A 135,888-nucleotide genomic window follows, 5' to 3' on the forward strand; every position below is an offset into this window, starting at 1 on the left:
TATTATAGCCATAATTAATATTAAAATAGACTTTGTTCTTCATATTCTCCCATCTTTTTCTCTACTGTATACTCAACTCTGTCTGGATTCTGCTGTATGCCTATGGGCATATATGGAACAGTCACCACTTCTCACACTTAACACCAGCTTTTTGAATTATGATCAGTAAAGGCAAGAGCCTTTCATTCTCAAATGTTTAAAGCCTAGAAGTTCTACAAATTTGGCTTGTTTCTACAGGAATCCCAAAATGGAATGCCTAAAGAAGTCTTACTTGGAATATTTACTAAAATGTACTGGTTATGTGCATATCACCACCCTGGACACTGAGGAGTGTACAAAAGGAATCTAAGACATGGTCCCCATCTCCCAACTGTCTGTAATTCACAGTTTTGTCACTGAGCTCATAGGGTACTTACATTACTACCTATAAATGTTTCCTACACTTGTTAGTTGAGAAATACTTTAGGCAGTAAATAAAATAGTAAATATTATGTGTCCTATAATTTGACCTATGTGCCTTTGGAATCAGCTCTAAGCCAGGGCCCCCTAGTAGTCATGTTAAGTAACATGTATCATAAAGTGATATACATCAAGGTTATCTTATACAGTCATAACAGTATTATTGAGTCTTTCAAAAACAGCTGGCAGATTGAGCTTTTAATGGCTGTATTGATGCAGTAGATAGAGCACCTCTAAGGAGTACCAGGTATAATGTGCCATTTCTCTGAGCAACACCATTTTTGTGTGCAGCTGACCCTGTGTAACAAGTTATCAATTTTAGCTGACCAAAGCACATTCTATCACACAGCCAGCCTTGGAAATTCAGTCCATTTAAAGTATGTGGCTTACAGCCAGGTATGGTGGTGTACACCTGTTGTCCCATCTACTTGAGAGGCCGAGGCAGGAGGAATTGCTTGGGCTCAGGATTTCGAATCCAGCCTGGGCAACATAGCAAGACGCCATCTCAAATAAATTGTGTTTTGGGCATTAATGATGTTTGTCCATTCTAATTTCTCAAATTTTATTTAGGTCATTCATAGCTTTTTTTTTTTAAAGGTATATGATTAAGATAAAGGAAAAGTAAAATGAAATGGTTATTTAATAACATTTTACATTCTTAAAATTTTCTTTAAATTTACTCTTTGTTTTCTGATAGTGCTCAACGTGGGAATTTTTTTTAGAAGTACGGTTATCAAAAAAACGTTTCCTATGGGACACACATTTCAAAGATGTTTAGTACAATAAAATTTTTAGCATTTTTAAGTTATTTGAATAGAATTTTTGTGTAATATTTAATCTAGTATTAGTCCTTAAATCTGCCAAAACCAGATAGATGTCTTAAATTAGGGACATTTCTTCCATTGTGACTGTTAAGAAATAATACAAAGATTAAATTAACAAAATACATTTTTAATTTTTATACCTATAGAATAAAAATTGATAATGAAGATGAAAAGTAAATAACCTTTCTGATAATATTCTACTTTACACATATACTGAAAATTTACATATACCCAAATTCTTCTAGTGAAGAAGTTTGTAATATGGTTTGGGTATTTGTCCGCTCCAAATCTCATGTTGAAATACGATCCCCAATGTTGGATGTGGGGTCTGATTGGAGGTGTTTGGGTGATGGGGGCTGATCCCTCATAAATGGCTTTGTGCCTTCCCCAGTGGTATTGAGTGAGTTCCTGCTGTGTTTGTTCCTGCAAGAGCTGGTTATTAAAAGGAACCTGGCACCACCACCTCCTCTCTTTCTCGCTCCCTCTCTGTGTGACATGCTTACTCCCCCTGTGCCTTCTGCCATGAGTAAAAGCTCCCTGAGACCTCACCAGAAGCTGAGCAGATGCTGGTGCCATGTTTTTATAGCCTGCAGAACTGCAAGTCAAATAAACCTTTTCTTTATAAGGTAACCAGTCCCAGGTATTCCTTCATTGCAACGCAAAACAGACTAATACAGTTTCTTTTAAGTAAGAATTACAAAATTTAGGCCAATGACCAAGCTGAGTATAAATCACTAATCATACACAAAATGTGTTTCACTGGCTTGAGTCATTTTTCTATTTGACACTGAATTTACACTTAGATTCTTGTACTGTCACTGAGTACCTTTGTGAACAGCTAGGTATATTTTGTGAATAGTAACTAGCCATAAATATAGCCAAAGTCTCATGCCAAACTGGTCTACATCAATATGGACTCCATAAATGCATCTTTCAACCACTTGATTGCATTAAGTAGTCATTTGAGTGCATCACCTAGTGGCCTGTGATCCTGAAAGTTAGTAATCATCCCCAAAAAGGTGTAAATTAACTACTGATAGACAATCTTCATTAAACAATTGCTATTTCCTTTTTTGTTTTGTTTTTTTTTTTAATACTTTTAAGTTCTGGGATACATGTGCAGAATGTGCAGGTTTGTTACATAGGTATACATGTGCCATGGTGGTTTGCTGCACCCATCAATCTGTCGTCTACGTTAGGTATTTCTCCCAATGCTATCCTTCCCCTTGCCCCCTGCCCTGCCGACAGGCCCCAGTGTGTGATATTCCCCTCCCTGTGTCCATATGTTCTCATTGTTCAACTCCCACTTAGGAGTGACAACATACAGTGTTTGGTTTTCTGTTTCTCTGTTAGTTTGCTGAGAATGATGCTTTCCAGCTTCATCCATGTCCCTGCAAAGGACATTAAAGTCATCCTTTTTATGGCTGCATAGTATTCCATGGTGTGTGTGCCAGTTTCTTTATCCAGTCTAACATTGATGGGCATTTGGGTTGGTTCCAAGTCTTTCCTATTGTGAATAGTGCTCCAATAAACATACGTGTGCATGTGTCTTTATAGTAAAATGATTTATAATGCTTTGGGTATATACCCAGTAATGGGATTGCTGGGTCAAATGGTATTTCTAGTTCTAGATCCTTGAGGAATTGTCACACTGTCTTCCACAATGGTTGAACTAATTTACACTCCCACTAACAGTGTAAAAGCGTTCCTGTTTCTCCACATCCTCTCCAGCATCTGTTGTTTCCTGACTTTTTAATGATCGCCATTCTAACTGATGTGAGATGGTATCTCATTGTGTTTTTGATTTGCATTTCTCTAATGACCAGTGATGATGAGCTTTCTTTCATATCTTTGTTGGCCGCCTAAATGTCTTCTTTTGAGAAGTGTCTGTTCATATCCTTTGCCCACTTTTAATGGGATTTTTTTCTTGTATATTTAAGTTCCTTGTGGATTCTGGATATTAGCCTTTTGTCAGATGGATACATAGCAAAAATTTTCTCCCATTCTGTAAGTTGCCTGTTCACTCTGACCATAGTTTCTTTTGCTGTGCAGAAGCTCTTTTGTTTAATTAGATCACATTTGTCTATTTTGGCTTTTGTTGCCATTGCTTTTGTTGTTTTAGTCATGAAGTCTTTGCCCATGCCTATGTTCTGAATGGTATTGCCTAGGTTTTCTTCTAGGGTTTTTATGGTTTCAGATCTTACATTTAAGTCTTTAATCCATCTTGAGTTAATTTTTGTATAAGGGATAAGGAAGGGGTCCAGTTTCAGTTTTCTACGTATGGCTAGCCTATTTTCCCAACATCATTTATTAAATAGGGCATCATTTCCCCGTTGCTTGTTTTTGTCAGGTTTGTCAAAGATCACATGGTTGTAGATGTGTGGTGTTGTTTCTGAGGCCTGTGTTCTGTTCCATTGGTCTATGTATCCGTTTTGGTACCACTACCATGCTGTTTTGGTTACTGTAGCCTTGTAGTATAGTTCGTTCTTTTTGCTTAGGATTGTCTTGGCTATATGGGCTCTTTTTTGGTTCCATATGAAATTTAAGTAGTTTTTTCTAATTCTGTGAAGAAAGTCAGTGGTAGCTTGATGGGAATAGCATTGAATCTATAAATTACTTTGGGCAGTATGGCCATTTCACGATATTTGATTCTTCCTATCCATGAGCATGGGATGTTTTTCCATTTGTTTCTATCCTCTCTCATTTCTGTGAGCAGTGATGTGTAGTTCTCCTTGAAGAGGTCCTTCACATCCCTTGTAAGTTGTATTCCTAGGTATTTTATTCTCTTTGTAGCAATTGTGAATGGGAGTTCACTCATGATTTGGCTCTCTGTCTATTATTGCTTTATAGGAATGCTTGTGATTTTTGCACATTAATTTTGTATCCTGAGACTTTGCTGAAGTTGCTTATCAGCTTAAGGAGTTTTTGGGCTGAGATGATGGGGTTTTCTAAATATACAATCATGTCATCTGCAAAGAGAGATACTTTGACTTCCTCTCTTCCTGTATGAATACCCTTTCTTTCTTTCTCTTGCCTGATTGCCCTGGCCAGAACTTCCAATACATAAGAAGTGGTGAGAGAGGGCATCCTTGTCTTGTGCCAGTTTTCAAAAGGCATGCTTCCAGCTTTTGCCCATGCAGTATGATATTGGCTGTGGGTTTGTCATAAATATCTATTATTTTGAGATATGTTCCATCAATATCTAGTTTTTTGAGTGTTTTTAGCATGAAAGGGTGTTGAATTTTATCGAAGGCCTTTTCTGCATCTATTGAGATAACCATGTTTTTGTCATAACTGCTATTTCAAATGTTTGGAGGAAGTAAAATGTCTTTAAAAGAATAAGTGTTGATTTTTGGAAAATATGAAATTGGAAACTTAGAAAACTTGGAATTCTAAGTGGCTGTTTATATTACCAAATGGTAAAACATTGGCTAACTAAAACATCGTTCTGAAGCCAATAAACTAGCAAAAAGCCCCACCTATGCATTGAAATATCTTTCTCAGGTCATTAGATAAAGTATATGGCACTAAGGCAAAAAATACATATACACACACACATAAAATATTTCAGTAGCCACTGCCAACTGAAAGTAATAAAATGAAACAATTTGTTGGCTTTAGTGTATTTAGGAAAAATCATTTGTTTACAAGACATCTTCCCTTTCTTCAGTTATCATGAAAATTATGAAGGTAAGGTAAAGTCTGTACCATTTTTCCTCTATTTTTGAGAAACCTTAGATTTATATTGTCTGTAACCTAGCTTTCTTCTTTTATATTTTAACTATACTTTCTATTTTGTGACAGGAGTGAAAAGGTTTTTAATGATTTTAAACATGTTTATATATATTTTTCAGACTCGGAACAGCAGTATCTCATGTTTTACTATAAAAACTTGGGGATATTACTTGAAGATCAGCTATATTGTTATTTTTAGTATCTTAGCAATTCATCTGTCAGTAATCACCAAAGAACTCAAGAATGAATAACGTGATATATCAAAAGGCCTATAATCTCAATCATCATGTTAAGACTTTGGAAAGTTAACTTGTATTAATTAACTAATTGTAAATTAATCCTATCAAGTTAATTTGTAATAAATTCAAGAGGCAAAATGAAAACCTATTTCACTACAGGGATTAAGTAAACTTTAAAATTCATTTTGTCGGCTGGGTGTGGTGGCTCACACCTGTAGTCCCAGCACTTTGGGAGGCCAAGGTGGAAGGATCACTTAAGGCCAGGAGTTCAAGACTGGCCTAGCCAACATAGTGAAACCCCGACTCTACTAAAAATATAAAAACTAGCTGGGCATGGAGGTACATACCTGTAATCATCTACCCAGGAGGCTGAGACAGGAGAATTGCATGAACCTGGGAGGCTAAGGTTGCAGTGAGCAGAGATCACACCACTGCCCTCCAGCCTGGGTGATGGAGCGAGACTCTGTCTAAAAAAAAAAAAAAAATTGTTGATATTTTATATAAACTTAAAATTAAGAAACCTCCTACACACGCACACACACACAGCCATATTGTCATCTCTGAAGATAGCAGCCATGTGTGTCTTATTCCCTGCAGTGCTGGCAGAACTTAGCACATTGTTGATCCATAGAAGCAGTGTATGTTGAAATTGACAAACAGAGTAGTATGCTGTTGACTGTGTTTAAAATTAATTTGCCAGAGTTCTACTGTGATAAGAATTTCTGACTAGAAATTATAAATTCATTGTTTTATGCCTGAAAAATTATAAATAATGATAAGTTTAATTTGTAGCCCTTATAGCTTAGAAGCATTGTAGTTGATATTATAGTAATCTTTTTAGATGTTAGTAATTTTTTTGTAAAACTTAAGGTAGCTTTACCTATTAAAGTAGCACCTATTCTTTTGAAAGGGATTTTCTCAAAGGATTTTTAGGGCTTCATAATTTCTTGGTGCTCTGTGTAAGTCCCTCTGATAGACTTCCCTGAAGGATTTTAAACAGAAATAACATCAGGTACCAGTAGATGGCAGTGAAAAATAAGCAGACACAGTTCATTATTCCAATAAAATGCCATTTCTACCTCAGTACTGGACAAGAATCACACAGCCTAATTGGCCTTTGTTTTTTCACTAAAAATATCCTGAATTATCAGTCACTTATTTTTGACTATGAGAAATTGCAAAAAAGTTAAAACTATTTTGCATCCAAAAGTTTGTGATGTAGTGTAATAAATAAGACAAGTGTATGAACGGTATGACAATAAATTTAGAAATTTATTGCACACACACTACTATAGACATGTAAGATACATGCATGTATTGGAGCTCAGCAGATTCCCATTCATGAAGAATGGTGCCTGTATAACAGTATAAATGGATCACTTTTAATAAATAAAACATAAAATTGGACTAATAGCTTTTTTTTTTTTCAATTCAAAAGTCTCAGGGTTTTCTAGGGTTTTTAGTACTCCTTTAATTTGTGAAATAAGAGACACAGTCTTCAGGTAAAAAGAGGTCTCTGTCAAAGCAATGGGTTTACTGAATTCTTGCCCTGTAGTCAAGTACTTACTATGAGTTTCAAAAAATTGCTTACTTCATGTCTCTGTACCCTAATTAACTCATTTGTTAAGTGGAAAAAATATTTCATTAAGTAGTCATATAGATAAGATGAGGTAATGTGTTTAGAAAAATCAATGTGCAGGCAAGAATCAGGAATGTGGGAAATTTTGTAGGACAAATGATATGATTTCTTTAATGAAAAAGGGAAAGATATCATATAGCTTAAAAGGAAAAAGAAAAAGACTTTTCAGTCATATGAGCCAAATGCAGTGTGTGGGCTACATTGGCATCTTGATTTGAACAATTATATATACAGAGAGAGAGCGAGCTAGAGAGAGAGTAGAATATATTTCATATATATAAAAAAAACAGTTGGGGAAATCAGAATATTTGAATTTGATATTAACTAAGAATTGTTTGCAGGGGTTGTTATGTTGTTACGTATTCTAATGACTTTTTTTAAATAATGAAAATGTTTGGGATTTGCTTTAAAATAATCCAGTAACCAGGATGAGAGAGAATCCAAAGAGGGGGAGATAATAATCCAGGGACTTTGGGTAGCTGTTAAATGGAACAAGATTGTCTGTAACATAAGTATTGAAGCTGATAGAGGATAGATATGGGTTGATTATATATTTGTTTTGCTGGAAAATGTTCCATAATACAGTTTGAATAACTAAGTTCTAATTTCAAAAATGCAAAATATTGTTTTTACAACTAAGATAACATTGGAATTTATACAGAACCCCCAATGACAAGTGTCTAATCAACTGTTTGCCAGGAAAGCAGTTTACCAGTTAGAGGTAGAATAGTTACAGGATAAAAATGGAATTGGTTGGTTCTAAGTGGGACCACTTTCAAAGAGAATGGTTAGAATTCATTTTCTTTTCATTACTTCCTTTCAGCTTGGAACCTGAGCATCATTTCACCATTTTGAGCCTCAACATCTCAATATACTGGAAAATTGTAATCCTCTTCCCTTCACTGAGGTCATAATACTGAATTCTGAAATGTAAATAATTGACTAGAGATTTTCTAGTTAAACTAGACTGATGAGGTCTCACCACTTTCTTCAAGGAAAGTTGAACCTGCCTGAAGGCACAGGGTACACCATCTTCCTAAGGTGTGACCTCCTGTTCCCAAAGGAGTAGACCTAGGTGACCAACCAGCAGCACCTAGCTTTTGCCAACTATACAGCTTTGAATAGCCTTCCACCCTTGTGTCCTTCAAACCCCATTCTTGCCAAAGCCAAGTTCTCTCCCTCTCAACAGATTTCTCAGCACACATCAGATTACACACCAATCTATGAAAAACTATTTTTAGAGATTATTACTATGGTCCGAATGTTTATATCCCCTCCTGCTCTCTCTAAAATTATGTTGAAATCCTAACCCCCAAGGTGACGGTATTAGGGACGTGAGGCCTTTGGGAAGGGATAAAGTCATGAGGGCAGAGACCTCCTTTTTGAGATTAGTACCCTTATAAAGAGACCCATCTCTTGCTCATCCCTTCTGCCATGGGAGAACACTGAGAGTGAGCCATCTATAACCCAACAAACAAGGCCCTCACCAGGCACTCAGTCTGCCAGCACCTTGATCGTGGACTTACCAGCCTCCAGAACTGTGAGAAATAACTGTGTTGTTTTAAGCCACCCAGTTCATTTTGTTACAGCAGCCTGGACAGACAGTATATTGAAAAAAATCAGATTTGCAGCTCCACTGGTCATGTAAATGCCAGAGGAGCTGATCCACAGTCAGACGTTAAAGCTTCTTTTGGAAGCTATACTGGCTTGACAATCTCCCCATACTGATTCAGACTCCAGCAAGGTGCACATCACCCGCTAGTCATTGTGGCTTCTTCTACTTTAAGGCTCTGGAATTATGGAAGAAAATAGGGTGGGCCTACTGTCTCTTCCTACTGTTTACCTGGTGTTTTGATTCTGAAAAGTTTATAAGCTCTGCTATTCAAGAAGTTTATACAAACCCGTAATCTACTACCAAACCATTCATTTATCATGACAGAACTGCCTACCAAAGCCACATACTTTAGATTTTAGATCTTTGCAAGACTACCACTGAAAGTTCACATGCTTGGTTAGCAGTCTTAACCTCTAACCAATCGAACAAATCAAAGACATCTAATTTAGTCAAAATAGGTATGGGAATGAAAGTGAGACATAGAGGCCAGGTGTGGTGGCTCACACCTGTAAACTCAGCACTTTGGAAGGCCCAAGCAGAAGGATTCCTGGAGACCAAGATTTCAAGACCAGCCTGGACAACCTGGCAAAACCTCTCTACAACAAAATTCAAAAGTTAGCCAGTCATGGTAGGGTATGCCTGTATTCCCAACTCCTTGGGAGGCTGAGGTGGGAGGATTGCTTGAGCCCAGGAGATCGAGGCTGCAGTGAGCCGTGATCACACCACTGCACTCCAGCCTGGGAGATAGAGGGAGACCCTGTCTCAAAAAAACAAACAAAAGGCAAAGACTGATTTTAGGAGTTTGGTGTCTCCAAATTGAAGTAACACTCACATAGAAAAATTAAGGCATATTCTTTTACTGTACTCCCAGAAATATGTTTAACAAATATTTGAAGAGCCACTCTTTAAGATAAATGAGGCCTTTCCAATTTGAGCCTCATAGAGTGGCTCCTACAGAGAAGGGTGGCAAGAAAGGCTGTTCTGCCATCAATGAGGTGGTGACCCGAGAATATTCCATCAGCGTCCACAAGCTCATTCTGGAGTGGGATTCAAGAAGCATACCCCTCAGCACTCAAAAGAGATCCAGAACTGTGCCACAAAGGAAATGCACGTTGATACCAGCCTCCACAAAGCTGTCAGGGCCAAGCAAATAAAGGATATCCCATATCTTATCCATGAGCAATCGTCCAGAAAATGTAGTGAGGATGAAGATTCACCAAACGAGCTCTATACTTTGGTTACCTATGTACCTGTTACCACTTGCAGAAATCAACAAAGTGGATGAGAACTGTTAATCATCAAATAAGTTATAAAACCACCAAAAAATAGGAGAAAATAGGAGCAAAAGCAAAATATATAAATAACAAATATTAAAATTTGAAAAATATATTGGAAATAAGGATGGAGAGTTTAAATACTTATCTAAAAAGGAAAAATGTTAGCAATGGGTTGTAGCAATAAGTCCGACTGTAAGTGATGGTCATATTTGTGTTCTTTAGTCCCAGAGAACAAAAGGAAGTGAGCTTATTCCACAACACAAGCAACGTCTATTTATCTCAGAGGAAATCCAGGGAAGTTCCTTCCTGGGAAGACGGAAGGGTAGACTATTCAGAAGTTCTCTAAAATGGACTTCAAGCTCTATGACTTTATGATCACTTAATATGTCTACAGATTTTTGTGGGGAAGAGAGATTTCAAGTTAAAGGTCATTTTGTGTCTTTTTTAAAACTCTTGATTCCTTTTAGAGTTTTTAAAATTGTGATAAAGTACATGTAACAAAATTCATTATCTTAATCATTTTTAAGTAGTAGACAGCTCAATAATGTTAAGTAATTTCACATTGTTCAACCAATCTCTAGGACTTTATCTTGCAAAACTGAAATTTTCTATCCATAAAGCAAAACCTTTTTATTTACCAAGGCTGCTAGACCCTGACAGCCATCACCCTACTTTTTATCGATTTGACTATCATAGATATTTAATGTAAGTGAAATCATACACCATTTGTCTTTTTGTGATTGCTTACTTTACTTAGCATAAGTCCTTGAGACTCATCCATGTTGTAGTATGTGTCATAATTTTCTTGTTTTGAGACAGTCTCACTCTGTCCCCCAGGCTGGAGTGCAGTGGTGTGATCTCAGCTCACTGCAACCTCCACCTCCCAGGTTCAAGCGATTCTCCTGCCTCAGCCTCCCAAGTAGCTGGGACTGCAGGCAAGTGCCACCACACCAGCTTATTTTTGTATGTTTAATAGAGACAAGATTTTACTGTGTTGGCCAGGCTGGTGTCGAACTCTTGACCTCAGGTGATCCACCTGCCTTGGTCTCCCAAAGTGTTAGGATTACAGGCATGAGCCACCACACCCAGCCAATTTTCTTCCTTTTTAAGGCTGAATAATATTCAATTATATATACATTCTACATTTTGTTATTTGTCCATTGATAGGTTGCCTTCACCCTTTGGCCATTGTAAATAACGCTGCTATAAACGTGGGTGTACAAATTCAGAGACCCTGCTTTCAATTCTTTCAGCTATATACTTAGAAGTAGAAGTCTATATCATAGTAATTCTGTTTTTAATATGGGGGGACCTCCATACTGGTTTTCATAGCAGCTGCACCATTTTACATTCCCACCAATAGTGCACAAGAGTTCTGGTTTTTCCACATCCTCACCAACAATCACTTCTTTAAAATAGTAGGTATCCCAATGAGTGTGCGTTCATATCCCATTGGAGTGTTGATTTGTACTTTCAGAGTCTATTACTTTTTCCATAACAAAGCACTTTGTGGGAAGTTAGTTATTTTACATTCTCATACTGTGCTTTGTATTACTTTCCCATTTAGATGTCCTTTTCATCCTTCACCTTATCCTATAAACCCCAAATCTAACTTAAATCCCAAATCCAACTTCCACTGTAAAGTCTTTGCTGACTTCTTTACTTCACATTGATTTCTGAATTTCTAAAATTTCCTCACTACCACAAAACTTAGTATTTGTTTATAAGAAAAACCTTTATTCAGCCCTATATTATTCTCTAACTGTTCCATATGTTATCTTCCAAACTAGATTGTTAGGTCTTCAAGAGCAGAAGAAATTTGTTTTATACTTACAAACTTCAAGATTTGCTGAAGTGCTTTGGGTGCCAAATGCTTCTAGCTTATTCATTTAATTTACATGACTTTCTGCATGTGAAACTTGAGAAAACTGCAAATCGAATACCTTGGTCTTACAGAACTGAACAATACTTAAATGTGTTTAAATCTGCTATATAAAATGTCAGACATAAAAACCAATATCTAATGAAGCACCTTTTCCCTTTTCTAAAATTCAATAGCAATGGCTGGGCACAGTGGCTCACACCTGAAATCCCAGAGCTTTGGGAGGCGGAGTCAGGTGGATCACTTGAAGTCAAGAGTTCGAGACCAGCCTGGCCAACATGGTAAAGCACCGTCTCTACTAAAAATACAAAAAAAAATGGCCAGGTATGGTGGTGCATGCCTGTAATCCCAGCTACTTGGGAGTCTGAGACAGGAAAATCGCTTGAACCTGGGAGGCAGGGGTTACAGTGAGCTGAGATCACATCACTGCACTCCAGCCTAGGCAGCAACAGTGAAACTCTTATCTCAAAAAAAAAAAAAAAATTACAATAGTAATAATTATGCCTTCCAACACTATAATCAAATAACCTTACTTATCAGTTCCATTGCCTGCTAAGCTTTTTTCCAACTTTTCCTTTTTTTTATTCTCTTATTTCTTCCAAGTAACCATATTCTCTTTTCCCCTCCTGTTCAAGAGTCTATGCTCTTTCTCTCTTTGTTCACTATTTTGGTATTTAAATGTTATGACTTATTTTCAAGTAAATATTTTTTAAAGTTCTTCATTTGGGACAAAATATTCACTACATAAATTCAGTGGATAAATACCCCCACACAGATTGACCCTGCATGAAATCTGTTCCCTCAGAAGTAGGGCAATTCATTCATTATGAGATCAAGCCATAAAATTTAAATCCAAGCAGTAATTCTCCAATTAAAGTAACTCTAGAGCTTAGTTTTCAGTCCTGAATCATAACTAGTTGGCAACAAAAACTAGTATGCCATCATGTGAATAAGCCTTAACATAAAAACTCACCCAGCCTCAAAAGTTAAAAATTAAGAGAGAGATGTATTCAGGTGGCCATTTATACACAATATTTTTGAATACTGTTCTGGCCAAATTAGTATCAAATGAGTTACTGTAAAATGAAATTGTAAAAGTATATAAACATCTTAAACTTTAAAAGCTCAGCCCAGTTAGAATGTGTGTTTCTGAAACTATGCTGGGGAAAGTAGCTCTGTCCATAATGGTTATATAGTTGTTAGCAAAATATTGGTCAAAACTTTTTCAGTTTAATGAGTTTCAAGATACGCTTCAAACTGGCCTCCTCTGAACTCTTTCTTGACAACTGAAACGTGGCTCCAACAATGACTACTTTATTCTTCTTCTCATTTATTTTCTGTTTAATAAATCCAGTATTTGGGCATACAAACTATATACAAAATTTTAAAACACTCTAATGTGGATAAGACACCTCAAAAACAGGAGTTTAGTCATTTCAGTCACATATTTCTAATATGTAATAAGATTTTCAGTTAGTAGTTATCGTTTAATTGCAATATGGAAATAGATGCTAAAAAATCTAAGTTGCATCTTACATTTCAACAATGGATGTTTAAAGTGTTTATAAATTGTGTTTTGCATTTTACAACATATTGAAGATACAAATTTTAAATTTAACTCTAAACAATGCAATAATCTAGAGAATCAGAGAATTGGATCCTAAAACACCTTGTAAGTTCAGCCCTGTTGACTGCTCTGTTTCCCTGTCCTAGAGTGCGTGAACTTTCAAAGCCAGGACACAATCTTCACTTTTCATGCCATCATCTTGACACTCAATACATGTTCATAGAGTAAATTAAAGAAAAACAAGATGCTCAAGTCAATTTATAAGTAATCCAAAAGTTTGCATACCATCAGTGAACAATTATTTTTTAATCTCTATGCTATAATCTTGCACAAGTTTCATTAGAATTAAATGCACTAGCTGAGGTCTATGTTTATTAAATGAGGGTTACAGTAGTTGGTTATCTTTGTGAGGGATTTTGAGGGTTGTGGAACAGGATAACATTTTGAGGTACAAAAATAATGAAGAAGATATATTCCAATGTCTTTCCTTCCCCAAAACTTTTCATTACATCTGTTATAAACCCTGGTAGAATTGGTTTCCTTTTCAGCTTCCTGTTTTGTCCCTCAGTGTTCACAAAAGTCCCATCTGATAAATGTATTGTTTAACCTCTCTCATTATTTGAAAGAAAACTCTTTGCTCCCTGCAGATTATAGACCTATTGACTTAAGCAGTCCATCTAAATGCATGCCAGTTTCTTTCTTAATAAATTAGAGGCCTATAACCTCAAACCAGTTTATCTGCAAGAGAAGTGTGTGATGTTAGACTCAACTCTTCCACTAATGGAACATCATAATCATCCTTGTCATCTTTCCTTTGGCCTTCCTGAATAGAAATCATTTATGAGCTAGTTACATGAGCTCAACATGAGCCCCATGTCACTCAGCAAACATTTATTTCAGTACTTACAATGTGCTAGGCTTTGTTCTGTGCATTTAAGATAGTGCATTAAATGTACTGACCTCATGAAGATTCTATTCTCGCAGCAGGGAGATAGACAATAAACAATATAAGTAAATGTTAAGTATATTAGAAGTATGTTAGAAGATGTGCTGTGAAAGAAAAAGGTAGAACAGGGTATGAGGGATTAGGAGTGTGGGGACAGCAGCAGGAGGGTTGGGGTATTAAATAGGGTGGGCAGGCCTGGTCTCCTGGAGAAGATGCCATTGAAGGAGGTGGAAAAAATGTAGCCACTAAGTGGGCTGAGGGTAGAGCATATGAACAGAGAAAACGGCCAGAGGACAGGCTCCAAGGCATGCTTAGCAGATTCGAGGAACAGCGGCAGGCTCACATGACTGGAATGGAGTAAGCTAGCAGGAGAGAAGATGAAGTTAGTGGGAGAGAGAAAGTGGGGAGCCTCATTATAGAGGGCTTCGCAGATCATTGTAAGGACTTTAACTTTTGTAAGAACTTCAACTTTTACTCAATGAAATTGTGAAATTCCAAAACCAAAAAGAAGATCCTGGTAAAAGAAAAACTTTCAGCAAAATAAATTTAACAGTTTATTTGGGTAAAGAACAATTCATGAATCAGGCAGCACTCAGAACCAGAAGACATTCAGAGAGCTCTGCTTTGCAAGGTATGCAGTGAACATTCATAGACACAAAACAAAATTAAGTACAGAAGTAGCTTGATTGGTTACAGATAGGCATTTGCCTTATTTGGACATGGTCTTCTCCAAATAAGGCAAGTTGGCAGCATGCAATTGGCTGTGACCTATCTGTTACAAAAATATATCTATATAATCCTAAATTTAGGTTTCAGTTTATTTATGTACCAAGTTAGGTTACTGTTTATTACATGGGAGCTCAAAGTCTGGAGCCTCAGGCCAAGGTCCTCTTGCTTATTTAATTTAGTAATCCTAAAACTTTCCGGAGAGGAAACACACCACACACACACACACACACACACACACACACACACACACACACATATTACCTACAAAAAAATAACAATTAGATTGTAATTGGAGCTCGAAATATTCTAGAAGACTTTGGAGGAAAGCCTTCCAAATTCTGAGAGGAAAATATTTTTAATCTAGGATTCTATTCATATCTACCCGGACTAACAAGTAGCAGGCAGATGATAAATATAATTTTAGGTGGTTAGGTGATGAAACACCTCTACCAAATGAAAGCATAAACAAAAATGTATGGGGATCCAAGAAACAATGACTCCAACCCAAGAGAGCAGTGAACAAATCCACAGGATAGCAGCTAAGCAGGAGGCCTAAACATGACCAGGGGCAGATGGGGGTGAGAGAGCAGAGAGCCTGGGAAAGAAGTCTCTGAGGAGGAAGGAGGAGGCAGTAGGTCAGATCCGTATTTGTGGACTTCAGAAAAATTTGACTACATAGGAAACAATAGATGAAGGATAGAAATTCTCTTTGTGTGATGACCACATTAAACTTATAGAGTAAGAAATGTCATTCTAGATTTGATTCTACTGTTTGTCTTTGCAGTGAGCTATATTTTTTTTATAACCCATAGAAGTGAAATAAACTTGTCACAAAAATGCAAATACTGTCACCAGTTTTCAGCTTAACGACATATACACTGACCCGGGTTAAGGATGGGTAGGAGCACAAATGTCCTTATCTTCCAGAGTGAAGAGAGGCTGTAGTCAGGCATTGCAAACTCACATAGTTAAGGGTGTTTGGTAGGCAAAGTACATGTCGGTAGTTAGTGCATGCACTATTTTAAAAAGGCAGTAGTTTCTCTGCTCCAAAAGAGTATTGTCATAAAGAAAGAGGCCCAGATATTCCAGTTTACCCAGAATTTACCCCAATCTGGGTTTTCATGTAAAATATTTCAGATGTTCACAACTACTTAAAACATTTAAAAATACAAGGGTCAAACAATACCATATCCAGCCTGGGGTTTCCAGTTTGTGACACTGCGATAGCAGATGGATAAGTAAGGTGTTTGAATGTATGAAATTAACCAGTACAGATGTTAAACTGGCAGCGGCAGCAGCTTTACAGTATGGAAGGGCCATCCAGCCAAAGTCAAGGTGAGGAGAATTTTTTTAAAGCTGTGTTGGCATTGCAAGGATATTATTTGCATTTATTGGGGAAGATGGTAGGGAGAATTGGGGAACTAAAATTCTTCCCCCAACACTTGGAGAAGAGTGATAAAACTATATTGGGAAGGAAGAGGTAAGAAAGAAGAGAAAAAGGTGTAAGTGTGCTAAATCCTCACGTATCATAATCAAATGCCAATAGCTAAATTAATATATGTTTAAAGTACTATAAACATGTTATTTAAATACTAAAAATGAAAAATTAGTAAAAATGGCTGTCTCCGGAAACAACAAAACTACTTCTGCATTTATCCCTTGCCTAGCAATCCTATTTTTAAGAACCTACACTGAAGATATACCTCAACAATTAGAAAATACATATATACAAAACTTCATTGTTGCATTATTTGTAATTTAAAAATACTATAAACCACCTAAATGTTTATAAATAGGAGATGAGTTTTACAAATTATAGTACATATACTCAATAGAATACTGGGTGTGAATTTTTTCATTTTTTAAGAGAAATCTATATAAACTGATATGGAGTGATTTCTAGGATATGTTATTAAGTTAATACAAACTTCAAAAGAATATCTAGTATGGTACCTCTTTTTGTAAAAGAAACACATGAAGGATAAATGAGAAATTAACAAAACTGGAGACTACAAGAGTATGGTAGGATGGGGCAAAAGGATAGAGGAGAGAGTAAAAAACAACCCCATCAAAAAGTGGGCAAAGGATATGAACAGACACTTCTCAAAAGAAGACATTTATGCAGCCAACAGACACATGAAAAAATGCTCATCACCACTGGCCATCAGAGAAATGCAAATCAGAACCATAATGATATACCATCTCACACCAGTTAGAATGGCAATCATTAAAAAGTCAGGAAACAACAGGTGCTGGAGAGGATGTGGAGAAATAGGAACACTTTTACACTGTTGGTGGGACTGTAAACTAGTTCAACCATTGTGGAAGACAGTGTGGTGATTCCTCAAGGATCTAGAACTAGAAATACCATTTGACCCAGCAATCCCATTACTGGGTATATACCCAAAGGATTATAAATCATGCTGCTATAAAGACACATGCACACATATGTTTATTGCGGCACTATTCACAATAGTAAAGACTTGGAACCAACCCAAATGTCCATCAATGATAGACTGGATAAAGAAAATGTGGCACATATACACCATGGAATACTATGCATCTGTAAAAAGGATGAGTTCATGTCCTTTGTAGGGACATGGATGAAGCTGGAAACCATCATTCTCAGCAAACTATCGCAAGGACAAAAAACCAAACACCACATGTTCTCACTCATAGGTGGGAATTGAACAATGAAAACACTTGGATACAGGAAGGGGAACATGACACACTGGGACCTGTTGTGGAGTGGGGTGGGGAGGAGGGAGGGATAGCATTAGGAGATATACCTAATGTAAATGATGAGTTAATGGGTGCAGCACACCAACATGGCACATGTATACATATGTAACAAACCTGCACGTTGTGCACATGTACCCTAGAACTTAAAGTATTTTTAAAAAAAGGATAGAGGAAAGAGCAACACTCCTCCAAGTACACCTTTTTGTACTATTGGAATTACGGTAATGTTCTACGTCTCAAAAAATAAAATTAAGTCAACAAAAATGTAAATAAAACTGTGAAACTGAATGCAAACAAATAGAAATGAACAATTTTATTTCAAATGAAACATAACTGAAGGAAAAAGGGAAACTCATTCATGGAACTATGAAAAACTAATTTGACTGTATGTGTGCAGTCTAGGGAAAATGCAAATAAATCTTGAACTCTTTTTCATAGGTTTTTTTTTTTAATTATGATATGGGTGTAGCAATTCCTAAATTATTCCCTGTATGCCATGGAACTGAGCAAATGAGTTAATATGTTGATGTTGTTGAGAGCTGGGATTCTCATTATGGAGGAAAAGAAGTTCAAATGCAGAATGAATGAAGTCAATAAAGTGCAGTTGGATTGAAATTGGAGGTGTAAGCCAACAGGGAAGGTAGGTGTGTGTATGGATGAATGGGCAGACACAGGGGTGTGTTGGAGTTTAGTCCTATTGGCTCATTAGACACAATTATGCATCTTTTCCCAAATCTGCATTTAGTGACCTCACATTAGTAGCTTGAAACCAGCCACAGTGACAGTACTTACACCATGGAAATTGGCAAATACTAGAAATTAGGTCTTCCTGGCCCCTTCCCCCAGACCTAGTTGTTAAACTTTTCCAACTCACCACTGGATTGATAGGTTTTGTAGCTCTATCTGCTCAAAAGGTCTAAAAGCGATTACACCTCAGCAGAAATAAGCACGTGTAATGTCCAGATCTTAGCTTCCAAATTTCATTCCTTGGTTGGAAAAATTACTAATTTCAGGATTGCCACAGAAAAGGTACAGGTGGGGCTTCAACATCTTTTTATGACAGAAAGTAAGGATCCGCTGAAAAACTAAAACACCTGTAGCATAAGGACACAAAAGGCAGCTTGAAGGGACGTCCTCTGTCCAAATCTCAGACATCAATATAAGGTCAGTAATAAATTATAACCCATTGAATAAAATAGGAATCCCTGAGGCCATACTGATCATAGAATGAGAAAGGGAGGGGGGCATAAAAGAGGAGGGAAGGAAAGACAGAAGCCAAACAAAGGCTCTTCCTTATAGCACCATGTAAACTGATAAATGAAGGAGTGCTGGAGTTATTTAAAAAAAAAATCAACATTTTGTGATGATACTAGCGAAAATTGACTCAGAAAAAAGTAATCCCCCAAAATAGGATGTTAAATTGGGGAAATTCAATAAGGAGTGGAAGCATTTCTGTGGTCTCAAAGTGTCTCTCTACAGACTGTTTATTAGTTACAAGGGGCAAAAGAGTAACTACAGAAAGATGATTACACCTCAACTAGGTGATTGCATTACCAATGGGGAACAAAGAGATAAAGTATATCTCCAGATATAATGTCCTGAGAAGGAAATATTACTCTTATGGTATTCCAGCTGGGTGTGTATAATCTGAATCTAATAAAGAGGGAACATCAGAGAACCCTAAATTGAAAAACATTTAAGAATATCAATGTCAAAAACATCTTTGAAAAAACACCACCAAAGAAAATACAGTTAATAAACACATAAAGTACGCTCAAGATAATTAGTCATTAGGGAAATGCAAATTAGAACCATAATAAGATACTACTACACAACTGCTAGAATCATTATAATTAAAGATTGGCCATTGTAAATATTGGCTAGAAAATGGAAGATCTGACCAGGTGTAATGGCTCATGCCTGTAATCCCAGGACTTTGGGAGGCCAAGGTGGGTGGATCACCTGAGGTCAGGAGTTCAAGACCAGCCTGACCAACATGGCAAAACCCCATCTCTACTAAAAATACAAAAATTACCTGGGCGCGGTGGCAGGCACCTGTAATCTCAGCTACTCAGGAGGCTGAGGCAAGAGAATCACTTGAACCTGGGAGGTGGAGGCTGCAGTGAGCCAAGATTGTGCCACTGCACTCTAGCCTGGGCAACAAGAGTGAAACTCCGTCTCAAAAAAAAAGAAAATGGAAGATCTGGAACTCTCATATAATGCTATTGGAATACAAAATTGTACAACCACTTTGCAAGTTTAGCACTATAAGTTAAACAACCACCTATCATATAATCCAGGCATTTCCTTATAGGTATTTACTTAGAAGGTATGTAAGTCTATACGAAGACTTGCAGATAACTATTCATGGTTTCATATGTAACAGCCATGGAAATAACCCAAATGTCCAACAGGTGAACAGATAAACAATCCATGATATAACCATACAAAATAATACTTCTCAATAAAAATGAATGAGGCTGAGCACAGTGGCTCATGCATATAATCCTAGCACTCTGAGAAACTAAGGTGGGAGGATCCCTTGAGTCCAGGAATTTGAGACAAGCCTGGGCAACACAGCAAGACCCCATCTCTAAAAAACAAAAAGTTTTAATTAGCCAGGTGTGATGGTGTGCACCTGTAGTCCTAACTACTTTGGAAGCTGAGGCGAAAGAATCATTTGAGCCTAGGAGTTTGAGTCTGCGATGAGCTGTGATCACACTACTACATTCCATGCTGGCAACCGAGAGAGACTCCATCTCTGATAAATAAAATAGTAACATAAAATAGATAAAACTTAAAAATGAAACACTGATACATGCAACAACATAAATAACTCAAAATAGTTATGCTGAAACAAAAAACTACATACTTTGTCATTTCATTTATATAAAATTCTAAAAACAGTGATGGAAGGCAGATTAGTGGTTGCTTCAGAAAAGAGAAAAGAATGAGTGGCTGGAAGAAGTTACAAAAGAACACAAGGAAACATTTGGTGGTGAAGAGTATGTTTCTTATCTTGATGATGCTGATTGTTTCACAGATATATACACATTAAAATTTTTCAAATTGTGCAATTAGCTACTGTACAATTTATCATGTCATAATTTTATCTCAATAAAGCTTTGTTTAAAAGTGAGAGTGTTTTAGGGTGTTAATATTGTGAAAGGCAGAAAAAGTCTAAAAAAGTACTCCAGAATAAAGGAGATTAAAATGAGTGACAAATGCAGCTCCAGGACCCTCCCCCCAACAACGGGTACCAAAATTTGCAGATGTTCAGGCCCCTGATATAAAATGGCATAGCATGTGTATATAATTTATGCATATCCTCCAGTATAATTTAAAATCATCTCTAGAGTACTTATACCACCTAATATAAATGCCATGTAAATAGTCATTGTACTATATTTTTTAGGGAATGATGACAAGGAAAAAAATTGCACATATTCAGTACAGACACAATTATCATTTCTTTTCTGAATATTGTGGATCTGCAGTTGTTTGAATCCTTGAATTTGGAAACTGGATATAGGGGCTGACTGTTCATGCAATACTTAATCCTAAACTGGATTTAGCAATAAAGGATAATAAATCCTCTAACAGACATGACTGAGTCCGTTGAGATAATTGGAATACAAACTACAGATTAGATAAATGTTGAACTGTTTAGTTTCCTGAATTTAACAGTTGTACTTAGATTATATAAAAGAATATTCAACTTGTGCTTAGGAAATACGTTACTGAAGTATTTAGCGGTAAAGGGCCATGATGTATGCAATTCAATTCTGTACTATAATTCAATACTAATTCAAAACATTCAAAAAAATAATCATATATATATATATCTGTCTCTATATATGTACATAAAGTGAGAAAATGGTAATATAAATATGGCAAAATATTAAAAACTGGTGAATATCATAAAATGTAAAAACAAAAAATGTGTAAGTGGTGGCATCTGAGTGAAACAAGAGAGAAGAAGTTCGGTGCAAAGAATTATTGCTTTTTCGTTTAGTGTGTTTATGCTACTTTATTTTTAAAATAATGTTGATATGCTTATTAGTTTGGCTTTAAGTTTAAAAATTCTATGAGTCCTTTACTGAAACTTTTAAAAAATCATCAAGGTTGCACCTGCTTTAGAATTCAGGATGGAGTGCTCTATGGGGAACTTTTTGATCACAAAAAGCCACAGAGTCATTTTGGCTCCTACATTTTGGAGGCAGTCAAGGGCTCAGGTTTGGTTTCACTCAGTGTGGCCCTATACAGACTGGGTGGCCCTCTATTCAAACAGCATCCTTGCAGTTCCTCAGCTTTTACAAGAATGTCATCCTTCCCCCATCAGTTGACTACTAAAGCTAAAGCTCCACATTTAAACAGCACCAGAGAAGAGCTGCACTCCAGGTGCTGGCCTGGAAACAACCTCAAATTCACTACCACTCTAAGTTCTACAAAAGCCCAATTGAGAGGAATAATAATTACAGATGGTGGCCTGTAGGATCTACAGTTCATTCTTCCCTCTAAATAGCCTAAAATGTTTTCCTAAATTAAGCCAGACCAGCAGAGATCCACAAACCTGACCACATCTTCTGAAATCCCCACCCCTCCTGAATTGCCTTTTACTGAATTTGGCTTTGGTGTGTGTTATGCATTATGACACAGTGAGGGATGTTGTAAGAAGCAGCCCTATGAAAATCTGTTGGACTTATTGGAGAATAGTGTCTACTTCATCACATAGTGACTTCTTTGTGAGATTTACAAGAGAAATTTCTTTCTGGTCTCCCAACCAGAAATAATTTTGCTACTCTTAAGCAACCAGCTTGTTTTTATCTCCTGAACACTGTGAATCATTTAACTGATCATTTTTCCTTCTCAATTTTTTTGGCCAAAAATCTTAGAGGCAAATTTGTGGTTCATCTCTAGCAGAACCACAGGACCTTATAATTTCTGTTTTGTGTATTAACCTTATTCCCAGCTTCATTGTTGAGTCAGTAACATATGATAGAGCAGAGGGCCTAGCTGGGTTTGAACCTCAGAGCTCTACCACTTACTATTTGTATGGTTTTAATCACGTACCTGTGCTTCAGTTACCTCATCTGTAAAATGGAGATGATAATACAGGTTTAGTATCCCTTATCCAAAATGCTTGGGACCAGAATTGTTTCAGATTTTAGAGTTTTTCTGATTATGAAATAGTTGTGTGTGTATATTTATATAATGATATGTCTTAGAGATGGGATCCAAGTCTAAACATGAAATTCATTTGTGTTTCATATACACCTAATACATGGAGACTGAAGGAAATTTTATACAACATTTTAAATAATTTTGTACATGAAACAAATTTTATGTTAAGTACTTATGTGTGGAATTTTTCACTTATGGTGTCATGTCCATGCTCCAAAGGTTTTTGATTTTGAAGCTTCTCAGATTTCCAGATTAGGGATGCTCAGTCTGTAGTATTGTTCCCATGAAGCTGTTGTCAGGACTGAATGAATTCATATACACAAAGTGCTTAGAACAGTGCTGATCATGTAGCAAACTGTCTATGTTTAGGCACTATTGTCCTCATCTCACCTTTCCTACTCTCACTTTTCCTCTCCCATCAATTTTTAATGTAATCTTTTTTCTTGTTATATATATACATTAAGCCACCTTAAATGGTTCTTGGAACAAGACTGGGAGAAAACAAAAGCAAGGAGTACAAAAATACCAAAATATGTGTGGCAATCAAGAATAAATCAGGAGTAACCAAATGAAAATACTGATTTTTATTTAAAAAAAAAAAACTTACACAATAGCTACAATATGGACCATCATCTTGCTAGACCTTAATCTGGTACTTGCATCTGTAGAAGATACTAGAAGTCTGATCATGCGCTGATTTGCTCCCAATTATAATTTGTTCTGATGATGAGTTCTGTGAGAAAAGCTCTTTATACCAAATAGCTGTTTGAAAATTGCCACTGGGAAACTACCTGAAACTCTTTATCAATTGACAAGATAAGCCTGGAAGAAAGGCATTTCTGTGCTTCATCTTCGGTTAGATGAGGGTCTGAGCCTCTAAGGAAGCATCCGATTACTTGGCAAAGGCAATGCCTCCTTTTTTTGTGTGTCTGGAAAGCATTTCAGATAAAATAAAAGTCAGATGCAAGACACAGGAAAGATATAAAATAGAAAAGGATATTGTTTAAAAAGCATTGAGAAGTTTTACTCTGATATTAAATATGCTTTAATTAAAATAAAACTTTGTGTTTTACTTCTCCACAATTCAAGCAGCATTGCTGATGTGCATTATACAATGTCTATTTCTCGTCTACTTTTCTTCTCTCACTCCCTGTCTCCAGCGATAGCTATTGGAAGGGCTGACCTTGGTGTTAGGTCAGAGATCATCAAAGGAATCCCTCGCTGTGCAAAAATACTTTCTCCAAATATGAGTTGCTATGAATTAGAGCTTCACTCCTTTGATTTAAATCACAGCAAGGTTTCTCCTATTCTAATGAAAGTAGCCCAAAGAGAATGTCTGGCATTGAGCCTTCTCAGCCTTGAGATATTGGATTCTTAACTAAAAGTAAGTTTTTATAAAAGAGGAAATTTAGTCAACAAATGTTTACTCAGCACCCACTATGGGCTCAATAGGGATTGGAATTAACAATATAGTGTTCAGTCATGGGTCATCCTGATGAAGAGATATCAGAAATAACATGACAGATGATAAGGGCAAAAAAAAAATTATAAAGCTGGGAAGGGAAAAGAGTGATGGCAGAGGTGGGATGGAGATGGAGGGATACTGCTTCGATACGAAGGTCAGGGAAGATCTCACTGATGAGAGAAGAGCTATCACAAGAGGCCTGTGCTGAGGGAACGGGTTATACTAAGGAAAGGAAGGAAGGAAAAGCACCCAGCAGTGGAAGAGTAGGGGTCCTAGAGTTAGTTTTGCTGGTTGCTGAATAGGAGTCCAGTTCTGAGTCCTCATCTTGGCTCTGTCAACTCCCTGCCATGCTTGACCTCATCTTTCAGATGAGAGTAATGCTTGTCCTGTCTGTATCTTGGAACTGCTGTTTGAGGTCATGTTTGGAGAATATTTTGAGCTCTACAGGCAGAAAACATTAGGAAAGCGCAAGGCACAATTATGTTGTTTTCCCTGTATTTTTCTCCTATCTTTTTCAGTTTGGCTGTTCTTTTATTAAAAACAAACAAACAGAGCTGGTGACCTATTTCTCCCTCTCTGTAAGCCAGCCTCATGTGTCAATTTAAACGTGTCTCATCTAGCCAGGGCAGGCCTGAGATCCTTCTCCATACTGAAAGATCAATATGAAACTAAAAAGAAAATGTTCTACCATTAAACTAGACTTGGTGTGTAAGAGTTAACCCTACAAAGAGGATTCCCATATAGAATATATTCTCAGAAGAACAAACAAACACAGGATGTCACTGAATCCTTGAGGCAGGAAAGAGAGTTTTGTAGATTAACTCTCCGGCAACAGCTCACTTATTTAGCATTTTGATGGTACTGGAGAGGTGGCAGAATCTTACAAGATATAATGTACTTTTTCTAGGTTTGCAAAGTTCAATTCACTTCTTATAGCCCTCAGATTTTGTTCTAACTTCCTTTCATTTTCTTGTAGCTATAACGGTAAAACAGGGTAAAGTAGGAGAAAACAAGATAAAGGAAGGGAAAAAATAGGAAAATTTCTAGTCAAGTACTAAGATTCACTGGGAGCAGCAAAAGTTCAGGAAAATTTTTGGAACTCAAGTTTTTAAATACTCATAAAGGTATTTTTTAAAAAAATGTTCTATCATAGAAAATGCCAAACATATACAGGAATAGAGAAAATAGTTGCGTGAACCCCAGGTACCCATCATGTAACTTGAGCAACTTTCAACTCATTGCCCATTTGTTTCATCTGTGCCGGATCCAAATTCCCTATGTCTCCATGGATTTTATTTTATTTATTTACTTATTTATTTATTTATTTTTGAGATGGAGTCTTGCTCTGTCACCAGGCTGGAGTGCAATAGCGTGATCTCGGCTCACTGCAGCCTCCACCTCCCAGGTTTAAGTGATTCCCCTGCCTCAGGCTCCTGAGTAACTGGGATATTAGGCGCCACACCACCATGCCCAGCTAGTTTTTGTATTTTTAGTAGAGACAGGGTTTCACCATGTTGGCCAGACTGGTCTCAAACTCCTGACCTTGTGATCCAACCACCTTGGCCTCCCAAAGTGCTGGGATTACAGGCGTGAGCCACTGCACCCGGCCTCCATGGATTATTTTTAAGCAAACTCCATCACATCACTTCATCAGTAAGTACAGTTGATGGTCATTATTCTCAGAAGTTATATTCTATGGAGTCATCACAAACACAAGTCAAGCAGATACTAAACCACTCCTCCTAGGAGAAATAAGAAGGTCCTACAAGCCTCTGGTCACATTTTTGTTAGCTGGTCAAAACATAATCTTGTTTTATGTGTGTTTCTGTTTAGACACCTGATTCAACATGTGTTGCTATTAACATTGAACTAATGGCCAACAGCACCATAACTCATGCCTGAATGAAGCATATTTAACACGTGTATTTTCTCTGTAAAGCAATCACAGACTTGTGTATAGAAACCCTAGACAGCACTTTAGCACTTGCTTGGGGGCCACTGCAAACAATACAATTACCAACAATGAAAAACACAAAAATGTGATAAACACAGCACTAAATAGCCCATGAGAAAGACACTCGTTTACAGTCTGAGGGCTGAACTGAGAAAGCAGAGTTCCACTTTGCTCAACCTCAGCTAGGAATGTGTACTTTAGATCACTCAAATTTTTCCCACCCTGCACCTATGTATAAGTGACCACGAAAGCACCATGAGTATTGATTTTGGGGTTAGAAATACATTTTAGTGAGTAGGCAAATTTATAAATATGAAGCCACAAATGAGGCCCAACTGTATTTTGTCATGTATTTCATGTAAAGATTGATTTTTAATAACAAACATAAAACCATTTTTTTCACTGAAGATTAGCTCTCAAAGATGGGTATTTTTTTTTATTTATTTACTTTTAAGCTTTTATTTATATTTGTGGGGACATGTGTAGGTTTGTTACCTGGGTGTATTGTGTGATGCTGAGGTTTGGGGTATGAATGATTCTGTCGCCCAGGTACTGAGCATAGTACCGAACAGTTAGTTTTCCAACCCTTTCTCCACTCCCTCCCTCCTCTAGCAGTCCCCAGTTTCTATTGTTACCATCTTTATGTACATGAGTACCAAATGTTGAGCTCCCACTCATAAGTAAGAACATGTGGTATTTGGTTTTCTGTTCTTGCATTAATTATCTTAGGATAATAGCCTCCAGCTGCATCCACGTTGCTGTAAAAGATATGATTTTGTTCTTTTAAAAAATTGGTATTTTTAAGTGACATTTGTCATTCACACATTAATTCAAACATTAAGTACCTACTGCATGCTTTAATATTGGTTGTGACTTAGCTTTGTTAAAGACAAAACTAGGATAGTAATTAGGTAATGTCCCATCTCAAATATGATAGCATAGGCATCCTTCATTATTAATGGAAAAATGGTTCTAGGACCTCTTACAGATACTAAAATCCACAGATGCTCAAGTCCGTTATATAAATTGACATAGTATTTGAAATAACCCACTCGCATCCTCCCATATATTTAAAATCATCTCTAAATTACTTATAATACCTAATACAATGAAAATGTGTATAAATAGTTGTTACACCATGTGTCATTTGTTATTGTTGTATTGTTATTGTTTTTTTCTGAATACTTTTGATCCATTGTTGGTTGAATCTGGGGATGCAAAACCCATGAATACAGGGGACTAACTGTAATTGAAAGTATATCAAGGGTTTTGAAAAAATTTTTCTAAGGTGTTCTTGAGGGTGAGATTTCCGGTCAGCATGAGGCTTCATTCAACATTATTAATATTATGTAGAAAGTACTCTTTAATTGCGCACATCCTTAAATAGGTGTTAGCTAATCCGCTATTGTGCTGTTCACTTTTATATTTCTGCTTTTGTCTTGCCATATAAAAACTGCCCTTAATGGAACTTGTGAGTTGTTTAATGTTTACTTAGCAAATGTCCATTTTAACATGGCCGAGATCTTGACTTACAATGGCAGTTTTATTTTTCACGGGTAGTAAAATACAAGAGTGCTAGCAATATGATTTATCCAGGAGAATTATCTCTGAATTGTGGGCGAAGCACTTTAAAATGTGGAAAGAGGCCGGGCGTGGTGGCTCAAGCCTGTAATCCCAGCACTTTGGGAGGCCGAGACGGGTGGATCACGAGGTCAGGAGATCGAGACCATCCTGGCTAACACAGTGAAACCCCGTCTCTACTAAAAAAATACAAAAAACTAGCCGGGCGCGGTGGCGGGCGCCTATAGTCCCAGCTACTCCGGAGGCTGAGGCAGGAGAATGGCGTAAACCCGGGAGGCGGAGCTTGCAGTGAGCTGAGATCCGACCACTGCACTCCACCCTGGGCAACAGAGGGAGACTCCATCTCAAAAAAAAAAAAAAAAAAGGTGGAAAGAAAGTTTCCTATTGGCAATCTTGGTGGCACTTCTCTCAAAGCACCCTAGCTCAATGTTTCGGTTATCAGCACATGAATGGCTAGATCTATAGACAACGGGGAACACATTAAATGAAACACACACCAAGACAGTTCCAGTCTAGAGCCCCAAGAAAAGAAGGTGGAAAGTAAATTTCCTTTCAAGCTGCCATTTCCAGAACACTTCAACAGTGTCACGTAACATTCATCCATTTATTGATGAGGGAAGTATTACAGATCCAAAACATTATTTTCTAAACAGTGAAATTACAGTTCTCAATCTAACCCCTCAATTTTCATATACAATGATGATTGTAATGAAAACTGCACAGTTTTAAGTAATTGCATTTGATTAGTCCTATTTGGTCATAGAAAAACCACACTGTGGGACTGCCATATTTGATCATGTATTTATATGTCTTACACTTAAAAGTACTAGAGATTTAAAAATTAAGCCATTCAGAAAACTTGTATTCAGATGTGAATAATTCCAAACTAAAACCGAGGTTGCTAGTGGAAGAAGTTTAAAGAGGTTTTCCTAACAGGAATAACAAATTCTTCCTTGAATCTTTAGCTGCAATATATATTTCAGAATAAATATTCCAATTTATGTAAGATAAAATAAAATCTTGACTAAGCCCCAAACCCACTCAAAGCTCTCAGTTAACTGGAAAGGTCTTGCTCTTCACCTTTACTTTAGAAAACTAAATGATAAACTATGCTGATACTAATGCAGTATTTGTGTTTGTGGGTATTAAACAACAGTTAACTTATAGTATTAATCCTGGGATGTATATGAATTTAGATTAATCTTGCATAGTTTTCCAAAATGAGTATATATTATCAGATTAATATGGGGATACTGAAAAAAATCTAATGTGAAATTAGATTATCTATACTGCATAGTTCTTAATAAAGTAGGACAGTAGATTAATACATTTAGGGAGACCTTTATAAAGTAAGAGTTGGAGCAAGGAGAGATAGTCTGATTAACTCAAGGATACTCAAATAATTTTTTTCCTTCACATTCAGTTCATCTCTCAGTTCAGTCTTTAATCTCTCACAATCCTTATCCCTTCTAGACACACTGATATCGTCTTTATTCAAGCTCTTTCATCTTTCTCCTAAAGCTTTATTCTTAGCTAATTTGTCCTCCTTAATGCTGCCAAAACTATGCTTCTGGAATAATATGATTTGCATTTAAGCTCTCGATGGTTCCCCTTTGTCTACAGCACAAAATGCAAAATCTTTATAGTTTAGTATACAAGATGTTTTTGGATCTGCCCCGTCTCCCCCATGCAACTTCACTTCCACTCTTTCCTATTTTCTCCCCCCCTCATTCTCCCTCTCATACTACACATTTTGGCCATATTCAACTAATGCCAGTTTCTGAATGGTCATGCCATTTTTAAATGTCTCTATGCGTTTGTACATACTATTCTCTCACAAGCCCTCAATAGTAGTGACGATTATTAGCTATAATAAAGAATTGTATCAATAACACAAGCAGCAAAGTATGTCAGGGCCACGTTGAAGTGCTCACCCTCAAAGCCTGGACCACGTCCATTCTAAAGCTGCTCTCCTCCAGGTCATCGATAACCTCCATTCTAGGGTCTTTGTTCTGCCTGCCACTTGACCCCTCACCAGACTGATCATTCACTAGTAAAGGAAGCTGCTCTCCCAGCTTCAAGGACATACTCTCCTGGTTTTCCCCTCACTGTGCCTGCCTGACTAGTCTGCTTGCGTCTCTCCTGTTTGACCTCTAAACAATAGAGTAATCCAGGCCTCCATTGTCATCTCTCTTTTTCTCTGCTCTTCTCTATCTACATTCACTTGTTTCCACATTCACTCAGTCTTCAGTATCTCAGTAATATGCCTTTACAGTGCTCTTGTCAAAATCCTAAAAGTAATCTCAGATACCTTTATTTGCCTCACCCTCCATAACCAGCTCATCAGCAAGTCCTATAGATGCCACCTCCAAAATATATCCTGACTTTTCCTCCTCCCTCCAGCTCCCCCAGCACTACCCTCTTTGTAGCCCTCACCCTCTCTTGCCTGTTTTACTGCACAGTCTCCTAGCTGGACACCATAGTTGCACACTTCCTTTTCCACAATTATTCCAGAGCAAAAGTGAGCTTTATAAAGTATAAATTCAATGTCACTCTCCAGATGAACAGTCCCTCAGTGGCATCCCATTGTACTTAGAATAACATGAAGCCTTCCCCATGATTGCCAGCAGTCTTAATGATGTAACCCCTGCAGATTCCTCAGGCTCATCTGGGATTGCTCCTCTCCGCCTGCTACCACCAGCCACTCTGGTCTTTCTCTTCTGTTGACTACTCAGAATCACTCTTCACCTCTGGGCCTTTGTACTTGCTGTTCCGTCTGCCAAAAATACTGTCACATATGTGATTGGCTCTTTCTTGTCATTGAAATCTCAGTTCAAATCTTCCCTATATAAGCCAGTTCTTGAAAATCTTGCTGCTCTTATTTACCACAGTCTCATTTAGGTGATTATGTGCACGGTGGTTCTCAAAAATAAGACAGCAAACACACAAAGAAGAACCAGTGTTGGAGAAAATATGTTCAGTTCAGGACCTGTTTGAGTTGGAAATAGAATGCCCACCAGGCAGCTGAATAGATGGAACCGATCCCCAGGAAAGATAAATGGTTGGATATGCAGTTATCAGTGCCCAGGTAGTAGCTGAATACATGAAAATAGCTAGATTTGCCTCAGGAAATGAGAGGTGAAAAATTATAAAAGAGCTGAGAATAGAACACTATGAAATGTTGCCCATTTATTTTATTTATTTTTTTATTTTATTTTATTTTTGAGACAGAGTCTCACTCTGTTACTCAGGCTGGAGTGCCATAGCGCGATCTCGGCTCACTACAACCTCTGCCTCCCGGGTTCAAGCGATTCTCCTGCCTCAGCCTCCTGAGTAGCTGGAATTACAGGCCCACGCCACCGTGCCCGGTTAATTTTTGTATATTTAGTAGAAAATACAAACATGTATTTTCACCATGTTTGTCAGTCTGGTCTCGAACCCCTGACCTCGTGATCCGCCCACCTAAGCCTCCCAAAGTGCTGGGATTACAAGCATGAGCCACCACACGCAGCCAAAATGTTTCCCATTTAATTGATGGGTATAGGAAAAGAAACCACAAGAGCCTGGGAAATAAAATGGAATAAGAAAACCAGTGAAGAAGAATGAAGACAGAAAGCAAGGAGAAAGAAGTTTCCAGAAGAATGAAGTGATAAACTCCAAAAGGAGTTTTAAAATATGGAAAAAAATGAAAGGGTTCATTGCTTTTGGAACTGAGAGGTCACTGATGGCTTGGGCTAGAGCTTCAAGGCCAATTGCAACAAATTGGAGGTAAGAGAAGACGGAATGACAGTCCATGGTGTATTTATCAAATGCCTGTCTTTACCAGATTATAATCTCCACAAGGACATAGCCCAATCTTTCCAGTATTTCATGTTTCCCTGAGCTCAGTAAAGTGCTGGATAGATGGGGGCACTCCTGTCCCCAACATATTTGACCAACGAATGAATGAATGGGAGAGGGTGGTGAGGTAGAGGGAAAAAGAAGAGGAGAGATGAGAAAGAAAAAAAAGAAGAGAGATGAAGAAAGAAAGGGAAGAAAGAAAAGAAAGGGAAACAAAGACACAGCAGTATCTAATTTTATCAAACATGCAGGAGGACCTAATTGTTTTCAGGATGGAAACATCTTGAGCACATGTATACCTAGAGGCAGAAGTAATCCAATGGGGAGGGTTTTAAGACACAGAAAAGAGAAAGACAAATAGAATGAGAAACTTCTGTGAGAGGGTAGGAGATGGAATCAGGAACTAGTAGAAGATGAATTTCATATTGATAGTTCAATGGAAATTTAGTTTCAGTAAGCCTGAATGCCACTGATAAGCCACAAATGATCTACAAGGGTGATTTAAATTATTTCTGATACTATCATTTGATTAATTGGTTTAATAATGAAATTATATAAAATGGCTGTTTATATCCAATTTTATATTCTTGACTGCATCCTTAAAAACCCAGTTATTATAACTATTCCGTGGTTATAATTTGTAATTGTTCCATCAGAATTTTCAGAACAACTTTCCACTTTTGCCATAAAACTTTACTTCTGAAGGTCAGGTAGAAATAAGGCAAAGAATAAGGAAAAATATGCTTAATTTTCACATAGCATAAATGGCTGAATCGCATATATTTTTTAAAAAGGTTGTTCTGGTTTGTCAATATCAAAACTAATAGAGGGTGAAAGGAGAAACAGAAATAAGATCTGTTGTTTGTTATAAAAAAGATTCCAGGCTAAGTTTTAATCCATGGCTATATTTTAATCCATGTCCTTTGAGGAATGTAAATCTCTCTCCACCTCCAAAAAAGAAAAAAATAACAACGGAATAGTCATTAAACTCTATTGCAGTGCTGCACTGCTGTTGCCAAATTTCTTGTTTACTAAAATTGAACTGTCATAACATTTGTCCTGTACACTCCTACCTTGAGACCTTGAGGACAAGGATCTACTGATTTATTTGTGCTTTTTTAAGCTTAATTTTGGCCTCAGCCCCAAACCCAAGGAAACAAATTTGAGTTTTACCCAATTTGAATCTTTGTTGAAGATAGGCAGTATTATGCTTCAAAAACTAGGTTCCTAACTAGGACCTAACATCAGATTCTTCACCTCTGTTTCTTAGGATGTTTGTCAGATCTGACCTTAGAGATAATCATTTTGTAAGAGGACATTTGCAGCTCAGAAAATAGGGATGGCTGGACTACACACCACTAGTCATGGATAAAGCTAGACAAACTATCCATGAGGTGACCTTTTAAAGTGACTGATGACCAAAAAAATTAGGGAGTCCCATTTGATTCTTCTAAAATAAGTTTGAGTCTAGCTTCTTCTCTGTCTAAATTGTACCCACTTTCCCTAATTCAAAAGACAGCTATCGTGGCCATTGATAACCAGAACCCATGTTTCCATCTTGCTTTGGGGTCTTTGTATTGCTCATTAAAGTCTCTTACACTGAGGATGGGCACTATAACCAAAGGGGAAGTTTGCTTTGGTCTACTTGGTTAATTTGCAGAGCTAGTAAAAAGGTATAACCAGAGACAACTTTGAAACAAGTGGCTTAGATAGGATTTTGTGGCTGTTTGGGTTTTTTTTTTTTTAAGAGTAGATTCCTGTCATGAGCAATTGAAAGTTCTGTAGTAAACACTGTTGGCCACTCCACCAGCACCCATGTCCCCTCCTCCTCGACCGAATCACACTCCTCTCTGCACCACCTCAGAGCCCCTCAGTGCCCACTGTGTCCTGTCCCAGCACTGTGTGGTTGCTTACAGCTCCATGCAGGGGCAGCCTGCTGTGCCTCTGCCTGATGCACCTGCCAAGGGGGGCCCTGCTGGACATCTCTTCACTCCTATCCTCCCTCCCTGCCCTGCAATACAACTGAAGTGCAGGAGGCTTCCACACCCTAGGATTCCTTTGGACCAATGAGAGATGGGAGCCATTGGATGAATGTTTCACATTTCACTCCACCCTCAACATAGCCCTGAACTCAGTCTCTCTTAAACTCGGGCAAATTCTTTTTTTCCTCTACCCCAAGAATTCAGTCTTTTGAATCTTTGAAACCCCATTTTTTTTTTTTTTTTTTTTTTTTTTTTGGAAGATGGAGTTTTGCTCTTGTTGCCCAGGCTGGAGTGCGATGGCGCAACTTCGGCTCACTGCAATCTCTGTCTCCCAGGTTCAAGCAATTCTCTGCCTCAGCCTCCCAAGTAGCTAGGATTACAGGCACCCACCACCATGCCTAATTTTTTGTATTTTTAGTAGGGATAGGCTTTCACCACATTGGCCAGGCTGGTCTCCAACTCCTGACCTCAGGTGATCTGCCTGCCTTGGCCTCCCAAAGTGCTGGGATTTCAGGCATGAGCCACCGCACCCAGCCAAAATCCCACTTTTCTCTAATTCTTTTTTCTTAGTGAATTTTCCGAGTTAGGTTGTTGTGGTTTTTCTAGGGAGGAGAAAAATGAAGGGGAAAAAAAAGTGAGGAATGCTTACAAAAGCATGATTCCTGTGGTTCATTCCAGAAAGGTGTGGCACTGATAATGAGTGACACAACCAAAAACTACATTCGTTCATTCATTCATTTAGAGACCAGGTCTCACTGTCACCCAGGCTGGAGTGCAGCGGTGCAATCCTATTTCACTGCAGCCTCGAACTCCCAGGCTCAAGCAATCCTCTCACCTAGCCTCCCAAGTAGCAGGGACTACAGGCAGGAACCATTACACCAGACTAATTTTTTTGTAGAGATTGGGTCTGTGTTACCCAGGCTGTTAAGCAATCCTCCCACCTCAGTTTCCAAAAGTGCTGAGATTACAGGCATGAGGTACCACACTGGGCCCAAACCATCTTTTAATTATACTTGTTTAACACACTGAAGGAGACAGAGACCTGCAACAATACTTCTTTAAAATTTCCTTTAAATTCTCTTACATTCTTGAAGTGCCCCCTAGTTTTCTCTCCTTCAACTTCTCTGCCCAGCCTGTACTTTTAAAATTCAAAACCTCCTCTCTTCAGTCTTTATAACATTCTCATGTTAACTTTTTTTCTTAAAGTCCCTTTCCTCCACTTCCTGCCCTCATGGCACTGACTCTATGCCCCTTCTCCAGATCTCAACCATAAACAACAACACTTCTGGAAGTTTTCTAGGAGTGAAAATGCCTTAGGTGGTGTCAAATGACTCAGGATTCGTATTATAGCAATGGTTCTCGAAGTGTGGTCCCAGAGCAGCATCCATAAGCACGAGAACTTAGCAGTGGAAATTCTAGGGCCCCGCCCCAGACCTCCTGAATCAGAAACTCTAGGAGTGGAGCCCAGCTCTCTGGTTTCACAAGCCCTTCAGGTGATCCTGAAGTAGTAACCATTATAGTAACCATTGCCACGTGGTTCTCATTCAGCCTTCACTGTATATCAGAATCACCGGAGGAGCATTTAGCCTTACAGATTCTTGAGCCCTAACCCCAGGGATTCCATTTCTATTGGACTGTGCTGGGGTCCAGTGTTCCAAGGTGCTTTTGCTGTTCCGCCAGGGTGCTGAAACACTGCATTATCCTTAAATAAGAGCTAAATAGAGCCAATATTTTCTCTATTGTGGAGGGTTAGGGAGAGGGGTAGAAGATGGTGCGGGTTTCCTGCTTTTCCTGGGTTGGATTATTTAGATATCTTTATAACCTTAATTCTAAAATAGTCATTACCCTGAGTATAAAGCAAGACTGCCTGTCCAATTTTTAAAAATTTGGTTCATTAAAATATATAAATGGTCTTTAGAGTTTTGGAGCTACACGTGGTAGAACTGCTTAAAGTAAGCAGAACTATTCCAAGCATCATGGACACCGAGATTGGCGACTAGGTACCTGTGGTTCACTGATGGCTGGCTGGATGCCTTCCACCCTTCACAAATTTAGCAACCCTTTAGGCTGGTGCCCTGGGCAACCGGCCTTCTCACACCTTCCCCTCTGCCCCCAGTCCTTTGGAACACGACTACAATTCTGCTAATGTCTTCAGACAAAGGCATCATTTTATTCAGCTTTTATTAATAGCAGCAAGTGTTAGAGACTCTGTAGACTGAATCCTGAGGGGAGAAAAGTTAGAGACCGGGTGTGGATTTAAGCATCACCACCACCTCATCAGGCCACATTTCCATGTTCTTTCCATAAGAACCAAAATAGACAATGGAAAATGCACCAATTACAATTTTCCAAATGGAAATGAGACACTGCTTTGGGGGTTCATAGTCAAGTTTATATATAAATAACATGCACAATCACACAAACCTCTCTTTTTTGGCTTAATCGGCCTCCATTTACCACCAGCTGATTTGACTTAGGGATTTTTCTTTCAATTTAATTCATCATACGGCATGTGGTTTTAAGTAGTACAACCTTCCTCTTTTAAGAAAATTAAGGTTGACCAATATATTCAAGTTTCAATATTTCCATCTTGTTTGCATGAACTACCTTGATTTTCTCCTAACAATAAAATTAGCCAAAAATCCAGTGTTATCTGGTTACCACAGGAACAATCACCAAGCTCCAGTTCAGCAAAAATTACCAAAAGCATGTGGTATTTATAAGAAACTTGAGTGCCAGCTTGTCTCCATGCCCAGCAACAATAAAATGTGAATATCTATTCTGTGCTTGCAGAATGGTAAGTGAGCATAAAGGAAAGACACAAGACAGGCACTGTGGTTCTCCTCCAAGTAACAGTGCATCTGTTCTTTTGCTCACGATATTCTAAACTGTGCTGGGAATGACTACTCACTGTAAAAAACTACCAAGAATTCCACAATATCTTGAATCTTGTCTGAAGTTATCTGCAAAATTCAGACAAAATAAAAGTTGAAGGAAATACAAGAGACAATTTGAGGACTCGTCCAAGTCAGACACATACTATTGTATTTCCTAATGTGTAGGTGTCATTAAGTTGTGTTATTAGACATTCTGTGGTGGAGTGCTCAAGGAGGTGAAACCTGGACTTTTCTCTCACAAACTATTGACGTGCAGAGTCTGAAGGCAGCTGGGGAGATAAATTTGCATGAGGACATCCCAACCCCTTCTGAGCTTTCAAGTGATTAACACCCATCAGAGGACCCAAGAGGACTGGACTGAAGGACCAGGAGCAGGAAAGGACAAAGCTCCTGACATTAAAACACACACGGTGGTGGTAGAAAAGCCGGGCGAGGAACGTGGCCTCTGCACCTCAGAGGCTCACCAAATGGAGAGGGGGTGTCTGGGCCACGGTGGTGGGCAGATCCCAATCCCTGGCCTGGCCCAAAGATGCAACTTTGTGAGAAGGCTTCTTGGCTAGGATAGTACCAAGGTGGATATTTTTAACCCTCACACATGCAGGAACCACCACAGTTAGGGCAGGGGCATTCATTAGGCTTGGTAAGAACCATGCAGGATGTTTAGCACTTAGACCACCTTCTGAGGCACAACCAAAGGACCTGCAAACTCTAAGCGAGCACTTACAGCTTCCCGGGTATCTGCTGGGACCCTATCTCTGATGTGGGCATGCAGGGGCCCTCTGAGGTGATTCCAGCCTGTGGAGGTGCCCCTTGGACCCTACTCATGCGGTGAGTCCAGAGCCACCTGGACTGACTCTTTGGACTGGAGCAAACAACCGGGGGATGGAAGCACATTCTTCTGATAGACAAACTGAGAGCTTGAGCTACTTAATTGACTTTTAAAAGGAGTCTCTATTAAGCAATAATTTTGTTTGGTTTTCTCAAATGGACCAAATGTATATAGGAAACTCAAAGATTTAATGCCCACTTACTCCCTTTTTGAGCCAGTATCGCTAATGAAATTACAACTGGGGGAGTCACGAGGTAGTAAAATTTGAGGTTTAAAATATAATGGGCTTTTAAAGATTCTCTCTGGAAGCCAGATGATAACACTCCTAGAACGTGAAACACGAACTTTAGCCTCAGCCCTTTACCATTTTCTGATTAGTCTGTGAATTAGACACATTAAGCCAAAGTTAAAACTAGACTTTTTATGCTTAAAAATTACATTGAAAAAAGAAACATTACATGAAGGTTCACAAGGAAATGATGTCAATTTTAGTGGAATTTAACTGCAAAAAGCAGAACCCAGAGGAGACGATGCTTGAGTCCATCTTAAAAGTTACATGTAAACCAGCCAGTTTAAGAAAGGGCAGAATTGCTAGACCCTGATGGGCAGCCAAAGAGAATGCCCTGGAATTTTTATCACAATCAGAAATATTGTGTGCCCACAAAAAGATCTTAGAAATGTTATGTATTTTATTATAAAAATAAAACCTATGGATTGTAGTTGATAGCTTAAAAGATACGAAGTATAGGCATAGCAAAACTCACACAAACAGGAAACTGATGGAACTGTTACCAGTGGCCAGGCGGTGTGTTCAGTGCTCTCACTTGACTGTAGTGGTTCTGGTTAGGCAGGTAATGACTCCCCCTTAAAGATGGGAAAGCTGAGATCTTACATATTTGATGCTGGATTTATGACTAGCACCTGAGGTTGCTCTCCCACCATAAAGTGATTATACACCCCATCTTTATTACCCCTTCCAAAGATAAGCATATTTAGGTCCCCAGGAATGTTTATGGGATATTCATGTATGTAGTGTGAGAATTAATTTATTGGCACAAGTAGTGAAATTGGATGCTGGGCTCTCAGATCCCTCTATTTTTTTACTGTTTGTTGTTTGTTCATTTGGGTTTTTGTTTTTCGGTTCTTACAAGTTTTGATTCTTTTTCATTTTTGAGGCAGGGACTCACTCCATCACCCAGGCTGGAGTGCACAGCTCACTGCAGCCTTGTCCTCCTGGGTGCAATCAATCCTCCCACCTCAGCCTCCCCAGCTATCTGTGACTACAGGTGTGTGCCACCACACTTGGCTAATTTTTTTTGTAGAGATGGGGTTTCACCATATTGCCCAGGCCATTCTCGAACTTCTGGGCTCGAGCAATCTGCCCACTTTACCTCTCAAAGTGCTGGGATTAGAGGTATGAGCCACTGCGCTCGGCATTGTTTATTCTTTTAATACATTTTCTCCCTCTATATCCTCAAATCATATGCAGACTATCAAATGTACTTTTTGAAACAGTTGGTTGCAAAAAAGATATTTTCATGTTTTAGCATTTTTGACCTCAGATTTTTTATGCAATTGTGATCATTATATACACAACTTTGAGTTCTCCTTTATTCTACTGTAGGCATTTTTTACATCTTTAAACACTCTTCACAAAAATACTTGCTAGTTGATGCTATTTTATCAAGTGGCTAAATCACTTAACCAATCCTGTCATGTGATATGAAGCTAAATTTAAGTATAAAAGTTAACCTTACTTTAGCCCTTGAGGTCTAGAAACTAATCAGCAGATACCACTCTCAGAGTTGGTACCTAAAAGGCTATTGCAATCAGTAAATTACATAGCATGTCACACTTGATCAATTTTTTACCATATTAACAGTGATTACACGTTTCTCAAGTTTCACAAGGAAATCAAATAATTGACCACAGCTGGCAGTATTTTATTTTACATGGAACACCACAGCTGGAGGAATTCCAGCCTAACCTTGAACAGGGCTTTAATTGACTGCAAGCATTTAAGGGCGATGTCTTGTGCTGACTGATTTTCTCTTCTTTGCTAACCTTTCATTTTGTATCTGAATATTTTCAGGAGTACTCACAGGAGTTACATAGCTTTCATTGAGGCCCAGGGAAAACCCAGGAGCCCAGCAAGCTTTGTTCCAAGAATGAAAAAAAATAATAATAATAACCTCCTAAACATGTAGGATCTAACATAGACATTTCTACTCAGCAATGTTTTGAAACTCACTTGATCCCCTCAATTTCACAGCTGTTTCAAATCGATAAGCAGTAACAGTAACTTTAGAGAACATGTTCTGAATACCAGTCATTCTTGCCACAGGATTTTTATAAGCGAGGATGAAATAAAGAGAAGAGCCAAAGAGAAATAAAAACTTTTCCTGCCACTTAGGTTTACAACCTCTGACAATCACCACATTTTACCCGAATCAATTGATTAAACACAGAAGTGCTCTATGAGTATGTGATCACGTGATATGCAGCTTTATCAGTATCTTGTTTATCCATTCTGCAGGAATATCACTATGTAGTTGCAACAGTTTTGACATTTGAAAGAGATGTAAAATCCGTTCACAAAATTTGAATCAATATGTGTGATTTAGACTTTCATTTTCCTAAAGATGTTTCGTTTTCATTGAGTACTGTTAGAAAAAGGAGGAAAAATGGCCAGAGAAGCATTTTCTAGGATTGTCCTTGACTAAAAATAGAAACACAGAAGCAAAGAATCGAATCTTATTACAGCTGCGTTTTACTTGACAGGACAAAGAATGCTGCTGTCTACAGTGAAAGCACTTTAAGGTTGACACTTGAAATAACAAAAATAATCCTTAAAAAATTAAATAGCTACAATATGTCATATCCCAATCTTAAAAATACAATTAAGGATCAATTGGAATCACCTGGAAGAAAATGTTTTCCCTTCTAATAAATAGCTGTGTATATATAATGTACACTTCCTGTAAGCTCTGTTTTCTACAGTACAATGTTAATTTTAAAACTTTGGTCAACATTTTAAAGTTTGCATACATTTTAACAACGTCATAAGAATGACTATAAATTATTTTGAATTTTAAGATGTAGACTTAAAAGGTCTTTTCTTGGGGAACAATTTTTTAAATTATTCTATTTTTAGTAACATTCAAGTTTTTACTTTCAGTATTTTCAAAATCTTACTTTTAAGAAAACATTGACCAGCAACTTTAAATACATCTCCAGTTTCTATGGGCCATTTTCCATGGCCTTTCCTGGGTTAACACAGCCATTACTGTTGCACACACTATGCCACCAGAGATCAGCTTTGGGGTATAAGATGTCCCATAGGTATATTATCCCACAAATTATTTCAATAACATCTAGAACCAAGATGTCATTTGGAGCTTAGAAGAGTTTATAAATTTTTTTAGTGGCAAAGCACATGTCAAAATCGTAAGCTATTAGTAACAAGAGAATAACTCTACACAATTTTAAAAGCAAGTGACTTAAGTTTATGTTAGCACGGCACATCTAACTGTCAACAAATGCAGCCTTTATTTTTTTTTAACTCGGCCTAAATGCTTCCAGGCTTTCCTTCCACGGGTGTCAAATGGAGCTGTTGTGTAGGCAAAGTGTCTTTTGTCCCATCACGTGTGGGAATTTAGTAACCTTTTCACCATGACAATTAGAAATAACAAAGAGGTATCTATTCATTCTGTATAAATTCTTAGCATTAATAGTTGGCCCAGGACTGGTAAAATTATTAGACTGGTTCATATCTGGTTTATTGTGTTTCTGCCTTGGTAAAATAAGCATTCAGCTAGGGTTCTCATGCTTAAGGCTAGACACCAATTAATAGGGCAAAAGGTAACAGGGCAATTTAACTTTTAGTTAAGTGTTTTTCCATTAATTGGGCCACACATTCTTACAAGCACAAGTGCACACAGTTTGGTCCTGAGAAGATTTGCAAGCATTTTGTGTGTCTTTTGTTAGTTCCAATATACAGCTTATCCTTGATTTAGCAGACTACAGTTATACAAGACTTTTCTTAATTGCTTTTCAAGCATAGTTGGGAGAAACAGCAGGCAGCCTTTAAGCAAAGGTTTTGTGGCCCAAAATGGTAGCTTCAAGTGCCTCCTTCCCAGTGTTTATTGTTGACAATTCAATTAGCATGCCAAAGCAGCTGTGTGCTGTAGCAGGCAGGGTCAACCAGACTGCACAGAAACTAATTTTACTAATAGAGGGGCAAAATTAGCTGTGCTGCATTTATCTTATGCATTTACTAAAGAGCACAACAGATAGGAGAAATCTAGCCAGTTCTCCCTAATTTAAATTAATCTTGTGGAAAGTCACACATGTAAGGCATTTTTGTTCCATTAGTGGCCAATGAAAAGCTATTCGTTTTCTCACTCTTCAAGCTTTAATAAAAGCCACACTTGGCAACAGTGAGATAAAGACCTCATATTCATGAGAAGTTTTATTTTAGTGAAAAGTGACTTGTTTTTGACATGGAGTCTCACTCTGTCACCCAGGCTGGGTGCAGTGGCACAATCTCGGCTCACTGCAACCTCCGCCTCCCAGGTCAAGTAATTCTCCTGTCCTAGCCTTCCCAGTAGCTGGGACTACAGGTGCATGCTACCAGGCCCAGTTAATTTGTGTATTTTTTGGTAGAGACAGGGTTTCATAATGTTGGCCAGGCTGGTTTCGAACTCCTGGCCTCAAGCCATCCGCCCGCCTTGGCCTCCCAAAACGCTGGGATTACAGGTGTGAACCACTGCGCCCAGCCTAAAAGTGTATTTCTTAACCAAAGAAAGCCAAACAGAATAAGGCTCATATAAGGGTATTTTATGGATAATGCAGTCAACAAAGATATTTTGGGGAACCACAAGCATACTGAATGATTTAGTCTCTCCTGGTAGTTCAGAGGTAATTGGTGAGAGACAACCCATGGTACAGTGACATGTAGGTAAGCTGAAGGGACTCAAGGGTCAGATGGGAGAAGCTCCTTAGGGTCAGATTTGACTCTGTGGGTGATTTGGGGGCAGCTCTCAAGCAGGCGCTCCATGTTCTGCTGGTGCAGCTGTGCTCACTCTGGAGCCACGTGCCACTGGTTCCTGGGGTACGTGTTAGAGCTCTGAGGTGACTACTGGTTCTCCAGGTGTTCAGCCATGAGACTGACCACAGCAGTGTGCATGACGACCAGACCCTTATGTGTCCCAGCCAGAAGTAGGGAGGGAAGTCACTCCTGATTCCCTTTTCAACACTGTTGACTTCTCAGGTGCTAACACTTAATATATATATTTTTTTGAGACAGGGTCTCACTCTGTCACCCAGGCTGGAGTGCAATGATGCAATCAGTAGTTCACTGTAGCCCTGACCTCCCAGGTTCAAGCCATCCTTGCACCTCAGCCTCCTGAGTAGCTGGGACTACAGTTATGCATCATCATGCCTGTTTTGTTTTGTTTTGTTTTGATTTTTGTAGAAATGGGATCTCACTATGTTGCCCAGGCTGTTCTTGAACCCCTGGCCTCAAGTAATCCTCTCATCTCCACCTCCAAAAATGCTGAGATTACAGGCATGAGCCACCATACCAGGTCTAACACTTACTTTTTAATAACTTAGGTTAGATTTTGGACATCATCTTTGGCTGATGGCTACAGAAATTCTGAGTTGGAGGCAGAGATGATAAAGGATGTAACCTCACAAGGAAATAGCTTGAGGTGGCTATCTACCTGACCTATTCAATTTTCATGCCTAAAATTCTATAAACAGGCAGAATTTGAAAATTGCTTTATTTTTCTATTGTAGCACTATTGGCAAGGTTTCCTGAATCATTTTAACAGGTTCACCTTGCCTGCTGCCTAGACAGAGCCAATTTATTAAAACAAGGGAATTGCAGCTGGGCACGGTGGCTCCCACCTGTAATCCCAGCACTTTGGGAGGCCAAGGCGGGAGGATTACAAGGTCAAGAGATAGAGACCATCCTGGTCAACATAGTGAAACCCCATCTATACTAAAAATACAAAAATTAGCTGGGCGTGGTGGTGTACGCCTGTAATCCCAGCTACTCAGGAGGCAGGAGAATCGCTTGAACCTGGAAGGCAGAGGTTGCAGTGAGCTGAGATCGTGCCACTGCACTCCAGCCTGCGGACAGAGCGAGACTCCGTCTCCAAAAAAAAAAAAAAAAAAAAACCATGGGAATTGCAATAGAGAAAGAGTTTAAATCATGCAGAGCTGGCTGTATGGGAGATGGAGTTTTATTATTACTCAAATCAATCTCCCTGAAAAATTGGGGATTGGGGTTTTAAAGAATAATTTGGTGGGTAGGGGGTTGGAAAGTGCGAAGTGCTGATTGGTCAGGTCAGAGATGAAATCATAGGGAGTTGAAGCTGTCCTCTTGTGATGAGTCAATTCCTGGGTGGGGACCATAAGGTCAGATGAGCCAGTTTATCCCTCTAAGTGGTGTCAGCTGATCCATCAAGTACAGGGTATCCAAAATATCTCAAGCACTGATCTTAATATTTACAATAGTGATATTATCCTCAGGAGCAATTTGGGGAAGTTTAGACGCTTGCAGCCTCTAGCTGCATGACTCCTAAACCATAATTTCTAATCTTGTGGCTAATTTGTTAGTCCTTCCAAGGCAATCTAGTCCCCAGGCAGAAAGGGGGGTTGTTTTGGAAAAGGACTGTTATAATCTTTGTTTCAAAGTTAAACTATAAACTAAGTTCCTCCTAAAGTTAGTTCGGCCTAGGCCCAGGAGTGAACAAGGACAGCTTGGAGGTTAGAAGCAAAATGGAGTTGGTTAGGTCAGATCTCTTTCACTGTCGTAATTTTCTCAGTTATAATTTTTGCAAAGGCAGTTTCATCATCATCCTTGCCCCTTTTCCAACCTTTCTTTAAAATGTTTTTATCTTACCATTAATTTGTACTTCTTTAGGGTTTAGCATTCTAGTGCTAAGCAACCCAAAATTGTTATTTTCACCCCTAAAATTTCTTAAGTTGGCTTGCCTGTTGGGCTTATATTTTTATTATTTTCTGTACATTTCTCACTCCCACCTTTTTTTTCTTTTTTTCTGGATTAGACTTCTAGTCAAATGCTACCAGACTTCAAAATAAACATTTCAGGAATTTTGCATATGAGGGGGTAGAGGACAGAAGTCCCACGCAAAGATGAGATCCCCAAACATTTAGATTAGCAGCTCTCATAAAGAAAACAGAGAATTAGAAGAAATGAGTTCTGAAATAAGATGGAAACTCATTTATACAACATCCACTCATGGAAAACTTCATATAGAGTTGAATGTTGAGATGACAGGCCTTCCTCATGTTGCAAAGTGACAGATGACATCTCCTAAGAAGCTTTGCAGCCTCATGATCTCCTTCTTAATTCCAAATTATTTAAATACCATGTATTCTCTAAAAGCCTAATGAAAACTTTGTTTTACAATAATATGATTTTTACTGTGTTTTTCTTTACTCATTATGTATAGTGATCGGTATATTCCCTAGGAAAAGGCAAGAATTTTTTTGGAATATTAGCATAACAAATGACTTCTTTCTTATGGTATGTTATCTCTATTTCACAGCTTTTCAAAATGGTCTCTAATGCTTACACCATACACACATAAGCATTTGTCAGGTTCCCATATCCCCAGATCATGCTTAATTATAGCTGACACTTAGAAATTTGGTATACTTGAAAGAAATGAAAACACCAGATTAGCCAAGACTTCTCTTACTTATTTGCAAAAATATATTTTTAACTCTGGGAAAACATCTCCTAACTGAAACCTCTTAAAGTCAAGGTCTGAATCCACAGGCAAACATAATGTTGGCCATATTTCATATATGCTTTAAAAGTCTGGTGTCTTCATCAATTAGAACGATTCAGTGGTGGTCATTTAATTATTTCTCCCAGGCCACTGAGAAATGTAAACTAACTCAGATAACAAAGTTAAAGTCTGATTTATTAAGATGGTATACATATTTCACATACCTAACTCATTCCAGCACACTTGAGCAGGATTAAGTGATGCAGAATCATGGCTAAATCCATAATCTTGCTTTTATATCACCTTCAAGCAGAGGTCAACACTGACATATTTACACATATATAAAGCCATATCCATTATATTATTAAATGCCCTCCTAAATATTCCTAATAGAACTTTTTATGGTGATTGCAACCCCCTGGAGACACTTCTACCCAGTCCTCAACATATTTTTACTAAGAATCCTATAGTTCCACATGAAAGTAACTTTTCAATTTAGCATTTCTACTTAATCCAATTTAAAGGCTTTGCCTTGTCTCAATTAACTTACGGAATGGGAGACCAGTAATAAGAACAGAAATAGGAACTTTATATAGTTTTAAAATATGTTACATTTACCAAATACATGTTGGTGACTCTCAAATTTTTACATATAGCTCTCCCCTAAGTTACAGACTCATATCTACTCAACATTTTCCTGCTGAGTAACTAACAAGTATCTCAAACGTATCACAACTGAACTGGAATTCCTTATCCACTCCCGACCCAACTTTTCCCTTTTTCTAGGCTTTCCTCCCCCTAGATGATAGTAGCACTACCATCAACCCAGTGGCTCAAGTCTGAAAAGTTGCTCAAGTCATCTTTGAATCTTTTCCCAGTTCCCTACATCCAACTCATCAGCTAGTCCAATGATTTCAAAGTCTAATAGGTATCTTAAATCTGTCCACTTTGCTCTATAACACGCTGCCACCAGCCTGATCCAAACCACCATCTTCTCTCACCTTTACTGCAAGAGCGTCCTTTCTCTAATCATGCCTTAACCCCAGATCAATTCTTCCTATGGAGCCTGAGTAATCTTTTAATAACATAAATCTGAGCATGTCATTCTCTTGCTTAGAACACTCCAATGGTTTTATATATCACTTTGCTACAACCCAACTCCCCAATATGGCTACATGGCCCTCCACTTTTGTTCCCGCTAATTTCTACAACTTTACCTCCTATCTCTCTCTCCATTCCCCAACTACTCCATGCTCAATCCTCTGATTGGCAAGGCAATTTCCAGCCTCAGAATTTTCAAATTGTCCTTCAACCCACCTGAACTGCTGCCCCCACATCAAGCATGGCAGGCTCCTTCATATCCTGTGAAAATCAGCTGAAATCTCCCTCCTCCTAGAAGTCTTCCCCAGCTACTAAGTGTGAATCCAGATTTTGTGAACCCTGAAGCCTATACAACTTGGTGGAAACATTTTTATAGAAAAATAATGAATAAAGGCCTTAAATGTGCACATTTTGCAAAAACACATGATCATGGAAATACTCAGGGCCTTACAAGAGACCGGTACAAGTGAAGGACCCTTAAGCTTTACCTCATGAACTTTACAATGATTCTTACTCTGCAACTACCCTTATTAAGCAGGTTTTCTCCTCCTCCCACCTCTATCTCTGATATTCTTTATTGCATCTTATTAAAAATAATGGCAAAAACCACAATTGCTGTTGCACCAACCTAATATTTATCTTTCTTAGCACTTCTCACAGTTTGTCACCTGTGTGCCATCTGCCTCTTGCATTTGTCACCTGTGTGCTGTTTGGCTCTGCCTTTGTGTACATTGCAGCAGGGTAGATACTGCCAGTCCACCCACCACCATAGCTGGCATTTGACACAGTAGCATTCAGTTAAGACTTGTCATTGAATGAATAACAACGTGTCCTTTGAGATTAATTGTGCTAGATAAATGCAATTAACTAACATTTTAAAGTTGTCATGTCATTCAAAGCAGCTTTTTGTCTTTCCCTTTCTACGTTAAGAAGCTGACAGGGTGACACAATTTCTGGTGCAGGGGAAACTATTGTTATACCCTTCCTAGGAAGGCTCAGGAAATTTTAAAGCCACAACCTAATTTCAGAGACAAACAAGCAGTTGTTCATGAGGGTTCAGCCTAGTTACCTGGTCAAAATCACCATGCGCGGTGTTCAGAGGAAGAGCTCTGCTTCAACCTGGCTTCTGGCCGTGGTGACGCTAGACTGCGGCTAGGGTGCCAGCATCCGTCCCCGGAGCCCAAGACGCTTCCTGGGCTCAGGCCTACCCTCTCCGGATACATTAGTGCACCTGTTCCCTCTTATCTGAATTTTTTTAGTCAGCCTTTTCTCATCACTGCAAGATGTTTCCCCACTTTCTGGGCTGTGGCTCTGAAAAGCGGATCAGGCAAGGGGTCTGTAGTTTGTCTAACCTCCCAAGGAGAGCTAACACCTGCACACAGACAGATAGAGGTGTCATTTGAAGCTAATTCCTTTCTTCCCGAACCTGAAGGAGAAAACCGGGATGATATTTTACTAAGGCTTGCTAGGATGACATTCAATCTAAATGTGAAGTACTTTCAAACTTGGCTTTTTAAGTTAAAGGGCTGAACAAATACTTGGGGAAAATTATAACATCTATAATTGTAGCTAAATATTTCACATAATTTGACATCTTGTGCTAAAATCTGCACTGTAAATGGCCAATAGTAGAAATTATTAAATTCTAGAACTATCTACAAATGGAGATTATTAAATATCTTCCAGTGCGCTTTAAAAAAATGGGATCGTTGGGGGGCCAAGGTGGGCGGACCACTTGAGGCCAGGAGTTCAAGATCAGTCTGGCAAACATAGCAGAACCCTGCCTCTGCTAAAAACACAAAAATTAGCCAGGCATGGTGGCACGCACCTGTAGTCCCAGCTACTCAGGAAGCTGAGGCAGGAGAATCACTTGAACCTGGGAGGTAGAGGTTGCAGTGAGCTGAGACCAGGCTATAGAACTCCAGCCTGGGCAACAAAGCAAGACTCTACCTCAAAAAAAAAAAAAAAAAGGAGGCAGGGTGGAATGAATAAGCCACTATCTTACATGGTTTGTATTTGTTTTTACTTGGACTAGATAAGACTTAGTCAGGTATCAGGTCGCGAATGCTGCAAAAATCCTGTTTGCCTTCCACTGAAAACCCCTTAAAATCCTCAAAAAAAAAAAAAAAAAAAAAAAAAAAAAAAAAAAGAAAATAAAAAAGCTTTAGAAATGAACACATTTGTAAATGAACTCAAGTTTCTTTTGTATTTATATGAAAAATCACATTTCATTTATTGAGTGGCTCAGGATCTATACCGTTCATTTATTTGGGACAGATTAAACAGTCAGTCAGAGTGTATAGTTTATGGCTAAATGAACCTAAGCTAGGTTAATTATGGTAGCAACTGACTCTCGATCCTATGCTTTGCATATTGACCTTAGTATGGTAATATTTAACTCCAACCTACAGTATATCAAACACAAACTTCTGATTGGAAGCAGTTTCAGAATCAATTTGCATTCAAATAAAAAAGCCACTTCAGTGAGAGGCACATTAAGATGTTTAAATTATGAGGCATGTGGGATTCATCAAGCAAAGAAAGCAGTTGTAAATCAAGCTTATGGTGACTAGGTTAAACATACAAGAGGGTTTTAGTGCTACAGCAACACTTCCTAAGACCTTTTTTAGTTTTAGCAACTAAAATGAAAATTTTTAAGAAAACAGCGAAGGGTAAATAGGTTTTCAAAAAATGACATCTACCAACCATATTTATAATTTTTCACTGTCTCTGGCACGCCAGCCTTAAAAATGCGATAATTAGCGCTAGGACTACATTTCAATACATCATACTAGAATGAATGGGAGGGTGGGCAAGACAGAAATGAGACCAGCAGTTTGAGGAATTTTTTTAAAAATAATGGCCCTTTGTTCTTCTTTCTTTTGTAGATTCCACCATCCTGTATTACAAGCGGATTTTTCCCTGCTGGATTATCTTGTTTTATTTCTTACTTTCAATTCCTAGCACTGAGTCTTGCAGCAAAATAGGTGTTTGTTGAATGGGTGTGCGAGAACCACGTGGGTACTCTCTGCCTGGATGTGAGCGCTCATTCACGCAGGACTTTATTCCTAAAGAATGAGCCTTTGCAGAAACAAAATAACATTACTGGGAGCCCATTGGGTCCTATGAATAATTGTTTCAGTTGGGAGGGTCAGGGGAAGGCTAAAGTCTCTCTCGTATGCGTCTTTCTCCCCTTTCAGTCCCCATTTCCCTGCTCTGGGCACTCTGTTCTCTCGGGCAGCTTCTTAGAGCCCCTTTCAGCCCCAGTTACTTAATAAGCTAATTGTTACTAAGGAATAGGGACTGATATATTTCATATGCCCTTGCATTTTAAGTGGATTCATGAAGACAACAATGATTGATCCAAAAGACTGAATCTTTAATAGTAAGATTTCAGGTAACCTTTGTTAGTAGTTAAGTTTCTATTGCTACCAAACCACCAATTTCATTAAGTTCCAAGAATGATAAAATAATTCAAGCTAGTTCGGAAGCATTTTATCAGGCACACACAAGAGTAGGCAAACAACAACCCAACAGCCAAATTCAGCCCTCTGCCTGCTTTTATGAATAAAGTTTTATTGAAACATAGCCATGCCCATTCACATATATAATATGGTCTATGTCTGTTTTTGAGCCTCAGTGGCAGAGCTGAGTAGCTGCAACAGAAACTACATGGCCTGGAAAATCTTAAATATTTACTATGGGACCGTTTAGAGAAAAGTTGGTCAATCCCTGGATTAGTTTCTTCCTTTTGAAGCTGGGTTTTTGGTTATCGTCTGTTTTTCTAATATGGACTAGTCCAAGGCCTTTATGAGTTGTCCTTACTTTCCAATTTCAGTAAAAGCTGCCTCTGTTTTGAGAACCCTCAGTGTGTAGCCTGGAATGCAGAGCCTGCACTTTTGAAACATAAACACTTTGTCTCGATATAATTTTAGTACTTCTGGAACTCCCTAGGAAATGAAAAACACCAAGAAGATCCTCTGACAAAAATTCAGCTTTTATTGAGAACACATATCTTTCCAAGGGGTCTCTCCTTGCTGACCTAAACTATGAATAATAACCTTTTTGGGGAGCCAAACTTTTATAAATAACATTCAGAGAAAATTTTTTTCTTTACTTTGCTCTTTTATATAAAGTAACCTATCACTTACAATGAATAGTAAAGTATAAAAACGTGATTCCACTTGAAAGTTCAAGGAATAAATGAATTAATCTGGAAGTTAACATCTCCATAGAAATAACCAGCATGAAGACATTAAAATTCCTATAGGCTGACCATTCTCTATATTTAAAAATGGTTGGAGGCTGGTCCTAGTGCCTTGGTGTTTTCAGATCATTGATCACAACAAGTTACAGACTTTTTTCTTCCTTCTTCACCCCCATTGCTTGACTAGCCTTAAAAAATAATTATTATTAAAAAAACATGGTTGCAGAAGTCTTTTGGCTCTTTGATTGCCAAAATAAATCATAATATTTGGAATGAAACATAAATTTGTATTAGTGATATATTTGTAGATTTGAGTACTTATATGGTTTTTCCAGAATCTTTTGTCCAGTCTCTTGATCATGCTGCATTTTAAGCAAACCTGCCTCACTGGAGGGAAAGGAAAAGAACTTGAATCTTCAATCTGAGGAAAACTTGAGAATTTTTGAGTCCGGCATCTTAAAGATGGAGAAGAGAGAACAGGCAGGAAGTGTGATCTCTTGAAAGCCATTTTTCTTCTGGGCTTAGTGAGCACTCACTAGAACCCTGTTAGAGAAGTGTGTACTTCATAGAGAGGATCCGGGAGTAAAAGGTGGAATGATTCTGATTCCTGTTAAGCACCTATCATGCTCCAGGCACTGCCCAAGAGAATCGGTCCAGCTCGTCTCTCCTAATCTTGAGGAAGTAAGGCTAAACAGCCAATGAGTTGCAAAGTGAGAATTTGAAACCTAGTGCCCTAACTCCAAAGCTCTTCTCGAGGTAAGGTGAGGGGGCCATTTTGAATGATTGAATGTCTCCAAATGTTGTCCCTAAGGAAGAAGGAGGGTGGGCAGCTGTGGTTCCAGGTATCGTGTAGGCAAGAAAACCTCAGGGCAAGACGGCCTGAGCTGATGACCTAAAAGAAATCGAAATGAGCTTCATGGATATTGATCAATGAATTTAAAGAATATCAGATAGTTCTATTTGCATCATGCCTGATCTTCTAGCAATTCTGAAAATATTCCTGTGGGTATGTGTTTGATTTAATTAGCCAAGCAATATGAGGAAAAGCAGAATAGGTGAGAATGGCCAGGAGGGAAAGAGATGAATGTAAGCAGACAGGACAATTCAGTATTTGTGGGTATAATATTTTCATGGTTATTTTTTGTTTTTGTTTTTTTGTTTTTGGTTTGTTTGTTTTGTTTTTCTTCTCTTAGGCCACATTTTATTAGAAAGAGCTGGCTGGTTAGATCACTTACAAAACACCATATCTTGACTTTTCAAAGAAAGAGAAATCTTCACAGAGCAAGGGACTCATGGCAATTCCAGTAATCAATGAGAAGGAAAGAAAAAGGCAAATTTAAACATGTTGGTTGTTTTTTTAGCAGAAGACTTCACCTGGAGCGTCATGCATCTTTTAAAGCTTTGACATATTACTTGAGTTTTAGGTCCTAGAGAAAGTTTTCCAACAGGAATTCTGTTCATACTGATCTTTCCTTTTGCCAAGTTTTCCCAGAGTTCAACTCAAATTCTGCTTTTCAGTGCTAGGACAGGGATACCATCTCTGGGAAGCCATGATTCCCTCAGAATCACCAAAACAATGTAGAAATAAAGACATTAGAGTGAACTGGATTTGCTTTATTTTTTGGATTTACCACCCAGTATAAACAAGAAATCCTTTGTTCCCTGTTTCGTTGACTTCTTAACATCTCAGAGCTAACCTATATTTCAGACATCACCCGACCCACCCTCACTGAGGTCCCAGACTATCCTAAGTCCAACGCTGCAATCATAACATTAATCCCACATCATGATGCTAAGTGTGTGGGGAGGGAGGTGGTGGCTGTTTGCCAGAGTGGCCGCAGTACCACTGTGTAATGAGTGGGGTCATTCCCCTCCACATCCCTGTGGTTAGTAGGAAATTCTTTTCTGCATTTTCTTTCATTTCTGTGTCAGTTTCCTCAACAGTCCAGAAATCCTTTTTTTTTTTTTTTTTTTGGAGAAACTTTCCTGAGCACAACCTTTCCTTCTTCATGGGACAACTCCTTAAGTTCTCAACAACCACCTAAGTAAAAACATGACAAATGTTTGCATTTCATCCAAAGAAAAACATGTTTAGTTGTCTTGCGTTAACATGTTGAATTCCTGTCATGGTGAAAATATTTATGAATGAAAAGCAGGGGGAATTAGGTCAGGTAGAATAGTTTTTCTAGATTATGGAGGACTCTGGTGGTGGGAAAAATAGGGGGCATAATCTAAAAAGGAGAAATGAGAGTTCCCAATGGCAGTAGTCATTCTGGTTTTATTTGTAATAATTATCAACTTTTAATTTCAACTTTCTTCCAGGTGTTGTTAAATAAGATTAACTGTTTACTTTTTTCCAAATTCAAGGGAAAACAGAAACTTTGAAGAATGCTTTTTAAACTGAGAGTCACATATTTTTAAACAATTAATGCCCCCAAAATTACTTAATTCACCTACCCATCCTGTATGGAAATAATTCTACTGAAATTCTGATTTAATAAGGGAGGAAACCTGAAGAGGTGAAGTGACAGTATCTTGGATTAGAGTTGGGACTCTTATAAAGGTTTTCTGACATAGTTGGTAGACCTCAGTTTAAGAAATATTAGCTACCACTATATGCCTAACACTATGCTTTTTCTTTTTTTTTACAATGCTAGGATGCATTTACCTTTTTATCAGAAATAGCAATGGTGGAAAACACATAATTTGGGAAATAAGATTATGAGGATCTAAAGCCCAGCTCTGCTACTTACAGAACTCTGAAGTTCTAAATCCTCATTTTTAAAAAAAATCTCTTATATGGGAATAAAACATCTACTTCAACAACTTTCAAGGATTAAGTGAGGTAACATATGCACAAGTGTTTCGTATAGCGTTCTCGCCACTGTTAGATGTTATTACCCCAAACAGATAATTATGAAAGGTATGACTATACTGTTTTTGTTAATATTAATACATCTGGGAACCATACTTTTAAATTTTATAGGCTGGATTTCAGTAACACCATATTAGAAGTCTCTGCTTTATTTTTACCACCTTCTTGAATTTTTGTGTATTAAAATATGTTAAAACTCCATGCTAAATATCGATCTTGAAATACTTTTAGTCATCTTACTTGTTGAAATGTAATAGCAAATAATTTTTTGCAGAAGGTAATAGGGAGTACGATTTGCGCACAGTGATTATAACTTTTGTATTTGCCTTCTTAATGTATGACAGATGTGGAAAGACAGTTTGTCTCACCCCACCCCTGAACACTGGGTGCAACATATGGCACTGAATCAGATTACATTGTATGTGACACAGTAAAATACGTATCCATGAAAAGAGAATCCATGTTTGCTGCTATTTAAATATTTGCTACTTTATTCAGCATGCATCTGACTTTTATTTGGCTAAGAAAATTAAAATCCCAAAGGTGAATACAATTTTCTAAAGAAATATAAATTTTATCAATCTCAAGGTTCCTGACAAGGATGCATGTATATTAAATTTTTAGTGGCTTTAAAAGTTAGTATCTGCACGAAAACCCTGTAGAGAGGCATTAACAAGATGTCTTTGTACTATGGCAACTAGAGTAGAAATGGTTTTGCAGTCTGATGAGAAACATGACCATCATGATAAATCATGCCATCCTCCCAAAAGAGGTCTGCACAGTTTATTAATGAAGATATTGTAGCTATCAAACTGAAAAACCAAATGTACTTTATTCATGGACTTTATACCATTAGAAATGTTTAAACAGCTGACAGAAGCCTCATACAGATGAGCAAAATCAAACATTGCCACTATAGATGGTAGTGGTAAAACAGTAGGTTGTAAAATGGCACCAAATGGAAGGTGGTTTAAGAAAAAAAACAAAACTGCTAAATCTAAGAATCTGGCCATCTTTTGTTTATATTAAGCATAAAGTGTGTCAAATTCCTACACAGAAACTGATCATACCCCCTCTACCCAACCCTCACCCCCACAAAAAAACTGCAGACGCTGGAAACATCTGCAGCTTTTATACATCAAAAGAGTTCCTTACTTAACATTGCTTACTGTGCTTTGAGAGAGTTGACGTTGTGGATTTGAGATAACAGTTTCTTTAAACCTCTCCTGTAGTCAATTCTTGTCCTTCTTTTCAGAGTTAACGTGAGAAGGCCTGAGGAAAACAGGCTGAGGCACCAGCACTGCTTTCTACCCCTCTGTCCTCGGGCTCAAGTTGAGGTTTACATACCAGGAAGAGAGATTCTCAGGGGCAGTCCCTCCACGGTGGTGCTTCATTACTCCCCAGTGACACCCAACTCACCTTTTAAGGCTATGACATCAGCACCTCAAAAGAGATGTCCTTGCCATCTGAGAATACAGCAACAACGAGCAGATGGCAAGCCCTTTGGAAGTGGTCTTTTGGAAGCTCAAAAGACTATGCAGTCCTATAGGCAAAGGTGGGAATGTTTTCTTCTGGGGCTGGGGAAATTGTTGGCATAAGAGAGTCAATCAGAAGGCAGGAATGTTCCCTTACTCTGTCACCTTTAAATGTAGAGAGATCAATCTCCAAGTAAAGGGTTTTTTTGGGAATATAAGAATTACAATTGTAATTCTGGGCACACAAACCAGTGTAGCCTCTAGGTGTGTTCAAAGAACGAAGAGAAAGGCTGGGGTTTTATTGGGGAAGAGAGGAAGGTGATCTAAATGGTTTTGAATGAAAGTTCACTGGAGCCAGGAGTGTCTTGTAGGATTTAGCAAGTTCTGATTGGTGAGTGGCAGCAGCTACTAGGTAACTTTATCTTAAGGTTCGAGTGAAGTCTTCGTGGATTTTCTGTTGTACTGAAAAATCAGTTCCCTGAACAGGACCTGGGTGCCTTTCCCCACGGCCTCCCAACTCCATTTTAGTTGCGTATGACACGAATGACTCATTTGTAGAATCAACTTTCACATTTTTGTTGTTACAGAGACAGGGTCATGCTCTATCACCTACGCTGGAGTGCAGTGGCCACAATCGTTGCTTACTGTAGCTTCAACTTCATGGGCTCTCTCCATCTTCCTTCCTCAGCCTCCCAAGTCGGGGGATTACAGGTGCACCCACCACACCCAGCTCACACTTTTAAAAGAGAACATTTGGATAGATGATTACTTACCATTTTAGGAAACTTTTGTTCACTAATGAATTTCATCCTTGCTCGATTATCCTTGTCGAAGGAAACATAGCACTATTTTTGCCTCATAAGCATTTTAATTTCAGCACACCACAGCTTAGAAATTTGGTTCTACTAATAACACACATGTAAATGGCAGAGAATGAGACTTTCAAGTAATTGGCCCAGGCTCTAAGGAACTCTGCTGGAGGAAGGAAGTACAGATGCTCCTCCATTTACGATGGGGTTACATCTGGATAAACCCATTCTAAATTGAAAATATCGTAAGTTGAAATTGGGTTACATCCTGATGAACCCACTGTAAGTCAAAAAATTGTTAAATTGAAGCATTGTAAATTGAATCATTGTAAGCTAGGGACCATGTATAAAAGCATCATTTGGTCACCACGGCCCCTGGGATCTCACTGCAGCTTGGGTAATGGGAAATGTGCAATTGGTTCAAAAGTCAAATAACCTCTCTCCTGACAACCATAATTCATTTTACTAGACATTCTTCACTGAGCATTAAGCAGCATAAATCCAAATGATAACGTGCAGGCCAGTTTGCAGGCCTGTATTTTAATCCACCTTGGGTGTGAGTGCACGGACACACATGTACACAAATACAGACACACACACACCAGAAAAAAACAAAACCAAACCCTGCACATTTCATCATCTAAATCTACAGCATTTTATAGAGCTATGTACTTTTAAAAACTAACACCCTGGTGCATATGCGTATGTAATCTTTTCCCGGTCAATACGGCAATTCTGATTTCTTTTAAAAGACGAGAAAAAAATAAAGACTTTCACCAATGGGTTTATTTAAAAGGAAGCAAATTAAACAAAACTATGGTGATAACAGCAGATGTCTAGTTATAATTCGTTTCCCTAATGCTGATTAATATATTCATGAACAAGTCAAATGTATTGCCAAAAGAAGAATGCTACCATTAACACCCCAGCGGCTACTGGTTTCAGTTGTGCTTCTCAATCAGGCAAAATGTTCTTTCTTAAGCTCCTATTTATTTTGCTTCCTGCCAATCTCAAAAATAATTCATCTTGTGTGTGTTGTTTCCTCATAAACGCTTCCTGGTGCTTGATTGCTTTGCCTGTGTCACATTTGATTTCAAACTGCCATTTTACCTTGATAAACATTTGGAAGCCTAAGCAGGAGGAGAATGGCCAAAAGGCATACAAAAATAAGGCTGTAATTAGATCGGCAGAGTATGTTTTACGGCATATCTAGCTTTCTGTGTATATCAGAAACCTCTCTTTGCATCCAATATTGCATTCCCAAGTGGGGTGCAGAAAGTAAATTAACATCTGGGGACTCCAGCAAAGAGCCTCTGGTATCAGCATGTTTAATTTATTATTATTGCAAAAGAACAGTTTTTCTTATGATTAGTGAAATAGAAAACTCACAATATATTTAAGAGTCTGCCCCCAAACCATTACAAAGGGGTTGGGGGAAGGGAAAAGCAGAAACCAAAAGAGAAATAGAAGTAATAATCAGTTACCACATGATTTTTGTAGTAAACAATAGAATATGATGTGCAATAGTGCAATTTTCCTTTGCTAGTCCAGCAATGCAAGTAAGTCTTAATAGGAAGTCCACTGATGTTACTTTGTGTATTTCGGGATTTAGTTGCGTGCTTGCCGGGGGTTCGAGTTCCTGCCAGACTTCTGACTCTGAGTGGAATCACTATTGCTAGAATCACTTTTACTGAGTCCAAGATGACGAAGCTTCATATCCCAGCGCTGTGAAATGTAAAATAGAAAATAGTCACAAGCACATATCACCAGGGTCATCATTGCCACGATTCTAACAACTGGGTCAGACTGAAGGTCAGATCTCTGAAACATTTTGCTAGTTTTCCAGAAGTATAAATCTATCTCCCAGGGTAACAAGAAAACTGATGCAATATGAACATTATTCTCTTATTTTAACGAGCGCAAAGTTGCCCATCTATAATATATTTAGTAATGCTTTCTTATCAAACCTTAAACTTAAAATGTCCATGTCTGTAAATGATGACAGAAATATCTCCCTATATCTCCGGGTATTTTCTGAGGTAACAGCCAGGAGGCTGATGCTTCACAGGTCCTCAACAAATGGGAGATTTACACACAGAATTTGAAGGGAAGGCTATTTTTCAACATCCTCTCTTAATACATGTAAGAACATAGCCTTTTAAAATCTATGTGATTTGAGCACTGAAAAACAATGGAAATTTTTTTGAGGGATGGGGAGGTCTCAAAAATATTTTTCTAAGTAATATCCACCAAGTACAACGAATAAAACAGACAAGGTCTTGCCCTCATTCTAAGTGTTACAAAGCAGGCATTAACAATGCTTTTAATAAACACAATCAAGTTTAGTGACATTTCATATTAATGTCAATAATGTTTTTATGTAATTTAAGTAAAATGGAAGTTATATTACATGAGGATAGGTAGGGAATACAAACTATAGCTGTGCTTCCCAAACTTCAGACACAGATATCATATGGGGAATTTGTTAAAATTGCAATTTCATTCAGTAGGTCTGAGACAGGGCCCAAGATTTTCATTGCTAACAAGCTCCCAGGTGATACCTATGTTGCTGGTCCTGGGACTACACTTTAAACAGCAAGGACCATCAGATCCTTGGGTCAGATGGCCCAAGTTCAAATTCTAACTCCACCACTTACTGTGTGAAGTTCTTGAACTTACTAGACCTTATTTTCATCATGTATATATTGGAACTGATAATAGAATCTACTTATAAGTAGAAGATACATCTGAAGATTGATAAAAATATAAAGTGCTTAGCACATAGTAAATTTGTTATTGTTTTTCCATTATTGAAAGTAATTCTTCATTTTAGTATACTTTACTCCACAATCTTGTCTTCATTTTTTAAAAACAGCCTGATTCTCACCTTCCCAAGGAAGTCCAAACATCTTGAATAGTCTGCTATAAGAGACTTAGGTAAACAACCATTTGCATGAAAAAAACATAATAATAAGGTTTCTCATAAACCTTATTCTTGAATTATCCACTGAGAGCAAAACTCAGCAAAGAGCAGATTTGACTGAAAAAATAACACCCTCCATAAAGCTCTTTTTACACATCTTCAAATCGACTGGAAAACTAAAATAGGAATCTCAATAATTCTGGCCAAAGGAGATTTTCTACCCAAACTCTTTAGCCCTCAATATCTGCATATGAATTTAAAATTGTTCAAATCATTGGTTTCTTTCCTTTAGAATATTTAAATCCAGACTAAGAATATAAATGACTTTACAATAATAACTCTGCAAGTCCCCTGCAGAAAACAATGGGAAATATTGCAGAAAGCAATGGGAAACAGGACAAACAAGCCATGTATCCTGTCGACAACCCAATGATATTGTTTTGGTACCAAAAGAGGAGCAGTAAGCCTTGTTACATGCTTTGCAGCAGGGATACTGAAAGCTCTTCCAACTGGTACAGGAATTTAGGACAAATTCCTGTTCTGCATTAGCAAGCAGAAAACCAAATTAAAAAGACAGTAAGAGATTCCAACATACTGAACAAGAGCCACTTTTTTCTTTAATAAACACCAAACTAATTGAAGAGAGATGCAGAGAGAATGCCCACAAGTCTGAACTTGAAATGCATCTCACTTTTGACAAATCTACTGAAGGGGGGAAGAACTTACTGGAGGGTAGCTTCTCCTTACAGAATAATGCCCTCTGCATTTTCGTAGGTCACTTAAACCCAAACGTGTCTGCCGTGTCAAGTGCCAGATGTAGAAGATAAACCGCCCAGGGGTGTTTAACTTACCATGTAAATGTTTCCCAAGCCTTCAGACTTGCAGAAGGAAGAGGATGTATTACGTGTGCTACAGTTCCCATCCCCCCACCCACCCACACAGCCTTTGAGATTTTTTTGTCCCCCTATGCATTCCCCCACCCTATTCTTTTCTTTAAAACAGATTTGCTTAGTGCAGTAAGAAGAAACAAAACCTTCTATAATACAGTAATGTACTATGTGATTTTAAAAAATGTATCAACTCCACAATCTAAGAGTTATTGGCTTAAAAATAAGGCTACATTACTGCTCTAAGGACCTAATTTGTTCAGATCTTTTATACAGAGATGAATGTAGCTACACTTTGTACATAGGAATTGGTGTTTATTCATTGGACATCATTGTTTATTTTCCTTCCCATCATTTATTCTCCCCTTCTCACAAACTGCAGTGTGTTCAAAGAAGCAATATCCCCAGGTTTAAAAAGGACTACATTTCCTAGCCTGTTTTGCAGCTAAGTAAAAGTTGCTTGACGAGGCTCTTGGAAATCCCTTTTACCTCCTCTTTTTCCTGCCTGAAATGTAGACATGAGATTAGAGGCAGAGCAGCCATCTTGTGACCTCCGGGTGAACATGAGTATGAAAGCGATGCCTTTAAAAATGGTAGAGCCATAAGCTGAAAGGAGCCTGACACCATGGAACCACCTGACCAGGACTGGACTACAGCTAGACTCCTTGTGAAGAGACATTAGGGCAACTGTAGTTAGATCTCTGATACACATACAGGGAACTCATTCCTTAAATAAAATAGACATGAAAGACAAATTCAGCTCTTGGAGTATATAAATATATGCATACTAAATTTTAATATTTCTCCTATGGTTGAAGGCAGCTATTTCACTTCAATGACAGATGGCTGGTTTTCTACTTTTGTTTTCTGTGTATTACTTCAAATATAAAATACAGGCTTACCTTAACTTTTTTACCAAGTCGATCCTTCCATTTCTCAGCTATAGAGCCTTCCACCAAGAGTAATCTGATTTTTAAAAGAAGCAACCATTTTTGAAAAATTAAAACCTGTTACTGAAAAGTACAAGAAAACAGTGCCAAGAAAGACTTATATGTTTATTCTTGAATAGGACAGCTAAGATTTAGAACAGTAATTATTAACCATTTGTGAGTCACAGACCCCTTTAAGAAACAAAGGAAGTCATGGTCCCTCTCCCAAGAAAAATGTAAACCTATAAACTACACACATACACCCATTCCATATATGAAATCAAGAAACCCAAGTAAAACTTATCTGTAATCCCCAAGAAGGTAGACAGATCCCAGTGTAAAAATGCGAGGGTAAGATCTCTAGAGAGAAATGCAATGAGGGTGGGATGAGCAAAGTAGTTATTCTGTATCCTTAAAGAGTGAATTACCTGGAACGTTCCTCATCTTCATAGCCCATGATGATATATTCCTCATTAACATTAAGTGGAGGGCAGAGGCAGCCAGAGCTGGTATAGAGGTTAACAGTATCCCGTGGAATGTTTACCAGAGAAGACTTTAGAATCTCCTTCACTTCCACTACTGCAGTCACATCATGGCACTTAGTCTTTATCTCTTTAACTTTAGCCCGAATGACTGGGATAAAAGACAAGAAAAACTGATAATAATATGACACATAATAGGTGCCCCATTCAAAAAAAGCCAAAGTAGGCTTCTCTTTGGTTAATTCTTATCCACTTGATATTCAATGAATGGAACAGAAAAGTCAGCCAGATATTTTTGCCTTAGACTGTAGTGTGTGACATAAAACAACACACCTGACCTCCTAATGCCCAGCCCTTCTCCCTTTCCAATTTGTGGCTATGTATATATTCACATGTATTTATGCATGTGTGTGCATGTGCTTTTGAGAAATTCATTTAGAGAATCAAAAATTGAGTCAATAATCTGATATAATTTTTCTCTAAAATTCCATTTTGGATGTGTATATATGCATGTGCTGTTCCAATTCCTGCCAACAGGAATTTAAACTATGTTAATTTTACTGTATGAAAAGACCTAGTACTTAAATACGCTTTATTCCTTGCTGACATTCTTTTATCAGGTTTATTAACAGGTTTTCTCAAGTGGTGGCCTCTTTAGTGTTATAAAATTGTCCTGCTCAATAGTGTTCCCAAACTGGTTCTCCAATCTTTTCACCTTCCTCATCTCGGCTCGCTGCTCAGATATTAGCTCCTTTCTTTCTTTGTGGTCAGTACAGATTATCTTTTATATTCTCCTTTAGGTGGGCTACATTTTCTTCTTTGTTCAGATATTAGGTCCTTTTTTCCTTTGTGCTCAGTACAGATTATCTTTTATATTCTCCTCTAAGCGGGCTATATTTACTTCTTGAATGAAAATTGTCACCACTAGATCTTATTTCCTCCATCTACTTTGAAGTCAGGCACTCCAACATTCCTTTCCCTCACGTGCTATGGAATATATTCTCAAATGTCAATAGCACTATTCTACCTCTCTTGATGGATATATTGGCACCCAATTTATCTCACAAGAGTTGTTTTACTTATCAGTGTAACAACAAATTGCCTTCAGTTGCAAAGTTAAAGTATATGACTCAGAATCTAGAAAGTACAGATCTGCTTCTTTTCTGTATCTCTCCCTTTTAAAAGAGTCAAGTTTTTGAGATTCCTGCTTCTAGTAAATGAGCTTTTAAAAAGAGAAGTTTTAAAACACGAAGAAAGAAGTAAAAATGTCAATTAGTGAAAAGCCAATGGCATTTCTCCCAGTGCCCTTATTGCTCCAGTTCACTATCCATGGACATTATATAGAGGAAAACACGGTTTATCCAAATGAGTCAATGTTTCAAAAACTTCTTAGGCACATAATTGCAAACCACTTTAATCTGAGTACCTTCCCACATATTTTAGAGGTTTTGGACTATAAAGGATTAGAAGAAAGTAATCTGTGAAAAATATAAAACCAGCTGATCAACCATTCCCCCCATTAATACTCCAATTTCATCACACAAACTTATTCTACCAGTACAACACACACAACAGAAATTAAATTACTAATGAATTCAAAAACTGCACATTTCAGTCTTCAGAGAATTGGTTGCCTCAAATATGAGAACGTGTAGCAAACAAACTGTAACTACCCAACTGTCCTCACTTGGTTTGACTGGCAAGTGGAGCCCCTTTCTATTCATGTTCTCCCTATTCTGTATTTAACAAAAGATAAGACTGCCCTTTTTGAAATGCCATTTGGGAGAATCAGATGAGACATTCTCAACCCCAGCTAGCAGGCATTTTTGTGTGTCCTGGCTTAAGTGAACGTGCTTCATAGCATCCATCAGCTATTAGAGATTAGTGAACTGTGCAAATGTTCTCAAACTAATGATTTATTTACCCAGTGTCTACTATTTTCATTAGAAATTTTTAGTACATGTACCCATTCCAAAATAAATATCTTTCTACAAGACCTACTTTTTCACTCAAGTAATTTTGTTAACACTTAAGGAGTTTTTCCCAGAATTAATCTAAATGAAATAGAGGTTTTGTCTGAATTTCCAACTGCTCCCACCTTGACTTGTTTTCTCAATGGACGCATGCAGAAGACAAAAATATTTTGGAAGTAAAATATACTTGCTTTTCAGAGGTCTTCCTTCTATTTAATCATTTGAGTACCTCCCTTTCCCAAAGAAACTGTAAGTAAAGCCCAGACAAATGACAATCCTGAAACTATGATCAACTTAGCTATTACTTGGCTACAAAAAAGAAATTATCTGCTCCTTTCCATTAATTATAATCCATATCCCATTTTATTTTATGATATTCATTCAGCTACCTTCTCTACGCTCTTCATTTTCCATGACTTGTCATTCCTCTTTTAACAAAAATAACAGCAACAACCATTGCAGCACTAAAGAAGCTAGATAAAATAAAACTTGATAATAGGATACACAAAATAAATATAAATAATTACATTTCCCTGATATAAAATGTATATGTTTTTATTCTTAGTGTTACAGTATATAAAAGTTCATATAGCGTTTTTCAATCTTAACAAGCTAATCTCCTAGAAATTAAGGCCTCCCTTTTCCCTAGGGTTCTTCACATCAATCTGTAAAGAAGCAGGTTCTTAGATAAGCAGCCAGGCATTTGACTTCTTACATAAACATAACCTTACAAACTGAGAAAGAGCATCCATCATTGACTAAGAAAAGCTACATTCCTCTTAAGAGTAGTAGCAAACAAAACATAAAAATTAATTCCATTGAAGAAAAACTTGGGAAACAAGGTAGATTTGTTTTAAAGAGATTTAACTAAACCAAAAATTTTCAACTTTATATTTTTTAATACACTGCATTTTGAAAGATATTGAAGGGAACTCTTACAGTGTTATTCATTTCTCTCCTTTCAATTCCCAAAAGTATAGAAAAAATAAATCTGCTCTATATATCCTATATACTTAAAAATAGTGTACATAAATGCAATAATAAAACCCTTATTTTAATAAGATTCATTGTAAAATTCTGTTTAATCTCCATGTTTACTCATTGATTCAACATCAATAGTCTTATGCAGAGATAGTAACATACCTTTTATTAATACCATAGATATTAGAAAAAATCAAAATGCCTATGGAATACAGTAAATATCAGTCCCTTATGTATCAACCGGAAAGCTCTGTTAATAGCTCTTTCTAAATATAATGACTATATAAATGAATTTATGACTCTAAAATATACACCAGCATCCAAAAGTACATTGTGAACAATCAAAGAAGGGACAATTTTTTTTTTTTTTTTTTTTTTTTTTAGACGGAGTCTCGCTCTGCCACCCAGGCTGGAGTGCAGTGGCCAGATCTCAGCTCACTGCAAGCTCCTCCTCCCGGGTTCACGCCATTCTCCTGCCTCAGCCTCCCAAGTAGCTGGGACTACAGGCGCCCGCCACCTCGCCCGGCTAGTTTTTTGTATTTTTTAGTAGAGACGGGGTTTCACCGTGTCAGCCAGGATGGTCTCGATCTCCTGACCTCGTGATCCGCCCGTCTCGGCCTCCCAAAGTGCTGGGATTACAGGCTTGAGCCACCGCGCCCGGCCAAGAAGGGACAACTTAGGTTCAATAATCATTGATAAAATCGGGACGGTAATATAGCTCATGGGGCAGCTGAGAAAATTAAAGATAATGTATGGAAATCACTTAGCACAGTCCCTGGCACAAAAATGGCAGGCTTTTTAATCCTTCAGTTACGTTTGTCAGCTACATTTGGATTGGTGGCTCTTCAATTAATATTTAGTTTATTAGAATGTCGGATTTTAAGTCAAGCTAGATAACAACACATTTCCTTAGCTGAATACCAACAACTTCTACAAGTGTTACTTTCCAAATTTGTCAGTGTTTTTCATGGGATAGGCTGACTGAAGAAATCAAGTTTGAGTCTTTTAACAGTTCCTTATATATCAAAGTGCTCTGCTGTTCACCCAGTGAAGCACAACTGATGGCCTATGCAACCCAACTTGAGCTCAAATCCTCCTTCAGCCTCCAGGTAGGGAAGAGTCCCGTCTATCTTGAGCTCTGTGTACTTAAGTGTATGGCTGTAGGATGACAATACTGCCTGATATGCTTCAGCATCAACCAAGTGTTAAACATTTTGCCCATGTGAGACATTTTAATTGGTTGGGGCAGAGGGAGGGACTACACTCCTAAAAGTTGTCCTTCTGTTTTTAAGCCTTACTCTTAAATGGCTCCACTCATTTACGTGTGCACATACTCATGGATGCACCCACACACCTTTCTTAACACAGCAGTTTATACATCAACCATGAAGTTTTCCTTACCATAGTTGTAATTGTTCCGGAAATAAGTCTTCTGTGTAGCTCTAATAGGCTTACATTTACAGCGCTCTGAAAAACACATTTTAGTTATAAGCACATTTCCAATATTAGCTTTCTTTTGTTTACTCACATTTTTTGCTGAGACTAGATCTCAATTTGGTGGTGAGAAAGTTCTTGTCAGTTCTGTGTGTCTGGCCTTTTTCTCCTGAAACTACATTCATGTTTATTCTATCTATACGTCCTCTTATTCAATGTCAGTATGCTCATGAGAATGAGTTTCCATTCTCAACAAACCACCCAAATCCTGAGGAAATGCTATTCACCCCCATGCATGAGAAGAGCATGACCCCTTAATCCTGAAAGAGGTATGCTTCGTGCTTATGGAAATGTTAGTATTATGAATGCCAACTGGCAGGCAATTTTCTGCCTATGCTCAGGTAGCTGGTTTACCCTGTGGACTACCACCTAATGTTCATATATTTTTAACAGGCAACACAGCACTCCTCCTACTATTAGTTCCTAGATCTGAAAGCAATTCAAAGAGATAAGCAAGTGTTATTACAACCCAGTGAACTTGGTGAAGTTCTTAAGAGGGTCAGTGAGCCTCTTCTATAGGTAAAATAGCTACCATTCAACTCAATGGTGTTTTGGGGCTTGTTGGAAGAAACTATGCATGTATTTTGAGAAGAGAAATTTCATGTTTTAAAAATATTTGGTGAGTAGTGACCAGAATGCATATTTTATGTATATATTAGGTTGGTACAAAAGTAGTTGTGGTTTTGGCCATCATAATAATAACAATTCTAATTATCTCAAAATGTTTCATCTATAGGGTGGATTCATTTGACATCTTGGAGAGTAGATTGTTATGCCTTTTATAGAAGAGCAACACAGTTAAGATTACTTAGCTAAGAAATATACGTCATAACCATGGCAAATTGTCAGGAATTAATGTCAATATAAAAGTAGAAAATAATACACAATTATCTTAAAATATTTAATTAAATATGAAGATTTCTTTAAATAATGCCCCTGAGAAAGCTTTATTAAAAATTAAATGGTATGTGCTTCTCTTTTGACACAGAAAGGAAATAAGAACACATAAATTCGAGAAAGGACATCAACAAAAAAAAGTTTCGCTTAAAAGGCATTTTATGGCTGGGCACGAGGGCTCACTCCTGTAATCCCAGCACTCACTTTGGGAGACCAGCAGGGTGGGGCGGTAGCTGGGGGAAAGAAAAATCTCTTGAGCCCAGGAGTTCAAGACCAGTCTGGACAACGTGGCAAAACCCCGTCTCTACAAAAAAAAATGCAAAAATCAGCGGGTGTGGTGGTGCGTGCCTGTAGTTTCAGCTATTCAGGAGACTGAGCTGGGAGGATCACTTGAGCCCTGGAAGTCAAAGCTGCAGTGAGCCAAGATCACGCCATTGCACTCCAGACTGGATGACAGAGTGAGACCCTGTCTCAAAAAAAAAAAAAAAAAGTTGTTTTATGTTAACATGGGGAACAATAAAAGGTAGGAGCTTCTGTTGACCACTGGTATTTTCTAAAGAAAATTAATTTTATTTCCAGTTGAACTTGTTGATAATACACTTTAAAGTAGCAGTCCCGAAAAGAGTATCACCTTTCCTGCCAGAGAAATAAGTATCTTTACTGGGGAGAGGTAGCAACAGCAACTGTTGCTCTTGCCCATGACAGAAATGAGAATTCCTCAATACCACACACAGCTCCTTCCCTTGTTCTCCTGATAATTTTTAGCACACAATTTCTGTGAACATCTCAGCCAATAAACAATGAGTAACATTAGTGCTTGTTGCTATTCTGACAAAAACTATTCCAAAAATAACTTTATTAGCAAAATCATTGTATTCTCATTTAGAAGAGAACAAAAAGTTACCCAGTTTTTGGCTTTCTGTACAGTATTTTATTCTGCACTAAAATGTTATATGTATTTTTAAAGAGATATTCTTTAGATGAGAATATTTCTGAAGACATAAATTCTATGGTATTAGTTTATAAATTATCTTCATCCATATTATATATAGACTTGTGATGTTTCTATTAAAAATAAATATCCACCAAAAATAATGCATGTCAATAAATTACACATTTGTAATTCTTCAGAAATATGCATAGGTTAAAATAAAAATTATTGGCAAAAACTATAGCAACTGTGACTGAATTGAGTCTAATTTGATGCTGTTACTTACATATCTTTGCTTGGAGCATAAACAAATGGATTCCATAAAACTTTCCAGGCAGGGATTTTTAAAAATTGTATTATAAAATGATTTAGTAATATTTCAAGTAGGCATTTACAAAGCTATGCATACAACTACATATACATAGCTAGACTATTACCTAATAGCTAATGAGCTAAGCAAATATTCTCAGGACTAAATTTTGCTCATCTGCAATATGCATCTTATTTCTGCTGGTCTCCAAGGTGACAATGCCATACTAAATATATATTTTAAATATTTAGATGGGATAATATGTCCCAATCCCTAGGTCTTGACATAAGCAAATTATCTGTCTAGTTCAAGTAGCTTGAAAAAATAACAGTAATAAGGAGAAGCTGAGTTTCTATCCACAAAGCTCAAATATGAAAGAACCTCCTCTCATTTATGTTTGTTCAACCCAAACATTCATATCTTAGGTTATTCATGAAAAGTGTACCTTAGATCAATAGATCTGAAACATAATCCTCATCTAAATTATGTTTACACACATCAACATATACATCCCCACAAGCCCAAGAGCTGCGAAATTGTGAAGAATCATAGAGGTATGTTGCATCCATTAGCTGTCACCTTTCTTGCACCTGCTACTGTAAATCAGATGTAACCGTTTATTTTAATTATCAATAGTTGATATCTTGATACTCTTTTTGGGGGGCCTGTAGCATTACCATCATTTCTAGTTTAATTGCTAGTAATCTTTGGCAAAACCTAATGGCACAAGCTTTTTAAGTTTTGGCTTTTAGAATGAAAAAATGAAATCTATTATTTACTGAGCTTTGCACAAAAACCATTAGATACTGATTTTTCTGTATTTCACTGTTGAGAAGAAAAGCTTATAAATGAATTAGAATCTGCCTTGGTGCTTTATCTAAGGAAAGAAATTTTTTAAAAGTTAAAGGAGTTTATTTTGACAAAACAGGCTAAGAAGTGACAAAGAGATCTTCAAACACAGGCAGTTTTAACATTAGCAATTCATTTACCTCAAAGCCTGGAATTAATACAATACCTTCAATTATGGGACAGAGTGCAGTGCTACATCTTAGGAGCAGCCATGGAAAGGACAGAAAACTGTTTTCAGCTTAGTTCTTCCTCACATTCCCTCCACTCCTCTTGCTTCATGTTTCTAGTGACTCTCCTAATATTAATGATCTCCTACATATCTGCTAATGAACCTGGAGACTTTTTATTACCTAGTAGAAACGTAAGTTCATCACTCTCATAGAAATCTGAGTTTGCAAAGTTAACATTCCCAGTACTTTGCAGAACTTGGTCTGCAATGCAAGGGAAATGCCCCATGATACACATGGTGTCCAAGCAGTGAACAGCCTCGCGGCCTCACTGTGGCTTCTTATAAAAATCAAAATAGTTCAGAGGAGACAAGAATCTTAGCCTTCTTTATTCCGTTTTGCTCATACAAATATGCTCATTTATTTTTTAAAAAAACATAAGGATACTAGTATTTTTGATATGATCTTAGAAGAGCTAAAGAAGTCTAAGTACCTGATACAGCTATGAAATATAATACTCACTGGACCGTCACTGTTCAATGCAACCTTGTTTGAGTTCAAGCTTAAGTGTGATAAAACTTTCTAACTATCCCTGACCTTTGTTTGAAATTGAATGCTTCTGGGTCTTATCCAGAGCTGTAAGACTATAATTAACTTCATCAGATCCCCAAACTCTCATAACCTTTCACGTACCATGACTTTGGAGGACTACTATGTTTGAGTGGATATTTTTCTGTTTTTTCTAGGGAAAAAACCCTTAGATCTGTGCTCAGGATTTATTGTCAAAAAGTATGGGGAAGGAGAGAAGAAAATACAATCGTATTTGTGTTACAATTTCCTTTATAACTTTTTCAAGACTGACCCTTTCTAATCAGATCAGACTTTAAATCATTTTAATTTTTACCAGATGCACTCTATGTCTCATATCCTGGCATTTGACCCCTGAAACCCAGTTGTCCTCTTTTCCTCCATTTTAAAACACATAGGGGCAAAACACAACACATTTTAAAAGATATAAAACATAAAATTTTATAATTTGAAGATCCAGGTCCTTAGCTATGACTTTTTTGCTGAGTTCTAGATCTATATTTCCAACTGCCTGTACAAGGTGTCTATGAGCAGTTCCAAAATTTTTAACAGTTCCATAATTTTTAACATCTGGTAACATCCATAATACCATGAATTTGTCTGTCTTCTATAGAAATGATAGTAGTATCCTCTGACTCCACAACTCTGGTATATCCATGCTTCTGTAAATATGAGATGAGAAAGGGAAAGAGAACTAACATTTGTTGAACCCTTTCAGTCACTTACATATGAATTCATTCATTCTGCAAATATTGGGCATCTGCTACATTCCAGGCTCTATAATAGGCACATAGGACACATGATGGGCACTACAGACAATCCAGAAGAGGATAAAGACATTGAGCAAAGAAATTATACACAAAATAATTTGTCATATGTGATACATGATATGAAACTAAAACACAATGTGTATGTGTAACAAGAACATGCAACTTAATGACCTAAACTAGTCTGGTCTCCAATATACTGTTAGAAAATGATATTTAAAGCTTAAAACCTGAAAGGTGCATTGTAGTTCTCTAGGCAGGAACTACATCTTTATATATAAGATAGAGAACATGAAGTCCATAAGGAAGACTGAGAAGGAGCGTCCAGTGATGTGGACGGAAATATAGGAGAGTGTGGAATTGAAAAAGGGTCTTCCAAAATAAAAGCAGGGTAGTCCTCTGTGTCAAATGACCCTCAGAGCCAAAATGAGTTCAGAGAGAAAAGGTTCCACTAAATTCAACTGGCAAGGTGATGACTGAACCCTGAGCAAAAGAGAGAATAGGATTTTGAAAGCCAGAAGACTTTATCCATTACACAAGAAGGAAAAGGAGAGAAAGGTACTGATATTGACAAGTTTATAAATTGGTTGGTGGAATAATGAGGGAGTTCTTTCCAATGGCTTTTACCTTCTCATTGAAGAATGAAGCGAAGTCATCAGCTATGGGGAATGAGGGGCTAGGAACAGCAGGATGTGGGCATGTAAGTATAGAAAGTATAAAGCAGTTATTGCATCAAGTAGAAAGGCAAACTTTTATAGTGGGTAAGAATGCGTGGCAATCTTGATTGTCTATTTGAATTTTCTATCTTGAACTTAAAGTGAAACCAATCACCTCAGTTGAGTAATTTTCTCAAATAACTGGAGCTGGGATTTGCCAGATGAGTATGGAAGAGGAAGAGAAAGCAAAGAAGTTGAGGGTATTTTCAAGGGTATCAGTATTGCAGTAGACCATGATATCTGACATAGACAAGAAGGCCAGAGGCTTAGCAGATAGTAAGTGGCAGCTGATGGATAGGTAATCTCAACATGGTGGGGTGGGGGAGAAAGGCAGCAGTGATGGTACTGCAACAAATCATCTGGAATGAAAAGAGGCAGCAGGCAAAGAGTGGGATTCTTAGAATTAATATTACAATGCTAGCACCCCTGCAGCATTAGAATTAATATTACAATGCTAGCACCGCTGCTAGCAGCACTGCAAGGCCCAGAACTGCTCATGGAAGTGAGTGGCTGGGGTAGAACAGACAAGCAGGTTAGTAAAGTGAAGAAATCAATGCACTAGATGGATCATATGCCTTATCATGGCAGCTATCAAAACAGCAGCAGGAATGGATGCCATTGTGGAACTTGTTCAGATAGCCCTTAAACAGAAGATGGGCAATATACCAGTTGGCCATTCAGAAGGTCAATTCCACTATCCTTCTAGAAACAAGGCGATGGTAAAACATCCCTAGATTCCACCCCATGAAACACATTCCCTCTTCTCAAAATTGCAAGTCATCAAATGGACACTTAATGGAAAATCGACTGGGTCTCATTGTTCCTAGGACATTAACAAACAAACAAAACACCAGAACCCTAGAGTCCTGATGTCAATGATGAAAGGGAAAAAAATGAACAACAACAACAACAACACAACTCCTGCAGATTCAGAAATCAACTATATTAAACTAGGAACCATATTAAGGAGGTTTGAATTTAGAAGTCATATGGGTATTATGCTCATACAAGGGTGTACTTTTACACAATTAGAAATAAAATAAAATAACGCACAGAACTCAAAGTCTCAGAAATGCCATGGTATGCCAAAGCGGCCAGTCCCGAGTGTGTACAGTAAGCTTCCATTCACGTGAAGCTGAATAACAACACCCATCTATGGCAATGAAAATCAGAACTGTGCTTGCCTCAGGACAGAATGGATGATTGGACACCAGGCAATTTAAAGAAATGTTCTTTATCTTGATCTGGATGATGATTACATAAGTGTATACATTTGTCAAAATTTAAATGCAGCATACACTGAAGATTTGTAGTATTTTACTGTAATTATTCCTTAATAAAGTCCTATTAACATAAAAATAAGACATTTCTTTCATTTTTTTATAAAAAAATGTGTCTTGACTTAGCAACCATTCATTACGTATTTAAAACAATATTTATTTCCTAAACCTATACACAGGGCAAAGAATATCATATTAAATTTTATTTTGGATTACACCAGTATATGGAAAATGTGATGGAGTTGACTGGTGAACCTAGGTGATATAATAAGGCTCTAAAAAGTAAAAGTAACATTTGCTCAACTTAGCTGTAAAAACAAACCTCAAATATTGTAATAAAGGACTCAATTCATAGTAATTTCAGTTTGTAAAAGACATTGCTTAAGACTAACAGAACTAACACTGTATTAATAAGAAAAGGAAATTCAGTTTATTCCTTTTTGTCTTCGGAAAATTTCAAATAAACTGCCTTTCACAAGTTTTCTGGATCCAAGAGTTATTCAGAATATCCAAATATAGAAAGAATCAATACAATTATGCTTGTTTTCCCTCATGACTTCTGAAGTGTTGTTTTGTGATAAACTCTAAGGAAGTCAATTAACAAAAAGAAAAGGGGGCTTCACAGCCTTTAGAAGATCATGTGTCCACTCAATGCCAAGTACATTGAAAAGAGGTGAAAGAAAAGGGTGTGCCAGTCACCTATTTGCTCTTTCATTCCATGTCCTTGGCACATATTGTGCCTGATACAAGTAAGTGTCCCTTACATTTTTTATTATAACATAATAGATGGACATATTTTCAAGGTACATTGATATTTTTGTACATTCACATAATGTGCAAAGATCAAGTTAGGGTAATATCCACCACATTAAACATTCCTTTTTATGTTATGAACATGTGAATTATTGTACATATTGAAATGTACAAATAGATTATTGTTAACTATAGTCTCCACACTGATCTATCAAACACTAGGTCTTCCTCCTAACTAACTGTATATTTGTCCTCATTAATCATCCTCTCTTCATTCCCTCCTCCACGTTACCCTTCCCAGCCTCTGGTAACCACAAATCTACTCTCTAGTTCCGTGAGATTCACTTTTCTTTTTTAGCTCCCACATACGAGTGAGAATGTGTGATATTTGTCTTTCTGGGCTTGGCTTATTTCACTTAACATAATGACCTCCAGTTCCATTTTCCTTCGAATGACAGGATTTCACTTTTTTTATACCTGAATAATATGTCATTGTGTATATATATATATCGCATTTTCTTTATTAATTCATCCACTAATAAGCACTTAGGTTGATCCCACATTTTGGCTATTGTGAATAGCGTGGCAGTAAACATTGGAGTACAGATATTCTTCAATGTATTAATTCCCTTTGTTTTGGATATATACCCAGTAATGAAACTGCTAGATCATATGGTAGTTCTATTTTTAGATTTTGAAAAACTCCCTATTGTTTTCCATAGTGGCTGTACTAATTTACATTCCCACCAACAGTATACTAGAGTTCCCCTTTTTCCACATCCTCGCTAGCATCCATTATTCCATCTTTTTGACAAAAGCCATTCAAACTGGGGTGAGATATCTCATTGTGGTTTTGATTTGCATTTATCTAATTAGTGATGTTGAAAATTTTTTCATATACCTGTTGGTCATTTGTATGTCTTCTTTTGAGAAATGTCTACTCAGATCTTTTGCCCATTTTTAGATTATTTGTTGTTTTTTGTTTTGTTTTTGCTATTGAATTGTCTGAGTTGCTTATATATTCTGGTTATTAAGCTCTTGCCAGATAGTTTGCAAATATTTTCCCTCATTCTATGGATTGTCTCTTCACTTTGTTAATTGTTCTGTTTGATGTGCAGAAGCTTTTCAGCTGGACTGGTCATTACATTTCTAATGAATGGTGAGATCAATGGACTAAAACCAAATAAAGTTTCAGTACTAGGGACTTAGAAAAGCAATGATGTCACATACTTAAATGAGAAAGTTACAAAAGAGAAAGTTTTAATTAAAAGATTACTTCAGGGCTAGGCGCAGTGGCTCCTGTCTGTAATCCCTGGGAGCACTCTGGGAGGCTGAGGCAGGTGGGTCACCTGAGATCAGGAGTTAGAGACCAGCCTGGCCAACATGGCGAAACCCTGTCTCCACTAAAAGTACAAAAATTAGCCAGGTGTGGTGGCAGGTGCCTATAATCATAGCTACTCGGGAGGCTAAGACAGGAGAATTGCTTGAACCCAGGAGGCAGAGGTTGCAGTGAGCTGAGATCGTGTTATTGCACTCCAGCCTGAACAACAGAGCGAGACTCCATCTCAAAAAAAAAAAAAAAAATTACTTCAGTAATTAAATACATTATTTTTGAAGTACCCAAAGAGTACCCAGGTAGAAGTGTTACTGGAGGGAAACGTGGTTCTAGAGAGTAATCACAACTGGAGTCATAAAAGTGACAATTCAGCCTATGTAGCTTGATGAACTCCAACAGATGAATCCCTATGAGGAGAGAAGAACAGAAGCCAAGCACAGAGCCTCAGTGACTGTCTACAGCTGAGGGACAGGTGGAGAACTAGGACAATTGGGATAATAGCTCAAGGAGAGGAATACTTAGGAAAGAGAACTGGTCAAAAGTATCAGTTGTTGCAAAAGTAATGGGGAAAAAAATCCTATAGTTTTAAGCTACTGTATAATCACAAAAATACTATTTGTCTATCATATTTTTTTTTCCAATAAGGTGTAGAAGTTGGCTCTACAGTCAGTAAACATTTGTACCAAAGAAAAAAACTGAATTCCTTCCCAAAATTGATAGTAAGCCAAAAGGGAGGAAAGAAGTTTAAGAGAAAGAAAGAGAGGGAATGGGTCTATACCACCCAAGCTAAGCATAAATCATGTCAGCAAAAGAGGGAGTGGCTGGGCAGGCCTGGCAGCTGCAGTCACCAGGAATCTCCAGTTGCTCAGTGGCCACCAGGCAGCTACCCAGAGGAGCTTCTCCAGAGCACCTTTGGAACACGGCCAAGAAGAGGTTAGTGAAAACTCTGGGAGAGCATCTGACTTACACTAATTTTTCCCTAATTTAAGATAAATCAGAAGGGAACTCAGAGATCAATACAATCTGATTTTATATTAGGAAACAGGCCCCAAGATATAATTTGGTCACACTTGTATATTTAGTGTCAGAATTTACCAACTCTATCTCCACTCTGGAGAAATTTGTGTTTTTCAAACGTAAACGTTCATAAATTGGTCACATCGCAAAGCAGAAAATCGGAAGAATTACTTTTTGGAATTATGTTAATTAAAAAAAAAAAACCCTTTACATTGGACCACTTGAATATCTGCCTTAATTTTCCGTGTGCTGATTTGATAAATCAAGTGACTAGGTGAAATAGAACAAAAATTGTTTTCCTCCATATTCCATGCTATGGAAATAAAGAGCATCTATTCCTTATTACAATAGTGGATTTGCAACAGTAAAACTACAATTGGATGGTGTTCAGAGTCATTATCTCAAAAAAAAGAAAAAGAAAAAATTGTTAAGCTTTGAGGCAAAGAATAAATTAACTAGAGTGAAAGAATTTCTTTTCCAAATTCCAGACAGAAACAGCTTGACACTTTGGAAAGAGGTCCTTATGTGGGTTACAGTGTTTTCCTGCCTTCCTCATTTCCTGTTTTATCATGATCAACCTCAGCTGTTATATTTCTCCAAACCATACATTTTTTAGTGTGAACAAATTATATTTTCTTTTCAGAACATGTGAATATGTTAGTGTTTTTTTCACAAACAGAATGAGCTTTGGTTTTGCCTATTTGTTTTCATCACTCTCATTATACAGAGAACTGGAAAATATTTTTGAAAGAGGAACAGTAAACAGTGACTCTGAGAAGACCACATTGGTTCTAGGTAGTTTTACATGTTGAACTGTTTTTTTGTATATTGTTGATAGTGTTGTTGACGTGTTTCCTTTCTTTCACACATTGAAGTGCTATATTACTCTAACCATAACTTTGGAACAAATTGGAAACATATACACGTCCTTGACCAGAAATTTTGACTCACCAATTGCATTTTTATACAAATGAGCTTTTCAGTTTGGGTTGAGAAAACACAATAGAAGGAGTGACCCTTCAAATAGCAACATTACTGGACACCAATGATTTCCAACTGATTTGATGATAGTGAAAAACATTACCAATTACATAAAGCAACAAAACAATTCTAAAATAATTTTAATTTACTTATGTTTTTAATGGGATAATTATTTGTTGGGACACTTTTGATAGACATTCCCTCAGATCAAACACGCCACCCTGGTAAGATTCAGTGGAAGTCAACAGAGAAAACTGTCCCAATGTAATGAAAGTTGATATTTCAAACATATTTACAACTTAATAAACTAAATGTTTCATTTCCACAGATAAGACACCTTATAAGGCTGGACTTACTGACCAAAATCAGTGGGAAATACTAGAGGAAAGTGGAATGGAATATATGGTACTCATTGCAGCTATCATATTGTAGAACCAAATGCAGCATTAGTCATAATAACAAAAACTGAAAACAACTCAAATATCCAGGAACATTAGAATGAATAAAGTGTACCACATTCAATGATAGAATTCAATATAGCAATTAAAGTGAAAAACTACTGCTATACACAGCCTAATGAAAAGCAAAGGAAATCACATGCATACACAAAAATACATAGTGTAGAATTCCATTTATATAAAGTTCAAGATCAGGCAAAATGAATCTATAGTACTAGAATTCCTGGTAGTAGTTACCTTTGAAAAGAAGGGTGGGGGTAGTGACTTGGAGGCTTCTGGAGTGCTGGTAATGTTATATATCTTGGCTGCAGAGATATTTTACTTTGTGAAAATGCACATTTATGATTTGTGCACTTTTCTGCATGCACATTATACTTTAATGGTTTATTTTATGGTAAGATGGAATAAGTAGATTCCATCTTGTTTCTCCCCCTGAAAGCAGATCTGAAACCTGAACAGAGTGCATGAAGCAGCAACATAAGAACTCTAAAAGGAAATACAAGCATAATAGGAAGACTGGGGGGAAAAATAACACCATAAAACTAATAGTGGGCTCATCATTTTTTCCCTCCAGTATCCACCAGTCTGGTGTCAACACAGCCTGTAACCTAGAGGTGAGCATTGTGCAGACAGAGTACACTCCAGGAGAAGCCCTCTAGTTCTAGCTCAAGAAGTGGAAAGGATCTCTAACATTCTGGCCTCTTGCATTCCATTCCTCAAGGCATCCTGGGACTGTGGTAACAGCAACAATTGCAACAAGGGAGACCCTCAGGAGCCCAAAACTCTGATGAAGGAGAGAACCTTACTATCTGATTGGAGGACTTGTAGTTCCAAAAGACTGGGGCAAAGCCCAATTACTTTCTCTCTTTCTCTCTCTCTCTCTCTCTCTCTCTCTCTCTCTCTCTGTCCTCCCACCACTTGGCCCCATACGAAGGAGCAGTCACAAGAAGCAAATCACAGAGTGGGATAAAGCTCCAGCTTTCTAGCCAAAGGACCAAAACAGGGGAATTCCAAGGAACTGAAAAGTGCCAGGGAGATCAGAGAGAGAAAGGAGCCTGGGAAAGGATTTTGTAAAGCTGTTTATGAACTACTGAACTCACCCCTGGGCATGTGTGACTCTGACATAAAACAGTATATCACAGAATTCAAAAACTGCACTGTGGGATAAAGTATTGCTCTGACCTCATACTGGCCACCGAGTGGTGTACACATGGGATAGATATGGAAGGTACTTCAAAGGCTTTGGAAATGGAACTGACATTGAAATCATAATCCACAGAAGACTAGTCAGAATTTGCAGCCTAATCATAACTAGGTTACCTGTTGCTAAAATTGAAAAAAAACAACAAAATCAACATTTTCCATATAACTTTAAGTAAACAAGACCCAAAGCTCTATTGCATGATATTCAAAATGTCCAGGATTCAATCCAAAATTATTCTACACATGAAGAATTAGGGGGGAAAAAAAAGTTGACTTGAGTGGGACAAGACAATTAGTTGACACAGATGACTTTACGGTAGCTATCATTAAAATCCCTGACAAATTAAGGGTGAATACCCTTGAAATAAATGGAAAGATAGAAAATCTTACCAAAGAAATACAAAGCATAATGAAGAATCAAATGGAACTTTTAACTTTGAAAAAGCTACTAACAAATAAAAAACTAACTGGATGTGCTTCAGACAGTAGGAGATTGAACATGACCAATGAAAGAGTCAATGAACTTGTAGCTAGGCCAGTAGAAATTACCTAACCTAAACAAGAGAGAAAAAAGATTAGAAGAAAAAGTTAACAGAGCCTCTAGAGTCTGTGGAACAATATCAGAAGATCTAACATTCATATCATCATAGAAGAGACTATTGTGTAAAAAGCAAGTATTTGAAGAAATAATTCCTAAGCACTTCTCAAATTTGGCTAACATTTAAATTTATGGATTCAAGAAGCTCAGTTAACCCTAAATAGGGTAAACTCAAGGAATCAATGCTCACACATGTAATAATTAAAGTGCTAAAAACTAAAGACACAGAAAAAAATATCAAATGCAACCAAAGAAAACTGATGTATTACTTACAGGGAAACAATTATTTGCAAGACTGCCAATTTCTCATGAAAAACATTGAAGACAGAAGGAAGTGGAATATTTTTTATGTGCTAAATGTACTGTAAACCTAGAATTCTGTATGCAGTGAAAATATCCTTTAGGAATGAAGGTGAAATGAGGATATTTTCAGGTAAAGGAAAAAAGAAGTTTTTGCCAGCAGAACTGCTTTAAAACAAGTACAAAAAATACTCAAGAAAAGTTCTTCAGACAGAACTTCTGTCTGAAGAACAGAAGAGAAAGAATACCAGAAGGAAGCATGGAATGTTGGAAAAGAAGGAAGAATAATAGAAATTAAAACATCCATATAAATACAGTAGGCTACTGTTCTCAAGTTGTTTAAAAGATAAGTAAGGGTTGAAAGAAAAAATACAAAATTATCTCATGAGGATATATATGTATCTGTCATACATGCGTGTGTGTGTGAGAGAGAGAGAGAGAGACTCCATCCAAAAGAAAGAAGGGAATGTGAATAAAAAGGAGAGGGCACAAACAGAAAATAAAACAGTAGAAAAGGTCAATTTTACTACATGCTAATTTTAAAAATAAAATTAATATAAATAAGGAAATTTTAAAAAGTTTATATTTACAAAAAGTTTACTTGTAAAATATAGGGCGCAAGCTTCCCCAAGAATGACTTGAGTATCTAGATTACATCAATGACTAATCTGACCACAAATGAAAACCAGGAAGATAATGATATACTCACCACTGCTTGCCCCTCTACAGTTTCCGTTACTAGAATCCATAGGAAAATCTGAAACGAAGTGACAGAACAAAGAACCATAACATATTTGTTTTATTTCAAGAATTCCTAAAGATAAAAATCTAACTCAGTCCCAAGTTTGATTTGGGTAAGAATCCAATTGTCTGAAGGAAGTAATGAGGTTGGCATTCTTATCGTTTGTGGGCTTTGAGTATGGATGAGATCTACTTTTTCATGTGGCTATAAGGAAATACTCTTCTGAATACTCATCAACTGTGCATAAAATTTTAGAATTAATAATTTATTTGAATTTCACAAAATTTACAAACGATAAGCATCCTATCACAATCAAACCTATGCAAATATCAGGCACTCATCCAACACTTATGACTTGATGACAAAAAGAACCAAACACATCTTCAATAAATAGACATATCACACTGAACTGGTATATATTTAAATCCTTAGTTCCTAAACAAACACTCAGAAATCATTCTCATGTCCTTTAACTGCAGGCTAAATAGTTCTTCAGTCAAAAAGAAACCTACTATTTAGGGACTCTTCAAGCCAGTGCAATTAATAGATGCGACAATAATTAGAAATTGCTATTGATTCTTTCTGTGATGCCATAATCCCAGAAAATGGTAATGATAAAGGTTTTCTGTGTTCTAATTAAGAAAACAACCTCTAATGAATAACACTTAGTGCATCAGCAGAGCTCCATGCTGAGAGATGCTGGACCTAGCAATATATCTTTATTGACACTCCAATTCAGTACTTTTATGAGTTTTACATTTGTAGTAACACTTTATGCTAAACTAGTTTAATGCCTCTGTTTATTCTCAGAGAAAATAGTATTCTTCCTTTGTCCTTTTTGTTTATAAGTCCTACCAGGAATAAATTAAATGAGGGGTTAATACTATTTTAGGACAATAACCCCCACAATTACAATTAACGAATTACTTTCCCAGGTTTAGTAATCATCCGCAAGTATTTAAAAAGCAACATCCAAGAAAAGATAGCAGTCAGCAAACAAACAGATAAGCAGGTAACAAACACTAATTCTGAAACATTTGCCTCAACTTGGGCATAAACTATTAATTACTAATACTTTCATTATATTCAAACATTCATTTATGATAAATGTACCCAAGTATTACAGTAACATGCCAGTGGTTTTTCTATTTCTGAATAATCATGTGATAAAATGCATACAAAAATAATGTCTTTACAAAGGAAGAAATTATGTTGGCCCACATTTGAAATGTTTATTATTCAAAGGTAGAAATAAGAGTGAAAAATAAAACTTTGCTTGGTAAAAGGGAATCACTTCAAAATAGCTAAGCCAAGGAGACTGTTTTACTTCTTTCATTCTTCAAAGGAAAATGTTTCTACACTTTTACAAATGCTTAGAAGTCAACTGTTAGAACTGAAAGACAGAAAACAAAAAGTTTCTAATAATTGATCAAAAAAATATTATCAGAAAGTTAAACTTAGGAATTCTAACAACAAATTACCTTAAATGAAAATAGATATTATTAGTAAGTTTTATGCCCCAGGATTTCTAGTGGAGGTCACAGAGGTTTCCAGAGGAGTCCTAAGGAGTTAGGAAATGTAGGGAGAGCTTTCCAGATAGAGAATAGCATTGCAAAGGTACTGGGGTGAGATGCCTGCAAACGTGGCTGAAATGAGACCAGTCTAAGCAGAGAGAAACAAGCTAGAGGACTCAGAAGGGTGAAATCACGCAGGCCAGAGGAAGACACCCAAGGATTTTAAGCAAGAGATTTGCATTTCAGAAAAAATATCTATTGGAATATGGAGGGGAAACACTGGAAATAAGAGAGACCATTATCATCCTATGGCCATAATCCCAGTGAGAAATGGTGAGGTCCAAACTAAGAAAGTAGCATTAGAGAGGGAGGGAAGGGAATTTGAGTCAGAGTAGACCCAACAGCATGTGATATCTATTGAGTGAGGGGAATGAGGAAAAAGGTAGAATCAAGACTGCTTCCCACAGCCAGGTGCAGTGGTTCACACCTGTAATCTCAGCACTGTGAGGCCAAGGTGGGCAGATCACCTGAGGTCAGGAGTTCGAGACTAGCCTGGTCAACATGGCGAAAACCCATCTCTAACAGAAATACAAAAATTAGCTGGGCGTGATGGCATGCCCCTGGAGTCCCAGCTATTCAGGAGGCTGAGGCAGGAGAATTGCTTGAACCTGGGAGGCAGAGGTTGCAGTGAGCCGAGATCATGCCACTGCACTCGAGCCTGGGTGACAGAGTGAGACTCTGCCTCAAAAAAAAAAAAAAAAAAAAAAAGACTGCCTCCCAGGCCTGGACTACTGAGGTATGGTGGTACCTTTCAACAATATAGAAAATGCTAGAAAGAAACAAGTGTATGATGATGGGGAAATGATAAGTTCACTCTGGGGCATGCCAAGACAGAGAGAATAGGGACATGAGAATCTGGAATGTATAATCTCTACTATCTCAAAATTGCAGTGAAGTCAGAATCTCTTATCTCTTTGAATCCATTGTCTAGAAACCACCTTTTATTCTCTTAAGCCGTATATAAGCTGACTTCAAAATACAATGAGAAAACCTTTGTTCCTTTAACTGCAATCTGCTAGGCAAAGAATAACAGATTCTCTAGAAAGTTAGGAATTACATTTCTTAAGGGAGGAAGTGTAGTGTAGAACAGGCTCTGCTTTGAATTCTCTTTTTCTTACTAGCTCTGCTAACTCGGACAGTCACTTCGCTTCTCTACATGCCTTGGTTTCCTTTTCTCCAAAATGGGAATAATAGCCCCTACCATGTGGTCATGAGAATTAAGTGAATGTGCAAAATGCACTCATGACAGCACCTAGAACGTAAGTGTTGGTTGCTTTTATTGTGATGCTAATGGTTCCTGTCCTCAGGATGACAGGTCCTCTCCCCAATGATGTTGTTAAACATTTATATTGTGCTTTACCGTTTATCAGTAATTTCATGTTAATATTTCTTTTGTTCTTCACAGTCCTCAATCAATGTCAATGTCAAGTGACTAGTTCAATGTACAAAATTAATGGCAAATTTAGAATTCCAACTAAGGGCCTGTAACTCTAAAAGTGTGGTTTTTCCTAAATTGAGGAGATGTAGCCAATTCTTAATTATTCAAAACTATGTCTATCTGTTGGCTCTTGGTCTCCTCATTCTAGACTCAAAGTAGAACCAGAAGAGCCAAATATAACCTAATCAGTTTCACAGTTTGTAGCAACAACTATCTGAAGGTTTAGTGGGAATGAGATAAAAAGTAAATTATTAAAATAAGATTTGGAGATGACATAAGATTACTCCTGATAATGGGGGTTGCTCTAAATAAATTAAACACTATTAGTATAACACTGAGATACCCTTCCCTAATCCATCCAGAGTGCCTTTCAGAATTTTACACAATGAAGGATCCTGAGAAGCATGTTTTCCCTTTCATTCTAATCTAAAATTTCCATTTCTCCTTTCCATTTTCCTCCTCATATCACACTAAATAATTCTTCCTTCTTGGTACTTGGCCCCTCAAATATTTGTAGACCAGGGCTAAAGAAAAGACTGCCTGTTTCTCTGGGAGTGGAGAAATGATTAAATGGCAGCTCCTGCATATGAAAGTTGGCACGGCTCTGCCAGGAGAGAGAAGGCCTGCAGAAACGCGTTGAGCAAGAGCTGGGGAGAAAAGTTAGCACTGCCACAGAAGCCAGCACTGACTGAGGAATGATTATGAAGCCCTTGGCACGGCAAACTGTAGGTGTTGTGGAAATAGCTGTGAAATATCATACCATAAATTTTCTTAACTGCTTGATTCCTGGGTTTCTGAGATAAATTATTTGTAATTAACTCATCCATCAGACTCATTCTTTTTTCTGTCGCTCCCAAAGGGATCTGCTCTTGAGCCTGAGGTCTAGGTCAATTTGTGTAAAATGAAATACTACCTTTATATTTTTAGAAGAAATAAGATTTGTTTTTCCAGTTAAGTCCCAGTGTAAAGCTTTTTTGTTTTGTTCTTCCCCAGAGATGAACTAATAAAAGTTCTAGGCTGCATCTGCATTTACCAACATAACCATTTCAAAAACAAAATAGAAAATGTTAGTCAATTTGTTATAACAGTGATAATAGTAAAACAGCAGCAGCAATTTTTTCAGTGCTTACTAGGTACTAAAGCAATGCTTTATATGCTGTTTAATTTCTTTTCTTTTCTTTTCTTTGAAACAGAGTCTGGCTCTGTCACTCAATCTGGAGTACAGCGGCGCCATCTCAGGTCACTGCAATGTCCGCCTCCCGAGTTCAAGTGAGTCTCCTGCCTCAGCTTCCTGCAGTAGCTGGGACTATAGGTGTGCACCACCATCCCAGGCTAATTTTTGTATTTTCAGTAGAGACAGGGTTTCACCATGTTGGCCAGGCTTGTCTCCACTCCTGACCTCAAGTGACCCACACGCCTTGGCCTCCCAAAGTACTGAGATTACAGGAGTGAGCCACTGCGCCAGCTTTAATTTCATCTTTACCATGCCCTTGGGATGTAGATAGTTTTGTCCTGATTTTACAGATAAGAAAACTTTGAATTACAGAGGTCATATAAATTTCCTAAAACAATAGTTGATGTGGGGGCAGAATCATTCAACACCTGGTTTGCCCCACTCCAAGCCTATCCTCTTTACTCACCATACAATATTAAAGATTTGACTGAATGTCATCACTAACTTGCTGAATGACTAAATTGAGCTGAGTTTTCAGATAATCAGTTGTACATGTAGTCACACTATAGCAAATATAAAATGTGTAAGATGAATAATAATGGCCAGGATGGAACCCGTTCTTTTCAAAACTATGTTTACCCTTAGTATTTTGAAAGGAAAAAAGTAGTTTCAAGCATTACTCCATTTCAATAAGACTGCTTTGGAAAAGGTCCTAAGCTTTATTGTTTGTGGAGTCATGATATACTATGAGAGAACAGATCCCCATGAATGGGTAGGATTTGAAAATCCTCTTGGCATAGAAAGAATTTGAAATATTGTCCTATTTTATTCAGGGAGACCTCATTTTTGTATCTAGTTGGACAGATACTAGTCAAAAGACACAGGGATTCTGTTTATACCCAAATGAACAAGAAAAAAACCTTGCTTTGTGAACTATCACTTCCCACTGAATCAAAGAGTATATTGGATATTGCATCGTAAATTACACTGGCCACATGTGGTAGTTCCTAAGTAATTCCAGGTGTCTGACAGTTTGACCCAGCATAGGGAATGTAATTTTCAACAAGCTGGCCCTGGAAGCCAGGAGACCCTTCAGGCTACAATCTACCCACTTCATTCTCAATTCCCACCTCCCCACACCTTTCAGCTCCCCCTGCCACCACAGCCTCTGGTTCACACTGAAGCTTATGGAAAGGAGCAGGAACGCCATCACTAACTATGATTCCAACTACCACCTATTTTTCTAGCAAGGATGCTGTCAGTAAAGCAAATATTCTGGCATTTTAAAGAAGCTTAGAAATCAGGTCCCATGAACTGACAAATCGTTTCCATGCACGTCCTATTTGAGTGCTTCAGTGAGGCAACTGTTTCTATGTTTGTTCCACAATGATGGGTAACTCAGGGACACTTAATGAAACTGCTTCCCATCCATATTGACTATGGCTTTTTGAGAGCCATTAACCTTGCCAAACCTCACTCACTCTAGGTCCACCTCTAAGGGAGGTTTAAGAGCAAGTTTTGTGCTTTACGGGGAGGAATGCATTTCAGCCTGAACCACTGCCACCTCATTCCTAGCCCTTGGCCTGAGAGGAGCACTTGCATTTAACTGATTCTAAGTGCCTGGCAAACCAGAGCGGCAACTGCACTGGGCACTTACAGACTTTGCAGTCTGTGACTTCAATGAGTACGAAGCCTCAAGCATGCTCTTTTAGCAAAGATTAATAAGGAATACATTTCTGTGATGATTTTACACAACCAGCTTTTGGTTCTTGATTAAAATCAAGAAGACAATAGGTATATTCAAAAAGTGATAAACTAAGTGAGGTCACCATTAAAAAGTTCTTGAAATTTTTCTGTTCGCTTTTTTTCCTTTGGCTATTTTTACAATTACTTCTCTCTCACTTTGTTAAACGAGTCAATGTGCACAAAAAGTACTTTTTCCAAATCAATACCCTGATAACTAAGAATTACTACCTGGAAATGGACTGGGGACATGTGCCTAGACTGTGCAAGTTGAAAGAAGAAGGAAAGTTGATGCCCAAGAAATAAACAGATGGAGGCAACCAAGTAACCAAGTCAACACATCTAAGAACAGAGTTGTTGGGGCGGGGTATGAAAGAGGACCGCTAGTGAAAAAAATTGCCTTCTTTGTAAAATATATGAAGGGTAAAAATTTGAGGTTTGGGTTAGTTGGTAGAAGTAATACTGAGTTAGAATTAAATGGACCATAATGAAGTAGGTTTAGTTGCAGTCTTAAAGTTACAAATGTCATAATTAGACTAAACACTAGTGAGAAAACAACTTGTGATTGACTCCATTAAATTTAGAGCTGCAATAAAGTTTTATGGTAGAGAAAGACTGAAATGACTGTGGTTGGTGCACACATGGAAAAGGAGCATGAAATAAGGTATTAAAGACAATTTTTTTTCCCAAATATGAGAGTGGAATAAGGGGTGAGATTTAAAATAACATTCCGTGAGTGTATGATAACACACCTTAAATGTAATTCCTTTCATCTGTGTGCCACTTATAAAATGACTTGAAGGCGTGTGGGCATGTGAAAAGAGCCCAGTAATTTCAGTCTGCCAGCTCTATGGCAAGCACAGGAGCTAATTAACAGTGCATAGCAATGTTTCACAGTTGTTTCATTCTGGAATGGAAGAACAATTTATCTCATTGAAAGGAGGGGGAAATTTAAGGTGAAGGTAATTGCTCAAATTGAATCTTGAGCAAACACATACCCCTAACATCTGTCGGTTAGAGTAAGGTTATTGAAATTATCTTGGCATTTTTAATTAGAAGAAAATGGGGCTTCAGTTTTCTGTTTCCTCCATACAATCTTAACAAGCATCTAAGACACTAAAGATACAGAAACCTGATGACTGAGATTGCCTGAGAATCAGCAAAGAAAACCCAATGATTATAAACAAATTTTAAAAGAAAACGAGCATCACTTTACAAAATGTGGCTACTTCCACATGTAAAGAGTTGAAGTGAAGGATTCCTGTGGAGTATAAGTGTGATGGGTTTGGAATGCATGGATTGTTTTAAAAAGATCACCTATTGGAACAGAGTGCAAGAATGCATCAGTGTGGAAGGTGATAAGGTGAGGGCTTTTTTTGTTTTTGTAAAAAGAAAGAAGAAAGAAGAAGAAGGGTGTTTGATAGAGGAGCAGTTAAGGGAGAGATTAAGAAAAGTGATCCGAAGAGGAAAGAATTAGAGTAAAGGCTAGTAACAAGGACTCCAAGAAGTGAGGAGGCTGTAGGGTAAGGGAAGGGTGGGCCGTGTCAAAACTCACCAGTTCCGTCCGCAGTAACGATGGCCTCGGGAGAGATGCACACGCCCCGGTCGTACACCGGCAGCTCCTCGCAGGCCAGGCTCTCCGGCCACGAGTGGCGGTACTTGATGAGGATGGGCTCGCAGCCCTGCCGGGCCCGCTCGCACACAGACTTACAGGGCTTGATGGGCTCGTGCTGGAAGTCAATGGTGCAGATGGGCGCGTACATGGCACAGAGGAAGAAGAGCAGATCGGGGCTGCAGTGGGTGCCCAGCAGACCTTCGAACTGCTCGATGGCCAGGATGGCGTTGGCCTGAGTGCTGTGGTGCAGGTGGTTGGGCATCTTGGTCATGTTCCAGGGCAAGGACTTGCACAGGGGGATGCGGACGGGCTCACAGGCTGCAGCCCGAGCCCCGGGCACCCGGAGTAGGCAGAGAGCAGCCAGGGCAAGCAGCCCGGCCCTCAGCAGCAGCATCCCTCCCGGGCTGCCGCAGACCATGATCCCGGCAGGATGGGGCAGGGTGCAGCCGCGCAGTGGACGCCGAGAGGCCCGCTCCGCCGTCTCCGCCTCCCCCCCCTGCAAGTGGACACAAGGATCTGGGAGTTTCTCCTCCCCCGGCAATCACCGCTTCCTTGGATCAAATTCCCCCAATGAGGTCCCACGAGCTTTACCGAGCTCCAGCCGCCGCCCCTGCCGCCCAGGCTGCTCTTTCCCAACTTCTAAGCCTTCGGAGGCAGCAGCATCTATTTATTCCTCTCCCTCTGGCAGAAGCATCAGACTTCGCAGATCAGTCAGATAAGAGGGACACGAGAGGAGGCGAGGAAGACATAAAAACAAAAGTAGAATTCAGCTGAGAGATAGTTGGAACTCTGGGGTGTCACGTCCCCTAGATCAAGCACACAAAAAGATGCTAAAGAAAGCATTAAATTCCCCAAAGTGAGGAGGACAGAGGGGTTGGGGAGAAAGAGGGAGGAAAAGCTCCTAATGGGAGAGAAGGGTGCAGTAAGAGTTTGCAAATCCTGTGGGCTAAGAGCTGCGGCCGCCGCTGCGACTGCGACCCTGGCTGGCAAGAGGGACGCTCGGGAGGAGCCTCGCCTGGAGGTCTGTGCCTCGGCCCCGGCAGCTCTGCACTTTCCTACCTCCGGCCCGAGAGGGAGCTCCCCCCGTGGGGCAGTCTCTGCCCTCCAGCACCGGCTGCTCTTCCCAAGAAAGGAGTAGGCGCCCGGGGGAGAGAAGGCCTGGGGGTCGCAGGCGGTGGGGCGCGAAGGCGTGCGAAGCGGTGAGAGTGCGAGACCCCAAGACAGCGCCCAGTCGATCCGCGCCCTCACACGAGGGAACCCGTCTTTGACCCCAGAGACGAGCCCCTAGCCCCTCACTCAAGAGCCCACCCCAACTCCCTACGGAAAAGTCCCCCTAGTTCCCCACTTGGGATCCCAACCGAAACCCTCCTTCCTGGAGGTATTTCCCTTAAGCAAACTGCAGCTTTTCCTTGCAATCACTGGCTCTGCAGAGAGTCATACCTGGTGGGGGGAAAGGCTTAAGCAATGTCACTTTGTCCAAGTAGCGGAAAAGACAGACCCCTGCGAGCAGCGGTGGAGCCTTATCAACCCAGAGCTAGTGACTACAGAGCTCTCCATTTTCAATAACTGCGGGGAAGGAGGGGGGGGGGGGGCGGGAGGAGGATTGCCTTTCAAAAAAGAAAGAAGGAAAGAAATGCTGCGCATGATTACAAATAGGCCACCAGAAGCAAGGAACAGGGGTTTTTTTTTCTTCTATTTGTTTCCCCCAGTGGAATTAGAACTTCTGAGTTTTGCTCCTTAAGCATTAATACGGAAACTAACAGCTCTAATGCACTTGGACTTTTTTTTTCTTCTGATTTTGCTCACGAATAATATGGCAGATATTATCTGTTAATAACTCTTCTCAGCAACAATTTTGCCCGACACTTTAAAAAAAAAAAAAAACGTGTAGGAAAACGACATCACGCAGGTAATAATGATGATTATAACAACAATCAAACCCTTTCCATCCAGATGAGTTCAATCTGGAAGAGAAAATGGAAAACAGATCCCCTCCTGGTCTGCTCCTTCCACTAATGAGCCCCCCTTCCCCCACCCCCGCCCCACCCTCCCCTTTCAGCTTATATTGTAAATGGAATGACCTGCAGAGGCCTTCACACTATGCCCTCTCAATGGGAAATCACTGAGCAAAAGGATTGCCGAATGTCAGAAAACACAGCCTTCATTGAGAGGAGAAGGAAACAAAACCTGAAGCAAAACAGGAAGTCACCTTTGCTCTGCATCACTGAAATATTTCTCTGCTTTAATTTAGCCATCTCTCACCGTCCATAACAAGCAGAGAAAATATGTCCCCACTTCAGAGCACGTAGTGAGATGCTCGTTTCCATTCCCTAGAGTGACCTGACAGCACCTATAAAATGTCAACGCTAACTTGAGTTATGGAATTTTATCTCTAAAATGACCATAAACAGCAGTTTGTGACTGCAGTAAATTTTTTTGGAAGGAAGTTTGTTCCACTTATGGTGGCGGGGGCGAGAAACACCAGATGGTAGACAGGGAGTCAGTTAGTATACAAACTTTGCCTGGTCTGCAATTATCTAGTGTCATGTAAGAGAACAAATTCAAAAATTGTACAAACGAATTTAAAATGATTTACCAAGTAAAATTTAGAGGAAAAACAACTTTAGAAGACAGTCAACATTAGAACATTCGGGGGCTATTCTGTGTCATAAAAATAGAGCTGAGATTTTCTTAAATTAGAAGAAAAAACATCAGGAGTAGATGTAGTAAATTGTTTGCTAAATACATTTTTCTGTTCATCTTAAAAGTCTTACAGTGTAAGAAGAAAGGTGCCAATAGTTTGAAAGGTTCTGCAACTATTTGAAACAAAGTCTGTTTCCCTTCCCCTGCACAAAAGTCAGCTATCCTCTTCGTCTAATAGGTCTCCTTACAACTTTAATCCAAATTTGTTTTTTAAAAAGCCCAAAATAAATGTTACTGTCTTGAGGAAGCCCTTTTGAGTACCTTGTCTAGTTGTGTTCATTTTTCTGGTTAGTTATCCTTGAACAGTGTTTGTTTTTACAAATTATTCTTTTTTTTTTTTTTTTTTTTTTTTTTTTTTTTTTTTTTTTTTGAGATGGAGTTTTGCTCTTGTTGTCCAGGCTGGAGCGCAGTGGCGCTATATTGGCTCACTGCAACCTCCACCTCCCGGCTTCAAGAGATTCTCCTGCCTCAGTCTCCCTAGTAGACTCATAAGCTCTCCACTTGTGAGTCTCCAAAGTCTATTATACCACTCAAAGATATGCCTTCATGTACCCATAGCTTTGTTCTCATTTATAAGTGAGAACATACAGTATTTCGTTTTCCATTCCTGAGTTATGTCACCTAGTATAATGGCCTCCAGCTCCATCCAAACTGCTGCAAAATACATTATTTCATTCTTTTTTATGGGCTCCACACAACGCATATCCAGGTGAGGACACCTGGCTGTCTGAGAGCTGCAGCATAGCGCCCCCTAGCACCTAGTTGGGACTATGGGTTAATTCTAGGCTCAACCACTGCTTAGGAAGTGCGCCCAGACCCAGTGATGGCCAGTCAAGCTTCTCAGGATGAGCGATGATACCATGATCACTGGCATTTGGTTTAACTTCCTGACAGGTAGGTGTTCCTGTGGCAATGTCAAGAAAAACATCATGCTAGAGTATATTACTTTGATATGGCCATATTACCAAAATTCAAAGTTGGCCAATTTCCCCCTCCCTGCCACAATTTTGCAATGTCTTTTTTTGTCAGTAATTTAAATATTCACATTATTTTTTCATCTGTTTGAATAAACTGTAAACCTACCCTAGGTTTGTGTTAATAAGTCTACCCACATTTTTGCTATAAGAAAATGTGTTTGCAAAAAATGCAAAAGAAAATATTCTTACATTTTCACAAGCAGAGCTAATGTGTAAAATAGTTAACAACTGGTACAGTTGAACACCAGCGAGTCAGAATGGCTGTGGCCAGGCCCATTCTATACTATCAGGGTATCAAGGAGCAAGGAATTAGTGTTTATTGAGTACTTGCGAGTATTTTATGTGAGGTACATAAACCACTTTTTAAGCACATAAACTGCACAAGGTATTAGTTCCAAAGATGAAGAAAATAAGGCTCCATAAGATGAAGTTTCCCAAAGTTATCACAGATAGATAAGGGCCTGGCAGAGTGAGATTTGAATCCATGCTCTTTTAACAATTCAAATTATCTGCTTCATACGCAGAAAAGAGCCAGGGAAAGGGAAAAACCAGGGATCTCTGTGAGCCTGGGTCTCAGCCTGTACCCTGACCACATCAACTGTCAGATATTGGCTCTATCTTCTTAAGAATAGAAAGATGTTGGCCGGGTGCGCTGGCTCACGCCTGTAATCCCAGCACTTTGGGAGGCCAACACAGGTGTATCACGAGGTCAGGAGTTCAAGACCAGCCTGACCAAAAACATGCTGAAACCCCGTCTCTACTAAAAAAAAAAAAAAAAAAAAAAAAAAAATTAGCCGGGCATGGTGGCGCGCGCCTGTAATCCCAGCTACTCAGGAGGCTGAGGCAGGAGAATTGCTTGAACCCGAGAGGTGGAGGTTTTAGGGAGCAGAGATCAAGCCACTGTACTCCAGTCTGGGTGACAGAAAGAGACCCCATTTAAAAAAAAAAAAAAAAGAATAGAAAGATGTCAAGATGTCAAGCCCAATGAGAAGCTTTGGATTTCAGATGGGGAGACCTCCTTGCTCATAGCCTGTACCTGAAGTATTCTGCAGACCTAGTAATTCCTTGAGTTCTGTCTTAGGAAGAAGATCTTACCCTTTCCCATCTCCACGCAAACCAATAAAATCTTCCCAGCTGTTCGATGCAGCAACCTTAGGGCAATGATTCTCAAACTGAATCATGCAGCAGAATCCCCTGGAAGGCTTCTGAAAACATAGGTTGCTGGGCTTCATCCAGAATTTCTGATAAGGTAAGAATTTGCATTTCAAATAAGTTATCAGGTGATCCTAATACTGCTGTCCAGGAACAACACTTTAAAATCACTCTTTTGAACTAGATAGTAAGCTTTGATTTACCCCGAGTAAATGCTTTTCATGCTATAAAGATTTCATGATTTGATCTCTTTTTATCTTTTCTCATAGGAAAATTGGAAACAAAATGTTAATAAAGCAGCCTAATAGCTAAATGACTCTCTAAAGTTTGTCTAGATACCTCTACCACTCAAAGGTCATAATAATAGCCCCAGTGAGACTTGGCCTTACAATCAACTGGCCCTCTGGCCTTCATGTACTGTCCTAAGGGTCACAGCATCACTCCACCCCCATTGCAGAAGAAGAATGATAGATCCAGCTTCAAAGAAGTTGCAGAAGGAACCTTAATATCTTAGTGGTGGAATGAATCTCAGCAATCTAATCCACCCACCTCTTTCACCTCTGCAACCTCCTAGCCCTCCCCACCATACCTTAATTTGAAGAGAAGACTCGAGATAAAATCACTTACCCAAAATCATGAAGTTAATGGCATGTATGGCAGACATACCTACCAGCAGCAATAACTTAAGCATGCCCTGAGAATGACCCTATGGTCTAAAAACAAGGTGTGTTCGGAGTTGTGAGCTAAGGAATTCAAAAGTGACCAATCCAGAGATTAATTCATTATTTATGAGGAACCTATGAACCCCCAGCCCATCCCATGGAACGCGGGCCATACTGGGGATTGAGGCTGTTTGTTTCGGGTTAAATGAAGGTTGTCAGGTAGGGGTTCCTAAGGAGAGGGTGCCAAGTGAAAATTCTATATAAACAGCGTGCTTTCTACAAATGGTAGTGGTTCTCCTGTCCAGCCCACTGCCACTGGACTACCCTGTATGCAAGTTCCCTCAATAAACTCCATGTCTCGTTTGCTGCCTCTGGGTCCCTTCTTCAGCTTCTTGAACCTGGCACCATTCTTACTGAAGTCAATAGGGTTCTGGCATGACACGGCAACTCATATGGTTTGGCTGTGTCCCCTCTGTCCCCAGTAAATCTCACCATGAATTGTAATCTTCATAACCCGCATGTGTCAAGGGCAGAGAGGAAGTCAAATTGTCCCTGTTTGCAGATGACATGATTGTATATTTAGAAAACCCCATCGTTTCAGCCCCAAATCTCCTTAAGCTATAAGCAATGTCAACAAAATCTCAGGATACAAAATTAATGTGCCAAAATCACAAACATTCCTATACACCAATAATAGACAGAGAGCCAAATCATGAGTGAACTCCCATTCACAATTGCTACCGAGAGAATAAAATTCCTAGGAATACAACTTATAAGGGATGTGAAGGACCTCTTCAAGGAGAACTACAAACCACTGCTCAAGGAAGAAAGAGAGGACACAAACAAATGGAAAAACATTCCATGCTTATGGATAGGAAGAATCAATATCGTGAAAATGGCCATACTGCCCAAAGTTATTTATAGATTCAATGCTATCCCCATCAAGCTACCATTGACTTTCTTCACAGAATTAGAAAAACTACTCTAAATTTCATATGGAACCAAAAGAGAGCCCATATAGCTAAGACAATCCTAAGGAAAAAGAACAAAGCTGGAGGCATGACGCTACCTCACTTCAAACTACACTATAAGGCTCCAGTAACCAAAACAACATGGTACTGGTACCAAAACAGAGATATAGACCAATGGAACAGAAAAGAGGCCTCAGAAATAATGCCACACATCTACAACCATCTGATATTTGACAAACCTGACAAAAACAAGGAATGCGTAAAGGATTCCCTCTTTAATAAATGGTGTTGGGAAAACTCACTAGCCATATGCAGAAAACTGGAACTGGACCCCTTCCTTACACCTTATACAAAAATTAACTCAAGATGTATTAAAGAGTTAAACCTAAGACCTAAACCCATAAAAACCCTAGAAGAAAACCTAGGCAGTACCATCCAGGACATAGGCATGGGCAAAGACTTCATGACTAAAACACCAAAAGCAATGGCAACAGAAGCCAAAATTGACTAATGGGATCTGATTAAACTCAAGAACTTCTGCACAGCCAAAGAAACTATCATCAGAGTGAACAAGCAACCTACAGAATGGGAGAAAATTTTTGCAATCTATCCATCTGACAAAGGGCTAATATGCAAATCTACAAAGAACTTAAACAAATTTACAAGAAAAAAACAACTCCATCAAAAAGTGGGTGAAGAATATGAACAGACACATCTCAAAAGAAGACATTTATGTGGCCAAAAAACATATGAAGAAAAGTTCATCACCACTGGTCATTAGAGAAATGCAAATCAAAACCACAATGAGGTACCATCTCATGCCAGTTAGAATGGCAATCATTAAAAAGTCAGGAAACAACAGATGCTGCAGAGGATGTGGAGAAACAGGAATGCTTTTACACTGTTGGTGGGAGTGTAAATTAGTTCAACCATTGTTGAAGACAGTGTGGCAATTCCTCAAGGATCTAGAACCAGAAATACCATGTGACACAGTAGTCCCATTACTGGGTATATACCCAAAGGATTATAAATCATTCTACTATGAAGACACAAGCACACATATGTTTATTGAGGCACTATTTACAATAGCAAAGACTTGGAACCAACACAAACGCCCATCAATGATAGACTGGATAAAGAAAATGTGGCACATATACGCCATGGAATACTATGCAGCCATAAAAAAGTATGACTTCATGTCCTTTGCAGGAACGTAGATAAAGCTGGAAACCATTATTCTCAGCAAACTAACACAGGATCAGAAAACCAAACACCGCATGTTCTCACTCATAAGTGGGAGTTGAACAATGGGAATACATGGACACGGAGGGGAATATCACACACTGGGGCCTTTTGAGGGAGGTGGAGGGCTAGGGGAGGGATAGCATTAGGAGAAATACCTAATGTAGATGACGGGTTGATGGGTGCAGCAAACCACTATGACACATGTATATCTATGTAACAAACCTGCACGTTCTGCACATGTATCCCAGAACTTAAAGTATAATAAAAAAAACTTACATTTTATTTAATGTTTACTAAAAAATGAAGTTCATATAAAACAAAAAGAAAAAGAAAATAAAAATTTCCCAGCTTTGGGTATTTTTTCATAGCATGTGAGAACGGACTAAAGCAGTTAAGAGTGTTTGCTAGTTTGATCTACTTACACCATTCTCCTTCTCTATTGGTAGTGTGTGTTTTTCTTATACACCTGGAAACAGAAAATGACTATAGAAATATATCTGATAATTAACATAATGGTATTCAGTTTATGTAATACCTTAAAATAATCTAGACTTTCCAAGCAATCTAAAAGGTTTTCAGGGTCTGGAAACACATCCAAGAGCCCACACTATAGGCTCTCCCCATGTCAGTTGAAACCCAGATGATCCTGAATTTCTTTCTAAGCTCCCTTTAACAAAATATAATTGCAGATAATTTCTAAAACACCCTTTCTACCATCTTACTCTAGAATAGACCTACATGTTTTGCCACATCTTTTGTATTATATCTTTTAAAGCCTTATTTTATTGCTCATTTCTCCTTATGGTAACAGAGGAGCAACCAAGTAGCATACAGGTCATTCCAACATGAGTTTTATGCCTCAGCTATAATGTAGACACCTAAATAATTCATTGTGACCAAGGCCAAATTAGAAACTGGCCTTAAAATGATCCCTAACAAGACTATAAATCCAACAGAACACTCAAAAGGGCTGGGCACAGTGGCTCACGCCAGTAATCCCAACACTTTGGGAGACCAAGGCAGGCGGATTACTTGAGATCAGGAGTTCAAGACCAGCCTGGCCAACATGGTGAAGCCCCGTCTCCATAAAAATAGAAAAATTAGCTGGGTGTGGTGGCATGCACCTGTTATCCCAGCTTCTTGGGAGACTGAGGCAGGAGAATCACTTGAACCCAGGAGGCAGAGGTTGCAGTGAGCTGAGATTGCACCGCTGCACTCCAGCTGGGACAACAGACCAAGCCTTCATCTAAAAACAAAAAAGCAATAACCAGGTTAATCCTCATTCATCTCTGATTTGTTAAATGTGAGTCATACACCTTATGTTTAATATGGAAGGCGAATCGGTCTCTTTCATTGATATACAAATAATGAGAAAACTAACCTGCCAACTTGGTAACCACATAAAGCATTACATCCAATGCACTTTTTCAAATCTAAACTTTTGTCCTCAGTTTTGAAGAACAAATGCTAATCAGAATGTCAGAAGTGCCTATTGAAAGTTTTTAGGGGTAAAGTGAGATATTTCAAAATAAATTTGCCAATGTAAAGGACCTACATCTTAAGATGGATCCTCCTAGTGCTCACAGAACATTCCCTGGGAATAGGTTTAGTACCACTGTATCACCAGTCAACAAATTGGTCCCACCTGGGAATCCTGACCTGCTGCTCCTCTTGCTAACCCAAGAACATGAACCATCCTGTGAAATTTTTCCTCCAAGATCTTTTCTAATTGAGGCCCTGATCCTCAAGGTGGCTCTCAGCTATCTATCTCACTCTTCCCATCACTGGGTAATAACTCTACTTCTGGCTAATACTCATTCAATATTTCTGTCCATTCTTCCATCACAAGGAACTGAATTATTATAACGTAACTCAGGCCAGAAGAGTGGGATTCACGCAATGCTAACAACCTTAGTAAGTCAATAGTTAATTTAGTAGCTAGAGAATTTCCTAATTATAAGTCCCAAAAGGTGAATGCAGACTGCTTGCCTTTTTCTTGGGGTATATTTAATCACATTTCACAGATACAAGATACTATTCTTAAAATGTAGCTATATGAGAAGGCAAATACAAATATTTTATTATTCCTCTGTATTTTATTATCTCTTTCAAATCTACTCCTTAGAAATCCATTTTTCCTTATTAAAATTTTGGCTCCTTTTTTCATATGATTACTCACTCATTTGGAAACAGAGTTGAAATTTAGTCAGCTCCAGAAAGTTATGCTTTGAATTTGGTAGCCTGTATAATAATAGCAAATACTTATATATTTAGGTTGGTGCAAAAGTAATTGCAGTAAAAGTAATATGAAGAAAAAAAAAAACAAAAACGCAACTACTTTTGCCCCAACCTAATAGCATTTACTATGATTTTTTATGTACCAGGCCCTGTTAAAGCTTATATTTAATCACCACAACTCTAAAACATAGTACCATTATTATTATTCCCACTTTGTGAATGAGGACACTAGGTCACAGAATAATTTTCCCAAGATCCCATGACTTAATAAGAGGTCATGTCAGGATTAAAATCCAGACAATCCGGCTGCAGATTCTGTGCTTCCCGTCACAGCACTGCATTCCCTCTGCATGGAAATTTACTCCTTCAGTCTTAACCCAGTGCCCACTAGAAAAAGTCTGGCATGTTTTAGTTTAAATGCCTCACCTACTAAATTGCTGCCAATCCCTCAGATATCTTTTTTTTATAACAGCTGCATTGAGACACAATTTGATTTCCATAAAGTTTACCCTTTTAAAGTATATGATTCAGTGGTTCTTTTTTTATTCACATAGTTGTGTAATCAACACCACAAACAATTTCAGAACATTTTTATCACCCCCCAAAATGAAACCTCATACCCATTAGCAGTCACTCCAATTTCTCCCCCATACCTCCAGCCCTAGACAGCCATTAATCTATCTCTATGGACTTGCCTTTCTGGACATATATATGCCTATTTATATAAAGAGACTCATACAATTTGTTGTCTTTGTAAATAGCTTCTTTCACTTTACATAGTGCTTTTAGGTTGATTTATATTGTAGAGTGTATCAGAACTTAATTTCTTTCTACTGCTAAATAGATTCTACTGAATGGATGTATTTCATTTTGCTTATCCATTTATCAATTGATACACATTTGGATTGTTTTTACCTTTATGGCTATTATGAATAATGCTGGCATGAACACTTGTGTACAAGTTTTTGCATTCATACATACTTTCATTTCTCTTGGGTATATACCTAGGAGTGAAATTGCTGGATCACATGGTGACTCTATTTTAACATTTTTAGGAACTCTCAAACTGTTTTCAAGGTGACTGTGCCATTTTGTAGTCCTACTAGCAAATATAAAAGTTCCAATTTCTCCACATCCTTGTCAACACTTACAGATACAACATTTATATAGTCTTTTTTATTATAGTCATCCTAGTGGGTGTAAAGTGGCATTTCATTGTGCTTTTGATTTGCAGTTTCTTAATGACTGATGATGCTGAATATCTTTTCAAATGCTCATTGGCTATTTGTACAACTTCCTTGGGGAAATCGCTATTCAAATTCTTTGCCACTTTTTTTTTTCTTTTTGGTCTGTGTGACTGTTAATACATTTGCCACTTTTTAATTGAGTTACTTGTCTTGTTTTTGAGTTTTAAGAGTTCTTTTTATATTCCACATACAAGTCCCTTATTAGATATGTGATTAGAAAATATATTTTATCATTTTATAGATTGTCTTTTCATTTTATTAATGGTATCTTTTGAAGCACAAAAGTTTTTAATATTGATGAAGTTCAATTTATCTTTTTTTATTTTGTCTCTTGTACTTTTAGTGTCATATCTAAGAAGCCAAGGTCACAAAGATTGGCTCCTTTGTTTTCTTCTAAGAATTTTTAATAGTTTCATCTCTTATCTTTAGGTCTATAATCCATTTTGGGTGAGTTTTTATGCATGATGTAAGGAAGTGGTTGCACTTCATTCTTTTACATGCTACTATCTAGTTGTCTCAGCAATTACTTGTTCAAATATTGTTTGTTTCCCTCATTTCATTGTCTTGGCCCCCTTGTCAAAAATCAGTTTACAAGCCAGGAATGGTGGCTCACACCTGTAATCCATGCACTTTGGGAGGCTGAAGCAGGCCGATCAATTGAGTCCAGGAGTTCAAGACCAGCCTAGGCAACATGGTGAAACCCTGTCTCTACAAAAATTACATAGAAATTAGCCAGGCATGGTGATGCATGCCTGAGGTCCCAGATACTTAGAGGTCTGAGGTTGGAGGATTGCTTGAGCCCAGGAGGTGCAGGTTGCAATGAGCCAATATCATGCCACTGCACTCCAGCCTGGGTGACAGAGAGGGACCCTGTCTCGAAAAAAAAAAAAAAAAAAAAAATCAGTTGAACGTATTTTTGGACTTTCGATTTCATTCCATTAATTCCCTAGATATCTTAATTCAATCTGAAGATATTTCATAGAGACCTTAACAATAAGATTGGTTTGATCTTAGTAAATGTATCTTGCAAAGCCTGTCACCCTTGAGCAATCTCTCAGGAAAGGAAAGACAGGAAGGTTGTAGTTCCCAAATTCTACCTTGAACATATGACTGATATGAGATCAATACAATATTATTAACTGAATGGAACAATAAATAATTTCTTGAGCCTAAAGGAAAAACATCTGGTCCAACTGCTTAATTACTACATTATGATGTTATGGAATACATCTAGGGGAGGATTATATCTTCTATCTTTAAATAAAAATCTGCTTTTACTTATTTCCTTCGTAAGAGATAGTTTCCAAGGCTCTCTAGAAAATTATATCCATGACTATAATTTATAATAAATATTTGTTTTGATCCTCAATCTTGGCTGTCAGTCTGATTATTACAATGTTGAGTTTGACAGAATAAAGACAGTAAGAAAAAGTGAGAGTCTCAACAATTCTTTAATTGACTTGATGAGGCTTAGAATTTGATAGGACTTTGCACATAGGCCTTCTGAGAAACTTCCCCCTTCCCCTACAGTAACATGTCATGTAAAAGGCAGCATAATGGGAGAGATTCTCAGAGAGAGGATCAGGAAAGAATGTTACCTGGAGTGACATCACTCAATTATTCTCTCCGAGGTGGAAAGAGAGATGGGGACAGAATATCAGCCATCTTTTCTCTTGGCCTGATAAAGATAGAACCTGGCAAAGCTTTGAAAATAACACCCACATGAAGATAAGTTAAGGCCACACAGATTTTTTCAAAGTGACTGTGCCATTTTGTAGTCCTACCAGCAACTTATAAAAGTTCCAACTTCTCCACATCCTTGTCAACACTTAAAGATACAACATTTAGACAGTCTTTTTTATTATAGCCATCCTAGTGGGTATAAAGTGGGATTTAATTGTGTTTTTGATTTGCATTTCTTTTGCACTTTGAAGGCCATACACAATTTCTTTCCTTCCTTCCTTCCTTCCTTCCTTCCTTCCTTCCTTCCTTCCTTCCTTCCTTCCTTCCCTCCCTCCCTCCCTCCCTCCCTCCCTCCTTCCTTCCTTCCTTCCTTCCTTCCTTCCTTCCTTCCTTCCTTCCTTCCTTCCTTTCCTTCCTTCCTTTCTTCCTTCCTTCCTTTCTTCCTTCCTTTCCTCTTTTTCTTTTTTTGAGATGGAGTCTCACTTTGTCGCCCAGGCTGCAATGCAGTGGTACAATCTTGGCTCACTGCAACCTCCACCTCCCAGGTTCAAGTGATTCTCCTGCCCTAGCCTCCCGAGTAACTGGGATTACAGGTGCATGCCACCACGTCTAGCTGATTTTGTATTTTTAGGAGAGATGGGGTTTCACCATGTTGGCCAGGCTGATCTCAAAATCCTGACCTCAAGTGATCCACTCTCTCCACTTCCCAAAGTGCTGGGATTACAGGCATGAGCCACCGCGCCCGGCCTGCAGTACACAATTTCTATAAATTCTTCATCTCTCTTGATAGAAGTTCCGATGTTGACAAATCATTAGTAATTGCCAAACAAAACCAATTTGAATTCTTTAAATATTTTGCAAGAGTAAGAAATCACATCTCTTTTTTTAGATTTCCTTTATTCCAGATTTGAAACTAGAACAAATTTAATTTGTAAGTAAAATATAATCTGCTTTGAATGAAAACATTCAAAGGTCTCCCAAGAGGGCATTGGAGTGGAACGTCCACTGGAGTCCATTTATACTGTTTAATTTTAATGTTTCTGATGATGATAATCATAGTGATTAACACAATGAAAATACAGCTATTAAGGTGTAGAATACTGTGTCCAGTAGGACCAAACTGGACAGGATACAGAAGAAACTATGAAGCCTCTTTGGGGAAGGAAGTGGAATATAATCTCTGAGGAAGGTTTAAAATAATATTGTTATTCTGAAAAAGATAATTCACCCAATTCATTCATTGAACGTTTATTGCTCACCTTCTAATTACCAGACAATTTTAGGTTGCTGAGATAACTCAATAAACAAAGCAGGGTCTGGGCCATCATAAAACTTAAACTCTAATAAGTTTACTTTACAAGATGGAAAGAACTATAAACAGGTCGGTCCTATATCTTAACTGAGGGAAAACTAAGTTACGACGTTGTTTATGTTATAGTGGAGAAGATTTACATCAGATTTGAAGAATGTTCTAGTGTAGAGGTTGGTAAATTCCTGAACTTGATTTTTCAAAAATTAAGTTATGTAGAATGACAGAATACTTTTCTCTTCAAAGGGTTTAGACGACACCACCCTGCGAGTGAGGCCATGTACATCAGTTTTCTTCAGAAAGGCCATAAACCTAATGTGGAAGGAGGGAGGTTGGGAGACAGGGCTTTAAAAGAACTGGCAGGTGGAATACGATTAATTGGGCATTTTTGATAGTGCCTATAAACTGCTTTTGAAAAACTGCTTACCTCTCACCAACGTATGTCAAGGTTGGCATATATTTATTTCGTCATTTTTCATTTAGTAAGAGCCCAAATGTGTATATTTAAAATAACTATTTGTCCTGCAGGTGACAAATTTGATGTTTCATTTCACCAAGTTATAGGTCCATATTTTCATTTTATTTGTATTTCTCATCTCACATTACCCATGAACACGCATTTTGCAGAAAATTGCATTTTCCTCTTCTAGGTATAAACAATTTTTAACTACAAGTAACTGTAAAACCACTATTGCCAGGTTTGTATAGGCTTCAAGGAACTCTCTGTTACTTGGTGCCACATCAACAACTGGTGCTGCCTAGTGTTAAAAACATCATTCCTGGTGGAAGGTTCAGTGGGGAACTCTACAGTGCTTTACATCTGCTGTGCATTTTGTTTTCGAGCTTGTTTTTCTCTGAAAAATGGGGTAAAGCCAACAACAGGCTAAAATTTTCCCTCAAGTATTTAAGAAGAACCAAACAGAAGGCTGTAAAATTATAACACTTAATTCACAGTAAGACTATGACAAAGGAACTAAAAGCAGTCAAGAAATGGCTTTACACAGAAAAGAGTTCGATCACATGAAGAAAGGAAAAAATTGTGCAAATAGACTACAAATCAATTGCTTCTATCTAGCTCTGACTAGCTCTAGGTTCTGTTTATAAATGAATTTATTCTATCTTTTTAATAAATGTAATGTTCCTTAGGTATTCACACATTCAATGTTTCAACCTAAATGCAAATTTACTTTTTCTTTCCTGAATACGGAGAATGAAGATTTGTTTCATTTCACATATAGATCTAAAAATATATAAATTACATATTTTCTTTGCTCTGGTAGGTGGTTGTAACCAATATTACTATTATATCACTGTGGTTACTATGTATGATTGAAATAAATTAAGACAAAGGCAGAGAAAAATGTGTGATGGCTTCCCATGATCAATACAGTACGAACCCCCAAAACAGAGAAAAACAGATGTGGAAAGAACAAAGGAAATGAAAAGAAGTGTAGCAAAACAAGATTGCAGGATGCTAGGGATGAGTTTAACTTTAATGAGGAAACAAGAATGTATTTCCACAGAGAGGAGGAAACATCCACTCTTCTCCCCAGGACTAAAAACAACATGGGAGGAACCTGAATGGAGGTGTTTTCAGACCTGTAAATCTGAGCGAAGGAAGACATCTGGGCTTTCCTCTCTCCTTTGGAACTCTTCACCACTTTTCAGGTGCCCTGTGTGGTCACTTCTAGGGGTAGCTCAACCTGCAGAGGAGCCCTGCAGTAGTCCAGCACACCCATGACTGGGTACTTAATTCTTACGAATCCTGGGATCAAAAATTAGCAAAACCTGTTAGTCACATATCTAAAGTCACATTCTCCTTTATATTAGTAATAACATCAGTCAGTTAATCTGCTGTGACTTTTGTTTCAATTAGTTTTTAATTTGGATTGGTAAAAGAGGTGTTTGCTTACTGGGCCCCTTCAAGATTTACCAGGAGTCTAATTTCATCCTGTAGCCCTCAGGGATCGCGCATACCCCTAGAGTCTAGTTCCTCTATAGTGTGGATGGTAATGAGACCTCTGTGCAGACCCTCTCAGGGAGACAGCACCAAAACGGATACAATTCCAAAGAGACGCTTTGATCCTAAAATACTATTCTTTTCTTTACAGTAATATTGGTTACTTTTCCTGAATTTTATTTTTAATTGACAAATAATTTTATATATTTAGGGTAAAATGTGATGTTTTGATATGGATATACATTGTGGAATGATCAAATCAGGCTAATTAATATATCCATCACCTCAAATACTTATCATTTCTTTGTGGTGAAAACATTTCAAATGCATTCTTTCGGCAATTTTTAAATATACAACGCATTATTATTGACAATAGTCACATGTTGTGTAACAGACGAAATAGTCACATTCTGTGAAATAGATGAAAACCTATTTCTCTTGTCTCACTAAACTTTGTACCCTTAGACCAAGTGCTCCCCTTTCCCATCTATGCCCGCCTCCCCAGTCTCTGGTAACCACCATTGGGCTCTCTACTATGATGAGATCGACATTTTTAGGTTCCACATATAAGTGAGATCATGTGGCATTCGTCTCTCTGTACCTGTCTTATTTCACTCAACATAATGTCCTGTAGGCCCATACATGTTGTTGCCAATGACAGAATTTCCAGTTTTTTTAAAAGGCTGAATAGTATTTCATTGTGTATATATATATATCACATTTTTAATCCATTCATCTGTTGATGAGCACTTCCGTTGTTTCCATATCTTGGCTGTTCTGAATAATGTTGCAATGAACATGGTAGTTCAGACTTGTCTATGACATACTGATTTCAGTTCCTTTGGATATACGGCCAGAAGTGGAATGGCTGGATCCCTAATGGTTATTTTTATAAGTAGTATCACAAAGAACAAGTAAGTCACACAATAATAGAATATAAAATACTGTTTACTAGGGCTTCAACTCTCACAATTTTTTTTTTCTCTCATGTATGCCATGACCCCTCCCCAACCAATTTTCCTCTCCTATTACCTGTTCTTTGCTTTTCTATAAATAAAAATGCCCTCGAGATTAAGTACTACATACATATAAGATAGAACAGATGGTGCGCTGAACAACCCCCATTCCCTACATCCCTCAGAAAATCCAGGACTAAAGTTGCTTTTGACATACTGTATGTTTTTATAAGGCCAAAGGTGTATTACACATTTTTATAATATGAGTATTGTCGGGAACCTGATATGTACTGTGGTTAATGCCATAAAATATTCTAAGATCCTGAGGCAAGGTCCATGAAAACGGCTGAGCGTTTCAGTGAATCTGCTTGTAATTCAACATGTGTCCTTCCAGGTTTGTAATACTGTCACCAAGACTCTCCTGCTTGTTTTATTTGCAACTCCCCACTGATAAAAGTAATGAATTCCAAGAGTGTTCACATGAGCCTATGAACCAAGACTTAAGTCATAAATATGTTCCCTGGTGATATGAAATGGTTACAAAATCGTTATGTTTTGGGGTAAAATATCTATATACTTCCATTATTCATTAGTATTTTACAATGTTTATGAAGATTTATATCTGGGTAATCATTAACTGATTTCTCCCAATTTCTTTTTTTTTTAAGAGCATGTCCACACATAAATATGTATTTACTAGATAACAATAATCATGTAATCCCAAAGGGAGTGGTGAGTAGCATTAAGGCATTCTAAAATCCTCCATTGTTTGAAAGGATTATCTGCTTGTCTAATTATTGACATTAGACTGTGTGAGGCGAAATATGTCCTTCAAAATGTGTTTCAAGTAGCCACCACAAAAACAATAGAGCACATAACTTAAACTAATAAAGGAGAACATACCAGAAGAGTAGAGAAAAATTGAAACTAAAAACTTCAAAATGAATCTTTGTTCTTGAGAGTGGGCATGGTCTGGAAATGATTTACATTTGCAAATGTTCCAGAGGTTGCAAAAGCCCTCCACCCTTGTGACCTTTGAACCCCATTTGCTCACCAAACCTAAGGTTTCTCTCTCTCTCTCTCCTCTTTCTTCTTTTTATCTCACTATACATACATATATATACACAGATCTATATACTCAGTTCTTTCTATGGTCTCTACTTATTTTTAGATCAGTACTATATCTACACTTTAAGTTCTTAAAAGACAGAAACAATTTACCCATTTCTATGATTGAATCTATATACTAATAAAGAAATTTGACTAGTTAACAAAAAGCTAAGCTGAATATAACTGAATTTTGACCTACCTGGTTGTTTGCACATGGTGTCAGGATTTAAAAAATTTATTTTCAATGATAAACCAACTTTCGATGATATTTTTGTAGCTTAAATCACTATTTGATCAGAAGTATATATTAATTTTTTCACTGGTGATAATTTAGGGTTGAAAGAGGAAGGAGAAAAAAAGCAGGTCATGGAGACATAGAGAAACTGTCTGGGATTGGGAATTAGTTTGCAGCAGAAACAGGGAGAAGGAAAGAGCCTTCCCAGCCAGTTTCATCAGCTATTTATCAACACTACCTTCTTCCTTCTTTCTAACTCTGATTAGATGGTCCTGATTTGACAAATTAATCGTCATAAGGTTAGGATTAGATTCCATGTCTCATTACTATGGCCTCTAGGAAAGGCAAGTCAGTCTATACTTGTGAATGATGCAATCAACCATAGCTAAGATCTGCCTGTAGCCTTTATTTATGAAGCACAGCTTGATAGGAAGAGAAGACAGGAGCCTTAAAATTGAATTAAATGACCAAAGCAACTCTTTAGACAGACATTCTATTCTAAAGAAAAAGATTTTAATGTTTAATTTATAAAACTCTTCAAACTCTGTGATATCCAGCAACAAATTTTATACCTATTTGATTGATTTAAAGTAAATTAATAAGAAAAGCTTTAGACTTAGACTTCCCATTGCAGTATGATTAATTTACCAATCTAAATTTAAGATTCTGTAATAAATTATTTACATTAAGTATTTCCCCAAAACCCATTACATATTACGTTGACTTGAAAATTCTCCTACACTGCCGTTTTGTTTAACATGGCATATTTTTGGAATGAATGCTCTTTGATGGATGCATCAATGCATATTATGCAGATTTTTTTCACATAGACATAAAATATCAAATGGCTAAACTTAAGTAAAACCTGATTGCTACCAATTAAAGGTTATTTAGTGTAATGTTTTGAAAATGTTCCAGAATTTACAACCTCTGAAAAAATAAGCTTTTTGCCAAAGTCAGTATTGCTGAATTTGCCTAGTCCTAAAGGGATAATGTAGGGGTTATCTCCCTGAAGATTCAGGAAGCAAACAAACAAAAACTTAGATTAATTATACCAGAAGTTCTGGAGCTCATTCATTTCCTTTTAGTTTTGTTGGGTGGCAAAGACATGAAGTGAATGTTAAAATTTATGAAAATAGTCATAGGGTTTATCTTTTGTTTTGTGAGAGCAATTATGACACTTCAGATATGTTGTGAAGTTCAACTTAATCTTTCCACAAAAAGGATTTTGGAAGAAAATCTAACACTGCTAATAATGAAATCAGATGCTTTGACTAGAAGAGTCTTAAAACGACCTATTCCACCAAATGCCTTATGCTCCTTTCCTGCTCAGTGGAACACATCACTTGTTATTGGAATAAAATTAAATAACTTTAACACTAGGATTTTCTGTAGATCATCATCCTTCAGGATGAGCACATGGACAGTTTCAGCCCTGTAACTGACTGCAATAAAAAGAACAATTTGGGCCAGGCATGGTGGCTCATGCCTGTAATCCCAGCACTTTGGGAGGCCGAGGAGGGTGGATCACAAGGTCAGGAGTTCAAGACCAGGCTGGCCAAGATGGTGAAACCCTGTCTCTACTAAAAATACAAAAATTAGCCTGGCACAGTGGCAGATGCCTATAATCCTAGCTACTCAGGAAGCTGAGGCAGAAGAATCACTTGAACCCAGGGGGCGGAAGTTGCAGTGAGCCGAGATCACGCCACTGCACTCCAGCCTGGGTGACACAGTAAGACTCTGTCTCAAAATAAATAAATAAATAAATAACAATTTGGCGTATTTAACAAAGTGTTTGGTCATTACTTTCTCCTTTCAGGCACACAGGAGCAGAGAGTAGCTGTATAAAACTGAACCCACTCTTTGAGGTTATGAAAAATGAATGTGATGGGACACATATCCTAATGATTTTTATTTTCCTATGAGTGATAGGAAGGAGACAGGAGACAGACAAATTCTTAGGTAGGCAAGGACAGGTTCCCAGTGAAATCTAACATTCAAGTTAAAGATAGCCTGAAGCCTAAAAACTGAGCTGCCACTTTCGGGTGGCATCCACCACCAGAGTGAGAACTTCCTCCATGCCTTTTAGCCAGTGGAATGGTCTTTTTCCAGGCCTGCCCATGGACCAATCAGCACGCACTCCCCCATTCTGAACCCATAAAAACCCTAGACTCAGCCTCACAGGTGGCTACCTGCTTTCAGGTTTCCTCTCACACAGAGGGCTACCCACTTCAGGTGCCCTCTCATGTCAAGAGCTTTTCTGTTGCTCAATAAAATTCTTCTCTGCCTTGCTCGCTCTCTGGTGTCCACACACTTCATTCCTCTTGTTTGTGGGACAAGAACCTGGAACTGCCAAATGGTAAGTGGTGCAAAAAGAGCTGTAACAGGCATTCCTGTTCCCCAAGCTAGGGAGTGGAAAAACCACTGGGCACCACACGTCCCCGTTCACCAAGCAGTGGGTGGCAGGAACAAACGAGCTATAACACACCCCCATCTGCCAAGCTGTGGGCATCAGAGAGAGCTGTAACAAATCCCTGTTTGCCTAGCTGAGGCATAAAGAAGCGAAGCAGTTGGGCGCCATTCCCTCCTGGCTGGCTTGCCAAACTACCAAAACCACGTTTCTTGGGGGCTCAGACCTCAGACTCCCTGAGCGAGAGGTGTGACACCCACTGGGGCTCTGCAGTTGCTGGCATCTCTGAGTTTTCAGATGCCACCACATTCCCCTCATCTAGACTCTGGCACCCAATTGGAAAGCCACACATGGCACACCTGGTCCAGCTAAGGGTTGAGGGCAGAGTCCCTGTTTGGATGTGGGATCTGGGCAGGGGCACAAGCTGAGCACAGCCTGTGGGCCAAGTGGGTGGAGGGAGCCCCAGGGGCTGAGTGAGGCCCTGAGCAGAGGTCACAGCAGCTGCAGAGATTTCTGTCTGGTGAAGTGGCACTGAAGGAATCCTGTAATACCAGGAAGTGTTCCAACCATAACATAACATGATGTGAGCACAAGTCAGGGACCTCCAGAGAAAGGAGAGACTGAGCTCCATCTGTCTTGTTTCTTCAGTATGGTACCTTAAATACTATGGATATTCAGTAAGTGTAGATTGTAATGTGAATGAGAATTAGTGAGTGAATGAAAAAATAGAACATGTGTCTTTTTTTTTTTAAGTTTAGTAACTTTTGTTCTTTCAGAATATTTTGAGATAAAAAAATATATATATATTTTAATTTCACAACACATTTTCCTTGTGAGGTTAAATCCAAGGTAAAGGGAAGAAATAAAGCAGCCCCTGGAAGTCACCCTCTGTGCCCTTCATAGCGCTTCAGAGAGGACCCAGAAGGTCAGAGGGGCTGCTCAGAACCAATCTCCAGCATTAGGAGGTACCCAGAGTCTCGGTGTCTAGCCTTCCCCAAACTCATGCTTCTTCAAAGAGGCATAAGAAATGGGACTGTGACTTATCCTTTGAAGTTTTAATCAAAGCCCTGTAGAGAGTTGACTCAGGATCCGCAGACCCCTAACATTCTCCCCTTGTTTAGCCCATGCTCCCCAACCACCACCACCACACCAAGGGTCCTTCTGCTCTTGGACTGTATGCCCCTTCCATAGAACCCATTCTATTCTTCTCTCCAAGCCAACACACAGCTGTTTCTCAATACTGCTAAATTAAACTAAATTTGGCCAAGGCCACCTCCTTACTTTTGTTTCTGCCTCCTTACTTTATTTCTCTGTAGCAAACTGCAACATAACAGCATATAAACAAAATGCAGGCCAACACTTGTGTAGCAAGTAGCTGAATCTTAGCAAATCATAGTAGCCAAACTTCAGCCAATTACTGCCAACTAATCAGTCCATGCCCAAATAAGGCAAATGCCAAGCTGTAACCAATCAAGCTGTTTCTGTACATTATTTCCCTTTTCTAGCTATAAATATTGCCTGCCACGTTGTTCCACATTGCTGGATAGAGCTCTCTGAACCTCCTGGAAATCCTCATCTCCATGATTTCTACTTTTTTTTGCGGGGGCGGGGATGGAGTTTTGCTCTTGTTGCCCAGGCTGGAGTGCAACAGAATGATCTCAGCTCACTGCAACCTCCACCACCCAGGTTCAAGGAATTCTCCTGCCTCAGCTTTCCAAGTAGCTGGGATTACAGGCATGTACCACCACACCCAGCTAATTTTGTATTCTTAGTAGAGACGGGGTTTCTCCATGTTGGTCAGCCTGGTCTCGAACTCCCCATCTCAGGTGATCTGCCTGCCTCGGCCTCCCAAAGTGCAGGGATTACAGGCATGAGCCACTGCTCCTGGCCCAGGATTTCTTAATGTCAAAGGGCCTCATGGTTCAGTCCTGGTTCTGAATGCTGTCCAATTCATGAATCATTGCTCAAAAAAACTCTGCTAAATTTAATTTGTCTAAAGATTTTCTTTTAACAACACACATTCTCTGCTCTAGCCAAGCTGATAAATAAGCATGATCTTCATGAACTCTTCCCCAACCCTGGCATCCTGCAGTAACTCACTTGTCACAGCTATGTCACTTAATCATATTAACCCTTAATGTAAATGCATATATTAACTTCTGGTGCTTCAAGGTTGAGGGCCATACCCTAACTCTTTATGTCCCACTATTCTTTGCAGTGTGTTGTTCTCGTAGTAGATTATTCGTATCTGTAATCGAAATGAGAATATATTCTTTTCCTCTGGAACTGCCTTCTGTATCTTTTGTATTTGAGGCATGTAAATTCAGAGCAAAGACTTTCTGAAACAATATGTGATAGTTGTAGAACAAGAGGTTGCCTCCTTGTTATGCGGAAGAGTCAGCTAAGTAATTTCTCCACCCAGAAAATTCACCACTCTCATAGATATGAAGGAGGTCAAGTATAAATTTTCTCTGCAAAACACAATTACAACAAATCCGGTTCACATAATCAACATCACATAACAGTCATGTGGTCATGGAGGTGATGATGATGGTGGTGGTGGTGATGGCAGGCCATTTGGATACCCTAGGAGATGACCCTCAAGAGCCTCATCTTCATAATTTCTTAATGTTGGAAGGCCTCAGAGTTCAGTCTTTGATACACTTCTTTTCTCTATACTCACTCCCTTGGTGATTTCATCCAATCTCACAGCTTTATATTGTATCTAAAAACTGTTAACGTCCAGATTTATGTCTCTTGCCCAGATTTTGCCCCTGAACTCTACTCCACATTTCCACTTGGATATCTAATAAACATCTTAAATTTTACATGCCCTAAATTGTGCTCCTGATCTTTCACCACCACTTCCACCCCAAAACAAAATAATTAAAAATTTAAAAACTGGCCCACTAACAATCTTTCCAATCTCAGTTACAGTAGCTCCTTCCTTTCAGTTGTTCAGGCTGAAATCCTTGGAGTCATTCTTCCTTTTAACTCTACCTTCAAAATATGTAAAATTCTGGCCATCTGGCCATCTCTCCATCTCTCATTACTCCATGTTAGCCCAGTGGTTCAAGTCTAGATTATTGCAGTAGTCTTCTAACTAGTCTCCCTGCTTCCATTTTCAGCTCCTTACAGACTAATCTGTAATTTATAGATTGATACTTTAAAAACATGAATTAGATCAATGTGACTCCTTCAATGTCCTTTACTTTCACTTAAAGCAAACATCAAAGTCTACAGTGGCCCACAAGACTCTACATGATCCACCTCTTCACTCTGTTCTCTGACTTCGCCCCCACTACCCGTCCCCTCATTCATTCCACCTTAGCACATATGTTGCTGAATGTGTTTTGAACACATTGGGAAGGAGAATGCTCCTGAGTCATTGATTTTTCCCTTGCTGATCCCTCGGTCTGCAGTGCTCTTTCTCCATATGTCCATGTGACTCATCCCTATACCTCTTTAATGTTTTCACTTAAATGTTAACTTCTCAATGGAACCGACCCTGACTACCCTATTTGAAAAGGTAAATGTCCAGTCCCCATGGCCCTCTTTATCCCTTCTCTTCCACTGATTTACTTTTCTCCATAACTCTCATCACCTTCTACATAATTCGTGTATTTATTTTATTGTCTACTTTCTTCCCCTAGAATGTAAATTCCAATGAAGACAGTGATATATCCATTTTGTTCTTGTGCCTATGAAAGAGCCAGGCACCCTATAGGCATTCAAAAAATATATGTTGCAAGAATTAATGAATGAATGGCTGAGTCATTCATTAATTAGGTCATAATACAGTCTTCACTCACTGTAACGTAAAGGGACAGCAACATTAGAAGTTACTCAAAACTCCACCAAATATATAACATCTTGACCTTGGGTAAATCTCTGACCCTCGGTGTCCTCATCTGTAAAAGAGACGTAATAGTCCTTTCCCATTCTACATCAAAAGGCTGTTTTGAGGGTAAAATACGATAAATGGTAAGATGAAAACAGTACAAACCTTAGGTAAGTTCTAGCCTTAACAATGTCAAACAAGTAATTTTAATAATACAATTTTAAGGATAAGTCAACTCAATTCCTGAATTTCTTTACGAACTTATTGTCTGTCTGACTTATTTAGCATTTTATCACATAATAGTCTATAAAATTTCCATTAATTTCATTTATGTTTACTCCTTCAACTTTTCATGCTTGTTCATTAAAATGAGATTTTTATTATTGCCTTTATTGTCTTCTTATAGTAATAGTAAAATTTCTGAAGGACGAATTTTACGATATATATTTTTATACTTCTCTTTTATATAGGTTCTCATACACATTTCATTGTTATATTTTTGTCAAGTGAACTTATTACATAGATTCCTAGAAAAGTGAGCTGTGGTGAAGGTGGCTCATAAATATTGGCTTGCAGAACTCAGGTCCAACGGACTTAGACTGGAGATACACAGCAATATATAATTAACATTATAATGTTACATAATTATGTTATAATTATATAATTAATTATAATATAATGGAAATAGAATATCAAACTGGTTGTAATCTTACATATTATCTTGCTTTGAAGCAACACTGTGTTCAAACCATCATAAGACTAGTGAAAATATAATGAAAGATCATTATGTTTTTATAGCCCTGCGCAGACCAGACATACAGTTACATCAAGTTAATTACATATACCAGACTTATTTGATAATTATCTCACTCTAATTCACCCATAATTTTCAGAAGAAAATGCAGGGTTTTGATCTTTATAATTATTTTCTGTCAGTTTTCGGACAATAGCTTTGCACAACTAATGTTTATTCATAAAAATCATAGAAGAAATTAAATTATCTTTCATTAAACCCAGACTTAGCAACACTTCAGAAGCAAGTTGAGGGGAAGCAGCTGCTTCTGTTAGGCCAAACTACCCAGGTTGGGAGTGGCCGCAGGGGTGGGCAGAGACCTGGAGGTGCTGTGGTCACAAGACAGGAAATCACACCTTCTTCTTAGTGATAACATAAAAACACAAATCTAGGAAACGTAGCCGAGGAGCTTCCAAAATCTGAACATCTTCAGAAAAGAATGTTCCACACCCTCCTTCAGTAATGACTAGGGTCTGTTCCACAGTTGAAATAGTCTGCTTTTCCTGGAATTATCTGCTTATCTGCAAGACCTCCATGTACACCCAAACCTGTGCCCTGTGGGACCCTAGGGACGCAGCCATCATCCCTGACCTATTTCTTGGTCCCAAGTTCTATTCCCTTCACTATCCCCAGAAATAAGCACCCAAGTTCTTTTCACTTAAAATGTGGTAAAGAGCATTTTTACAGGGAAATTGAGAAGAATGATAAGGATAGACAACACGGGAGGTTGTAAAGTTGGCAAACTGCTCAAAGTCACACTCCCAGGGGTGAGCTTCTGACTCCTTTTGGAATGGAAGCAGATGCCTGCTAGGATCTTAGACCTCCATTTTTTTTTCTGGTGCTGGTACTCAATAAATTGGTTCCATTTCCCTTCCCCATCAGTAGAGAGGGCTACCAGCTCTGTGTGTGACTCGAGCAAGTGTCTACCCTTTCTCAGTCTCAGTTTTTTTCCCTATAAAATGACAGTGATAACTCTACTAGACCCCATGAGGTTGTTGTGAAGATTAAATGTGTTAATACATGTACACGCTTACAACAGTGCCTGGCACATAGTAAAGCCTGGTAAGTGTTAGCTATCATTATTATTATTTGTCCTGGCAAGGATCTCTTCCTACCCTAAAGAAAAGTACTGCATCTCTTTGTCACATGGGTGTACGCTGCCTGTCCAAGCATGCCAGGTTTCATAGCATCCAATGTATAGGGCCTCTGCTCCAGCCAGACACAACCCAATATTTCCCTCATCTGCCCCATTCTTATATGAGCTCATTATTTATATTTTCTCATCAAAGGAAATGGGTAATTAGTAGTTGCCCATCCTCCACTGGAAATCTAGGGAACTAGCTACAGATCTTTTTCACACAGTAATAGTTCTGGTGACTGTCAATGAGGCTATTTCTGCCTTTGGATGAGACAGTCTGACCAACAGCATGATTCATAACTAAGGAGACCATCATCCTGGTTTCTACAAAGAGTGTGTGGAGGAATTTGCACAGCTACATTGAAAATTCTCACTCCAAGACTGTCTACTCTTTGCTTCTCCTGAATTGCAAAGGGTAGGCAGACCTGTGAGCCGTGCTCTGGGTGCTTTCAGCTACCCTTCCCAGTACAAGATTCCTGAAAAGCCAGGTCAGCTCTACCCTTGCTGTGGGCCTTCAGTCACATGTTACCATGACAGATGAAGAGAGTTCCGCATCTGTTTTAAAACATGGACAACAGAGATAATGTGACCCGTCTTTGTGAAAGTAATACAATTGTTTGTTCAACAAATATTTACAAAGTATTTACTCTGTTCTAGGCCTTGAGTTTATAGCAATGAACAGAACACACATGAGAATCATGCTGTGGTACTTGGAATGCAATGAATCAATGCCATAATTAGAAACTTACTGGATATGGCCAGGCACAGTGGTTCACGCCTGTAATCCTAGCACTTTGGGAGGCTGAGGTGGGCGGATCACAAGGTCAAGAGATCGAGACCATCCTGGCCAACATGGTGAAACCCCATATCTACTAAAATACAAAAAATTAGCCGGGCGTGGTGGTGGGCATCTGTAGTCCCATCTACTTGGGAGGCTGAGGCAGGGGAATTGCTTGAACCTGAGAGGTGGAGGTTGCAGTGAGCCGAGATGGTGCCACTGCACTCTAGCCTGGTGACAGAGACTCTGTCTCAAAAAAAGAAAGTTACTGGATATGTGATTCACCCCCTATTTTCAGGCCCTACTCCTTCAACGGTGAATATTGAATAAATCCTTAGTAGGGCCTAGTCTCTCCCACACAGCATACCTCTCTCCCTTCCTTTTTCCCCATCTTTTTTTCTCCTTCCTTCCTTCCTTTCTTCCCTTCCTTCCACCTTCTCTCCTTGACTTTCCTCCTCAGTACTGTTTATTACTCTATTACTATCTTACTAACACCACCTAATAATTTGCCCCCTCAATCTACTTTTTTTCTAACCAGTTCTAAATGAATCAGTCTTTCTTAGCTCTAGTATTAAATAACTGAACTGATGAGCTCTGCTAACGTAGGATTTAGGCAGCAGGGGTGGAGCTGTCCTTACTACATGGTAGAAATGCTGGTCTTCAACAAATACTAATAGGTTACAGCTTATTACATTTAGAAATACCTGTCATTTTGTTTTTTCTTTCAAGGAAGGTAAAATACAAGGAGATTTTAGTAGTCAGACAACATCAAGAAAATCAGAATAGGTTTCAGAATAGGAGAGTAGTCAAAGCCACGGGTTTTGCAGATGGTGGAGGTTGGTTTTTGAGTGCTAAGGATTATATAAATGTTTTCTTTCTTTTTTTTTTTTTTTGAGATGGAATCTCACTCTGTCACCCAGGCTGGAGTGCAGTGGCATGATCTCAGCTCACTGCACCCTCCGCCTCCTGGATTCAAGTGATTCTCCTGCCTCAGCCTCCTGAGTAGCTGGGATTAGAGGCATCCTCATCATACCCGACTAATTTTGTATTTTTCGTATAGACAGGGTTTCACCATGTTGGCCAGGCTGGTCTCGAACTCCTGACTTCGGGTGATTCACCCACCTTGGCCTCCCAAAGTGCTGGGATTACTGGTGTGAACCACTGCGACCAGCCTAAATGTTGTCTTTCATATAAAATATCCTAAACTATTTTGATCCCGAGGCGAGTAAGATACCTACAAGATTATTTAAAATGCCAAGCGCATCCAAAGCTCAAAGGCTAGGCTCAGATAGACACAAAAAAGGAAAGCATCACCTCCTCTCCAATCCCCACCTGCCCTGCCTCTGCAGCACACCTAGGGCCTCCTGCTGCTGTGTAAGTGCACGTCCTATGCAGATAGACACACACTCATACACACTCGCACAGGCAGACACAGGCGTACACTGGCACACCTTCCAGACTACCTGCTCCAACAGCAAGTCTCCAGCATTTGGGTTGCTGGGAACTGAACCTTCGTGAGGCATTCCCAGAATGGCCCTCTGCCAGTGGGCTCAGCTGGGGCAGACAGCGGTCTCTCCATCTGACCGTCATCACATCTTCACATCTTCCACCCCTTCTATGTTGGAGTGAGTGATTAAACCTTCCATACTATCTCACAAAGATTGCCTGCCCTTTTTTTTTTTTTTTTTTTTTTTTTTTTTGAGACTTTTCTTCTTGGGAACTGAATCTATTCAGTATGCTCACAGAACTCAGGGGAACACATTTACTGCCTTATTACATAATAAAGGATACAATAAAGAATACAGATGGGCAGCCAGGTGGAGAAGTATTATACATAGGAAGAGATTTGGAAGGGATGCAGGCTCAGGAACTTCTGTCCCATGAAGTTGGGGTACACCACCTTCCTGGCTCATGGATGTGAGTTGGAAAATCTCCAAACCTTATACTTTAAAAGCTTCTGTCCTGTGCAGTTGGGGTACACTGCCCTCCTGGCTCACAGATGTGGAGTTGAAAACTCTCCAAACCCCATAGTTTGGGGACTTTTTTTTTTTTTTTTGAGATGGAGTCTCACTCTGTCACCAGGGCTGGAGTGCAGTGGCACAATCTCAGCTCACTGCAACCTCTGCCTTCTGGGTTCAAGTGATTCTCCTGCCTCAGCCTCCTGAGTAGCTGGGATTACAGGCACCCACCACTACATCCGGCTAATTTTTGGTATTTTTAGTAGAGATGGGGTTTCACCACATTGGCCAGGCTGGTCTCTAACTCCTGACCTCAAGTGATCCGCCCACCTCAGCCTCCCAAAGTGCTGGGATTACAGGTGTGAGCCACCACGCCTGGCCTTGGGACTTTTATGAAGGCTTCCTTATGTAGGCATGGTTATTAACTCAATCTGGAGCCCCTCTTCCTTCCCCAGAGGCTCGGGGCTGAAAGTTCCGAGCTTCTAATCTCGGCTTGGTATTTCTGGTGAACGTGCAGGAGGAGCCCACCAAGTCTTGCCTCATTAGAACAAAAGATGCTCCCCATCACTCAGGAACTTCCAAGTGACTTAGGAGCTCTGTGTCAGGAACTGGGGTCAAATATCAAATATGTAATTTTATTAAGCGACATTATTATGTGATAATGTAGCAAAACTTGGGGATGAGTAAATTCTGGAATATTGTAGACTCGGCAGAAACTTTAGGCCATTTTTCCCAATGTTTTGCGTTTACCAGAATGCATTTTGCAACCAGTACAATTCCTTGAAGTCAATGAGTATTATCAGAAAATTTAATCCATATTTTACAAATTAATGTATGTTTTACTTACCAATTCCATTTTGAAGGAGATTTTGATATCAAGGAATTTATTTCAGTTTCTTTTTGCAGGTCTCTTTTAAAACTTATTTTCTCCTGGTGACAGGAAATTGCCCGGGCAGCACTGAACTCTAGTAGATTAGAATTTGTTTGAAACCCTGAACTGAAGAAATTTCTGAGCAGCGTGACAAAACTAACCAGGCCACTGTTAACTAAAATGACACTTGTCTTATTATATAATTAAAGGAAGTTTTGGCAATATAGCTAAAATAAACATAACTGGAAAGTCAGCTGACCAGGAATCAATTCTTGGTCTTTGCTTGACCCAATCTTAGTTTCTTACTTTAGCCAAATATTTAGTATTTTACAATACACCAAGCATAACAACCCTTTTCACTCTCCTGCCTAATATAGAAAACATTGTTAAGTGGATGTCTGTGTGGCACTTTGAGCCGGTCAGATTAAAAAAGCTGCCTGGAAAAACTTAAGTAATGTTTGGTGTGAGGCAAGAAAGCAGGCCCTGTCAAATCCTACGGGTGGAAGTAGAAACAGGAACAGACTGTCTGGAAGACAAAGTGTCACTGAACGGCAGAACCCTTTTGACTCATAATTCTACTTCTCCTTCTCCAAATTTATTCTAATAAATAATAGGGTATTGACAAAATTATGCTATGTGGAATACTGTACACTAAACCTTTAAGAATGATTTAGTAGACTGTACAATAGAAGAAGAAAATGGCATGGAAAAATATTCATGATATGTCAAGTTTTTAAAAGTTATCAAACAGTGGGTATGGCATGATGGCATGTAAATGTATATATAATATAAATACTGAGAGAGGAAGGAAAATTAGAGAGCTAGATGTATATATAAAGATAGATGTAGTTGTAGATACAGATGCAGATATAGCCACAGAAATACATATAGCTCTAGAACATATATATGTATGCATGTATACCCATATATAGATACACATATGGATTTCAATGGTTTAATGCATAGTATTCCATATTGCATACTTTTACATATAGATATAAATATGATGCTAAAATGTTAATAAAGACTTTCTAAGGTATGAGATTTGGGGTGATTTTTACTTTTTTTTACTTATCTCTATTTTTTCTGAATAAACATGGATTTTCTTCAATAAACATGTAAGTTTTCTTCAATAAATATTTTGAAGAACTATTTTATAACATAAAAAATCATTTAAGTGAATGGCACTAGGAAAAAATAACATAAACCAATTACTAGACTATACCATACTTACTTGAAAAGAAACAAGCAAATCATTACGCACATTTTTATGTACTCATACTTTTCAAGGTCAGATTCTACAGATGTCAACTTTTGCCCTGAGGTCTTTATTGCAGGAAGGAGCTGTCTTTCCTGAGCCATATCGCCAGGTGATATGGGAAGTGCATCACAGCCACCATCCCAGGCCACAGCCTCAAAATTACTCAGAGACAACTGCACCAGCAGCTTTGATCTAGGGCTTCTTGAGGTGTAGCTGAATTTTCACACAAATTCTAGGTCACTAGGTTACCCATCATCTGAAACATGATAAGCCATTTAATGGTTGCTTGAATGTACTCTAAATTCATTTGGGAACTATATTCAGATTTTCAAAGTAAAGAGGAAAGTAATTCCACACTGAACATTTATATAGCAAACAAAATGGGATCCAATTTATTAGCCAAAGTACTAATAGTGGGGTAGCACGAGGAACAGGAAAATTTATTCTGGCATCCACCTCCTTCTTGTTTTATCCATCTGGGACTCCCTCCCCAGTTTAATAACAAAGAAGGAAATGTGGTCACCTCCACCAGGGAATATCACCTTAGAGTCAAATATTTCTTGTATAATATCCTCTCTGTAGAATGCTGGCTCTTAAGTAAAATGCTTTAAAGACATAAATACGGAAATTTTCTTTTTTGGCTTTAGAAGATTGGTATTCAACCTAAGACATGACAGAAGGCCTAGATGTTGTGCACAAAAAAATACAGAAATGAACAATTACTAGTATCTTTCCGTTCTTATTTAAGCTACAGTAGGGTCTCTTTAGAAAAGAGCACATGGAATAGACACATACATATGCTAAAAGGTTCAGTGCAGAGTTCTCACAGGGGAAGATTCATATTTTTAAATTTTCTTGAATCTGGTTTGTGGCATGGAAAAATAGATTGTTTCTTATTTGCTTTCTGATTTAAAAGTTAGCTTTCTGGTAACAATGATTAAAGAATAACTCTATCAAATTTCTCTTAAATTAGCTGAAAGAAACACATCATTCAGAGCATTGGGTATCTCTCCCTAATCTCCAGCCTCAGAAATTAGAGACGCCTTTAAAAAAAAAAAAAAGTTCAGCTAATGAAACATATTCTTGAAAGATCTAGTTTTTGAGCCATCTATTTTTTTCTCTTCAAACTAATAAAATACGATAAATCTTTGTTGTCTACTTTGCTCAATGGGAAACCCCATTGTATATAACCTTTCACATGCTCAGTGTCAAATGCTGCTTTTCTCTTCATTTCAATATCACATTTGATTAACTGCTACCTACAGTGCAGACACAAGCTGTTTTTACGAAGAGGTGCTAAATATACAAAACAGGTTATTATTCAGCAGAGGCTATTTAGAAATACGTAACAAAATTCAATTTACTTGTTTCTCCCACAAGAGGCTCTTGCAAACACTATAAAATATATTCACTTACAGTCATAAAGGGGGGATTTATTGTACATTTCCTGTTTCCACTGAGGTCTGGTTATAGTCCCCACAGGTAGACAAAACACAAGAGAATTTTAACTTCCTTTAATAATTGCTCAAACTGACTTTAGCTAATATAGAAGGAAATGGAAACAGGTTTTCAAAAATATGCTTGGACCTGAAAAAATTTGCTTTTTTGTTTTTTTCTTTTCTTTTTGCTTGTAGCTATATTGTATCTTCTGGATGGTTGGGAGTCTCTGGTTTGTATTTCTAAGTTGGTATTGTATCCTTCAGATTTTTTTTTTTCAGTTGTTAATTGTGAGCTTTCTTTACCCAAGGAAAAAAAATCAGCTACCTTATTAAATTTTGCATAATATATTGAACTATAGCATCAAAGCTAGATTTCCTAAGCTACATTTTAGATTCTTTTCTCAGCAATGTACACTTACTTTAAAAAAATAAAAATAAAAATCCTTTTCCCAAGCACCTCCGTCTAAAGTTACAGCTGTATTTGGTTACTCTTCGGAGAGGGAGGCCGGTTGCCTTTCTTCTTGGCTTCCAAGCCTTGTTTCTGAATCCTTTCCACACACAACTCTTATTTCAAAGAGAAACCCCACCGGGAGACTGGAAGACAAGACTGTGAGAGAAGGAAGTTATGTTAATTCCCCAACCTCAAAGACACCAGTGAGCACTTCAAATTCTTAGGGAGAAAAAAAAGAAGCTTCCTTCTAGATTGATTAAAAGTTTGGTTATGACACTTGCAAGTTTTCACAGCTCCACCACTGCATCCCTCCTCCCACACCGCACCAGTCACTTGCTTAGTCGCAGATAGTACTGCTGCTTAAGGAGCCAACCAAGGCTGATTGTGACCCGTTTCCCCGTGGCAGCCTCGGCCCCAAGGTAATTGAAGACATGACAGCTGTTGATTTTGGCTGATGCTCAGCAAGGACTTAATGTTTAGGGAAATCAATGTCACCACAGTAGGCCACAACCCAACCAAGTAGCTTCTCCAGCCTTGAGGAGTACTTTTGTCTCTCAAACTTGAAAGATTCAAAAAAAAAAAAAAAAAAAAAAAGGGAACAGGAGGCTCTAAGAAACAATTTTTAAAATGTTCACACATCTGACAATAGAACAACAGATTCTAATCTTTGTTAATTGGAAGTTACTAATGGAAAAATCTTTCAAGAAGAGATGGTATGTAGAGATTGAAAGAAATCTTTAAAGAGGAAATACAGTCTCCTGCAAGCATTCATTCAACAAATATTTTACACGTCATGCAATGCAATTATTTTTAATCTTTTCTCTTCCATTTGACAATCTGATAAACAATAGAAACTATTTCCCCAGGAAAACGCACACATGTATATAAATATAAGACCTAGGCCTGGTGCAGTGGCTCATGTCTGTAATCCCAGCACTTTGGGAGGCCCAGGTGGGCAGATCACTTGCACCCAGGAGCACAAGACCAGATGAGGCAACATGGCGAGACCCCATCTCTACAAATAAAAAATAAAAAAATAAAAATTAATTGTTGGTGGTGTATGCCTATAGTAAGACCTACTTGGGGGGTTGAGGGGGGAAGATCACTTGAGCCCAAGAAGTCAAGGCTGCAGTGAGCCAAGACCATGACATGCACTCCAGCCTGGGGACAGAGAAAGAACCTTTCTCAGGAAAAAAAAAAAAAAAAGAGTAAAACCATAAAAGTTGAATTGACATGGAGAATTTTTTGTTTTGTTTTGTTTTGAGATGGAGTCTCGCTCTGTCGCCCAGGCTGGAGTGCAGTGGCGCCATCTCAGCTCACTGCAAGCTCCGCCTCCTGGGTTCATGCCATTCTCCTGCCTCAGCCTCCCGAGTAGCTCGGACTACAGGCACCCGCCACCACGCTCGGCTAATTTTTTGTATTTTTAGTAGACACGGGGTTTCACCATGATAGCCAGGATGGTCTCGATCTCCTGACCTTGTGGTCCACCTGCCTCGGCCTCCCAAAGTGCTGAGATTACAGGCGTGAACCACCACACCCGGCCAACGTGGGGAATTTTAATCTTGAAAAACTGGATACCGTTCATCTACCTAACTATTTAAAAGTTCTGTATGGCTAAAAAAGGCAAATGATAAGTTTAGAAAACATTTGCCAAATATATGACAGACAAAAACAATTTCATTAATATGTGTACATTTTTGTTAATATGTGACTTCTTACAAGTCAATAAACACACAAAAAAGGTGTTCAACCTTAGAGAATATTTTTCATCCATCCAATTGACAGAGCTTAAAAAATTGGATAATATCCATTGCTGGACCGTGAGGATACAGGGATCATAAATTGCAGATGGGAGTGTCAACTGATACAACTGCTATTTAACAATGTCATATTATTAAAACATACACTCTTTCACCTAAAGACCATATTTCTGAGACTTTTTCAAGCATATATATTTATCCAAGTGCCCAGATATATATATTTAGATGTTCACTACCGTATTTTAAGAATGTAATCAGACTGTTCAATAGGACACATAACACATTTAGGCTATCTCAAGATAATGGTTTATTTTGACACCACCAAAAGGAATGTAGTAGATCTCTGTGTTTTGATCTGGAAATAGGTTCAATACACATTATATAAAATTTACCATTTTAGCCATTTTTAAGCATACAGTTCTGTGGCATTAAGTACATTCATATTGCTGTGCAACAACCACCATTGTCCACTTTCAGAAATTTTTCATCTTCCCCAACTGAAACTCTGTTCCTATCATATACCTTCTCTTCATTTCCCTCTCCTTGCCAGCCCCTAGCAACCACCATTCTACTTTCTATCAATTTCACTACTTTAGGTACCTAAGAGGAATTGTACAATATCCGTTCTTTTGTGGCTGGCTTATTTCACTCAGCATAATGTCTTCAAGGTTTATCCATGTTGTCTCATGTGTCAAAATTTCTTTCCTTTTTAAGGCTGAATAATATGCCACTGTACATATATATCTCATTTGTTTATTGATTCATTTGTTGATGGATGCTTGGATTTACTGCCTTTTCTTGTATGTTGTTTTATTTGTTTAAGTGAAAAATCACTTTTAAAGCCAAGGTTTCCTTGAGAAGATATTTAGGGCACAGGACACCAAAAGACAAATAAGTCAACTAGAAATGAGAATTTTCTGTGCTCCATTCTGAATTTGATTTGTAGTTCTCAGAATAGAACAGGATGCCCAACTCGAGCTGAGGTTCAAAATGAGTTTCTTGGGTACCCCTAAGAAAAGCCCTTCCCTGGAGTCCATTCTCAGCCACTGGTTTAGATAAGGGCCAAATAGCCTCCTGATCCAAAGCCACAAATTCTGTCACATTTGGTGTTCAGACACGTATAACCAAGTCTGTTGGAATGGATGGGGTAGGAATTCAGTGAAGGCCAAAATACAAAAGGAAATGATAGGGTCGCCGACAGAAAGTTTTATTCTAAGGAGTTCAAATGCTGAGCCCTGGAGTTAAGGAGAAACAGTGGTTTCTGCAAAGCTGTGGTAGCTGGCTCTTTAACTGGTTCAGCTTCTGTTATATTGGAGGCCTGCAGATGTCCTGGAAGCCAAAGGGGCTCTGAATTCAAACTCAAAGAGCTGCCTTAGTAAACTACATCATTTTGGGGTCCAAATAAACCTGCTGGGGGACAACCCTTGCCACCCCACTCAAGCTACAGTTTTTTGATTGAGTAGGAAAGCCAGCATGATTTGTGTTTCTATATCCAGGCAAATGTACTAAAATTCTTTGAGGGATGAGAGGAAATATTTTTCAGAAGCTTGGAGGTCTGAGTACACATGTGGGGAAAACAGTGATTATACATTGGGCATGAATGTTAATGTATCCTCATATGTGCCCACAACACTTGGAGCCTTGGGAACAAAGAAGTTACACTTCCTTGGCAAAGAAAGTGCTTTTCTCCACTGGACCTGCAAAGGGGAATCTCAGCTGTAGGAGAGCCTCTAGGAGAGATCATTCAGGATTCAGAACCCAGGCAGGTGATGCTGTGAGGGCTGCGGCTGTGCTCTGTGCTTCTGTGTACATCGAACGAGACAATGGGTGTGAAAGAGCAACCCTGAAGTTAGTCCATGTTGGGTGGAAAGGGGTCCTCAGCACCCTCACAGGTCATGCATCCTCAAAACCTTTTTTTCTAGGAAATTTCTGGCAATGTAATCTAATTTCTTCACTCCTCATCTTGAGGGGTAAGTGGGCAGACATCAAGAACATTGGCTTGTCAGCAACCTTTAGAGAAAGTTACTGAGAAGGTGATTGCTAAGTATTTAGAGAGGAAAGACTGAACCTGTATTCATGCTCTGATGGTCCAACATTATAACTTGGAAATAAAAATAAAATCCTAAGCCCCCCATCTGACTGAATAGACCCTCTCCTGGCCAAGGGGACTTAAGGGAAACCTTAAAAACTGAGTTCCTGGCCATGATGGGATGGGAGGTTGGGCACATCTCATTATATCCCCTCCTCACTAACTGCCATTAGGTGTTCTTTCCTAAGAGTTAAACAGAAACCAGCCCTTTGGAAAGACCTGTTGCACCTCTGATTACAACCAACCTCATGACCACCCCTCCCTTTTTGCTCTTTGACAACTGACCAGCATTCCTTCCTGTTAAGGGAGTCCACTGACCATGGAGTGGTTCTGGCCAGTCTAGGGAGGACACAGTGAGGGTTTTTGTGTCCCCTGCTTCACCTTTTGATGTCAGAGGGCTGAAAACCCCACCCTCAGATCATGCTAATACCACCAAGCCTTACATAGTGGAGAATTCAAACACATGGGAAGGGGGTTAATTCACAAGACAGCCTATACTATATAAACAAGACCAAAAAATGGCCATCAGTTCGTCACTTTATTAACTTATATAACTAACACATGTTTTTTATAGTTATAAACGCACTATGTGAAAAAAATTTGAAATATGAACTCTTAAACCATGAAAACATAAGTCAATATTCCGTTACTTCAAATGTTAAATATTTTTATGAATGGCCATTATATTGATTTGAAGCTAGCAAAGTCATCAGTTAGGTTTGCTACATCCTTTTTGTTCTCCCAAGCTGTTTGAGCTTTTATGTTAACACCTATACTACTACAATGAGAAAACAGATTGCTGTTGATGGTAATTATTTAAAAAAACAAAACAAACAAAACGGTTTTTAGGAGAAACTTGCCCTTATATACTCTCTTATAATTGCCTCAACAAATTCAAGATGGTTATACTTTTTTTAAAAAAGTTTTTCATGATTTTATTAGAAAGCAGTAACTGCATCTCTGATAGGCCTTTCTGATAGGTCACTTGAGAATGACTTTTGCATTATTCATGCATTTTCCACAATAGACACTTCATGTCTTTGAATTCTTTTAGTTGAAGTAGGAAATGCAAACAAATTGGCAAATGGACTTAGCCCTTGAAAGCTTATGTCCAGCTGAGTAGTTATGATATCAATCACATCATGAAAAACTCCTTTTACTCAAAAAAACTGCTGAAGTTCAGAGGGTTGTAATTTTTTTTTCTCAGCATAGGACTGAAAAAGAAAATGAAGACCATCTTAAAATATCTTTGGATGTTGGCAAAAATTTAGGGAGCTTTTTGATATGAGAAAAATATGCTTTTGCCTTTAAGGCAACATGTTGCCCATTACGTATTAATAAACTGGATTCAACAAAGACTTTCTTACTCATTGCTAAAAATTAACCAACTATAAACAGTCACCACAGTTCTGTTTTTGCCAGTGCCAAAAAGATTTCCAAATCCTTTCAGCTAAAAAGCCAGCAAAGATCAAAGAGTTTTCACATGAGCTCTCTACGTGGCAATGAGATACAAGTGCCATCTTTTAGCACATTATAATAATCCTGTTGTGCGGTACTCCTTTCCAATGACCTGTAAAAATTATATATTCAGAAAGGCATTTTTCTTAGCTAAAGGGAAAAAGTATGAATTATGAAAGGTACATTTAACAAGCTCAATGATCTATTATAAGTTAATACAGCTTTTCCCCCATTCTGTGGAGTTCAGAATTACAAATGCTTGGCTAGTTAGCCATAAAAAAAATGGAATCTGAATGTTAGAGTACAACCTGACAAAATGATGTATTACTCCTTAGTCATTGAAATAAATACATGTTCTAACCTTTATTGCTTTTCACTTACTTTGTTATGCATGCCTTGCACCAAATTAAAATATGTGCACTAGCACAATACTATAGCCAGATCTTAAAACCAAAGAAAGACAGAGGAAGGAAGGAAGGAAGGAAGGAAGGAAGGAAGGAAGGAAGGAAGGAAGGAAGGAAGGAAGGAAGGAAGGAAGGAAGGAAGGAAGGAAGGAAGGAAGGAAGGAAGGAGGGAGGGAGGGAGGGAGGGAGGGAGGGAGGGAGGGAGGGAGGAAGGAAGGAAGGAAGGAAGGAAGGAAGGAAGGAAGGAAGGAAGGAAGGAATTCGGTCAGATGAACGTAAGTGCAATTTGTTTTTTTGCTAATGATATCATACTAATTTTCCAATGCATTCACCTATCCATTGACCATGGTTACTATCATTGAAACTTTCACTTGAGCCTCTGTTCAGTTTTGACATTACCATGCTGAATAGTCATTATTTGTTTTACTGTCTGGCTCCTTCCTCAGATGATGAATAGTGACCCTAGTTTTACAGTCAAGATCCAATGTGTAAAGTCTGTCTCCTCCACTATATTATAAGCTCTGTGACATCAAGGACCAAATCTGGTTCATGTACATGCCAAGCATTTAGGACACTATGTCCTGTGTATTCATTGATTCAACAAATATTTATTGAGGACTGTTGTGGCTTGAATGTGTCCCCCAAAAGTTCATATGTTGGAAATTTGGTCCCCAGTGCAGCAGTGTTGAGAGGTGGGACTTCTGGGAGGTGATTGGTTCACAAGAGCTCTGCCCTCATGAGTGAATGAATCTATTTCTAGATTAATGGATTGATGGGCTATGGAGGGAGTGGGTTAGTTACCACAAAAGTGAGTCTGTTATAAAAGTCAGTTTGGCTCTCTCTGGTGAATCCCACCCCCACACCATGTTACCTCAGGACTCTACAGAGACCCCACTAGCAAGAAGGCCCTCACTAGATGAGAACCCTTGACCTTGTACTTCCCAGCATCTAAAATGGTAAGCAATAAATTTCTTTTCTTTATAAATTACCTAGTCTCAGGCATTCAGCTATAGCAACAGAAAATGAACAAAGACAAGGACCTTCTCTGCACAGGGCCCTTTTGATTGCAAGAAATATAATCTAGTCAAATTAATTAAAATGAAAAAGAGTCTGTTTCTTAATTCTCATCCTCTCATGCTTCTTTGCTTCTCTGTGTGCATCTGCCCCAGTCTTTTTTCCTGATCAGCACTCTCTGATGCTCTGTCCCCATAGCCTGTGGAAATACAGGAAACTTCACAATGGTGCATAGTCCATATTCCATGAAACTTTCTGCTTAAGTAGCCATCACAACTCTCAGCCTCTTGATTCTAACTTAGTGAGAAAAGTCTGGTAAGAATCCACCATTTACAAGCCATTGGACTAACTCCCCTTGGATCAGTTTTCTTCCCTCATTTAATCAGTTGTAGCTAGGGAGAAGTCATATTGGGATCAGAGTGTGCAGTCACAGAAGGAACTCCCATTAGCAATATCTCCCCTTAAATGAAGTTATAGGTAGGGCAGGTAATTGTAGACAAGACTAGTTAAACTGTGTTTTTAGTTAGCTTTGTTTTGTATTTTATCATTCTGTCCTCAGTATTTTGCACATAGTAGGTATTTTTAAAACTATATTCATTGAACTGATGCTAGGATATAACATAATATATTATTTCTAACTTTTATAGTTTATGTGAAATGGGGAAGGCAAGTGGAGAGGCTGGTGTTTTGGACTCTGGACAGATATAATACATACCTCTGCCAGGATGAATAGATTTAAACCTGGCAATTTATATTTCTTTAACTTTCCTACTCAAGCATTGTTTTAAAATGAAAACTAACTCTTAGCATATCAAGCTTTAAAAATAACCAATTTAAACAATTAAAAGAGGAAATGGAGATACGCTAGTATATAATTTATATGGAATCCATTGCCCACTATAACCATTTTTGAGGACACTCTGCATTTTAGAAGTGCCACAATAGCATATTCTCTCCTTTTCTGATTCCCTTTAAAACTTAAGTCACTTAGAATGACATAAGGGGTTCTATTACTAATTTGAAGAGTAAAAAGCAAGGGAACAAATTCCCCTCTAATAAATTATCCCCACAGAAAATATGCTTAGAGGTGGGAAAGCCTGATGGCTAGACCGACACTGCAGAGTTCCATTGGTAGAGATGCACTTTGTGTAATGTTGGGAGCAAGTAATGATTTTTTCTCTTTGTTCTTGTAGAGGGATGTTTGGGTGCTCAGAGGAGCATTGACTACCTTCTCCATCCCTTCCCTTTAAATAAATCAGATTTTGTAAACAGTGAAAAAACCAAGAGCAGATGTGATCATTTAAGCTAGGAATGCAGCCACACCAGGTGTCAGAGCATGTTGTGAGCACCTCTACCTGGGTGTTCCCCCTAGGGCTACAGCTGCTCTCAAGGTCACTTCCTCTCCCACAGACAGGCAGTGAAACTCATTCTGAGGACTCACCTTCTGTACACACTTTTAGAAACTTCTGCTTCCAAAGGTACAATGAAGTTAATAATTGAAGCAAAGCAGATTTCTAGAATAGGCTTCACATAGGGTGGCTTGTAGCATTTAGAAGCTTTTCTCTAGACACCACACCTATTTCCCAACTGTAATATTCTGTATAGAATGCAAATGTTCAGACTTTGCTTTTCAAAAAGGTTGTATGGTTCACAGCTGAAGACAGAATAGTTGAGAGTTGAGTGTCTATCCTTCAAACCAGAGGCATGATATTCCTTCACTTACCAGCAACCCTTGGACCTCTGCAAGGATGTGACAGGAACAGCAGAACTCACTAGAGCAGGCATCAGCTGCTCCCTCTAGTCACTTTCTGGGTGCTGTGACCTCCAGCAGCAGAGGTATTCCTTCTCCAAGGGTGTTCTGTGAGCCTTATTGGTCCTCCCTGTATGATCAGCTGCCAAAGAATTGCCAGTGCAATCTTGAGACTAGATGAGGAGTTACACTGACAGGATAAAATTTCAAGGCTTGCTAATCTTTGTGCATGATGACATGAGATCATCAGACCAGCTTGACTATGGGAGGCATTTCTGTAAAGAGGTAAGATTACAGTTAAGTGGCTCACAGCTCCTGTCTTTTCTATGAAGTACTGACTCTAGCTAGGGGTGAGTCACCAGAATAAAATGATCATTTATTTCAGGACAATGACCTGAGTAGTCACTTTGTAATTTCTCTGATGGCCTCTCTTCTTTGCTCTTGGCTTTTTTTTCACTTACATTTTCATTACATTTAAAAATAATTAAAAATTATTTTTCTGCTATGTGGAATGCCTTTTTGATCTATTGCCAATGCTTTCACCTTTTGTCTATATATACAAGGGGCTCAGATTCTGCATCTTCTCCCCCTGACATCCCAGACAAGTGATTTGTCTCACTGGGAGAAATCTTTGAAACGATGTTTTTGGGGCAGTTTCCTCTTCCTCCCTGTCTCCCCCCTTCTGCTCCTTCTCCCTCTCCCTCTGCCATGTAAGAAGTACCTTGCTTCCCCTTCGCCTTCTGTCAAAAAAAAAAGAAAGAAAGAAACATGTCTTTGTGTCATCATTGAGTTGCTGCTATTACAGGTGTAGAAATCCCCAGCTGCCCGTATCTCTGATGCTTCTCCACAGGAACAAAACGAAATAGAACCACTTGTTCCCAACATGAAGCTAAGGGCATCTGTACCAATGGAGGTCTGCGGCATCTGTCCAGCGACTGGGCTTTCCAACCTCAAAGTAAGATTCTGAGAGTTACACAGGGTAGGAAATTTGAATAAACAGACAGAAAGATGAAATAAACCTAGACCTTGACCTCAAGGCAGTCCCAGAATCAAAGGAGACAGAGATAATAATAATTACATTATGATTCAATAGGTACTATAATAAAGGCATTTATAAGGTTTAGAAGAAACAGGACGGTGTGGTAAGGAAAGGGAAAGTGAAGTTTGAGCTTACTGTTTACATTACGATCAGGAGTTTGCCAGCCAGAATAAGAGAACATTCCATTCCAGAGATAGGAAACAGCATGTGGAAAAGCACAGAAGCTTCCAAGAGCAACTGTCGCAATTGTTCTGGATACTGCAATAACATTTGAAAATACAAGCTTTACATCTTATACATTTTTGTGTATAGTATATGCAAATATAGCATAACATACATATAGTATAGAGCATTATTAAAATTAATTTTAGCATTGTTGCCTGTTAAAGTTACATGAAGAGGAAAATAATCTTTCCCATTTAAGATAAAGACTCCGATCAGAGCTAGAAAATAAACTAACACAAAAATGTCACATTTTCATGAATGGAAGCTCTGATATTATAATACTTATAAAAACCATGAAAAAACTCTTTGAAGGCAATTTTATAAGTGAAACCAAATAGCCTAACAATACTGGAGAAACTACCACCATTTACACTGAATGCCTACTTTGTGGCAGCCTCTTCTTCCCCATCAATTTACATGCACAATCTTATTTTAATGCTTATAATAACCCTTTAAAGTAGATATTATCCACATTCTACACTTAGGGAAACAAACTTGGAGAAGTTAAGTAATTCGTCTGTAAGTGACAGAGCTGGGATTCAAACCCGATTTGTGTGATGCCGTGGCATCATACTTCAACTCATATCCACCCCCAAAATCCTACCAGGAACCAGTAGCTGTTTATTATTATGAAAACTATGACTGCATAAATATAAGATCAGCATATATGTGGCAACATAGCACCGTAGAAGGAACACTATATGAGCCAAGAATCAAGCAGTCAACCTTCTAGTCCCCACACATCACCACATATGTTAATTTGGTTAAATTATCTAACTCTTGAGTAGGTTGAACCAGATAATCTCAAACGCTCTTCCAGCTACTAATGACTAAAATGCTCCGTTACTACAATCATTGATACATAATAGGTTGCCCATTCAAGAATTAGCTATTATCTTGAAAATGAGTTCATCTTTCATAAAGGTAGAATTAATCACATTTAGAGAGCTCTTGGAACTAACTTTAATATTAGACCAAGTGTTATATGTTCCAGTGTAGGATCTCACTTCAACAGCTGCGTTATCTTCAGAAAATAGTAAAAACCATTTTTGTTGACATAGAGAGTAAGTACTGTGTGATCTTGAGATTTAAAACTAAAATATTTTTTAAATTCACAAATATGTGACATACTATCTACTATATATGTAGGATAAGACAGACTAGGAAAGAAATTTGATTTATTAGAGATTAATCTGAGCAGGATCAGAGAGAAAAAGTAAAGAAGCAACTTAGGACCATGAAGGACAGAAAGTAGACATCGTGTCCCCAAGCCCACAGTCATGTACCCAGGAAATGATTTTTAGTGCTTTGGAAAAGAACATGATACAGTAGAAAAAATATGGGCTAGAAATCCAAGAACCTTAGGTTTTAATCTCAGCACTGTCACTCAAACTCAAAAAGTTTATGACACTGGGGCAAGGAATTTAAAGTTTTATGAGCCGGTTTCCACATTCATTTACAATTGAGAAAACAATCCCCACTGAGTAATTTGGTTGTGGAGTTTAAATGAAGTAATGGATATGAAAATGTCCAGCATCAAGAGTAGCATAATGTAAGCCCTCACTGTTATTTTTTTGTCCCTCATTGTTAATGTAAAGCAGTTTCAAATGCTACTGGATAGAATTTGATCCAGCAATCCTACTACTGGGTATCTACTCAAAGGAAGTCAATATATTTTTTTAAAAAATCTGCATGTGTATATTTATTGCAGCATAATTCGTAATTGCAAAGATATGGAACCAACCTAAGTGCCCACTGACCAATGAGTGGACAAAGAAAGTGTGGTATATATACACACCATGGAATACTATTCAGCCATAAAAAAGAATGCCTTTTTGCAGCAACTTTGATGGAGCTAGAGGCAATTATTCTAAGCAAAGTAACTCAGGAACAGAAAACCAAATACTTTGTTTTCACTTATAAGTCGGAGCTAAGCTATGTGTATGCAAAGGCGTACAGAGTGATATCAAGGACTTTGGAGACTCAGAAGTGGGAGGATGGGAGCGGGTCTAGGGATAAAAAAACTATGTACTGGGTACAATGCATACTACCTGGGTGATAGGTACACTAAAACCTCAGACTTCACCAGTATATGATTCGTCTATGTAAACAAGAACCTACTGTACCCCAAAAGCTATTCAAATTTTTAAAAAGCAACTAAAAAATGCCATTGGATAGAAAAGTACACACTCACATTTGAGAGAGTTGAGACACAGTTTAATGATAAGAATACAGCTCTGGGGCCAGATTTAAATGTTGGCCTCTGCTACTTCCTTGTAGTGTGAGTTTGTGAAAACTGCTTTGTCTTTCCTGAGCTTCAGTTTCCGTATCAATAAATGGGGGTCACCATGATATAGGATTACTGTGAAGACTAAATGAGCAATATTAGAGGTTTGAATTAGAGAAAACTTAACAGAGTATCTGGTACACAATGGGCTTTCAATAAACATTAGCTCTCATTATTACTCCAGTCAGCATTTTCGGCTTGATAAAACCACAACTATCAGTCAAGGTCAAATTTTCCCCTCCTAGCCATCACAAGTTCTGCCAGCTGGGCCTTGCTTCAGACCGCAAAGACCCTTGTACATTTTGGCTGAAGGCAAGAATTCGGAATGAACTGCCATTCAGCATCAACCTGTAAAGTTGTGTACTACCTGCTCCTCAGCTTCAGCTTCAATCTTTGCAAGATCTAACAGTTAAATGGTTAAATGACTACCTACTTCAATGTGCTTTCTGGCAGCCAGAATTTGCATGCAATCAATGACCATGTGACTACATAATTTATGGTCATACCTAATTAGTATGGCATTCTGATTATTAACTGGATATTTCCTCTCAAATAAGCATTCTATATATAACTTGGAGTGAAACTATGTGTTTTATACATTGAATGCTATCCATCAGTTCAAGGGTGAATATGCCATCAGAATGCAAGTGTTTATTCTTTTTTTAAAAATATATTATTATTTTTTGAGACAGAGTCTTGTTTTGTTGCCCAGGCTGGAGTGCAGTGGCATGATCTCGGCTCACTGTAACCTCCACCTCCTGGGTTCAACCAATTCTCCTGCCTCAGCATCCTGAGTAGCTGGGCTTACAGACATGAGCCATGAAGCCCACCTAATTTTTGTATTTTTAGTAGAGACGGGGTTTCATCATGTTGGCCAGGCTGGTCTCAATCTCCTGACCTCAGGTGATCCACCCACCTTGGCCTCCCAAAGTGCTGGGATCACAGAAGTGAGCCACTGCGCCTGGCCTTAATTGAGAATGGCTCTCGCTCTGTCACCTAGGCTGGAGCGCACTGGTATAATCATGGCTCACCGCAGCCTTGAACCCCCACCCCCAACCCTCCCCTTGGGCTCAAGCAATCCTGCCCCCTCAGCTTCTCAAGTTGCTGGGACTACAGCTGTATACAATCACACCCAGCTTTTTCATTTTTGTATTTTGTTTGTAGAGATGGGGTTTACACATATTGCCCAGGCTGATCTCGAACTTCTGGGCTCAAATGATTCCTCCTGCTCGGCCTCTCAAAGTTTTGGGATTACAGGCGTGAACCACTGTGCCGGGCCACCAGTACTTCTTACATAATACTTGCTGTAGCGAATCTCTTTCTACTCAAGATGCTAAAACTCGCGTTCATGCAATTAAAGACGATATGAACATAGACATTCAGAAGCAATACTGTCATCTTGAGAGCCAATTACATCATTCCAGGGTCACATTTCTAGAACCAAAATGAGCCCGTGTCAGCTGCTATAACAAAATGCCTTAGTCTGGGTGGTTTATAAAGTTTATAAGCAAGAACTGTGAATAATAAATTTGTTATTATAAAAAAACTTCTTTCTTATAGTTCCGGAGGCTGGGAAGCCAATCAGTGTGCTGGCATATTTGGTGTTTGCAGAGGGTCTGCTTTCTGGTTCTTAAATAGTGGCTTCTTGCTTTGTCCTCACATGGTGGTTGGGGCAGGTCGGCTGTCTGGGGCCCCTTTTATGAGGGCATTAATCCCATTCATGAAGGCTCCACTCTCATGACCTAATCACCTCCCAAAGGCCCCACATCCTGTCACACTGATGATCAGATTTCAATATATGAATTTTGTGGCCAGGGTGACACAAACATTCAGACCACAGCACAAAAGTTAGGGACAATTTCTTAAGTAATTGTGTGATGCAGTAAACACATGCAAAAAAATATCAAAAATATAGTGCACAGAGTTTTAGTCTGTATGCTTCAGTGAAATTATATCGCCACTGACCACAAAATCTTCAAATCTGAGAGGTGAAGAAATACTTTGTTACTAATTGAGAAAAAACAAATATAATTTGGTTGCAAACTCATAAGTTGCTTCCTGTTCTATAATTTAAAATAACTACTATCTTAAATTAGTAGTTTAATGAGTGAGAGCAATTTAGCACCTGATAATGCTGAGAAATTGATTCTGCACTGCATTAAATTTAAAAAATGAGCTTTAATAAAATTACAGTAATTTTTAAATATGATTTCCTACTTATTCATGGATTTTAGAAGCTTATTTTATGATGGTAATCTTCAGTTCAGGTCTTAGCCAAATAATTTCAAGCCTTAGCCGTAGGCATTTGGTCAGTATGTGTATTTAAGTGTACTATGAATGTGACTCAGTCACATACTACAACTGAGACAAGGCAATCACCAAGGTCACATACCTAATACAGCTCCATCTCCAGGCCACCCATTTACCAAGTTTGTGGCCCTCATGTAAGAGGTGACCAAGATGCACCTGCACCAAGAGCACCAAGAGGATTGTCTCAATCCTTAAGAGAAAGAAGGTAAGGGCTGGGGATGAGGAATGCACTTAAACCAGAAATGAGACATGGACCTCTGTGGCTAGGATCCTGACTTCAGATTGCTAATTTATCCCATTTTACTTAGGCCAAAATGACAGGCTGAACACTTTTATTGGAAATGAAACATTCCAGAGTTAGAAAGGTTTACTTTGGACAGTCAAGGACAGCAATGTGTATGTTGTTTGGTTCATGCAAAAATGAATGAAATTTTAATACACTTAAAGTTACTTTCTACTCTGAAAATAATATCAAAGTAGAGTCAATAAATATTAAATTTCCTTCCAATTCCACAGGACCAATTAACTGAAAACATAATTTTTGTACTAAAGAATAAAAAATTTAAAATCTCAAATGCTTTTTCCCAAAGGCAGAGGTCATGGCAAATCTTCAGAGAAAGAGCACATTGTCTATTTGAAAATTCAGGCTCAAGCCTTCAAAAGAAATGATGGTTCATGCTGTCATTTCAAGTGACTACAAAGAAGAAATCAAAGAAAGGTGTAAGGAGTCACTACTTTAAGGATTAGTCACAAAAGTCTTAGGAATAACACAGCTGAAGTCTCAGGAAGGCAAGTCATTATAAAAGAATGGGCATGGATCATGTACTAAATTAATCAGTAGGTTACAGTTCCCTACCTTATAGAATCTGGGCTTCATTTAGAAGGCCTGATGGTATACAATAGACTTTACATTTTCACATTAATGCAAGAGCCTATCAGTGAATTCATGTTCATTTCCTTTATTAACCAGCCTATATTAGATTTGATTTGTGAACTCTGGCTATATAAGCAAAGAAGAAAGCAAGCAAGCAAGTGATCAGAAGCTAGCTCCTAGAGGGACCCTGAGCACTCCTCGTGACAGAGACACAGATGACACACTTCTAACTTCTCAAACATGCCAAGTTTGTGCTTGCCTTCTGGGTCTTTGCCTTTACTATTCCTCCCCTCAGCCCACTTGTGGTTCCTTCTAATCCTTCATGTACCAGTTCAAATGTGTTCTCTTACACAGATGACACTTTCTAAAGTAGTTTCTCCACTGTCTCCCCACATCATCCTGTATATGTTCCTGTCACTATCAGAAGTTTGCTCATGGCTGGGGGTGGTGGCTCATGCCTGTAATCCCATCACTTTGGGAGGCCGAGGTGGGTGGATCACCTGAGGTCAGGAGTTTGAGACCAGCCTGGCCAACATAACCCCATCTCTACTAAAAATACCAA

The 135,888-nt window shown here is 38.4% G+C and overlaps 1 protein-coding gene across 1 annotated transcript; it reads right to left on the reverse strand.

Annotated features, from left to right (window-relative positions):
• Positions 1–56,386: 56,386 nt before the first annotated feature.
• LOC105499548 (frizzled related protein) lies at positions 56,387–88,272 on the reverse strand. The gene is made up of 7 exons (XM_011772171.3): positions 88,169–88,272; positions 86,669–87,426; positions 79,152–79,199; positions 65,199–65,264; positions 60,790–60,994; positions 60,335–60,398; positions 56,387–57,347 (listed from the first exon to the last, which is right to left on the reverse strand). Exons 2-7 carry the CDS (start codon positions 87,144–87,146, stop codon positions 57,231–57,233), a joined length of 978 nt encoding a protein of 325 aa, XP_011770473.1. The 5' UTR covers positions 87,147–87,426; positions 88,169–88,272; the 3' UTR covers positions 56,387–57,230.
• Positions 88,273–135,888: the final 47,616 nt, after the last annotated feature.

The sequence above is a fragment of the Macaca nemestrina genome, chromosome 11, assembly GCF_043159975.1.
Source record: "Macaca nemestrina isolate mMacNem1 chromosome 11, mMacNem.hap1, whole genome shotgun sequence".
NCBI lineage: Eukaryota > Metazoa > Chordata > Mammalia > Primates > Cercopithecidae > Macaca > Macaca nemestrina.

Coding starts and splice junctions, on each gene's coding strand:
- LOC105499548 (XM_011772171.3), bottom strand. CDS start 87,146: ATGGTCTGCGGCAGCCCGGGAGGGATGCTGCTGCTGAGGGCCGGGCTG. Junction 65,265..79,151: donor CTGTAGAGGGGCAAGCAGTG/GTGAGTATATCA, acceptor TGTGTTTTTCAG/AGCGCTGTAAATGTAAGCCT. Junction 60,399..60,789: donor GAAGATGAGGAACGTTCCAG/GTAATTCACTCT, acceptor TTTAAAAATCAG/ATTACTCTTGGTGGAAGGCT.